Source organism: Bos grunniens, chromosome 14 (genome assembly GCF_055505025.1).
Source record: "Bos grunniens cultivar Pamir isolate PY7600 chromosome 14, Bosgru_T2T1.0, whole genome shotgun sequence".
Taxonomy (NCBI): domain Eukaryota; kingdom Metazoa; phylum Chordata; class Mammalia; order Artiodactyla; family Bovidae; genus Bos; species Bos grunniens.
The window spans coordinates 83,166,297-83,277,871 of record NC_141178.1 but is presented as its reverse complement, the minus strand read 5'-3'; the positions used below and the strand labels follow the sequence as shown (position 1 = coordinate 83,277,871).

The 111,575-nt window shown below is 58.1% G+C and overlaps 3 protein-coding genes and 2 long non-coding RNA genes across 28 annotated transcripts; 3 read left to right on the top strand and 2 right to left on the bottom strand.

The window, feature by feature from the left end:
- The first annotated feature begins 3,733 nt into the window (after positions 1-3,733).
- On the top strand, positions 3,734-21,746 carry LOC147359832 (uncharacterized). Of its 3 annotated transcripts, none has more exons than XR_015141285.1 (3): positions 3,734-3,945; positions 11,253-11,487; positions 11,622-12,265. It is a non-coding gene; the product is annotated as an uncharacterized LOC147359832 (long non-coding RNA). The 3 variants fall into 3 exon arrangements; XR_015141286.1 differs by lacking the exons at positions 11,253-11,487; positions 11,622-12,265 and adding exons at positions 19,698-19,968; positions 20,949-21,746 and having other exon boundaries at positions 3,741-3,945; XR_015141284.1 differs by lacking the exon at positions 11,622-12,265 and having other exon boundaries at positions 3,741-3,945; positions 11,253-11,572.
- Positions 21,747-24,300: 2,554 nt separating this feature from the next.
- GRINA (glutamate ionotropic receptor NMDA type subunit associated protein 1) lies at positions 24,301-27,590 on the bottom strand. The gene is made up of 7 exons (XM_086337776.1): positions 27,437-27,590; positions 26,048-26,435; positions 25,855-25,967; positions 25,587-25,787; positions 25,342-25,470; positions 25,100-25,243; positions 24,301-25,008 (listed from the first exon to the last, which is right to left on the bottom strand). The coding sequence occupies exons 2-7, from the start codon at positions 26,409-26,411 to the stop codon at positions 24,859-24,861; spliced, it is 1,101 nt and encodes a 366-aa protein (XP_086193902.1). The 5' UTR covers positions 26,412-26,435; positions 27,437-27,590; the 3' UTR covers positions 24,301-24,858.
- Positions 27,591-30,266: 2,676 nt separating this feature from the next.
- PARP10 (poly(ADP-ribose) polymerase family member 10) lies at positions 30,267-37,282 on the top strand. 2 transcript variants are annotated; one of them, XM_086337773.1, is made up of 10 exons: positions 30,267-30,738; positions 30,815-31,069; positions 31,141-31,377; positions 31,453-32,036; positions 32,156-32,377; positions 32,496-32,592; positions 32,781-33,422; positions 33,505-33,638; positions 36,449-36,620; positions 36,714-37,282. In XM_086337773.1, exons 1-10 carry the CDS (start codon positions 30,561-30,563, stop codon positions 37,064-37,066), a joined length of 2,874 nt encoding a protein of 957 aa, XP_086193899.1. In that variant the 5' UTR covers positions 30,267-30,560; the 3' UTR covers positions 37,067-37,282. The 2 variants fall into 2 exon arrangements, with proteins under 2 accessions (XP_086193899.1, XP_086193900.1); XM_086337774.1 differs by having other exon boundaries at positions 30,350-30,738; positions 30,815-31,065.
- Positions 37,283-37,456: 174 nt separating this feature from the next.
- Positions 37,457-94,262, top strand: PLEC (plectin). Of its 20 annotated transcripts, XM_086337754.1 has the most exons (34): positions 37,580-37,708; positions 38,918-39,116; positions 71,130-71,191; positions 71,492-71,506; positions 71,591-71,680; positions 72,649-72,726; positions 72,807-72,899; positions 73,720-73,886; positions 74,537-74,652; positions 74,724-74,830; positions 74,913-75,032; positions 75,111-75,206; positions 75,394-75,521; positions 75,772-75,865; positions 76,321-76,475; positions 76,552-76,822; positions 76,911-76,988; positions 77,077-77,238; positions 77,394-77,498; positions 77,679-77,774; positions 77,962-78,087; positions 79,207-79,359; positions 79,437-79,591; positions 79,671-79,797; positions 79,965-80,148; positions 80,236-80,393; positions 80,504-80,682; positions 81,452-81,590; positions 81,691-82,047; positions 82,123-82,206; positions 82,360-82,464; positions 82,575-82,673; positions 83,475-86,855; positions 86,953-94,262. In XM_086337754.1, the coding sequence occupies exons 2-34, from the start codon at positions 38,924-38,926 to the stop codon at positions 93,163-93,165; spliced, it is 13,686 nt and encodes a 4,561-aa protein (XP_086193880.1). In that variant the 5' UTR covers positions 37,580-37,708; positions 38,918-38,923; the 3' UTR covers positions 93,166-94,262. The 20 variants fall into 20 exon arrangements, with proteins under 20 accessions (XP_086193881.1, XP_086193896.1, XP_086193880.1 ...); XM_086337755.1 differs by lacking the exon at positions 71,492-71,506 and having other exon boundaries at positions 37,457-37,708; XM_086337761.1 differs by lacking the exons at positions 37,580-37,708; positions 38,918-39,116 and adding an exon at positions 40,669-40,811.
- On the bottom strand, positions 62,665-66,142 carry LOC147359829 (uncharacterized). Of its 2 annotated transcripts, none has more exons than XR_015141262.1 (3): positions 63,567-63,839; positions 63,189-63,277; positions 62,665-62,908 (listed from the first exon to the last, which is right to left on the bottom strand). It is a non-coding gene; the product is annotated as an uncharacterized LOC147359829 (long non-coding RNA). The 2 variants fall into 2 exon arrangements; XR_015141261.1 differs by lacking the exon at positions 63,567-63,839 and adding an exon at positions 66,007-66,142 and having other exon boundaries at positions 62,668-62,908.
- Positions 94,263-111,575: the final 17,313 nt, after the last annotated feature.

Sequence of the window (111,575 nt, the reverse complement as noted above, 5' to 3'; positions counted from 1 at the left end):
CTCCAACACCACAGTTCAAAAGCATCAATTCTTCCATGCTCAGCTTTCTTTATGGTCCAACTCACATCCATATGTGAACGTGACTACTGAAAAAAACATAGCTTTGACTAGACAGACCTTTGATGGCAAAGTAATGTCTCTGCTTTTTAATATGCCGTCTAGGTTGTCATAACTTTTCTTCCAAGGAGCAAGCATCTTTTAATTTCATGGCTGCAGTCACTATCTGCAGTGATTTTGGAGCCCAAGAAAATAAAGTCTGTCTCTGTTTCCATTGTTTCCCCATCTATTTGCCATGAAGTGATGGGACCAGATGCCATGATCTTAGTTTTCTGAATGTTGAATTTTAAGCCAACTTTTTCATTTTCCTCTTTTACTTTCATCAAGAGGCTCTTTAGTTCTTCTTTGCTTTCTGCCATAAGGGTGGTGTCATCTGTATATCTGAGGTTATTGATATTTCTCCAGACAATCTTGATTCTAGTTTGTGCTTCATCCAGTCCAGTATTTCTCATGATGTACTCTGTTCAGTTCAGTTCGGTTCAGTCACTCAGTCATGTCCGACTCTTTGCGACCTCATGAACCTCAGCACACCAGGCGTCCCTGTCCATCACTAACTTCCGGAGTCCACCCAAACCCATGTCCATTGAGTTGGCGATGCCATCCAACCATCTCATCCTCTGTCATCCCCTTCTTCTCCTGTCCTCAATCTTTCCCAGCATCAGGGTCTTTTCCAATGAGTCAGTTCTTCGCATCAGGTGGCCAAAGTATTGGAGTTTCAGCTTCAACATCAGTCCTTCCAATGATCACCCAGTATATAAGTTAAATAAGCAGAGTGACAATACACAGCCTTGACGTATTCCTTTCCCAATCTGGAACCAGTCTGTTGTTCCATACCCAGTTCTAACCATTGCTTCTTGAACTGCATACAGATTTCTCAGGAGACAGGTCCTGTGATCTGGTATTTCCATCTCTTTAAGAATTTTCCACAGTTTGTTGTGATCCACACAGTCAAAGGCTTTGGCATAGTCAATAAAGCAGAAGTAGATGTTTTTTAAGAACTCTCTTGCTTTTTTGATAATCCAATGCATGTTGGCAATTTGATCTCTGGTTCCTTTACCTTTTCTAAAACCAGCTTAACATCTGGAAGTTCACGGTTCACATATTGCTGAAGCCTGGCTTGGAGAATTTTGAGCATTACTAGCATGTGAGATAAGTGCAATTGTGTGGTAGTTTGAGCCTTCTTTGGCATCGCCTTTCTTTGGGATTGGAATGAAAGGCAGGACTTTTCCAGTCCTGTGGGCACTACTGAGTTTTCCAAATTTGCTGGCATATTGAGTGCAGCACTTTCACAGCATCATCTTTTAGGATTTGAGATAGCTCAACTGGAATTCCCTCACCTCCACTAGCTTTGTTCGTGATGATGCTTTCTAAGGCCCACTTGACTTCACATTCCAGGATGTCTGGCTCTAGGTGAGTGATCACACCATCGTGATTATCTGAGTCATGAAGATCTTTTTTTGTATGGTTCTTTTGTGTATTCTTGTCACCTGTTCTTAATATCTTCTGCTTCTGTTAGGTCCATACTGTTCCTGTCCTTTATTGTGCCCATCTTTGCATGAAATGTTCCCTTGGTATCTCTAATTTTCTTAAAGAGATCTCTAGTCTTTCCCATTCTATTGAAGTATAACATTTCTTAAATATTGTATCTCCCTGAGCATATCATTTTTGTTGCTCTGTCTGTTGTCTCAGAATCATGGAAGTAGACCCTTTCAGAGGAGAGAGAACTTTGTGCTTGTGACCAGTAAGGGAGGAGTGTGAAGCCCAGTTCCAGACCACAGCCAGGCTGGGAGGTGGGAAACCCAATGGGCAGAAAGCAGGGGGAGGCAGCTTCCAACTGGAACTGGACTGTAGGGGAAGGAGCCCAGACCTGAGGGGAATAGCCTCAGGTCAAAAGGTCAAGTTCTTAATCAGAAGCATGCCTAGTTTAGAGTGAGCTGAGTTCCAGGGACTCCTTGGCCTGATTACCACTTCTGTTGCTGCTGCTGCTGCTGCTAAGGCACTTCAGTCGTGTCCGACTCTGTGCGACCCCATAGACGGCAGCCCACCAGGCTCCCCTGTCCCTGGGATTCTCCAGGCAAAAACACTGGAGTGGGTTGCCATTTCTTTCTCCAATGCATGAAAGTGAAAAGTGAAAGTGAAGTCGCTCAGTCGTGTCCTACTCTTTGAGACCCCATGGACTGCAGCCTACCAGGCTCCTCCGTCCATGGGATTTTCCAGGCAAGAATACAGGAGTGGGGTGCCATTGCCTTCTCCAGATTACCACTTCTAGTGGAGAGAAAAGCCCAGGTGGGCAGGCTGGCTGGAGGGCAGGGCCTGAACCAGACTAGGAGCTGAGATGGGGGAGGATGACCCAGCTGAAGGTGTTCTTGGAACTCAGAAAGAGGAGGGTTATCAGTCCCAAGTGCCACGCAGCGACTTCCCTGGCAGTCCAGTGCTTAAGACTTTGCCTTCCAGTGAAGGGGACATGAGTTCGATTTCGATCCTTGGCCAGGGAGCTAAGACCCCACATACCTTGCACGGCCAGAAAACCGAGTGGCATGCAGAGTTTGAGAAGGATGCGGCACCTAGAAAGCCACCTTTCTAGAACAGCAGAGTGTCAAGGTCCACTGCAGAGCTATGGAGCCTTAAGTGGTAAAGACTGAAAGACCAGAGTCCTCTTTCAGTGAAGGGGGCTGGCCTCCTGTTGATGAGCGGAGTGGAGGTGGGGGCAGCAGGATGGCACGAGCGGGGCCTTTGATGGAGTGGGGGTCTCCACAGGGGTGCGTGGGTGCCAAGTGTGGGTGCAGAAGTGCACCTGGGAAGGAGGCACACAGCCTTCTCCAGGACAGGAAGGACGTTGTAGACAGGGAGAGGATGTGGGTATAACAAATGCGAAGGCGTTTCGTCAGCTCCTTACCAGCATGCTCTGACAGCCTATTGCCACACCCTGGGAAGTTCTCTCTCTGATTGCTTCAATACCAGCCATTCTGTGCCCACAGCTTTCTGTTCTGGTGCATCCCTTTTTGCCATCCCCACAGTCAACCGTGAAGCCTCTTTGGCTTCCTGGCCCCTGAACAGTCTTCTGGCCCAGTCCCTAAGCTCCAGGCCTAGCCCTGAAGGTCATCACTTTAACTGCTTTTCTGCAAACACCTCTAACTTCTTTGCCAGTTTTTCTGTCTCACCCCGCTCTCAACATCCTCTCCAGCCCCAGGGGTGTCACGCATTAGTGATTTCCAACCTCAAGCCTCAGTTCTTGTTTCTCTGCTTGGCTTTTGGACTCAGGTGGCTAGTTGCCTTCTGGTCACCTCTGAGTGGAGAGGAACGGGGGAGAGGCCTGGGGTGCTGAGGGAGGGACGGGGGGGAGGGTGGAGGGGCGGGGTGGAGAAGCGGAGGGTGGGTGCTGAGTCGGGTCCAGTGGGGCAGCACGTTTGGGTTTCAGGGCTGGAAAATTCAGTCTGTGGAACTGCTTGCAAGTTCACCTGAGGGGAGGGTTCGGGCAAGGGTTCCTGCTGTGGGGCGAACGGGGCTGGCACCTAGTTTTGTCCTTCTATCTTGACTGTCCTGTGTCCTCACCGCCCCCCACCAGGGGGCCTGCTGACCTCATGTTTCTTGCTGTCTATGCCCTTCTCCCCAGACCTGAACACCAGACTCCCTCCCTTGTGGTTGCGGTCTCACCCTTCCCTCCCTGCTTTTCTTGAACTCAGCCTCTTGCAGTTACCCTGGTGTGGAGAAGCACTGGCCGCCGCCTCACTGAGCCCGCTGCTGAACCCGCTGATGCCCAGGCTGCCCGCCTGTGTCTTGATCGCTGACTTGAGCTCGTAATTCTCCCGAATGAGCCGCACCAGCTTCTTCAGTTCCTCATTTTCCCGCACCAGCCTCTCGATCTGATGCCGAAGCCCCTCATAATTGGTGAGTAGAGACATGCCCCAGGGCAGCAGGAAGGGTGCGGCCCTCAGGAGGACCCTGCACCTGGAGGCTGCCCAGGGCCTCGGGCCTCGCCCGGGCTGGAGGAGGGCACCAGAGTTTGCAAGTCGCAAGGCTGGCCCAGTGGGCCTGGGTATTGTGAGGTCAGAGGCTGCACCTCCTCCGTGCTCTCTCTGCTCTAATAGGCTCAGCTCTCCATGCCTCCAGGCCTATGTGCTGGGCCCCTGCAGCCTCGAATGTTCCACCCCTTCTCTGTCCAGCCAGCTTTCCTCTCAAGGTGCCTCCTCTGTGGAGTTTCCTGGTCCCGCCCTCTAGGCTGCCCCCACGGATGTGTCCTTTGTCACAGCATTTGCCTGGGCCTATGCAGTTAGCTCTTTAGCCCGTTTCACTCACTTCACATCGAGGGCAAGGACTGTGTGACTCGCCAGCATCCAGCAAAGGGCCAGGTGTCGTGAAGGTAGATGACCAGTGAACATCTGTTGAATGAAAACTCGTCACCTTCCTTCCTGGAGAGGGTGCCCTTTCCTGGGGATCTTGCATTTAGTTGTCAGCCTCCTCCTGGTGACATTCTATCTTGGACACCTGGACGCCGGGCTATGCTTTCTTCTAGTCCCAGGTGCTCAGAGACTTTCTGTGGCAGCTTTCCCAGGGGCTCCCGTGTCCAGGTACTCGGCTCCTTGCAGCTTGGTTTCTGTTTCTGTTGACTCAGCTGCCCTATTCCAAATTCCCTGGCGGTGCCCCTCCTGTGCCCGCTCTTCTCTGGATTCTTGAATTTTCTTATTATTCTTCAAGAACCCAAGACTGCATTCCTCATCAGTTTCTAAGAACGCAGATTTCTGAGTCCTTATAGCACTTCCCCGTTTTAGAGCCATCTACTGAGAAATTTGCAGGTCTGACCTTGGCAGGAGTGAGGCCATGTCTTCATGACCTCCACTGGTTCTGCGAGTGTCTGCTCTTGAACAGGAGGAGGTGGTGGCATCTTGGTATAAGCCAGAGTGCTCACGCTTGACAGTAGAGTGGGGGTGAGGACGCAGTCGAAGATCAGCCAGGACTGGGGTCAGTCTGAGCTGAGCATTCTACCTGGACCTCACAATGGGAGGCCTACCCCCACCCTCCTCCGACACCCCAGACTGTAATCGTGGCTGAATCACTCTGGCCCTGGGGACCAGGACTGAGCTTTCTTCAGAGATCTCCTCTCCACATGTTCGGCTCTTAATAGAATATCTCTGCTGGGATTTCCTCCAGCGTGTGAAAATAAGCTTATCATGGTCCAAGCCTCTTCCACCTCCAGTATTATCTCACTGTTGGCCTCTCCTTGGGTGGATGCTTTCTTTGCCGTCTGTGACGGTTACATTTTCTGGGTCAGCTTGGCTGGGCTATGGTGCTGCCTAGGAATTTGGTCAAACACTAGCCTAGTCATTGCTATGAAAGTTGACTTTAAAGTAAAGTAGATTATCCTCAATCATGTGCGTGGGCTTTATCTTGGGTTAACCAACCAAAAGCAATCATTCGAAAGCCTTAAGAAGAGAAAACTGAGGTTTTTCCAGGGAAGAAGTAGTTGTGCCTCAGCACTGTTTTAGAAATTGTCTGAGTTTCCCGTCTGCTGGTCTGCTCTGCAGACTTCGGACTTGCTATTTCCAATTGTGTGAGCCAGTTCCTTAAAATAAATCTCTTAATATGTAAGAACTCTGATACACCATCTGTATTTCCCTTTGTACCAGTACTGCTTTCTTTATATATATATATAGCATCAACTGTATGGAGGGCATTGTGCTAGAAATCAGGGGTTCAATGTCATAATCAGGCATTATTCCCACCTTACTGGCCATATTGAGTACAGAGGAGAGCAGCTGTGAATCGAAAAATCACACATAAATGTCAAATTACTGCTGTGATGAATGTGTGGTGCCCAGAGAAGGTGTGGTGTGTGGGTTAGACCCAGTCAGCTAAGGGCAGCCTTCCCGGAAGAAGTGATGATTGAAATGATACAAGGGAAGTTTCTGGTGGGAGAAGAACTTTCTAGCAGGCATGACAGCCCATACAGAGGCCCTGGGTCAGTGTGCTCCCAGGAAGGGACTGAAAGAGGCTGGCTGAAGTGATGGGCCGGAGGAGGGGAGCTGCTGTGTGTGTGGAGGAGGACAGAGGGCCCAGACTGTGAGCAGGCCTGGCGGCCATGGGACTGTTGATCTTCGTCCTAAGGGCCTCGTGAAAGCTTGAAGGGCTTTAAGAAGGGAGTGTGGGAATGGACTGGAGAGAAAGCCGCTAAGTCGAACACAGTAAGGAGGCCGCCACAGTTACCCAAGCAAGTAACGCAGGTGGCTTGAACACGGGTGGTACCAAGGAGCGAAGTGGATGGGGTTGAGAAAATTTCTGTGGGTACTGGGTGGACTGGTATCCAGCATGGGTGTGAACAGGGACAGCAACACAGTTACTGGTTTGTGTGCTACAGCCTCTGGTGACACCAACCCAGAGGGAACAAGACCAGGTTTAGAGCAAAGACCCCGAATCAGGTTTGGAAGTGCTGCTGAGAGTGGGTGCTGTTGAAGCCTCCAAGGAGTTCATTCAAGGAGGCAATGCTTCCTGCTCCGGTCCCATGGGAGAGCCCGCCGTGTATGCTAGAAAGATATCATTTGAGGCTCATCAGCTTTTAGACGGCAAATGAAGCCACGGGAGTGGGTGAGGTCACCCAGGAATCAGTAAGTCAGAAAGGCAACAGGCTTTAGGCCTCCTGTGCCTCAAAGAGCAGCACAAGCCTGCAGAAGGCACAGGATGGAAGTGCTGCAGGGACTCGCACTCCCCTCGGGCTCTACAGGAGTTCTCTGCAGACAAAACTTCAGTGTTTTCCCACTCACTTATGCTGAGTCAGACAGCCTCTGGTGTTGGGCCACTGGCTTTTGCACAGTTTGTCCCCATTCAGATTTACCTCATTAGATTCTGCTCTGCGTGCCAGCTTGGCGAGGCCCTCAGGGATCTTTGCTCCCGTCTTGGCTGAGGATGCTTTGTAGGTTTAACAAGCTTCCTTTTACAGCCATCTTCTCAAGAAGATGGTTGAAGAACAGGGGCCTTTATTTAACCTGGAGCCCTCTGTCTGCACCCCCTTCACTTCCCATATCCCTTGTGGGGAGGGGTCAGTCCGCATGTGGCCAGCGCACATCGAGCTATATCGGCCGCATGATCATTTCAGTCCTATTTAACCGCAGGTCTGCGGGCTTGCAGTCACATCCTGGTGCTGATGGGGAGCTCCTGGGAGGGATCTGCCCAGTCTGCGCCCCACAGAGTCAGCTGGCTCCTGACTACCAGCACCCTCCACTACTGCTGACAGCCCTAATACCCCCCACCCCAGGCAGATGGTACAGACACCTCCTCCTCTGGGCGAGGCACCGAGGCACCACCCTCCAAGCACCTGGGCTTCCCAGGTCCCCACGACTAGCCCATGCTTCCTGCCTTTTCCCAGCTGTCAAGGTTGGGGTTTGGGGCAGGCTGCCGAGTCTCTGGCCTGCTCTTCCTGCCTCCAGCCTCAGCCTCTCTGCATGCTGCCAAGAGGTCTTTCTGACCCCCTGTTGGATGCAGGCTCCACTTGGGGAAGACAGGTGCTGTTGTGGGAGGACGAGAGTCACAGCACATACTGCTCTGCACCCCTGAGCCCGGGACAGGCCCCAGAACACAATAGGTGCTCAAGAAACACACAAACTTTTTTCCTCTTTTCTCAAAGAATTCCCACCACAGAGCTGGAGAAGGCACGTTGGCTAGTGGTAGAAGCAGGCCAGATGCTAGCTGAGTGTCTGAGGATGAGCCTCTGGGTTTCTGAGGGAACGGCTGCCCCTCCCTGCGTCTAGAGGCCTGGGGAGGCAGTGGCCTGGGAGAAGCAGGGGACCCTGCGCACCAGCCTGGGGTCCTGCCAGCCAGAGTCGGGGAGAAAGCCTCAGAGGAAAACGTCTCCAGGTGCTAGTTAGAGGCAGAGTGTTCTGGGAATGAGACCTTGGTCACCAACGGGGGTCATCCCGTCACCCCTCGTAAAGGGGTGAGTTAGAGGCCAGGACAGGGGCAGGAGGGCCCTGTCAGGCCCTGGAGCCTGGCAGCATCTCCTGTAGTGCCCTCTCTGCCTTTTACGAAGCATCATCTGAGGGCAGCCAGGAGGAGGAGGGCGCGGCAGCATTACAGAGGGGAGGGGCTGGGGACCGGGCTGCTGGGGATGTGTGTGGTTGGGTTCAGGCCCTCGGACTCCAAAAGCCTCAGCCCGGACCTGTGTCACTCCTTACCCTGACCCTCGGTTGATGTCTGCTCCTAGTGCAGACCCCAGCGTGGGAGCCCGCCTCAGGTCCTGCCATCAGCAGCGTCGAGTGATTGCGCATTGGGCCTCAGCGTGGCCATGTGGCCCCAGCGGCCCCCATGTGCGTGCCTCTATCCCTTCATCTGTCGTGGTGGGCGATGTGCTACCTCCTCCCCCCGCTGTGTGAGGCCTGAATGAGGTGACGTGTGTAACACAGCAAGGGCTGTGTCTGGCGCAGGGGAAGAGCTAAATGCATTTTCTCATCAACCCAGAGATCTTGACAGCCTGCCAGGTGCCAGGCACGTTGTGGGGACAGCAGGGAGCAAACAAAGAACCTCTGCTCTCTCTGGCTCCATTTCCATGGCCAGGAGCAGCCCAGGGAAGGGCAGGCCTGAAGCTGGAGGGGGAGAAGAACCCCAGGCTCCCTGGCCCTGTTCCTTGACTGGCGGGCACTCTCAGAGCCTGGGAGGGGAGACAGAGGGTCATGGAGGTGGGGGACCCTAGCCAAGGACTGCCTGCCAGTAAGGGTAAGGGGTGACTGTGGACATTGGCCTTCTGAAACCTCAGCCCCCCATCAGCCGGCTTGTGACGCCGTCTCGTAAGGCTTCTGTCAGGACCGTGCGTCCGGTTATCTGCTCCACTACCGGCATTGCCGCCATCTCTCACCGCTGCAGGGAACCCAGCAGAAGCCTGCTGCCTGCTGGCAGGCACGTGGGCTGCCGACTGAGAGAAGGAGGTGAGGGTGGTGGTGATGCAGGGTGGGAGGAGGAGTGATGTGGGGAAGGCTGAGCAGGTGGGAATGAGGCCCGCAGTGCAGAGAGGTCAGAGGGCCTCTCTAACAGGCAGCTCTTGGGAGGAGACTAGAGCCGGATGTGGGACAGGAAGTGAGGGTGTTGAGGGCAAAACCTTCCTGATGGAGGGACAGCCAGTGCAAAGGCCCTGTGCATGCGAGCAGCTGGGGTGCACTTTTGAAGACCAGCCATCAGGCCTGCAAGGTGGAGGGGAATGAGCCTTGAAGACAGAGGTGGCCACGTAGAGACAGAGGCGAGGTGTCGAGGGGAACACAGGGACTTTGGATCTTACACCTGGTGAGAGGCTGAGGCTCGGAGGGTTTTGAATGGAAGAAGGAGCTTAACAGACAGTTCACATGATTATATGACCTGGGACTGGGGCTGCAGGATCCTCGTCACTGCTAGGTCCTTGGGTCCACTTCCAGCACTTCCTGGGCTCTAAGTGAGCCCTGCAGAGCAAATTCACTGGCCCTGCCACCTCCCTCGCTCCTCGGCCTCTGGGTAAAGTCCAGACATCCCCGCCTGCCCGCACCTCCCCACCTGCACCCCCTCGCACACACCGACTTCTGCCTGCCGCATGCCTCCCCAGCCCTTGCACAGCTCCTGAACCGAGTCCATCCCTGCTCCGGGTGCCTCTGCGACAGGCCCTGGCCAGCCCTGCAGCTGAGGGCAGATCCGCTCCCAGCCCTCAGCTCAGCCCAATCTGGAGTAGAACAGTTGGGGGCCTTTCATCAGGAGTCTCTGTGAGCATGGAGGGAAGTGGCAGGGGACAGGGCCACCTGGTTTTAGGCCTGAATCTGGAGAGCAGTGTTTAAATCTTCGCTCGCCTTTTGCCGGCTGGCTGGGAGAAACACCATGAGGTCACGGCAGGCAGGGCTGTCTGTCACCTTTGGGGAGTGAGTTTGTCTTAAAAGTCAGATGACCCAGAGGTGAGGTCAGGGTCTGCATGCTCGACATCCAGTTGCGGTGACAGACTTTGGACACTTGGGGTCTTCATCTGCCTACGCTCAGGGCTCACAGAGGAATAGCTGCTGTAAGGGGAGCAACTTGAGGCCGGCAAGCACACACCAGGGTGCTCTGATAAGGTCACCAAGCTGAGGGTCAGATAGTGGGATTGACACAGGATTAGAGCCCAACCCGGGGGTATTGGCCATCCTAGTCATCTGCCACTCAGGCCTCCTTGCCCTTGGCCCAGAGGCCTCCCCAGCTCCCATGCCTGCAAGTGAGTCCTGGGTGAGGGTCTGGGCCTGAGGTCAGCTTGTTCACCGTCACCTGGGCTCTGGCTGGATCTGGGTGGCACACCTGGCCCTACTTCTTCCTGTGAATTTTTTTGGCCAGCCCTTACTGCCTGGTCCAGTATCCTTGCCTGGAAAATCTCAGGACCGAGGACAGAGGAGCCTGGTGGGCTGTAGTCCATTGGGTCACAAAGAGTCGGGCACCACTGAGTGACTAACACTTACACTTACTGCCTGGTCCTAGGAACATGTCTCTTCTCTTTTCCCTTCTGCAGCGGACGAGAAGTAAAGACTTTCCCAAACCAGTTTCCTCAGAATCTGCCGTGGAGTCCTGGGTTTGTGACCTGAGCCCCTTTCTAGAGCTAGGCTCATTTGCTTGGTGGTGGTGACGGACACCTACTTAGGCTGATCAATGTTCATCCTCCCTGCTCCAACCCTCTCTCCCTAGCATCTTCCACCACAGCGCTTCTGGTCGACATCCCTCAGGTGGGAGACTCTGATCCCAGGATCCTCTTCAGCCTGTGTGGGTCCTTGAGCCACAGCCTGAGGAATTTCATGATACAATTTTATGACGTTGTTGTTATTATTTAGTCTCTAAGCCGTGTCAGACTTTTTTGCAACCCTTTGGATCACAGCCCACCAGGGCTTCTCTGTCCATTGGGTGAGTACCCTTGGTTCAGCTGGATCTCTTTGTGGTGTTACTGAAAAAACCTGGTTATAGGAGGGAATCCTAAAAAAATACAGTTTTGCTAAAATGCTTGTTTTGAAAATGTGAATTTGTTTCAACATGATTGATATATTTGGGAACAATTTGAACACAGGCAGATTTATTTTTCTCTCTTTTTGGCTGCACTGTGTGGCACGCGGGATCTAAGTTCCCTGACCAGGGATTGAACCCATGCCCTCTGCAGTAGATGCCTGGAGTCTTCACCACTGGACCTCCCAGGAAGTCTCAAACTTCCTTTGTTTATGTGCAATTTTGTTTATGAGAAATAGGTGGAAACAGAAAGTAAAAACTGCACCCAGCTGAATGAACAACCACCTAGAGATGTGCAGGACACACACCTCAGACATCCGCCAGCTGCTTCAGTTCACCAGTCAGCACCATGCTGAGCCACACCCCGACATCCATGTTACAGTTTCCCATCCGATTTCAGACACTTCGCAATAATCCACAAGCCACAACCTTTCCCCACCCACGTCTGTAAACTGGCTTCACGTCTTCTTCAAGGTAAATCCCACATTTATTGTAGTATTCCTGTATTTCTTAACCACGTAACATAAGTAAACCTGTGCTGTCCTTTTTATCACGTTAAGACTTTCCGAGTGTATCGTTGGTGACATTTCTGAGTACTGTGCTTCTAGCCCCGTTTTCCTCGGAAGCCTCGTGGCATTTCTTGTGCTGGTTGCACACGGCGGGGCTGCTGCTGGACTCTGGTGGTTCCTGAGCCCCTGGAAGCCATGGCCTGTGAACTGGCACTCAGCATCCTGCCTGCTGCCTCCCGCCGTCTCCGGGATGGAGTGCTCCTCCGGGCGGCCGGGACACTCTCCCGGGCCTCTTGAGAGAATCACCGGTGGGAGGACTAATCCTTTTTCTGTGAGTGTCTCCTGCACAGTGAGGGAGCCCTCGCGTTGCCACCGCACCCCCACACTGGACCCAGACAGTGCTGTGTGCTCTTTAATGCACAAGGCAACCCAACAAGGACGAGACTTATTGAGCTGTGTGCCATGTACCCTGCTGGGCATCAGGTGACTGTGGCGGCACCACATACATTACGGAAAATTACAGTAAGTGGGGCACACACGTGGCAGGCGAGGGCTTGACTGGGGACCCTGAGGCAAAGGCCGTCTGGCCCTGGTGGGGCATCAGGGCCTCATCCCAGAGGAATGACTTCTGAAGATCTCATCTCTCAGAAGGAGCCAAGTTAGTGGGCTGTTGTGGTCCTCTGTGGTCCTGAGGACACGAAGGGGAAGGTACAGAGGCCCGGAGTCCAGGCAGATTGGTGCAGGTGAGGTGTGCAGAGGAGGAACTGGGGGGCGCTGAGCGGTCACCAGGGGCAGACCACTCAGGGCCCTGAGGACCCTCAGAAAGCATGGACTGTATCCTGGGCTGTGGGTGGTGGGGAGGACTGTACCTTTGAAAGTGTGTGTATTGGCTTCCTCAGCTGTCACATGGACAGTGTGATGTCAATACCAAAATGTTGAGCCCTCCTGGGCTGTGCTGGGCAGTCCAGCACCACATTTGCTCTGCCCAAACTGGGAAGTGTCCCTGTGAGAAACTCTGCATCTTCAATGAGCAGTCAACAAAGAATATTTTAGTTTCAAATGTAGTTTTAATTACTGTTAATTTTGAGTTTAGTTATTTTGTGGTCAGAGAACAATTTGTTATAATATTGTTCCATGTAACTGTCATTCTTTCATTTTGATATGTACAATAGTTTATATATCCATAACCAAGGGAACATTTCATGCAAAGATGAGCTCGATAAAGGACAGAAATGGTATGGACCTAACAGAAGCAGAAGATGTTAAGAAGAGGTGGCAAGAATACACAGAAGAACTGTACAAAAAAGATCTTAACGACCCAGATAATCACAATGGTGTGATCACTCACCTAGAGCCAGACATCCTGGAATGTGAAGTCAAGTGGGCCTTAGAAAGCATCACTACGAACAAAACTAGTGGAGGTGATAGAATTCCAGTTGAGCTATTCCAAATCCTGAAGGATGATGCTGTGAAAGTGCTGCACTCAATATGCCAGCAAATTTGGAAAACTCAGCAGTGGCCACACGACTGGAAAAGGTCGGTTTTCATTCCAATCCCAAAGAAAGGCAATACCAAAGAATGCTCAAACTACTGCACAATTGCACTCATCTCACATGCTAGTAAACTAATGCTCAAAATTCTCCAAGCCAGGCTTCAGCAATACGTGAACTGTGAACTTCCAGATGTTCAAGCTGGATTTTGAAAAGGCAGAGGAACCAGAGATCAAATTGCCAGCATCCGCTGGATCATGGAAAAAGCAAGAGTTCCAGAAAAACATCTATTTCTGCTTTATTGACTATGCCAAAGCCTTTGACTGTGTGGACCACAACAAACTCTGGAAAATTCTTCAAGAGATGGGAATACCAGACCACCTGACCTGCCTCTTGAGAAATCTGTATGCAGGTCAGGAAGCAACAGTTAGAACTGGACATGGAACAACAGACTGGTTCCAAATAGGAAAAGGAGTACGTCAAGGCTGTATATTGTCACCCTGCTTATTTAACTTATATGCAGAGTACATCATGAGAAACGCTGGACTGGAAGAAACACAAGCTGGAATCAAGATTGCTGGGAGAAATATCAATAACCTCAGATATGCAGATGACACCACCCTTATGGCAGAAAGTGAAGAGGAACTCAAAAGCCTCTTGATGAAAGTGAAAGTGGAGAGTGAAAAAGTTGGTTTAAAGCTCAACATTCAGAAAACTAAGATCATGGCATCCGGTCCCATCACTTCATGGGAAATAGATGGGGAAACAGTGGAAACAGTGTCAGACTTTATTTTTGGGGGGTCCAAAATCACTGCAGATGGTGACTGCAGCCATGAAATTAAAAGACACTTACTCCTTGGAAGGAAAGTTATGACCAACCTAGACAGCATATTCAAAAGCAGAGACATTACTTTGCCAACAAAGGTTCGTCTAGTCAAGGCTATGGTTTTTCCTGTGGTCACGTATGGATGTGAGAGTTAGACTGTGAAGAAGGCTGAGCACCGAAGAATTGATGCTTTTGAACTGTGGTGTTGGAGAAGACTCTTGAGAGTCTCTTGGACTGCAAGGAGATCCAACCAATCCATGGTGAAGGAGATCAGCCCTGGGATTTCTTTGGAAGGAATGACGCTAAAGCTGAAACTCCAGTACTTTGGCCACCTCATGCGAAGAGTTGACTCATTGGAAAAGACTCTGATGCTGGGAGGGATTGGGGGCAGGAGGAGAAGGGGACAACAGAGGATGAGATGGCTGGATGGCATCACCGACTCGATGGATGTGAGTCTGAGTGAACTCTGGGAGTTGGTGATGGACAGGGATGCCTGGCGTGCTGCGATTCATGGGGTCACAAAGAGTCAGACACGACTGAGTGACTGATCTGATCTGATCTGATCTGATGGCTGAGTAGTATTCTGTTATATAACTATCACAATGAGTGTATTCCTTTACCTGTCCCTGGACATTTTAGTCAAATTTTTTTTGGTTATTATGAATAAAGCTTCTATGGACACTTGTATAGTATATAAGTCTTTGGATAAAAATATAGGAATAGAACTGCTAGATCATACAGTTCAGTTCAGTTCAGTCGCTCAGTCGTGTCTGACTCTGCAACCCCCATGGACTGCAGCATGCCGGGCTTCCCTGTCCATCACCAACTCCCAGAGTTTACTCAAACTCATGTCCGTCGAGTCGGTGGTGCCATCCAACCGTCTCATCCTCTGTCGTCCCCTCCTCCTCCTGTCTTCAATCTTTCCCGGCATCAAGGGTCTTTTCAAATGAGTCAGTTCTTCACATCAGGTGGCCAAAGTATTGGAGTTTTAGCTTCAGCATCAGTCAGTCCTTCCAATGAATATTCAGGACTGATTTCCTTTAGGATAGACTGGTTTGATCTCCTTGCAGTCCAAGGGACTCTCAAGAGTCTTCTCCAACACCACAGTTCAAAACCATCAATTCTTCGGCACTCAGCTTTCTTTATAGTCCAACTCTCACATCCACCAGGGTTCCCTGGTGGCTCAGAAGGTAAAGCATCTGCCTGCAATGCAGAGACCTGGGTTCAATCCCTGGGTTGGGAAGATCCCCTGGAGAAGGAAATGGCAACCCAATCCAGTATTCTTGCCTAGAGAATCCCATGGACGGAGGAACCTGGTAGGCTACAGTCCACAGGGTCGCAAAGAGTTGGGCACGACTGAGTGACTTCATTTCATTTCACTTCTTCACTGAAAAAACTATAGCTTTGACTAGACGGACCTTTGTCAGCAAAGTAATGTCTCTGCTTTTTAATATTCTGTCTAGCTTTGTCATGGCTTTTCTTCCAAGGAGCAAGCGTCTTTTAATTTCATGGCTACAGTCACCATCTGTAATGGTTTTGGAGTCCAAGAAAATAATGTCTGTCACTGTTTCCCCATCTATTTGCCATGAAGTAATGGGGCCAGATGCCATGATCTTTGTTTTTTGAATGTTAAGCTTTAAGTCAGCTTTTTCACTTCCTCTCTAACTTTCATCAAGAGGCTCTTTAGTTCTTCTTTGCTTTCTGCCACAAGGGTGGTGTCATCTGCATGTCTGAGGTTACTGATATTTCTCCCAGCAATCTTGATTCAAGCTTGTGCTTTATCCAGCTCAGCATTTCACATGATGTATTCTGCACATTTCTTTGCATTGATGACTGAGGAAGGCTTTCTTATCTCTCCTTGCTATTCTTTGGAACTCTGCATTCAGATGGGTATATCTTTCCTTTTCTCCTTTGTCTTTTGCTTCTCTTCTTTTCTCAGCAATTTGTAAGGCCTCCTCAGACAACCATTTTGCCTTTTTGCATTTCTTTTTCTTGGGGATGGTCTTGATCACTGCCTCCTGTACAATGTCACGAACCTCTGTTCATAATTCTTCAGGCACTCTATCAGATCTAATCCATTGAATCTACTTCTCACTTCCACTGTAAGGGATTTGACTTAGGTCATATCTGAATGGTCTAGTGGTTTTCCCTACTTTCTTCAATTTAAGTCTGAATTTGCCAATAAGCAGTTCGTGATCTGAGCCACAGTCAGCTTCCAGTCTTGTTTTTGCTGACTGTATAGAGCTTCTCCATCTTTGGCTGCAAATAATATAATTAATCTGATCTCAGTATTGACCGTCTGGTGATGTCCATGTATAGAGTCTTCTCTTGTGTTGTTGGAAGAAGGTGTTTTCTATGACCAATGTGTTCTCTTGACAATCTCTGTTAGCCTTTGCCTGCTTTATTTCGTACTCCAAGGCCAAACTTGCCTGTTATTCCAGGTAGCCCTTGAATTCCTACTTTTGCATTCCAGTCCCCTATGATGAAAAGAACACCTTTTTTTTGGTGTTAAGTCCTAGAAGGTCTTGTAGATCATCAAAGAACCATTCAACTTCAGTTTCTTCGGCATTTACTGGTTAAAGCATAGACTTGGATTACCGTGATACTGAATGGTTTGCCTTGGAAACGAACAGAGATCATTCTGTCATTTTTGAGATTGCACCCAAGGACTGCATTTTGGACTCTTTTGTTGACTATGAGGGCTACTCCATCTCTTCTAAGGGGTTCTTGCTCACAGTAGTAGATACAATGGTCATCTGAATTAAATTTTCCCATTCCAGTCTATTTTAGTTCATTGATTCCCAAAATGTCAATGTTCACTCTTGCCATCTCCTGTTTGACCACTTCCAATTTACCTCGATTCATGGACCTAACATTCCAGGTTCCTATGCAATATTGTTCTTTGTAGCATTGGACTTTACTTCCATCACCAGTCACATCCACATCTGGGTGTTGTCTTTGCTTTGGCTCCGTCTATTCATTCCTTCTGGAGTTATTTCTCCACTCCTCTCCAGTAGCATATTGGGCACCTACCGACCTGGGGATCATCTTTCTGTGTCATATCTTTTTGCCTTTTCATACTGTTCATGGAGTTCTCAAGGCAAGAATACTGACGTGGTTTGCCATTTCCTTCTTCAGAGAACCATATCTTGTCAGAACTCTCCACCATGACCCATCCGTCTTGGGTGGCCCTACACGGCATGGCTCATAGTTTCACTGAGTTAGACAAGGCTGTGGTCCATGTGATCAGTTTGGTTAGTTTTCTGTGATTGTGGTTTTCATTCTGTAAATATCTGTTATAAACTGCCAGATTGTTTTCCAAAGTGGTTATATTATTTTACTTTTCCATCAACAGTAAATGAGAATTCCAGTTGCTCTACATCTTTGGCAGTATGCTAATGTAAATCTTTTAATTTTAGCTGTTCTACTGAATGTAGAGTGGTATTTCATTGTGGTTTTAAATTGCATGTCCTTGATGGCTAATGATTTTGAAAACAATTCATGTGCTTACTGGCCGTTTGCGTATCTTCTTTTTTATATGTAGTTTTTAAACTTGATATATTGTATTTTCATTTTTATTCAATTAAGGAAATTTTCTCTTTTTTTTGGCTTAGAGGCTTGCGGGATCTTAGTTCCCTGATAAAGGATCAAACCTGCACCCCCTGCAGTGGAAGCACAGAGTCAACCACCGGACTGCCGGTGAAATTCCTATGTATCTTCTTTTATGAGCTTCCTAAAATTTTTTGCCCATCTAAAAAAAATTAGGTTGAGTGTCTTCTAATTATGACATTCCCTGGTGGCTCAGAGGTAAAGAAACTGCCTGCTAATGCAGGAGACTGGGTTGGGAAGATCCCCTGGAGCAGGAAATGGCAGCCCACTCCAGTATTCTTGCCTGGAGAATCCCATGGACAGGGGAGCCTCGTGCACTACAGCCCACGGGGCTGCAAAAGAGTCAGACAGGACTTAGCGACTGAACAACAACAACACTTGTACATCTGGATACAACTGTAACCCTTTGCAAATACATGTATTGCAAATATTTTCTGCAAGCTGTGGCTTGTCATTTTATTTCCTTTTCAAGAGCAAAAGCTTTTAAGTTTATCAAAAAATTTTTTAAATGGTCTGTGCTTTTTGTGTCCTATTTAGGAAATCTGTCTACATTTTATCTAGAAGTTTTTATAATTTTAGCTTTCATATTTAGGTCCATGGTCCATTTCAAGCTAATTTTTGTATCTGTTGTAAGGTAAGGGTGGAGGTTCTTTCTCTTTAATATCGATATCTAATAGTTCTATTACCATTTGTTTAAAGAAATGTGTGTAGTATATTTCTGGATTTTCTATTCTGTCCGCTGATCTGTGTGTTTCCCTTGCTACTGCTAAGTCGCTTCAGTCGTGTCCGACTCTGTGCGACCCCATGGACTGCAGCCCACCAGGCTTCTCCATCCATGGGATTCTCCAGGCAAGAACACTGGAGTGGGTTGCCATTTCCTTCTCCAATGCATGAAAGTGGAAAGTGAAAGTGAAGTCGATCAGTCGCTCAGTCGTGTCTGACTCTTAGCGACCCCATGGACTGTAGCCCACCAGGCTCCTCCGCCCATGGGATTTTCTGGGCAACAGTACTGGAGTGGGGTGCCATTGCCTTCTCCCATTAGGACACTATTATACTGTCTCAATCATTACAGCTTTACAGAACATTTTGAAATCAGGTCCTCCAACCTTGTTCCTTTTCAAAATTGTTTCGGCTTTTTGAAGTCTTTCATGTTTCCATACATACTTAAGGTGTTTGTCAATGTCTACAATAAAACCTGATAGGATTTTCATTGGAATTGTGTTGATTTTCTAGGTCAACCTGGAAAGAACTGATATCCCTATTGAGTCTGATGCATGAACCTGGTACATCTCTCTATTTATCTTTCAAAATCTCAGAAATGTTTTGTAGTTTTCCGTAGACTTGCATTGCACGTATTTTGTTGTTTATCACTGTGAAGAAACGTAGCAGACCTGAGACTGCCACCCTCAGAAAGGTCTGCTTGGCCTTGGTCATCTGGGAATTTGATTTCGGAGAGTTCCCATAGTTCTCCGAACTGATAAACTGATAAGAATGGCTCGCTGTGCCCAACTCTTGGTTCAAACAATGTGGCTTATGCTGAGCTTGTGATTTCCTTCTGAGAGTCTGGAATTTGGGTTGCTGCTGGGCAGAGGGCGCCTGTGTGACCAGCCCCCTATGAGAAGCTTCGGCACTGGGTTTCTAATATGCTTCCTTCATAGACAACATTGCACACGTATTGTCCCAACTCATTGCTCAGAGAATTAAGTTCATGCTGTGTGACTCCACAGGGAGAGACTCCTAAAAGCTTGCACTGGGTTTCCTTCACATTTTGCCCCAAGTCTTTTTTCTGTGCGGATTTTGCTTCATATCTTTTCTGTGCAATAAATCATTGCCATGAGCAGGAGTATAGCTGAATCCTGAGTTCTAATGAATCAACAAACCTGAGAGTGATCTTAGGGAGCCTCTGCCATAATCTCTATGCATTCTATGGTTTTGTGATATACATAGAGTTTTATTTTTTTTATGTTTGTGGCTATGTATAGTTTATGATTTTTTATTGTTGACCTGTATCCATGAACTTGTCAAACTCTTTTGTTAGTCCTAGTAGGTTTTCGGTAGATTTCTTAGAATTTTCTATGTACATGATCATGTTGCTATAGATAAACACATCTTTTTTCCTTGTCCTGTTGTGCTGGTTGGGGCCTCCAGTATAATCTTTTGCTATTGTTTTTGAGGAAACCTTTAGATGTCTTTATTGCTTGGGGGGCAGGGCCTGGGTATGGGCAGTCAGCTTCCTCTTCCCCATCACAGGTGTCCTGTGGGTGGTACTGTGCTTCCAGGCACAGATGGTGGCCACATGGTTGCAGACCGTGGTCCGTGTGCTGGATTCCTACTTCACAACGACCTCAACGACTTTGCCACTGTCCGTCCTGTGGAGAATCCACCTGTTGTAGCAGACGGTGTCTCAGGGCCGCAGATGACTGGGTTCCGAGCCAGGCGTCTGCTGGATCCTCTTCATCAGGAGGCTGCAGCAGTTCCGCGAGACCATCCATGCTAACGCAGGGACCTGGCAGCAGAAAAGGTGCCCGTGTCTAAGAGTCCCCTTTTTATAAGGACACCAGTTGTGTTGGATTAGGGGCCACCTTACTCCAGCACAATTGTATATTTTTTTTTCCCCAAATAGAAGTATAGTTGATTTACAATGCTGTGTTAGTTTAAGGTGTACATCAGAGTGATTCAGTTATATATGTATAATGCACACGCATGCTCAGTTACTTCAGTCATGTCCGGCTCTGTAGCCAGACTGTAGCCTACCAGGCTCCTCTGTCCATGGGATTCTCTAGGCAAGAATACTGGAGTGGATTGTCATACCCTCCTCCAGGGGATCTTCCTAACCCAGGGATCAAACCCACATCTCTATGTCTCCTGCATTGGCAGGTGGGTTCTTTACCACTAGGGCCACCTGGGAAGCCCCTCAGCTCGCTGGAGTCAAACCCTGTTTCTGGATTGTTCACATCCTTGATTCCTGGTTCACCTTAAGGAGCGGCAGATGGCTCCTCAGCAATCACTGTGGGGGTGGCGGCATCTGCTAGGCCGCAGGCATCACGTTCCCTTTTGGGAGCCCTCACTCACATTTGGAGGCCCGAAATAGCTGATGGCTGTGACATTTCTTGCCCACCGATATGGCAGGAAATCTTTCATTTCACAAGGCCTTCTTTAGTAGCATAGATGGGAGTTGAGATGTTCAGCTATGTGTGTGTGTGTGTGTGTGTGTGTGTGTGTATGGTGGGCGTTGTTTGAATCTGGGGAGTTCTTCAAGGTCCCCAGTTCCTGACAAGCCCAAGACAAAGCAGAACTCAGGAACACAGAACGTTTTGGCGGCAGATGGGCCAAGCCGTGCTGCTGCCTGGGGCGCAGCATCTGGGCCCGGTGGGAGAGGGCTGCCTGGGGAGCCGCAGCACCTGCCATCAGTGCCTCCCCTCCCAGCGCCCCACGCCCGCCAGGCCAGGCCCTCACTGTGGGCCTCGCTGATTTTCCTGCCTTTACTCAAACCACTTCCAGGCTCTTCACTGAAAGGTCCCAGTGGTTCATCCCTGCATGCAGAAGAGTTCGAACTCGAGTTCTGCGTCCACAGCTGACACACCGACCTCGACCCTCCACTATGCTGTCACCTCCTCGCTGTTTCACCTGCTCCCCCAGATAGGCCTCCGCAAGTTTCCTGGGCTTTCAGTTCTGCTGCCTACACTCCTCAAGTGCTTCCCACTGATGCTGATGCTGACCAGAGTCCAGAGTCTGCAGCCCTCCTGCCCGGTCCTGGGGCAGTTGGTGCATGGGTGGCTCATGCCACATAGAGTTCCCCACTCCTTCCACGGTCTACACCAATGGCACACCCACTCTGGACTAGATGCTGGCCTGAGAGTCAGGATGCGCAGGTCGCGCGCCTGTCCTGAAGGCTCCTCCAGCTCCAGAGGCTGAGGGCAGCACTGGTTAGCAGGGCAGGTGGCACAGGGCACCTGCGGGCTGCTGAGCTCATGGGGTCCTGTGCTGCCCACATGGTGCTTTTCGAAAGCAGGTGCAGTGATGATGCTGATACTCTGTGTCCTATAATCTTCTTTAAAAAATACAGATTGATTTGGCTGTGCCGGGTCTTAGCTGTGGCGCAGGGACCTTTGGTTGCGGTGTGGGAACCCTTAGTTGCTGGATGTGGGATCCAGTTCCCTGACTGGAGATGGAACCGCCAGCACTGGGAGCATGGAGTCTTCACCTCTGGAGCACCAGGGAAGTCCCATGCGTCGTTTAATCTGAAAGCATGAATGGACTTACTGATCAGTCATGTAAATAAACATTTTGAAGAATAAAGTAGTCCTCCTCAAGGCTCCAGAGGAAGCCCACCGACACCCTGTCCCTGGGTGTCTTACACAGTAAGACAGGCTTACTGTGTATTTGTTGGGGGGCCCAGGAGGGGGGCCCAGGAAGGACTTGTTTGGGTGAATGGGGTGGGGCAGCTGTCCTGAGACTGTGTATCTCAACAGCAAGTTTTTGGAAGGAGAACAGACCAGGGGCCAGCTAAAGCTGCCCACTTTGAAGAGCCAGCAGCTGCTCAGATGAGGCAGGACAGGATGCACACAGTAGGTCTTCTTTATGGCATGGACGATGCCCGCATTTGGCCTGTGTTCAGATGTGACGACAGAGAAGTCTTCTGTCTCAACCCAATCCGGCAGAGGGGCCTGGTCTGACCTGGTCTCGTATGAAGCTGCGTGTTCTACACCGGAGACCACCACGGCCGTATTTGAGAGCGCCAGGCCAGCTCTGGGAGCTGGGGGCTGCCTCACATCACCTGAACAGTCTCCCTGGCTGATCTCACCCCTCCTGTGGCTTCTTCACACCCACCCACCCGGTTAGACACAAGCTGCCCCGTATCTCCTCCTGGCGGCAGCGGACACAGCAGACAGCAGGCCACACTCCATTGGCAGAAATGCCCTGCCCACCTTGACTGGGCCCCTGTGGCCCCTTGGTGCCGTTGCCAGCTGTCTTGAGCCCTGCTCCCTTCTGCCATCTTGTCTGCTTCCTCCCTGTACCTACTGGAACCCAGCCCCTCTTCTGGACACTCTCTCCCTGGACTCATCTTCCTGAGTACACGCTCAGCAGTGACTCCTGCCAGTCCCTTTCCCTGGCAGGGCAAGCTCAAGGCCTCATCTGTGTACCCCTGACCTCCCTCCCACAGCGGCCCAGCTTCCAGACCTCGGCCCAGCCCACAGCTCTGGCCCCTGATGGTTCTCGGGAGCCTCCGCCAAGGATTCGTTTAGCCAAGGTTTTGTCCTCGCATTCCCTGAGCAGACACTGGCCCTGCACACTTGACTTGGGATTCATTCCTTAGCTGCCCCTCCTGTCTCTGCTGGGGTTTGAAGGCCAGGAATGCTCCCCAGAGCAGGTGTCTGTACGCTTGGCTCCCGCAGGCAGGGAATCCTGGATGAGGAGCCACACCTGCTCCGGGAGAGGTAGGGGAGGGGAGCGGTGACACCTGACCCGCACGTGAACAAAGCCGAGTGACTGAGGGTAGCAGTGGAGCAAAACCGCTGTGCGGGGTGAGCTGGACTCTGGGAAGGCAGTGTGCAGCCCGCCCGGGGAAGTGGGGCCTGCCTGCGGCTCAGGCCGAGCAAGGTCCATCTCGGGTTGAGGGGCATGGGGACAGCAGAAGGCCAGCTCGAGCAGCCTTCAGGGAACGTGGACTTCGTGCCGCCAGCTGCCATCAGGCACATGGTGTGGCCTGTGTGTCGGAAGCACACCTAGCGGCGGGCAGAGGCTTGGTGGGGGTGAGCTGTCAGCCGAGCACAGAAGGCCTCGGGGAGGGGGCCCGGGCGGGGAGCGGGTGGGGCAGGATGGACGAGGGCGGAGGGGACACGAGTCTCTGGCCTAGGGGGGGGCATTGGACGCTGACAGGGCTTACGTGGGAGCGGCAGGGGCGGCATAGGCCATGACGAGGTGCCTGTGGGTGTGGGGGTGCTGGCTTAGAGCGGGCGTCTCTTCAGAGATGCTGGGGTACTGGCACCGGTTAATGGACCAGGTTAATGGCGTGGCAGGTAGGAGCTGGGGAAGCCCTGGGGGAGGGGTCTCAAGCCAAGTGGACAGCAGGTCCTATGAGCGAAGGCTGGTCGTGAGTGTCCACTGGGCCGGGGGCTCAGGAGGGTTCAGGGCCGCGGAGGGACCCCTCTGTGAGGAGGGCGGGGATAAGGGCAGCTGGCTGACGGCGGGTGCACAAGTCAGAGCCGGGGCGGCAGGGGTAGGCTCTGGAGCGGGGACAGAGAGAGCCACAGGAGGCTACGCAGGACCAGCTGGGGCTGAGGCCACAGAGGGGCAGGGTCTGGAGAGACTGCTAGAAGGTGCCAGAGGCAGGCCAGGGGGCCTCAGGGTCTCCATTCTGCTTCATCCTAGGGGCCCTGGTCTGCAGGTGTCTGGGGAGAGGCGTGCAGTGCCACCTGTCAGGTGCCCGCTGATGGGCTCCTGGGGGCCTGTCAGAGCCAGAGGAGCAGGACAGTCCTGCTTGGGGGGGTCAGTGATCCGTGCCGCTGCCCCTCAGGCCCGGGGCGGGGGACAGTGAGGTCTCACAGGACCTTCTGTCACGCCAGGCAGGTCCCAGGCATGGGTGGTAGACAGCATGTGATCTGGGAGCCCCGGGTCCCGTCCATCAGCCGGGCCTCCTGGCACAGTGCTCAGGACGTGGCTCGGAAGGCTGCGAGGAGGTGGAGGCATGGAGAAGCTGCTGCCCTCACCCTCCGCCAGAGCCAGGCCCGGCTAGCAATGCCTGTCCGGCTCCTGCCTGTCCAGGTTCTGCTCGCCGCCTCACTCTGCCGATGCCCAGACCCCTCCCTGCCTCGGGGAGGAAGTGGCAGTGACGAGAGTGAGGAAGGGAACACAGAGCGCAAAGGGTCCCATTTATTGGTATTTTACAGACAGCAGAATGAGAGGAAGGCACCCTCCAGACCTGGACTGTTCCCTCCTCTCTGCCCTCAAGGGCTCAGCGCAGGGACGAGACCCTTACCCCGCAGGTCCCCCAGAGGGCAGCACTCCAGTGGGGGGTTGGGGAGGCTGTACGCCGAGCCAGGGAGCAGGGACAGGAGGGGAGACGTGCACCTCACCTCGTGGCTCCATCACTCGCCCCTGAGGCCTGGTGTTGTCCCCAGGCCCTGGAGTGGGCTGGCAGACAGGGCTCATGCAACACTGGGTGGGCAGGAGGGGGCACGGAAACCCAGCCCCGCTGCCCTGTGGCGGGGTGGGACGGCTGGAAGGGGCCATGCTGGCCGCGGCGGGTCCAGGACAGAAGTGTCTGCGGTGTACACATGGGAGGGTCGGGGGACTCCCTGTCCCAGGCAGCACACGGGAACGAGAGAGGGGAGCTGAGAGGAGCTGCCACGCCAGGGCAGGGACCAGGCCGGGCATGCCACCTGCGGGGCCCCACGTGAGCGGGCTCAGGCTACTCCTTGGCGCGGCCAATGATGGTGAGAATGTACAGGAAGATGTTGATGATGTCCGTGTAGAGGTTCAGCGCAGCAAACACATACTCCTCTGGGCTCAGGGACAGCTGCTTGTTCCCCAGCAGCAGCTGAGTGTCCACTGCCAGGAACTGGGGGTGACAGAGTGGCCGTGTCGAGGGACAAGCCCCCCGCCCAGCACCCCGCCTAGCCCCCCGCCTGGGCCACGGCCCCGTCACTCACACAGGTGAACAGCAGAGCGCCCAGCGAGGCGTACACGATCTCCAGGACGCGGCTCCGGATGAAGATGCAGAGGATGGCAAACAGGATGAGCACCACCACGCTCACCAGGAGCACGCCCACACAGGACGTGAAGTCGTAGCGGGTCTGCGGGCACAGATGCGCGCAGGGGGCACTGGCGGCCGCCGCCCCAGGGCGCCTCTGGGCCCCGGGGGTCGGCAGCCCTGCCCCGGGGGGCCCCTCACCTGCATGGAGAAGATGACCACTGTGAAGCAGACGGTCGTGGTGATGCCTACGGCCATGATGACTGCCTCGGTGTTGTAGAAGCTGGCGATCATGCCCACCATGTAGGACAGGCTGACAGTCAGGATCGACTGTGGGGAGATGGCATGTCAGCATCCAGAGCCACGGCCCCTCCCACCCCACCCCACCCCCTCTGTTGCTCCAAAGCCTGAGACATGGGGTGCTGAGGGAGGGCCCTGGGAGTTACCAGCGCAACAAGGTTCCAGGGGTGCTTCCGCCGGAAGTCACCACAGCAGCTGAGGACAATGAGGGAGACGAAGAAGATGGCATAGGAAACGTAGTAGGTCCAGACGTTCTCCCGGACAAAGCCCTTCACCTCCCCGACAAAGGTGAACACAGCCACGGTGGACAGGGTCACGGACAGCTGCAGGGTCAGCACCAGGAACACCTGGGGAGGGAGGCGGCTCAGAGCCCCGCCAGCACAGCTGCCCACACCCCCAGCCCCCGAGGCCCACCTTGCGGATGAAGGCCTGGCGGATGCTCTTGTCGTCCCAGTTGGTGGCAGGGAAGTCCTGGTTGTCATAGTAGGATGGGGGCCCCTCCTCGTGATAGTTCCCATGATGAGGTGCTGAGGAGCAGGACGGGCAGTCAGCGCCCCTCACTCATGTGGGAGCCCCTGCCCTCGCCCTGCCCTGCCCCGATACTCACAGCCAGGGTCCTGTGCTGGGAAGGCCTGTGGCTGTCCGTAGGGGTTGGGGGGAAAGGGGCTCTGCGGATATGGCCCCTGAGGGTATCCCCCTGGGGGGTAGGGGCCCTGGGGGTATCCCCCTGGGGGGTAGGGGCCCTGGGGGTAGCCCCCAGGGGGGTAGGGGCCCTGCGGGTAACCACCTTGGGGGTAGGGGCTGGGGCCCTGGGGATACCCTGGCTGGCCATAGGGGGATGGCTGGAACGGGGCCTGTGGGTAAGGGGCCCCTGGGTAGGGTGCCATGGAGGGCTGGGGCCCTCCCGGATATCCAGGGTTGGGGGGAGGATAGCTGTCCCCAGACACCAAGAAACTCTTTTCATGGGACATGGCCTCAGCTTCTGTGGTCTCCCCCTAGAGGACAGAGAGAGAACAGTTAGCCTGCCGCGACAGAAGCCAGCCAGGCGCCCCACCTGCTGCCGGGAACCAGGATGGAAGGAGGGGGATTATGACCCCTGCCCCAGGGCAGCGGGGAGTCCCAAGCTGGGGGCCAGGAGAGGCGGGTGGGGGCCGGGTGGCTGCGCTGGCGGCTTCAGCAGGGACCGCCACAGGCCGACCTCAGAGGGGAGGGGAGGGACGAGGGGGTGACTTTGTCAGTCTCGGGATTCTGGGAGTTCCGCGGTTTCTCAAGCACCTCGAGGGGGCCTGTCACGGCTGCTGGCGTCTCCGGGTCAGAGCTCATCCTGGGTGTCGGCCGGGGGCGCGGTCGGGGAGGTGTGGGGGTGTGCCCGGACCCTCCCCTTCACATCCCGCCCCTTAAGCAGCTTTACGGGGCCAGGGCAGGCGGCTATTTCTATCCCAGGAAATCCGCACGCCATCTGTGACCAACCAGAGCCCTGAGCCCCTCTCCCAGAGCAGGGCCCGACCGTCCCTCGCTCCCGGGTAGGGGCAGCAGGCCTGAATCGGCTGCCGGGCTGCCTGCTGGCGGGGTACGCCAAGAACAGCGGGTTGCGGGGGTGTGTGGGGGATGGAAGAGACCAGAGGGCGCGCAGGGGAACAAAGCGGACGTGGGGGCGAGGCGGGCGGCGGCGGCGGCGGCGGCCAGGGACCCCGCACCGAGGGCGGGGTGGGCCCTCTTGCCCGTTTGGGGGGCGCTCGAGCGGCGGTCCTACTGTCGCCGCAGCGCGCCGCCCCCGCCCGCCTGCCCGCGCGGGGTTCTCCGGCTCCCCGCCCCCGCCGCCGCCGCCGCCGCTACCGCCGCACCCCGCTCCCCGGCCCCTGCGGGCCGCGCGGCGGCCGGACCGGCAGATTGACCCACCGCGACGCCTTTCGGCTGCGCAGGGCTCCCGCGGGGGTGGCAGCGGCCGGCCGGCTGAACCGGTAGACACGCGGCTGTGCTAGGGCCGGGGACTCACCAGTCGCGGGGCGCCTCAGGAAGCTGCGCCCACTGTCTGCTGCGCGGCCGCGGGGTCGGCCACCGCTTCGTCCGCCCTCGCACCCGCAACCGCACCCGCTACGCTCTCGGATCGGCTGGGCCTGCGCCTGCGGCTCAGGAGACGCAGCGAGGCCGTGTGACGGGGCGGGGCCTGGGGCGGTGCCGGCGGCGCGGGGCGGGGCCTGGGGCGGGGCCGAGGGCGGGGCGGGGCCGCGGACGGGTCTCTGCGGGAGGGCGGCGCCTCTCCGGAAAGGATCCTGCCCCATCCCGCCGGCGTGCTGGCGTCTGTCTCGCGCTCCGTCCACCGAGAGTTGGGCTTGGGCTCTGAGAGCTGTAGACCTGGAGGCTGACACCTGGCCTCTCCAATTTGGGTCAGAGAATCGAGAAATTTATTCCTAAATTTGAGATTTGCTGAGTCTTGACTAGCACTCTCCGTCCCTCCTTGACCTTGAAACCCCACTCTCCATTTCATCCAAGTCTATCCCAGATCAAGAGACCTGATTGTATAATTGCTCAGTCCTCTCCAATAAGCTAGTCTAGGTCCCTACTGGCCCATTTATGCTCACTTCACAAACTCACAAACAATAAGGGTGGCGTTCTTAGCCCTGTTTCTCTGCTGAGGGACTGAGGCTTAGAGATGCCCCAGGACCGGAGGTCAATTTAACTTCCCTGGGCTTCAGTGGTCTTGAGAAGAAGCGCTGCCTGCCCCAGTCAGGAACATCCCCTGGGGCGCTGTCACCTGGAGTCCCTGCAGGAGTGCCTCTGCCCCTGGGGCCTAGGAGTCCTACTGTACTTTCTGGACTCCTGGATGGTGGCCTCTTCCAGGCCTGGCAGTGGTTGGGAAAGGCTCTGTCCTGTGCAGGAGGTGTGTTGGTTCCGTGTTGAAAAACTGACCCCAACGTGGGGAAACCCTGATCTGTGCCTTTGCACATGTCCTTGGCATAAATACCCCATCGTGGCTTATTTTGACTGACCACCAGTTTACAAACTGACTCACAAAGATTCCCCCAAATTGAACAATGTTGTCGTCATGATGTGAGTTGTTCCGGCACACTGCCGCCTGGGGTAGATCCTCCACAGTAGGGATAGGTATAATAAGTAAATTATACATTGTGTTAGAAGGCAATGAGTTCCAGTCCTGTTCAGTCACTCAGTCGTGTCCGACTCTTTGCAAGCCCATGAACCGCAGCACACCAGGCCTCCCTGTCCATCACCAACTCCTGGAGTTTATCCAAACTCATGTCCATTGAGTCGGCGATGCCATCCAACCATCTCATCCTCTGTCGTCCCCTTCTCCTCCTGCCCTCAATCTTTCCCAGCACCAGGGTCTTTTCAAATGAGTCAGCTCTTCGCATCAGGTGGCCAAAGTATTGGAGTTTCAGCTTCAATATCAGTCCTTCGAATGAACACCCAGGACTGATCTGCTTTAGGATGGACTGGTTGGATCTCCTTGCAGACCAAGGGACTCTCAAGAGTCTTCTCCAACACCACAGTTCAAAAGCATCAATTATTCTGTACTCAGCTTTCTTTATAGTCCAACTCTCACATCCATATATGACTACTGGAAAAACCATAACCTTGACTAGACGGACCTTTGTGGGCAATGAGTTCCATGAGAACACAAAGCATAGAGCAGGCAGAGGTGACTTCAGGTTTTGTACAACTAGAAGCTAATACAATTTGAGGGCCCTTTTTTAAAGAAAAAAACCTAAAAATGACAAATGTGAAGTTGAGGTCAGGGCTTTAGGAGGGTTCTTGAAGACTTTTAAGTTCAAGTTAAACCTGCCACCAAGAACCTAGTAAGGTGATTTGGGGGGAGGGATGGCCAGGCGGCTCTATGGGAAAGGCTGGTCTAGAAGAAGGAAGGGCCAGTACAAAGGCGTCAGGGAGGGAGGGTCTGCTGCACTGGATGACGGAGCATGGGGGATACAAGAGCATTCAGCCAGCAGGGACTGGGGCCCGGTCAGTCCAGCCTGGCAGGTCTTCCAAAGGACTTTGGCTTCACCGTGGTCCAATCTCATGTTGGTGCGACTTACAAGGCACACCCTGCCCTCTGTTGTGGATGGACGGTGCGATAGGGCAGGAGTGGCAGAGAGAGATTAGTTCAGAAGTCAGAGACGTGATCTAGACGAGAGATGACAGAGGCTCGGACCAGGGTGGGGGCAGCTCAGGGTACAGGCTGGACAGGCCCTCAATACCTTGCAGAAGTAGCAGGGGTTGAAGGGAGTTTTTGTGGCTGAGGGTTAAGTGGGAGGTGGGGGTGGAGAGCACTGTGGGCACAACTCTTCCAGAGGCTGGAAGCCAATGAGTACGGGCACCAGGGAAGGGGCGACTGGATGGCAAGAGGGAGCGTGGGTTCTAAAGGTGCAGCCGGGCAAGAGGCGTGGCAGTGCCATGGGCCGGCAGTGATGGGGATGTACCCCTCCAGGGTCAGGAGCTGAACTGCTCACCCTCGCCAGGTAGGAGGTCGGCCACCTTTGAGTTGTTGAAGGGTGAGTGCAGGTGCAGGCGCCAAGGTTGTTGGGGAGGGTTAAAAGCCAGCCTCAGCCAGACCCAAAGTCTCTGCAGTCGGGGGAGGGAACACAGAGGCCTGAGGTCTTTGAGTTGGGGGCAATGACTCAAGAACCCCGGCGGATTTACCAGGGAGGGTGATTGGCCGTCTTGAGGTTCACAGGGAAGGGCCAGTGGGAGTGGAGGACCTCCAGGGGCCACTCCCCCCATCCTACAGCCAATGGGCTGGGGTGGGACCCACGACTGAGACAGACGGACCGGTGGGCGGAGGGCCTGGTGGGCGGGGCGGGGGCGGGGCTGGAACATCCTGCGGGAGGAGCCTGAGGAGGGAAGCACCTGAAAGGCCCAGCACTGCGCTCCTCCCTTCCTGCAACAGTTTCACTTTTGTTTTCCTGTCCCAGGGTGTGGGGAGGAAGTCCTGGCTGAAGGCCCGGGCTGGGGCGGCTCAGGCTGGGGTCAGGAAGTGTAAGTGGGGGGATGTAGGTCGCCTGCATAGTGAAGGGGGCGTCAGGGAACGCTACCAAGGGACCCGGACTGCGTGAGGCGGACTGGTGGGGCTGCTGCCTACCCCCTCGTCTGGCCCCAGGGTGGCGATGGGGGAGGCGGAGGCGGAGGTGGGAGCCGCAGTGGAGCTCAGTGGTCTGCCCACCAGCATCCCAGACGAGCTGCTCACTCTCTACTTCGAGAACCGCCGAAGCTCTGGGGGTGGGCCTGTGGCGAGTTGGCAGAGACTCGGCCGCGGGGGCATCCTCACCTTTGAGGAGCCTGCAGGTAAGGGACCAACGGAAAGGGGCAGCCTGGGCCCCGCTGGCCGCTGGCCCTGACCACACACTCCTCTCGCCCGCAGATGCCGCGAGGGTCCTGGCCTGGCCGGAGCACACTCTGCAGGGGGCTCGGCTGAGCCTGCGGCCAGCCCCACCACGCGCCTCTGCGCGCCTGCTGCTCCAAGGATTGCCTCCTGGCACCACACCCCAGCTACTGGAGCAGTATGTCCAAGCTCTGCTTTGTGCCACCGGGCACCCGGAGCAGCCTTGCCACGCGCTGGCCAGTCCCCGACCAGATCGCGCCCTGGTGCAACTGCCCAAGCCCCTTTCTGAGGCAGGTAAGAGGCGGGATTGGGGCGGCCTGCCTGTTAGGGGAGGCACCCTGTGCTGACTTGGATCCTCCCCACAGAAGCTGGAGTCCTGGAGGTGCACTCCCGGGCCCTGGGCCTGGAGGGGGCTGAGGTCTCCCTGGCCTGGGTGCCCCAGGCCCGGGCAGTGCGTGTGGTAGGAGGCGACCCCCCTGCAGACCTGCTGCTGCTGGAGCTGTACCTGGAGAATGAGCGCCGCAGCGGCGGGGGGCCCCTGGAGGGCATGCACAGCCTTCCAGGGCACCTGGGCACCGTGGTCTCCTTCCAGCACTGGCGTGGTGAGTGGGGCAGGACAGGGAGGTTCCCCACCATGACTTGGAGCCCTGATGACCTGTTCTTTCCCTTCTTCCAAGTGGCCGAGCGGGTGCTGCAGCGGGACCACCGGCTGCAGGGCTCAGAGCTGAAACTTGTCCCTCACTACGATGTCCTGGAGCCTGAGGAGCTTGCTGAGGACGCTGGTGAAGGAAGCTGCCCGGGCGACCTGGGGCCTGGGGCCCCCAGGCACGTTCTCCAGGAGGCAGGAGGACCAGCAAGGGAACAGCATTATGCTGGGGATGTCACACTGGGCTCTGAGGAGGCGCCAGGGCAGTCAGGAGCCTCTCTGAGCACAGGCCCTCAATGGGACAGCTCGTCACTGGCACCGGCTGGGCCAGTCAGCTCAGGGCCCTGGGGGTCTTCAGAAGAGGAGGGACTGGGGAGCCGAAGGACTGTGGGGTCTCCGGACCCAGTGGAGATCGCCATGCGCTCTTCAGAGCAGGTGGCGTCAGTGAGCCAGGGGCCCGCGGGGTCACCGGGGCAGCAGGGCCTGGTGGAGATGGTGCTGGCAATAGAGCCGGGAGCAATGCGCTTCATTCAGCTCTATCATGAGGACCTTCTCACCGGCCTGGGAGATGTGGCCCTCTTCCCACTCGAGGGCTCAGATACGACTGGATTCCGGGTGAGCAGCCCCTGAGGAGTCCTCACCTTTGATCCTCCTCTGCTACTGGGGGCTCTCGGTGCCTTTCCTGTGCCCTAAACTTGCCAACTTCCCCCCACCCCCGCCCCATGGTCCTGCAGCTCTTCGGAGCCCTGGCCCCATGCCGGGCAGCCAAGGAGTTTCTGCAAAGTCTGCTGGGCAGCGTTAGCTGTCACATGCTGAGCCTGAAGCACCCAGGCAGTGCCAGGTTCCTGCTGAGCCCAGAGGGGCAGCACCTTCTCCGGGAGCTGGAGGCACAGTTCCAGTGCGTCTTCAGGACAGAGCATCTGGCTGGGGCCGTCCTGGACATGGACCTGGAAGAGGTGGACACGGAACCTGCCCCGCCCTCCCCTTGTTACCCCTGCCCGGCGCTGCCTCCACCCTTGCTCAGACGCCTTGGGGGGCAGGTGTCCTGGGAGCCCTGACACTCTCTCCCAACAGGTGGGCCCCACTGAGGCCCTGCAGGCCCTCCCTGGCCTCTCCTCCACCCCTTGGCCTCCAGACGATCCGGACCGTGACCAGGAGAACTCAGGCCTGGGTAGGGATCCCTGGGGCCCCAGGACATCCCGCAGCCCTTTCTTGACCTCAGGCTCTGTGCTCCTCTGCACTGTGCCCATCGGCTGAGCGGATACCCTCCAACCCCTGTCTCCATCTTCCTCTCGGCCCCTGACTGCCCCGTCCTGGCTGGGCTTGACCCTTGACCGGGTTCCTCTCCCTGCCCCCCAGAGGAGGTCCGAGAGCTGCTGGCCACTCTGGAGGGCCTGGATGGGGAAGACTGGCTGCCGCTGGAGCTAGGGGAGGAGGAGCCTGAGGGGCAGCCAGAGGAGGAGGTGACAATCCCCAGGTCTGGGGAGGAGCCCTTGGCCCCCAGCACAAGAGAGCCTGGGTGGCTACAGGAGGAAGCTGAGCTACAGCTGGCGCTCTACCGGTCCCTGCAGCCGCAGGGCCAGGCAGCCGAGCAGGAGGAGGCCGAGCTGCAGCAGGCCCTGGCCCTCTCCCTGCTGGAGCCGCCCCCCCTCAGTGGGGAGCAGGAGCTCCTCTGGGGCCAGGGCCCAGGTGGCCGGGCCCAGCTGGAGGTGCACACCTCCTTCGAGCGGGATATGGACGAGCTGGACCGGGCCTTGGAGGCCGCCTTGGAGGTGCACCTCAGGGAGGAGCTGGTGGGGGCCCCGGGCTGTGTGCTGCCCTCGGAGCTGTGCGCCCGCCTGGAGCGGTGCCATGGCGTGAGTGTTGCCCTGCACGGTGGCCACATCGTCCTCCGTGGCTTTGGGGTCCAGCCTACCCACGCGGCCCATCACCTGGCGGCGCTGCTGGCTGGCCCCCGGGATCAGAGCTCAGCCTTTCCCTTGGCGGCTTCCTGCTCCACACGTGAGTCCGCAGCCTGGGAGTGGGCGGGGAGGGCGACCAGCGCCCTGAGCATGGCCTACAGCCTTTCTCCTTCCTGCCTCAGTGCCACAGCAGAGGCCGAAGGAGCCCCTGGGCAGGCTGGAGCGTCTCGCTGAGAGCAGCAGTGAGTTCCAAGCGGTGGTGCAGGCCTTCTGTGACACACTGGACACGGCCCACGGCAGGATCCACGTGGTGCGGGTGAGGCCATTTTGTCTTGCCGCCTCTGGCCTCTGGGCTCCTGGCACATTTTGCTTTGCAGAGCCCATGGCCAGGGAGACAGAAAGCTGTGGAGGTTGGGGGTCCCAGCCTGGGTCCCCATTCTGCCAGTGACAGGTGCCTGCTGCCGCCTCCTCGTGTAGAGCGTGGGGTGCTGGCGCCATCTCGTGGCTTCTCTGAGGATTGCTCCTTCCACAGACTGCACTTCTGGGGGCTCCCCTGCCAGCCATGGGGGTGGCTCCAGCAAGAAGAGGGTTGGTTGGAGCCGCTTCCTGCATTCACTTGTAAAAAGTGGCAGCTCTGAGCATGGTCTCATTGCAGAAAAGGCTGGGAACTACTGGTGGGGGAGCCAGAAGGAAGGAAAAGGAGGCTGAGAAGGAGAGGCTTGCAAGGCAATGGGGTAGACGATGGAGGCAGTGGTGTCCCGAGGGCCGGTGGGGCCAGAAGGAAGGGCTGAGGAGGAGGCTGAGCCAGGCTAGTTGGCTGGCACGCGAGTGTGAGAGCAGTGCCCAGAGACAGGATAACTGAGCACGAGCTGGGCTGCACACTCACGGCCGAGGGGCAGGAATCTGGGGCCAAACGAGAGCTGGGAAGCCAGGCGGCCCCTTGACTCTTGAAGCACTGAGCTGTGGGTGGGTGGGCCTGGGGTGGGGTAGCAGCATCAGCAGCCTGGATCTGGTCAGAAATGCAGAACCCCAGGCCTTCCCCAGCCCTGGCCCAGTCAGCCAGCAGCAGCACCACCGCTGTCCTGGTTCTACTGCTGTTACTCCACGAGGAGGACTCTGCTTCCATTTCTGGACTGAGCAGCCATCACTCCTGCCCTTTGTGGAGGACAGACCTCCTGCACTCGGGCCCCAGGCTCCTCTTGAGGTTCGGCTGGTTGCCTGTGCAACTTCTTCCAGCAGGACCTCTATGACTGACGTCCGCTTGAGTCTTTTCTCCACTTAATTTTAGAGACTGTCTCTTGCCTCCCTCCAGAGATGTGGAGAATGAGCTTCCCTTCCCCCCGTCATTTCTTCCCTCATCCATCTCACATTTGGTCAGTGACATTATTTTTATGTTGGCAAGGTTGACAAACCAACATCATCGTCCAACTGTCATGACACTGCATGCCTGGGCCATGAGTTCAGTTCAGTCGCTCAGTCGTGTCCAACTCTGTGACCCCATGGACTGCAGCACGTCAGGCTTCCCAGTCCATCACCAACTCCCAGAGCTTGCTTAAACTCATGTTTGGGCCTTAGGTTGATCAATATATTATAATAACAAAAAAATATTTACCACTGGACCAGAGAGGGCAAAGGGGAAGGAAAAACCTAGTTATTAAAACCATGTTGCCTGAAAGAGAATATTCTAGGAGTCAAGGGCAAATGGCCATTAATTTCATTTACTCTCTTCGTTTTTCTTTGTGGTGCTTGGCTACTGAGTTTCTCCTGTTGACTCTGTCGCCCTCTTGCATAGATTCCTTTTCTGTTTAGTAGAAGTATCTCCTTGAGTGAGTAGTAAACATCTTGGACTTTTAAATTTATTTTGCCTTTTGCAACTACAATTTGATATTTTTTCAAACAAAGCATGCTATGTATTTATTAAAACATTTCTGTGGACTTAGGCACAGCTGATTCTTCTGTGCCTTAATCTGTCCTTATTTTGTTTGCACCATAAATAGTGTGGCTGGGTATAGCGATTAGGATGAAAATATGTTTTCCTTCAGATCTTTGGAAGACTTAACTCTTTTTCTTTCCTCCTCAAAATTTTTTTGTTCTTGGAAAGGTAAGAAAAAAAACCCAATAAAACCCTTCTGTGGCCTCTTAGCATCCAGTATTAGTGGTGAGAAGCCCAGTATGAGAATGTGAGATTTTTTCCACTTTTGTATATCGACTTTGGTGTGCGTGTGCGTGTGTGTGTGTGTGTGTACTCTTGTAGAGTTTCCTTTCACTTTGAAGGCTGATGTTTTCCCAGCAGGTAGGGGCCATGGGTGTGCCTTTCCCATCATCCTTGGCATTTCTTTCCATCTGAAGATGCCGCCTTCAGCTCAGAGAAACTGTCTTCCATCAAGCCCTTCTTTGCTCCCGTCGCGTCTGGCGTCTTCTTGTGGAGGTCCTCCTACTGAGATCTTAGACCTCCCGACCCCTGTCCCACATCAGTCCTCTCACAGTTCCCAACTCTTTCTTCAGCTCTGCACTCTGAGTCACTTCCTGATCTCTATCTTCATCTTATTATTTAGCCTACCCACTGGATGCAGTTCAGCAATTCCATCCTTAATGTAAGAACACTCTAATTTTCAGCCTGTTTCTTTTTCACAGTAGGTAGTCTTGTTTCATGGATACAATATTCTTTTGCATCCGTCTGAAGTGACTAGAATTTCTTAAGAAACTTTTTGGGTCCCTGAGTTGGCTCCTCCTGGTTGACTACCAGGTCGGTCACCAGGTCTCCCATTACTGGGAAGTCCGGGGTATCTCCTGGCGTTGGGGGTGAAGTTCTGCCCGCAGTGCAGGCACGGGCTCAGCTTCTCTCTGTAGAGGCGTGGCTGTGGGTGCTGGGTTTTGGTTAGTGGATGGGTTGTCCACCTGCAGGCCCCCCGGAAGCCCTCCAGTGCCACTTGGGGCCCTGTGGAGGTGGCAAAGGTCAACCTCATGTGGGCTACTGAGTAGAGCATGGCAGGAGCTGTGAGGTCTCCCCAGGCTCTGAACTCCTCCAAGAGGGCTCCTTGGGGCTCAGCCTTGCTGGGTGGCCCAGAGGCACAAGTAGCCTGGCTCTGACTGATCCCAACCCCCACCCCCGACCCCCTGCCTCAGGTGGAGCGCGTGCTACACCCGCTGCTGCAGCAGCAGTACGAGCTGCACCGGGAGCGCCTGGAGCAGTGCTGTGAGCGGCCGGCCGAGCAGGTCTTGTACCACGGCACAGCGATGCCCACCGTCCCCGACATCTGCGCGCACGGCTTCAACCGCAGCTTCTGCGGCCGCAATGGTGAGACCTGGGTCCCTGCGGGGGCGTGGGCTCTGCTCCCTAGAACCTCCCTTACCGCCCCCCCTCCCCGACCCGGTGCATTGCCTCCCGCAGGTGCGCTCTACGGACAGGGCGTGTACTTCGCCAAGCGCGCCTCCCTGTCGGTGCTGGACCGCTACTCGCCCCCCGATGCTGAGGGCCACAAGGCAGTGTTCGTGGCGCGGGTGCTGACCGGTGACTACGGGCAGGGCCAGCGCGGGCTGCGGGCACCCCCTCCGCGGCCCGCCGGGCACGCGCTCCTGCGTTATGACAGCGCGGTGGACTGCCTCCACCGGCCCAGCATCTTCGTCATCTTCCACGACACCCAGGCGCTACCCACCCACCTCATCACTTGCAAGCACAAGTCCCGGTCTCTCCCCGAAGACGCCCCTGCGCTCCTCAGCACCTCCCCAGCCACCTGGCCCTAGAGGCCCCCCTCGGCCCGGCCTCCCGCTCCCTATTGCCGTGCACAGCCCTACCGCCCCGCCTCCTGTCGTGGTGCTGTGTCCCCCCTTGGGCAGGGTTCCCCCCACCCCGGCTTGGGCCGGGCCGACCACCAGGGGTCAGCAGAGCCTGGGAGGAGGGTGGCCGGGCCAGACCTCGCCCGAGCGCGATTGTGTCGTTTAAATAAACGTGCCTGTGGAGCTCCGGGTCCGACCTCTGTTTTCAGGGTGGCTAGGGGCGGGGCCAAGGCCGAGCCGCCGCGACTGGGGGGCAGAGGCCGACCCGGCGCGCCCCTGAGCGACCCCGCGTCGCCCTAGTGTCACGCACGCTCCCCTAACGACGTCTCCTTAGCGACGGGCCGCCCTCTGCGCGAGGGGAGTGAGCCGTGCCCGGCGGCGGAGGTGGGGGGGCGCTGTCCCAGAGAAGCCGCGCTGGCGCTCCGGCCCCGCCGCCGCGGGGAGCCCCGGCCCCGCAAGCACTCGGGCGCCAGGACCGCACGGGCGGCGCTCGGTTAGGGGCCGGGGCGGGGCTCTGCGCTCGCCCCGCCCGCACAGCCTGCGCAGCTCTCCCGGCACCGGCAGTCCGGCCGCACCGGCCGAGCCCACCGGAGCTGAGCCATCGTGCGCGTAAGACCTGGGCCGGGACGGGGAGGCGCGCGGCGGGCAGGAGCTACGGGATGGGGTGGGGGCAGCCCGGAACCAGAGGCTGCGTCGAGGCCCTTCCTCCCTCCGGAGGATGCCATCTCCGCGCGCGGAGACTGCGGAACTGGACGGGCGGTGCCCGGGGTGTGGGCAGGAAAGGCCGCCGGCGGGGTGCGGCTGGCGGCGGGGCGCCGGGCGGGGGGCTTGCCGGGAGGCAGGGTGCGGAGGGGCTGTGAGGGGTGGGACGGGCCGGGGCGGGGCGGCCCCCACCTCGTTGCCCGCCGTCTCCTCCCGGCACAGAGCCCACATTGTGCCCCCGCGCCAGCCCAGTCCCTCCAGGACGGAGCCCCGTTCACCTCCTGCACGCCCGCGCGTGGGGCCCGGGCGCTGAGGGGCGTGCGCGCGTCGGTGCCGGTGCGCTTCTGCGGCCCCGGCCGGGCGTGTGCGTGCCGCGCAGGGAGGGCTGCTGGAGCGGCGGCCCAGGCTCCCTCCCAGCCTCGCTGCAGCAGAGCTCCCGCGGCCCACGCCGATGCGGCTTCAGCTATTTATAGGGCTTCACTGCGGAGACCGAGGTGGGGCTGTGCTGGGGTTGGGTAAGGCGACGGGGAGCCCTGTTGGCTCGGACAGCTTGGAGGTAGAGCTGGTGTCGAAGGCCTCTGAGGAGAGGGGCAGCAGCCAGTGGTTCCCCATGGCCTGCCTTGTTTGCTGATCGAAGGATTAGGGGAGACAGGGTCCAGGTTTGGCACAGAGGGGCCGGAGGCCGGTGTCGGTGTGATGGGGTGGAGGTTGGGATCAGTGGCCTCTGATGGGGTGAGCCCCTGGGCGATGGTGTGGAGGGGCCAGTGTTTGGGTGACTAAGACAAGGGAGTGGCAGTGAGTGTTGGGGGGTGTCAATATCTCCGTGCTGCAGGGAGTGAGGTCAAGGTCTTGAGTGGGGGGTCACTCTATGGATATCTGAAGGATGAGCTGGAGGGGTGAGGCCAACCGTGGATGGCTGGAGAGGATCGTCCGTCCTGTCCGGGTTGAGAGGGTTCAGCGTGTGGATGAGGGGGGACGTGGGAGCGGTGTGGGTGTCAGTGTCCAGGTGACAGGGCGCCTGCGGTGGGTCCCTGTTTAGGTTAAGAATGTGTAGGTCAGTGTGGGGCAGTATGCCCCCATACACAGAGGTGTGATCCCTTCCTGCTTTCTCTCCAGGAGGCCATGTCGGGCGAGGACCAGGAGGTTCGGGCAGTGGTTGAGGATGGCTCCAACGGGGGCAGTGGCTCGCCCAGCCCTGGGGACACGCTGCCCTGGAACCTGGAGAAAACCCAGCGGAGCCGGCGAGGTGGAGGTGGCCCCGGAGGAAATGGGAGTGTCTTGGACCCTGCCGAAAGAGCAGTCATCCGCATTGCAGGTAACGCTCAGGAACTCGGCCTGTCCGGTTCATCAGCTCTTGCCCGTTGGCTGAGCCCCTGCTGTGTGTTCTGTGCGGGGCTTCAGGTGTCGGAGGAGAGGTCCGGGGGCGGTTTGCAGGGCGGAGCGGGCCTCTCGGTCCCGAGTGACTGCGGGCAGCACAGCGCCACCTGCTGGCCGCGGCCGGTCAGCTGCACGAGGCCGGAGGTGGAGCTTGCGGAGGGCGCCTTGCCGCTCTCAGGACGAGCCGTCAGGCCCCAGTGATGGTGACACTTCCTTAGGTTGCTGGGGCAGAGCCGCCTCCCAGGGAGTAGAAGCATGTAGGGGCAGGACAGGAGGGACCACCTGGTTGGTGGAGTCCCAGCCCCTCCCTGAGCCAAGATCCTGCCTGGCCTCCAGGAGCTGCCATCCTGGAGGAGGAAGGGGAAGGTCCGGGGCAAGGACCCTGACCGTGTGGGCTGGCAGCAGACAGCGGCTGCGCCCTCTGGGAAGTAGGTGACCTAGGGCTAGAGGCGAGGGGCGGGATGTGCTGCGAAGGGAGGAGCCAGCTGGGGGTCTCCAGGTCAGCCCCGTGGGCAGGACAGAATGATGATGGGGGTGGGGGGCGGGGGCGCGGCGGGCGGCGCCCCTGCAGGAGGCCTGGAGGGTGGGCCGACGTGGGTGGGAAGAGGCCAGGAAGCCCAGTGCTGGGCGGGACGGTGCAGGCGGCAGCGAGGGACGTTGTGGTGGGAGCACAGGGATAGCTTGTGGGGGTGCGGGGAGCTGGAGGGTGCCGCTGCCCGGGGCCTTGTGGACGCGGCTGGTCCGCGGTCTTTTTCACATGTCACATCTGGATGCGAAGGAACGAGGCCCTCTTTCACCCAGGGGAAGGTGAATCCTGAACGTGCTACCGCAGCTCGGACCCCGGCGCTGACAGCGCCCCCACCCCATCCCTCCGTGCCGTCCCGCGAGCCCTGGAAGCCGCGGGCTTCTGGACACGGGGTGCGCAGCGTTTCCAGCTGGAGGAACGCTGCCGGGGCGTTCCGGGCGAGGGCGTTTCTCAGCCCTGGGAGATGGGGCTTGCCAATCTGATGGGTGGCAAAGACATTGTCTTTTAAAAACATCATATTTTCTTCTGTACATTTCCGATTTCAGCCCTTTTATTCGTAATTTAAAAATTTTCTTTTTAGCGTAAGAATTTCATACCGAAAACACTCCGTCTCCCAGGTTGCAAGGGAAAGCTCTCGGTAGCGGCGGCGGAGGCGGAAGCGGGTGGGCGCGCCGGGGGCGGCCAGGTGAGCTCGCTGGGTCTGGCGGCCAGCGAGGAAGGGGGCCCCTGCCGGGCCGGGCGCGCAGATTTCGGGACGTCGTTGGGCCGGCGACCGGGTCGGGGGCGGGAAGGGGGTGTGCGCCGGCCGGGAGGAGTGCGGGGCGGAGACTAGGAGCCTCCGACGCCGGGAGGGGCCGGGGCGCGCGGCCGCCGCTCCCCGGGGCCCCGCCCGCCCGTGGGGCATCCTGGGTGCGGGGCGGGGCGGGGGCGGCTCCTTTAAGCGGCGCGCGCGGCCGCAGGGGCCGAGTGGCCGCCGGGGACTGGAAGCCCGCTCTGCGCCGCAGCGCCCAGAGCGTCCAGCGCCCGCCGCCGCCATGGCCGCCCCGCCGCCGCCCGACGAGCAGGACTTCATCCAGGCCTACGAGGAGGTGCGCGAGAAGTACAAAGGTACGGCCGCGGTCCCCGCCCACCCTGCGGGCTGCCTGCCGGCCGACTGGCCGGCCCTGACAGGTCCTCCGGCCGGGCAGTCCGGCGTCTGACACCTCGTCTGCGGGGGTCGTCCCGATCAGAGCCCAGACCCCCGGCCAACCCCCCAGCCTCACTCGACCGGCGCGGCCGCCGGCAGCGCGCTCGGCGGAGCCCGGTGGTCATGCCCTTAATAGGGCATGGTGCGGCGCGGGCGGGTGGAGTGGGCCGCCCTGGCCAGTGTCCTGTGTCCGGCGTCCGTGCACAGCAGACACGTGGGTCAGTCTGAGCTGTCCCCTACCCCTCGGTTGGGCGCGTCCCCCAGAAGCGCGGGTGGCCGCCTCTGTCTGGCAGTGGGTCACATAGCTGCTGTCTTTCCTCACCTCCCCAAATTGGTCAGCACCTAGGCTGCCGCCCAGCTTTGGCAGGGACCCTGTGACGCCCCTTTACTGTCTGCTGGGGAGAAGCTGTGGGCTGGGGAAGTCGGGTCAGCCCCCTCTTCCTCTCTATAGGAGCCCACTCGGGGGCTTTGGCAGACCCCTGCCCCTGCTCCACCCGCCAGGGGCCCCTAGGTCTGTCCAGGCCTCCCTGCTGTCCGCTGCCCGCAGCCCAGCTGCCTGGGGCGTGAGCTCTGAGCAGGCATGGGCGCAGCCCTGGCCCCTGGCCCGCAGAGGCTCAGCAAGGGTCGAGGTGGGGCTCTGGGCAACGCTCAGCCAGAGCAGGTCCCAGCCCCACACGGCTGGTTATGCTGGCTCTGCCCCCAAGGGCAGTTCAGGGAGAGAGGTCCTGCTGGGACCTTGCCTGGAGCCCTGGGCAGCCGCTGTCCACCCACTGACCTCACCCAGGCAGGGGAGATTTCACCCGGCCCTAGGCTCATCTCTGCCGGGCGGTCGTCCACTCACTCTCCAGGCCCTGGCCGGGTGGACGTGCTGCGTGCTTCTCCCACTAGCACTGTGGCCGACCTGCTTGCCTCTGTGACCAGTCGCTTGGGCTGGAGACACTGCTGTGACTGTGAGCTCCTGAGCCTGCAGGGAGGGAAGGTGTGTCTTGGGCGGGCTGGCCTGACCCAGGGGCGTCCATCTGGACACGTCCAGGGCAGGGAGCAGCCGCCCACCTGGGCCGCAGTCCTCCTGGCAGTCCCCAGGATGGAACTGTTCATGAACTGGCCACTCTGAATGAAGTGGGGACGTCGCACAGAACGAACAGCGCTCTGTCCAGCATCTTCCCGTGTGACTTCAGAGCCCGTCAGGGCATCAGGCTGGAGTGTCCCAGCCTGAGAAGCCCTGGCCCTCTGCTCCCTGGGGTGGTGCCCACCTCTCAGGAGCGAGGCCTGACAGGACCCTGTGGGCTTCTAGGACTGGTGTGGAGCTGCCTTGGCCATGCCCCTCCCCGCTGGCCTGGTTGCTGCCCGCGGGTGCAGGGTGCCTGCCTGAGGTGGCCAGTGCCGTGGCTCAGCTCTGATTGCGGCACAGGCCTGGGGCGGCTGAGAGTGGCGAACTGGGGAAGCAGGTGTGGGGGCTGCTGGTTGGGGTAGGGAAGGCTTCTGGAGGACCCGAGTCCCTCAGCTCCTGGCTTGAGCCATGGGAACGGGTAGGGGGCTGGGCTGGACCCAGGCTGGTCAGGGCCACGGCCAAGGCCCGGGGACGGTCTCAAGGAGGCAGAAGAGGCCAGGCTGTGGGCTGCGGGCCTGACGGCTGTGAGCCCCTCGGACCCACGGAAGCCTGAGGCCCTGGCCCATCTGCCCCCCCGCGAGGAGTGCTGCCCCCCGCGGGGAAGAGAGGTGAGGCCTGCTGGGCTAGAGGCAGGAAGGAGGCAGGGGTTCCCCTCCCCGGGCCGCAGTGAGCACTAGCAGGCTCAGCCCTCAGGGACCCCTGCCCAGCTCTGCACACCCGCTTCTGCTCACTCACTGGCCGGGGAGGGCCTGGCGCCGCCTCCTGGCCTCGTCCCCTCTGGCATTCGCCCCGCCCCCACCCTTGCCCTGTTTGCCCTCTTGGACGCACCTTCCCCATCTGCCTCCAGAATCCAGCCTCTGCTGTGACCTTCGTGCCCTCCCCGGACCCTGGGGCACCTCCCTGTCCACACTGGACCTCACTGTCCACACTGGACGTGTCACTCCCCTGGAAATCCCCCACACTCCCCACAGGGTCCTACTCCTCCCAGGGCCTTCTCCACTTCCTGTCTGCTGGCCCCTGGCTCCAGGGCAGATCCCCACAGGGCTGGAGAGCCAGGCGGGGCTGAGGGAGGCTGCAGAGGCCTGTGGTCTCTGTGGAAGGGCAGGGAGGGGGAGTTCGGGTGATGCAGGCCAGGCTGTGGGGGGAAGGTATATGGTGAAAGAGCCCCCCAAAGCCCCGTGGCGGCCCTTTGCACATGGGTCCAGAGGCCTGTCCAGGAAGATGGGACACAGAGTCCAGGACAGGGAGTAGGTCGTCCAGCCAGGAGGGTCTGGGCAGCCTGTAGAGAGTTCAAGGCTGTGTCTCGGGGCTGGGAGCCTCAGTGTGGATCGGGGGAGGGGGGCTGGAGGGTGCCCACCAAGCTGCTGCGGTGGTCCTGGAGGGGGCACAGACGTGGAGTGGGGAGAGCAGAGGTGAGCAATGTCCGCGGGGGTGTTTGTGGGGGCAGGTCCTCCAGGCAGGGCTGGGGTAGGGGGTCTGCTGGAGGCACAGCAGGGTGGGGCTGGGAGGCGGTGGCAGTGGTGTGGGGAGTGTCCTCGAATCTGCAGGACGTTTGCCCGGCTGGTGGGATTCCCTCACCTCCCTGTTCAGCCCTGACGGGATAGGCATCCCGTCACGTGTCCCACCCTGTCCCATCCTGGACTCGGTTACCTGTGTCCCTGGCACCAGCCCCAGGCTCTCAGCCAGGACTCAGGGCGCTTGCAGGGTGAGCGGGTGATCGCATAGGGTGTCATCTTTGGTGGCCAGAACTCAGTGGACAGGATTGAGGTCTGGCAGTTATCTGGGACTCATTGGAAAGGGCTTTTGGTCTGTTTATGGTCAAAAGCTAAAAACAGACAGAAAAGCACTATGAGAATATAAAGAAAAAAGGCGAAAGTCACACTTTGGGTCCCTAGTCTCACTGGCTGGGGTGACCATAGTGTGTGTGTGAGTGAGAGAGAGAGAGAAACAGAGAGAGAATTCAGTGGTTTTAGCGAATTAATAGACTTGTGAAGTCGTTCGCACCATTGATTTCAGAACATTTACAGTCCCCGGCCCCTGGCCAACACTGATCCACTTTAGGTCTCTGCGGATTTGCATGTGTAGGACATTTCATATGAATGGAATCATCCACCTTTGTGTCTGGTTTCTTTCGTGTGGTGGAATATTTCTTCCGTGTCATAGTGCGTGGTTCTTCGTTCCTTTCTGTGGTGTATGATGTTCCGTGGTGTGGACAGACTGCGCTTGGTTTACCTCTGCCTGGGGGATGGGTTTGGGGGCTGTTTCCACCTTTGGCTATTATGAATACGCTGCTGTGAACACTTGTCTGCCGGTTTTTGTGTAGATGTACGTGCTCATCTCTCTTGGGTGTATACCAAGGAGTGGAATTGCTGGAACATGTGTTAATTCTGTACTTAACTGTTTGAAGGACTGCCAGATTGCTTTGCAAAGCAGCTGCACTGTTCTGTGATCCCATGAGCAGTGTGTTAGGTTTCCAGTCTCTTCACATCCTTCAGTTCAGTTCAGTTCAGTCACTCAGTCGTGTCTGACTCTTTGCGACCCCATGAATCGCAGCACGCCAGGCATCCCTGTCCATCACCAACTCCGGGACTTCACTGAGACTCACATCCATCGAATCAGTGATGCCATCCAGCCATCTCATCCTCTGTCGTCCCCTTCTCCTCCTGCCCTCAATCCCTCCCAGCATCAGAGTCTTTTCCAATGAGTCAACTCTTCGCATGAGGTGGCCAAAGTACTGGACTTTCAGCTTTAGCATCATTCCTTCCAAAGAAATCCCAGGGCTGATCTCCTTCAGAATGGACTGGTTGGATCTCCTTGCAGTCCAAGGGACTCTCAAGAGTCTTCTCCAACACCACAGTTCAAAAGCATCAATTCTTCGGCACTCAGCCTTCTTCACAGTCCAACTCTCACATCCATACATGACTACTGGAAATACCATAGCCTTGACTAGACGAACCTTTGTTGGCAAAGTAATGTCTCTGCTTTTGAATATGCTGTCTAGGTTGGTCATAACTTTCCTTCCATGGAGTAAGCGTCTTTTAATTTCATGGCCACAGTCACCATCTGCAGTGATTTTGGAGCCCCCCAAAATAAAGTCTGACACTGTTTCCACTGTTTCCCCATCTATTTCCCATGAAGTGATGGGACCGGATGCCATGATCTTCGTTTTCTGAATATTGAGCTTTAAGCCAACTTTTTCACTCTCCACTTTCACTTTCATCAAGAGGCTTTTGAGTTCCTCTTCACTTTCTGCCATAAGGGTGGTGTCATCTGCATATTTGAGGTTATTGATATTTCTCCCGGCAATCTTGATTCCAGCTTATGTTTCTTCCAGTCCAGCGTTTCTCATGATGTACTCTGCAGATAAGTTATATAAGCAGGGTGACAATATACAGCCTTGACGTACTCCTTTCCCTATTTGGAACCAGTCTGTTGTTCCATGTCCAGTTCTAACTGTTGCTTCCTGACCTGCATACAAATTTCTCAAGAGGCAGATCAGGTGGTCTGGTATTTCCATCTCTTTCAGAATTTTCCACAGTTTATTGTGATCCACACAGTCAAAGGCTTTGGCATAGTCAATAAAGCAGAAATAGATGTTTTTCTGGAACTCTCTTGCTTTTTCCATGATCCAGCAGATGCTGGCAATTTGATCTCTGGTTCCTCTGCCTTTTATAAAACCAGCTTGAACGTCAGGAAGTTCATGGTTCACATATTGCTGAAGCCTGGCTTGGAGAATTTTGAGCATTACTTTACTAGCGTGTGAGATGACTGCAATTGTGCAGTAGTTTGAGCATTCTTTGGCATTGCCTTTCTTTGGGATTGGAATGAAAACTGACCTTTTCCAGTCCTGTGGCCACTGCTGAGTTTTCCAAATTTGCTGGCATATTGAGTGCAGCACTTTCACAGCATCATCTTTCAGGATTTGAAAGAGCTCAACTGGAATTCCATCACCTCCACTAGCTTTGTTCGTAGTGATGCTTTCTAAGGCCCACTTGACTTCACATTCCAGGATGTCTGGCTCTAGGTCAGTGATCACACCATTGTGATCATCTGGGTCATGAAGATCTTTTTTGTACAGTTCCTATGTGTATTCTTGCCATCTCTTCTTAATATCTTCTGCTTCTGTTAGGTCCATACCCATTTCTGTCCTTTATCGAGCCCATCTTTGCATGAAATGTTCTCTTGGTATCTTTAATTTTCTTGAAGAGATCCCTAGTCTTTCCCATTCTGTTGTTTTCCTGTATTTCTTTGCATTGATTGCTGAAGAAGGCTTTCTTATCTCTTCTTGCTATTCTTTGGAACTCTGCATTCAGATGCTTATATCTTTCCTTTTCTCCTTTGCTTTTTGCTTCTCTTCTTTTCACAGCTATTTGTAAGGCCTCCCCAGACAGCCATTTTGCTTTTTTGCATTTCTTTTCCATGGGGATGGTCTTGATCCCTGTCTCCTGTACAATGTCACGAACCTCAGTCCATAGTTCATCAGGCACTCTAGCAGATCTAGGCCCTTAAATCTATTTCTCACTTCCACTGTATAATCATAAGGGATTTGATTTAGGTCATACCAGCACTTATTATTTGCCGTTAGGGCTCCCCTGGTGGCTCAGACGGTAAAGCGTCTGCCTGTAATGTGGGAGACCCCGGTTTGATCCCTGGGTGGGGAAGATCCTCTGGAAAAGGAAATGGCAACCCACTCCAGTATTCTTTCCTGGGAAATTCCATGGATGGAGGAGCCTGGTAGGCTACAGTCCATGGGGTCACAAAGAGTTGGACATTACTGAACGACTTCACTTTTGATTATAGCCATTCAATCCTAGTGGGTGTGAAGTGGTTTCTCTTGATTTTGATTTGCATTTCCTGATGATGTTGAGCATCTTTTCTTCTGCATATTGGTTATTTCTGTGTCTTCTTTTGAGAAGTGTCCGTTCAGAGACATTATCTGTGTTTACCTTGTTTTTTTTTCTTTTTATTATTGAGTTGTTAGTGTTCTTCATGTATTCTAGATATAAGTCCCTTATCAGATAGAGGATTTGCAAAAATAGTCTCTGATTCTATGGGTTGTCTTTTACTTTTTTGATGATGTTCTTTGAAGCACAAGAGATTTTAACGACGAGTCCAATGTATCTTTTTCTTGGTTGCTATGCTTTTGGTGTCATGTCTAAGAAACTGTAGCCTATTCCAAAGTTATGAAGATTTATATGTATGTTTTCTTCCAAGAGTTTTATAGTTTTTGCTCTTACATTTTGTTCTTTTATCTATGTTGATTTTTTGAATATGGCATGAGGTAGTGGTCCAACTTTATTCCTTTTTTTTTTTTTTTGCCACACAGTTTGCTGATTCTTTGTTCCTAAACCAGGGATCAAAGCCAGGGCCCCTGCAGTGAGAGCACTGAGTCCCAACCACCGGACCTCCAGGGAAGTCCCCCAACTTTACTCTTCTGCTTGTGGATATCCAGTTGTCCCAGCACCATTCACTGAAAAAATTCTTCTTCCCCCACTGAATGGTCTTGGCACCCTCATGCTTCTTAATGGATACAGTACTAAGCATTCCATTACGTGGAAGTACCTCACCTTATTCATCTGGTCCCTTTACATTTGGACATTTCAGTTCAGTTCAGTCGCTCAGTCGTGTCTGACTCTTTGAGACCCCATGAACCACAGCACACCAGGCCTCCCTGTCCATCACCAGCTGCTGGAGTCCACCCAAACCCATGTCCATTGAGTCGGTGATGCCATCCACCCATCTCATCCTCTGTCATCACCTTCTCCTCCTGCCCTCAATCCTTCCCAGCATCAGAGTCTTTTCAAATGAGTCAGCTCTTCGCATCAGGTGGCCAAAGTATTGGAGTTTCAGCTTCAGCATCAGTCCTTCCAATGAACACCCAGGACTGATCTGCTTTAGGATGGACTGGTTGGATCTCTTGCAGTCCAAGGGACTCTCAAGAGTCTTCTCCAACACCACAGTTCAAAAGCATCAATTCTTCAGTGCTCAACTTTCTTTATAGTCCAACTCTCACATCCATATATGACTACTGGAAAAACCATAGCCTTGACTAGATGGACCTTTGTGGACAAAATAATGTCTCTGCTTTTTAATATGCTGTCTAGGTTGGTCATAACTTTCCTTCCAAGGGGTAAGCATCTGTTAATTTCATGGCTGCAATCACCCTCTGCAGTGATTTTGGAGCCCAGAAAAATAAAGTCAGCCACTGTTTCCACTGTTTCCCCATCTATTTGCCATGAAGTGATGGGACCAGATGCCATGATCTTAGTTTTCTGAATGTTGAGCTTTAAGCCAACTTTTTCACTCTCCACTTTCACTTTCATCAAGAGGCTTTTGAGTTCCTCTTCACTTTCTGCCATAAAGGTGGTGTCATCTGCATATCTGAGGTTATTGATATTTCTCCCGGCAATCTTGATTTCAGCTTGTACTTCCTCCAGCCCAGCATTTCTCATGATGTACTTTGCAGATAAGTTAAATAAGCAGGGTGACAGTATACAGCCTTGACGTACTCCTTTTCCTATTTGGAAACAGTCTGTTGTTCCATGTCCAGTTCTAACTGTTGCTTCCTGACCTGTGTACAGATTTCTCAAGAGGCAGGTCAGGTGGTCTGGTATTCCCACAGAATTTTCCACAGTTTATTGTGATCCACACAGTCAAAGGCTTTGGCATAGTCAATAAAGCAGAATTGATGTTTTTCTGGAACTCTTGCTTTTTCCATGATCCAGCGGATGCTGGCAATTTGATCTCTGGTTCCTCTGCCTTTTCTAAAACCAGCTTGAACATCTCGAAGTTCATGGTTCACGTATTGCTGAAGCCTGGTTTGGAGAATTTTGAGCATTACTTTACTAGCGTGTGAGATGAGTGCAATTGTTTGGGCCTATCATTAAAAGTGATTATATTTTGGGACTTCCTTGGTGGTTGGTCCAGTGATTAAGAGTCTGCCTTCTAATGCTGGGGACTCGAGTTTGATCCCTGGTTGGGGAGCTAGGACCCCACAAGCCCATCCACCACAACAAAGATCCCAAGTGCTGCCACTGAGACCTGATGCAGCCAAGTAAATGAAGAAATATTTTAAAAAATGATTGTATTTTTAATTTGGCCCCTGGTGTAGATGAGCCAGCAGGGCTTGCTCCCCTTCTCTTCCTCCCCCCTCCTCCGGGGGAGCTTGGGTCATGGATTAGCTGGGGAAGGGTCTTCCCAGCTGGATGGTCAGCGCTTGGCAGGGACTGTTCCTTTTCTGCCCTCGGGCCAGAAAGGAGGAGGGGGCATCTGCTACCCATATGCATCCTCGGGTGGGGTGCATCCAGGGCCTGTGCTGCAGGGAGGAAGGGTCTGGAAGGACCTTGGAGGCTGGGAGATCTTGGGCAGGCTGGTGGTCAGGTGGGCCGGGGGCAGCATGGGGGCTGGGGGCCGTGGAGTGGGGAAGGCGTAGCTGGGGCTTCCACCCCCCTCTTTGGTTTCCTGTGGCTGCCGTAACAAATCGCCACAGTCTGGGTGGCTTAAAACAACAGAAGTTTTCTCTCACAGTTTGGCAGGGCCGAGCGCCCCCAGAAGCTTTGGGGCGGGTTACATTTCTGGCGCCCCCATCTTCCAGTGGCTGCATCACTGCAGTGTCGCCTTCATCTTCAGCACGGCCTCCCTTGCATCTTCTCTTTTGTCTCTTGTAAGGACACTTAGGACTGGATTTAGGTCTTCCTGATAGTCTAGGATGATCTCATCTCAAGAATCTTAACTAAGTTACAACTGCAAAGACCCTGCTTCCAAAAGTAACTTCCCCAGCTTCTGTCTGTTTTTGGAGCCACTTCAGTGCACTGCCACCTGCCTTCAGAAATTCGTGTCTGTCATGTGCAAAAGACATTTGCCTCTCCCAGCATCCCCAAAAGTCTTACAGCCACAACACTCAGTCCAAAAGCTCACCTAAATCTCATCCGAAGCCCCACGTCTCATCTAAGTTGTCTGTATCAGGTATAGGTAAGATTCTGCATACAGTCTACGCTGGGGTGAAACCCATCTCAATTTGTGGACCTGTGAGCTAGAAATCGAGTTGTATACTTCCAAAATACAATGTTGGAGAGGCATAGAGTAGACAGCTCCACTCCCAAAGGGAGGAAGAAAAGATAAAGGGATCACCAGTCCCCAGCAAGCCTGAAACCCAGCAGGGCAAGTTCCAAAATGGCTGAAGGCCTGAGAACACCCATCTGGGGCTTGATGCTTTGCTCTCTGTACCTTTTTCTCTGCTGGCCTCTATCTCTGGGCACAAGGCTCTGCCCTTGGAGTCATCTTTTGCTTTAAAAAAAATTCTATTTATTTATTAGGCTGCTCTGGCTCTTAGCTGCAGTATGTGGGATCTAGTTCCCCGACCAGGGGTCGAACCTGTGTTCTCTGCATTGAGAGCTCGGAGTCTTAGACACGGGACCACCAGGGAAGTCACGATTTTTCCCTTGATGGGCAGTATATGTTTGAAGCTGAGTAGCTGCTTTGTTGCCCCATTTCCTGCCTGCTGCTGCTGCTAAGTCACTTCAGTCGTGTCCGACTCTGTGTGAACCCATAGACAGCAGCCCACCAGCCTGCCTGCAGAACCCCTGAATTCCAACATCTTTCGTCATCCTCTTCCATCCAAGCTGGCAGTGTTTCTGCTGATACAGCACCCTTTTTGACTGTGTGGGTCTCCCGTGTATGTCACAGGGACCCATGCCATCAGGGAGGAGGCTCCTCCTTCCCAGGAGGCCCCTCTCTGAGCCCAGCTTGTGCTAAGATGGTTGGATCTGCTAGTCAGACATCAGCTCTTTTCAGAGGATGACTGTCCAGTCACGTCGTTGGCTCTCTCTCCTCACAGTGAGTCTCCCCGCAGCTGCCTCTCCTGAACCTGGATGGGCATGAAGTTCCCAGGTCACCAGCCCTGGCTCTCTTCCTGTTTCACAGTTCCTTCCACGATTGGCGTCTTTCCTCCTGCACTTTCCTGTAAGGAACAGGTAAAAGCCAGGTCACACCTCCCACACTTGGCTTGGAAACCTCCTTAGCTAAAGATCCAAGTTTGTCTCTTGCAAGTTCTATTTTGCACCTGACTCTGGAACTTAGTTCAGCCAAGTTTTTTGCTGTGTTTAATAAGGATCACCTTTCCTCCAGCTTCCGGTGATTTGTGCTCAAGGCAGTCTAGGCTTTTTCTCCCAGGCTCCTCAAGTTCTCAAGCCCCGTCTGTTACCCAGTTCCAAAGGCAGCACCACGCTTTTAGACAATTGTCACTCCCGGTAAAAATATCTTCATTAGTTTCCCATGTCTGCCATAACAGATGACCACAAGTGGGTGGTCCGGAACAGCAGAAAGTTCCTCTCCCCTCTGGAGGCCAGAAGGCCAAAGTCAAGGTGTGGTCATGGCATTGGCTTCTCTGGAGGCTCCCGGGAAGACCCTGCCTGCCTCTGCCTCTTCCAGAGTCTGGTGGCTGCGGCGTGCCTTGTGGCAGCGTCCTTGCCCCTTCTTCATGGGCCTGTCCTCTGGGGATCTCTCTTCTGCCTCTTATAAGGGCACTGCCATTAGGTTTAGGTCCCACCCAGATACGCCAGGGTGGTCTCGTCCTGATATCCTGAACTTAATCACATCTGCAATGACCCAATTTCCACTTAAGGTCACAGACACGGGCACCAGGCGTCTCGATGTGAGCACACCTTCTGGGGCTGCTGGTCAGCGCCGTCCCTCCAGGTTGCCTGCAGTGGTTTATTGGTGTTCTGTAAAACCTCTGCAGCTTTATGTTTTATGCTTGTTTTTAAGAAAAACGTGCACAGTATTTTATAGTTATAACTTAGTTTATGTGTAACTTTGTAATCTAATATTGTGAAGTATTTAGGTGCAAACATAATTGCGGTTTTGGACTCTGAATTTTAAAGCATTATAACTAAGATCAAGCACATCTTTATTAATCGAAATAGGAACCATTACCATCAACACATTCTTGCCAACAAGAAATAAGCGTATTCCTATAGTGTAAAAATCCATGCTTTGGGATTCAGTGAACTCTTGGAAAGCATTTTCTGCTTCCTTCTGGCAGTGGAAGCATTTTCCCTGCAAAAAGTTGTCAAGATGCTTGAAGAAGTGGTAGTTGGTTGGTGAGAGGTTAGGTGAATACAGAGGACGAGGCAAAACTTTGTAGCCCAATTAATTCAACTTTTGAAGCTTGGTTGGTTGTGTGATGTGCAGTTGGGTGTTGTCACGGAGAAGACTTGGGCCCTCTTTGTGGACTAGTGCTGGCTACGGGTGTTGCAGTTTTCAGGGCATCTCATCGATTTGCTGAGCATACTTCTCAGATGTAATGGTTCTGCCGGGATTCAGAAAGCTGTAGTAGAGCAGACGGGTAGAAGACCACCAATCTCTACCATGAGCTTTTTCTGGTGCAAGTTTGGCTTTGGAAAGTGCTTTGGAGCTTCTTCCTAGGCCAACCACTGAGCTGGTCATTGCCGGTTGTCATATAAAATCCACTTTTTGTCACTTGTCACAATCTGATCAAGAAATAGTTTGTTGTTGTTTCATAGAATAAGAGAAGACAATGTTTCAAAATGAGGACTTTTTTGATTTGCGATCAGCTCATGCGTGTTAAGTCAGCTCGTGAGACACCCGCTCATTCAGGTTTTTCACCTTTCCAATTTGCTTCAAATGCCGAACGACCTTAGAAAGGTCGACATTAAGTTCTTTGGCAACTTCTCCTGTAGTTGTAAGAGGATCAGCTTCGATGATGGCTCTCAGTTGGTTGTTGTCGTTGTCAACCTCCGATGGCTGGCCACTACACTCCTCATCTTCAAGGCTCTCATCTCCATTGCAAAACTTCTTGAACCACCACTGCACTGTACATTGATTAGCAGTTCCCAGGCCAAATGTGTTGTTGATGTGGTCTCCTCTGCTTTACAACCCATTTTTAACGCGAATAAGAAAATTGCTCCAATTTGCTTTTTGTCTAACTTCATTTCCATAGTCTAAAATACAGATAAACAGCAAGTAATATGTTACTAGCAGAAAAACAAAAAGGGAGAAATGCACATTAACATGATGTATAGCATGCTGTTGCTGCTGCTGCTAAGTCGCTTCAGTCGTGTCCGACTCTGTGCGACCCCACAGACAGCAGCCCACCAGGCTCCCCCGTCCCTGGGATTCTCCAGGCAAGAACACTGGAGTGGGTTGCCATTTCCTTCTCCAATGCATGAAAGTGGAAAGTGAAAGTGAAGTCGCTCAGTCGTGTCCGACTCTTCTCGACCCCATGGACTGCAGCCCACTAGGCTCCTCCGTCCATGGGATTTTCCAGGCAAGAGTACTGGAGTGGGGTGCCATTGCCTTCTCCGGATATATAGCATAGTCACATTTATTTAAGAAGGTATTCCGACCCCTTTTTACTTAATGTTACAACAAATACGATCCTTCTATGACATTAGTTCATGATTTGCATGGTAACCATATCCTCTTTATTTTGTATTATTTATGTCTTTGTGTCTTTGGTCGGCCGCAGGTGTACTCAGGGACAGAACGCACACGAGGCGTGTCTCGGGCAAGGGGAGTGGGTCCCGCACCGCCGTGGCGTGTCAGTGGTCGGCAGAGGAGCATGCCTGGGCTCAGGCCCACATGCCATCTGCTGGTCTCAGCACCACCTCACTGTTGTGTCCTTGGGCAGCTTCCCGCTCAGGACCGCATCCTATTGAAACGGATCTCCTCCCATGGAACAGTAGGTTTGGTCTAGTTCAGCTTTTTTGCTGTTGGAAACTGCTGCATAGAAGAGCTGTGTCGCTGGATCGTGTGTGTCTATGGCTGTTGTTAGAAATGGAATTTCTGGGTCAAACCAGCAAGATTTAAGCTCCAACTGCACCATGGTGCTGTTTTGTTTTTGTTTTTTTTTTCACCTATCAGATTGGCAAAATTCCAGAACCCCGGTTTCTGGATTGTATTGGTGAAACGGTGGGAACCAGGCCAGTGAAAGTGTCTATCAGGCCTAAAAACCGCAGTGCGTGAAAGAGCAGAGGATGAGGGCAGTGCCTGAGGGAGGGTGGGTGCAGGCCTGCCGCGGGGGACCTCCCGACAGTGCAGGCAAAGGGGGAAAACCAAGAATCATGTTTGTATTTACCTGATTTTTCCCCATAAAGAAATTTCAGAGATTTGAAGAGGAAGCCAGTCCTGACTGTGAGTTGCATACCGTGTGCAGGGCAGGGAGGGGGTGAGATGGGACCACTTTTCCCTGTGTCTGGGGAATAATTCCTATTCAAACACAATATTTTTACAAGGTCCTAAGGTGTCTGCTCTGGAGTAGGAAATAGTAACCCCCTCCAGTATTCTCGCCTGGAAAATTCCATGGAGAGAGGAGCCTGGCGGGCTACAGTCCATGGAGTCGCAGAGTCAGACACGACTGAGCGACTAAGACACAAAAGGTTGTCTGCCAGGTTCTGCAGTGCCCGAGAGGGCTCACTCCCCCCACCTACCTTGCACCCCGAGTCAGGGCTTCAGACAAACAGCAGCACCTCGCCGATCTGATATGAAATCACGTGAGTGGGTAAACAAGGCAATTATTAACAGAGTTGGCGTGTGGGGCAGGCATGCCTGTCAGGAACGCAGCTCTAGCTCGGGCGCAGTGGTCCTGTGGGGTCAGACCCCTGCACTGGGAACATGAGTCTGCACGTGGGTCTGGGTCTTTCTTTGTGCTTTTGGGACTTTCTGAATTTAAGTCCTGACGGATTTTTATCAATCCGTGCCAGAGAAGTTTATATCATGCACTGCGAATGCAGGGTTTCTCCCACTCTCTTTTTCTAACTCACCATTGTTAGCCTATAAGAAATCTCTCCAGTCTTTAGAAGGATGTTGCAAGCCGGCTGTTCTAGTGAGCACCTTGTTGGTTCTGATGGGTGGTCGACGGTGCTGGTTTAGGTGCTGAGGCAAAGGACACTTCTCATTGCTCTGTGGTCAGAGTGGCGTGTATACGGTTTCCTTTCCCCCTCACGGGCCTGGATCCACCTCGCCAGCAGCTGAGCCTGGAGGCTCTCTCTGGCCTCTGGCCGTGTGGCTTTGGGGACATCCCAGCCACCATGCTGAGTCTTATCGCCCAGCTGCTCCAGCTTCCAGTACTTCCCACAGGGGAGGCCTCTGGCGTAGTGTCACCTTCAGACTCAGATGGAAGTCTGGTCTCCTGTTAACAGCTGGCCTTCCCCACCCATGGTTCGGCCACTGAGGACTTTAGTGATTTAAGGTTCAAAAAGTAAAACTTGAGTTTGCTGTGGGTGCTCTTTACATAGGATTTACATTGTAGTCACAGTTATCTGTGTGCTCCCAGTGGTTCTGGCTCAGACAGTAAAGAATCCGCACGCAGTGCAGCAGACCGAGGTTTGGTCCCTGGCTCGGGAAGATCCTCTGGAGGAGGAAATGGCAACCCACTTCAGCATTCTTGCTTGGGAAATCCCATGGACAGAGGAGCCTGGCAGGCTAGTCCATGGGGTTACAAGGAGTTGAACACGACTGAAGGGACTGACACTATTTCTGTAACACTTGCACTGTATTAGCCTATATGCAAATACTACTTCAGTTTTTAGAAGGGACTTGAGCATCCAAGGATTTGAGTGTTGGCTGGGGTTCTGGCACCAGTTCCCCTCAGACCCTGAGGGACCCCTGGACCTCCTTTCCCAGTTTATTGGGCCACTTTGTAAAAATCAGAAATCCCAGTGAGTTTTTATGAGTTGTCAGAAATTTTGACATTGATACATAGGTTTTCTCCTTTAATCTATTAATGAGGTAAACCTGTTAATAGAGTGCCCTGTGTGATTACAGGGGAACCCTACGTAGAAGCCGTCTGTGGCTATCACCTGCCAACCAATCACTAGTGAGCTGCTGCAGGGCAGGCTGTCCCGGGGTGGGTGCAGCGTGAAGCTGGGGAGCGCTGGTGGGGAACAGGGACTTGAGGGCAAGGAGGGCCTTGGGAACAGTGGGATGGTCTGGTTGGCAGGCGGGGTGTGTGGGGGTGGGGTCCCCCTTGCCTCTGGCCCGGGGCCATACCTGCCAGGGTCTCAGGAGACTCGGGGGGCACTTTGTCCCAGACAGAGGGGCTGGGAAGGAGGGGGCCTGGCTGTGGTGGAGGAGCTCAGCTCACGTCCCATGGACCATGGGGGTGTGAGCTGCTTCTTTGCTCATCAGCCTGTACCTGTGAGTGCTGCTGGCTTCACCCCTGTGGTGTCATCACGTGCCCCCCAGTCCAGACCCAACAGTCAGTGGGCCTGCGGCAGGAAGGGTGGGTGCCTGAAGGTGGCAGCCCACCTGGGGTGGGTGTGGGCCCCCAGGGAGGAGCCTTGGGTAAGGACGGAGGGAAGACTGGGGTGTAGGCCTGTGGGAGACCAGGGTGCCTGTGCCCCACAGCCCCGCACAGAGGACCAGGGTGGAGTGGGAGGCATAGCCTGGGGCTGACCTTGAAGCAGTGTGCCCGCGGCACCATGAATGAGGCCGAGCTCATCCCATTGGGCAGTGCCAGGGGGGACATTCTCCCCAGGGCACCGGCAGTGATGCTCGGTGTCCAGGAGGCTGATCCTGTCAGCAGTAGGGCTGGTGGTGGGGACCCCGCGAGATGTGCTGGGACCCAGACAGTTGGTGGCAGATGGACAGACCAGACGGTGGAGCCACCAGGACCCGCGGGGCTGACCCACCGCGGGATGACCCCAGGGTGCTGGCCGGAGCTGCTGGGTGGTGGGTGGTGGCGCCTCCAGAGCTGGGAGACAGGAGCACCCCGAGACAAGCCCGTTGGGGACTTCACAGTGGGGAGGTGGGGGCTGGCTGCCATTTGGGGGGTCATGTCACCCAACAGGCTGAGGTGACCCAGAGGAGCATGTGGGTGGAGGAGGGCCCCAGCGGAGGGATAAGGGGAGAGCTTGGCAGGTGGGGAAGTGAGCCATGATGAAGGGCCCTGCCTCTGCCCAGTGGGACCCACCTTCGGGCCTCACCCGGGGCGCTGGCTGGGGAGATCGCCAGGAGGTCCAGACTGTCGGGCCTCTCCGTCAAGGAGTGAGTGGCCATGATTTCGAGGTCAGGAAAGCCACGTGCAGGGGCGACTAGGAGGGCACTCCGAGGGTGGCCAGCGGTGAGGGTCGGGGACTGTGTGTGGGGGCTGGGCCTGCCAGGCGCGCCTGGATCCAGCTTGCTGGCCTGGCAGTCTGGCTGGGGTCAGCGGGGTCAGGCGATCGAGAGCTAGAGGCTGGAGGGGTGACGCCTGCGTCTGATGGGAGCAAGCGCCGGTGCCCAGGCCCTGCGCATTGATTAGCCGAGGCTCCACCCCGGCTGGAAAGCCCCGCCCCGCGCCTCCCGGCTCCTCCCCCAGGCTGCGGCTCTGGCCTGGGCAGTGCAGTGCGGGGCTGGACTCTGCGTGGCGGCGGCCGCGCCGCCCTCAGCCCCAGAGGAGACATGGACCCCTCGCGAGCCATCCAGCAAGAGATCAGCTCCCTCAAAGGTGCGGGCCGAGGCCGGGGGCCGAGACAGGGGATGGGGTTTGTGGACCAAGCTGTGACCTCTGCCTGGATGCAGTCCCCACAGAGCAGTGGTCGGAGTCTGCAGCTCTGGGGGCAGCTTTGGGAGTGGGGAGCTGGAGCCCCAGGAGGCCCGGCCCATGCCCCACTGGGGCTGCACCTGGTGCGAGGTCCTCCCGAGGCTGGCTAGGAGGGCTCCAGCCGCAGCCCCGCAGCCCCGCAGCCCCGCAGCCCTGCAGTGTGTCGGGGGGCGGGGCGGCTGCTGCGGCGGCGGGGGCGGGGCTGAGGCGGGAGCTGGCCTCTGCTGGCGGTCGGGTTGGCACTTTCTCCTCCAGCACTCTGTCGAGTCCCCGCCCAGCTCGTCGGCCTGCCCCCAGCGTCCGAGGGGACCCGGCCGGGCCTGGGGGATCACTAGGGGGAGGCGCCAGGCGGGCTGGCCCCGGGCAAGTCCACACTGCGGTTCTTTGTTCTGGGATGGGGGGGCCTGGGGGCTGCCCAATGGCGCCGACTGGTTGCCCTGGAGACCCGGAGAGGCCTGGAGTGGGGTGGAGGGGGCCGCCCTGTCTGCCCGCCCGGGCCCTCCCTTTGCTGAATCAGCGGCTGCGGTTCCCGCAGTGTGGGGGATGGGCAGAAAGGGGCGTTCTCCCAGCCCTGGGACCTCGGGGACACGGGGGGTGCGCTGGGAGTAGGGCCGAGGGAGGTGTGCCGCAGCCGGCCGCGCGGGCCAGGCCGGGAACATCCTGCCCCTGGTCCCTCCGTGCTCCTCCCCTCAGCCTGCGAGGCCGGGCTGGTGGGCGGGAGGGGGACGCCCCTTCGCGCCCCGCCCCCTTTCTTGAGCGTCGCGAATTGCTGCCCTCTCCTGCCGGGGATGGCAAGGGTGGGGGTGACGGGGCTGAGGCCAGAGCAGGGCTGTGTTGGAGGAGATTCCTTGGTCTGGGGGCCTTGGGTGCGGCTTGAAATAGTTTTGGAAGGGGGGATGCTTTGGGGTTGGTTTGGTGGGGGACTTGTGGGTTGAGGGGGTTAGACCGGAGAATCAAACTAAGAAAATGTGCGTTGAGTGTACGGGGTGGCTGGGAAGGAGAGGAAGTCAGCGTGGGGCTGTGGGGTGGGCAGGGGGAGCGCCGGTGGCCTCAGGGAGGGCTGAGGGACAGGCCAGGAGTGGCCTTCCGCGAGCGCAGGGCCAGGCCGGGCCGCTGGCTTGAGTGCTGGCCTGAACCCACGGCTCGTGTTGGTTCTGCAAGCCACAAGTCCTGGTGGCCCGCAGGGCGCGCGGGCGCCGCTCGGCAGAGAGGGCGCGGCAGCTGCCCACCCCCGCGTCCTCCCAGCCGGCGCCTCGCCCTCCCTGAGCCGGAGTCCGGCCGCGCTGGGCCCCTGCCCGCCGGCGGAGGGAGAGCCTAAGAGAGCCGGCGGGCAGGGCTGTGGGCACAGTTGGCTGTGCCTGCAGTTTCCTCTGCCACAACTCCGGGGGCGCGCGCGCGCGCGTCTGTGTGTGGGGAGCGGTTCTGCAGTGCCATGGCAACGGCCTCAGAACCCCGCCCCCATGCGCCGCCTGTTTGCCGCCTGCCAGCCGGAGCCTCCCACCTCAGGATCCCCCCACCTCCGCCCTATGTCCAATCAGTTCCCGGGTTGCCCGTGCTTGGTGGGAATGGGTGTGTCTGCTTGGTGGAGGGGGCAGCCCCAGGTGGGAGAGTTGGGGTATCGGGCAGGATGGGGAGGCGCGGAGTGTCTGCGGTTGGAGCCTCAGCAGCTAGAGCCTGGGGGGGACCGCTGGGTGTGGCCAGGCCAGGATCCAGGGTCCTCACGTGGAGCATACGGTCCCTTCCCCGCTGCCTGCCCCCCATCACTGGGGCCCCCAGACCCTCATGTAGCTGGGCTCCCATGCATCTGTCCAGCTGGCTCACAGGAGGCTCTGGGTGGTGAGGGGGGCTGGGGGGGGGCGGACTTGGTGACTTTGATTCCCTGTAGCAGCTGAGAGCTTCTGGCCTCTGACAGCTGGCCTGGGGCAGTGGGGGATGGAGGCCCCTCTCCGAGCCCCCCAGCCGGTGCCCTGCTCGGAGTCCTCTGGACTCGGAGCTGACTCTATGCTCCTGGCCCACCCTTGATCTGAACCAGCATGGCAAGTGTTAAAAAGGGCCGCCAGTGTCTAGGTCTGATTTTGGCGGTGGGGGCTCTGTCCCTTCCCTGTCTGACGGACAGCAGCCAGTGGGGCCTGCAGCCTGCCTGTCCGTGTGCTGTAGCAGCTGCCCCTGCCATGCCCCCAGACCCCTGACCCCAAGACCCCAGCTCTCCTCCTCCCTCCTCAGACACCGGAACCCTCAGCACCTCCTCTCTGCCCCCCAAGACTTCACCCCTCCTCCCTTAGACCTGGAGCGCCCCCTGCCGGGACGGGCAGCACCCTGTTCAGATCCTTGTGACTCCTGAGGCCCTGAGACCACACCGGGGCCTGAGGACCCTCCTGCTCTCTCTCCTTCCGCTTCCCTCTGCCACCCTTTGGACTCTGGGTCCATGGCTGCTCCCGCTGGCCCGCCCTCCCGCTAGTCTTAGAACCTTGAAGGAAGTGTTTAGAAACTGATGTAATTACTGACGTGGAGCCGCTGGCCGGCTCTTCGGGAGGGGGCCTGCCTTGAGGGTGGCCCCTCTGCAAGGTGCCCCCCCACCCTGCGAGGGGCCCTGTTGGCCGAGGGTGGGAGGGGCCGCCCTTGCTGCTGAGTCAGAGGGGGCCGGCCTGGGCGTCCTGAAGGGCGGGCGGGCGAGAGGCTCTCGCAGGCGGTGGGCAGGCCGCAGTGCCGGCAGGAATTGCACGGAGCCAGGGAGCCTGGCGCCGCGAGCTGCAAGCCCGGAGCCCGCGCCCTCGAACTCAGCGCTCCGCGCCGCAGCCTGCCTGCCCCGGGGCCCGTTTGTGCGCTGTGTGCAGGGCGTCTCCTGGCCTCTTCTCTGGGCCCCGCCCGTGCCCTTGGTTCACCGACTCCCGCAGCCATGGTGGCCGGCATGTTCATGCCGCTGGACCAGCTGCGGGCCATTTATGAGGTGCTTTTCCGAGAGGGCGTGATGGTGGCCAAGAAGGACCGGCGGCCCCGCAGCCTGCACCCTCACGTGCCCGGAGTCACCAACCTCCAGGTCATGCGCGCCATGGCCTCCCTGAGGGCGCGGGGCCTGGTGCGGGAGACCTTCGCCTGGCGCCACTTTTACTGGTACCTGACCAACGAGGGCATTGCCCACCTGCGCCAGTACCTGCACCTGCCCCCGGAGATCGTGCCTGCCTCTCTGCAGCGTGTGCGCCGCCCCGTGGCCATGGTGATGCCTGCGCGCCGCACCCCCCATGTGCAGGCCGTGCAGGGTCCCCTGGGCTGCCCGCCCAAGCGGGGGCCGCCACCCACCGAGGACCCTGCCCGAGAGGAGCGGTGCGTCTACCGCCGGAAGGAGCCTGAGGAGGGGGCACCAGAGCCCCCTGTGGTGCCTGCCACCACCCCAGGGACCCTGGCAAGGCAGGGGCTGGAGCCTGCCCCACCCACAGGTAGCTGCACCCTGCCCCCAGCTGGAGGGCAGGGGTGTGGGGGCCTGGGCCTGGTGGGTGGGGGTGCGGGGCCTGGGCCTGGTGGACGGGGTGGGCAGCAGGTGTGCAAAAGCTCTGCTCCTGCCAGCAGGCGGCGCTCTCTCTGCCAGGGCACTCTTGCCAGTGGACGCCAGGGCTCCTCCTCCTGGCTTGAGGATCTTGGGGTGGGTAGGCCAAGGAGGAGCCCGTGGGTTACTGCCACCCATAGCCAGGCACACCCTGGGGCTGGGGGTGGGGCTCGCGGTTCTTGGACTGGCAGGACCAGCTGTCGGCACAGCCCTGGCCGGCACCCTGGGCCCTCTCGCCAGCATCACCCTCGTCCTGTGCCCTGCCCGCCCCCTCCCTGCCCCAGGGATTTGTCTGCTCCAGGCTCTCTCTGCAGGGGGTGGGGGCGTGCAGAGGGGGTGCTGGGATGGGACAGGGTACAGCCACTCTCCAAGTGGAGATGACTGCCTGGTCTTTCTGAGCCATGGGTTTGTCCACTGGGGGTGACATCTGCCCCCCTGTTGTGTGGCACAGATGTGATATGGTGGCTGGGTGCTTGGTCAGCCGGGGGTGGGTGACAGCCTAGCAGGCAGCCCTGGGCCGGGACAGGAAGAGCAGACCCGTGGCCGCGGCAGTGCAGGGCTCTGCCTGGGGTCTAGGCGGATCCATCCCAGGGAGACCTGGGTCCCAGAGGATGGACTGGGTCCTGTTGTCCCAGGGGCCGGCACCTTGTGCTGTGCCTCGCACTGTGGCAGCCCCCTGTCCCTAAGGACCTGTGCTGCACCACCCAGGTGGGCAGAGGGTAGCGGGCAGCTCAGGCTCACACCTGTGCTTCTGAGCTCACCAGCCTCCGTGTTGAGTGGGGGCAGCAGATTCCCAGCACAGGGTGGACTCCATGTCTCTCCAGCTGGGGAGGAATGTGGTCTCTGGGGGTGGGTGGGGGCCTGGGGTGAGGCTAGCAGGGTGGACAGGAGTTTGCCAGGTGGATGAGTGGGGGGTCAGGGGACCCAGGCGCAGGCCCAGGTCGGGCCTGGACCCACTAACTAGGGCCCAGGCGTGGGAGCCCATCTGGGGGGGTCAGGGAGGTTGTGGGTGGCGAGGCTCACCACGTGGCCTCTCCCGCACCTGTCAGTAAGGTGACCGTGTCCCCCACCAGAGACAGTAGTGCTGGGCTGGGCAGCGGTCAGCTCTGACAGCACCTGATGGACGGTCTCCACCCGGCCTCCTCCCTGACCATCGCCTTGATGGGGCCCCTGCCCCAATCTGGCTGGCAGAGCAGACCCTCCCCCTTCCTGGGTCGTGGGTGTGGGGAGCATGGACCCCCTCCTTTTCTCTCCTTCCTTCCTTTTCTGTGGCTTGGCTGGGCTGGCGCTGGGCTGAGCGGCTGGGCGGGCAGTTGGCCGTGGGCCAGGAGGGGGGACTGGGTGTGGCTCAGCGAGCAGGGGGGGGCGCCCCCAGCCCTGAGCGGGTGACTCAGTCTTCCCTTCCCGGCCGCAGCAGCCGCCGCCGGTGGCAGCTCAGAGTTTCCAACAGGAAATGAGTTCCAGCTCCAGGCTGAGTCAGGGCCGGAGGGCGTGGGCTCCCCCTTCCCCGCGGTCCCCCAGGCTGAGCGGGATCTGAGCACCACCCTGGGCACAAGAGGACGCCCAGGGCACCTCGGGTGCTGGGTGGGGCACAGGGCTTTGGCCAGGTCTGTAGGGGTCCTGATGGCTTGGCTAGGATTCCTGATGACATTGGGAACTGTCGACTTCTCAGAGTTTTAAACATTATCAAGTGCGGCTTCCCTGGCGGTCCAGTGGCTGTGACTCTGCGCTCCCAAAAGTGGCTGTGACTCTGCGCTCCCAAAGCAGAGGCTACTTTCAGTCCCTGGTCAGGAAACTAGGTCTGACAGGCCCCAACGGAGACCTGGCACGGCCAAATTAAATGAAGAAATAAATACTTTAAAAGTTATCCAGCGATGTGCCACAGACCCCTCACTTGCTCACAGCATCGCCCCTCTGGTCCGTCTGCAGAAGGGCAGGTCAGCACATGGGCCCAGCTGCCACGCTCATCACAGTGGCCTTGCTCAGGTGGACCGCCTCTGCCCGGCCAACCCCAGCCAGGGAGCCACAGACCCCTTCCCCTGTGCCATGGTGGTCTGCTCATCCATGTGGGAAGGTGTCCACTTGCTTGTTCCGCCACTTACCAGTCAGTCCCAGGCTGAGTTCCTGGCCGGAAGCCCCCAGCATGTGGGATGGATGGGCTGGGTGAAGAGCGAGTGGTCCTGGAGGGCCCCTGTGAGAGACACCCTGAGCTGAGCCCTGACCAAGGAGGACGGCACTCAGGGAGCTGCCAGAAGGACCGACGGGGTTCCTCTGGGGTTACTGGAAAGATGGACCCAGGGGGAGTGGGTTTCATACATGAATTTCATTTCTCAATGAGCCTGGCTCAAAACTCAGAAAGAACTGGAACTTCAGTAGAGAAGAGGTGCCGTCCGAACACGCTCACCCCTGTGCTCCAGCAGCCTCTATGCTGCGGGTGCAGGTGCCCTGCAAGGCTGGCTGCTCCTGGCCACGCCACGCACCTGACTGGCCCATGGGCTTGTCCGCAGGCGCAGAGCACTGCTGCTCCCTTTCACAGCACGTGGCGCCCCTGCCAGCCCTCCATTAGTCTCCAGTTTTGTGTCCGGTTGTCTGCGGGGAGACCCGTAGAACTCTGGCGGGTTTTCTAAGCAGGTTACAGTACGATTAGGTTTGTCTTTTACCAGGTCTCGCGGTGGTTGGGCAGTCCAACAGTGCAGAAAAAGTGCAGAGGTTGGTACTTAGCTAGGAGATGTCCCTTTGTCAAGGCTGAAGGCCTGGAGGATGAGGCAGGGGATGGGTGTAGGAGGGGCTGGGGTGGTGCAGACTTCTGGGGCCAGTGCTGGGTGGGGAGGCTGCTGGGTGGGTGGGCTGGGCCGGCAGGCAGAGGAGGGCCCTCCAGCCACACCTGAGGGCTCAGGGATTGCAGGCGGGCTGGTCCGACCCGTCGGTCCACTGGGCTTCACTCTGCCCGGCTCGCTGACTAAGGGGTGGCCGTGAGGAGGAGCCAGGCTCCCAGAGCTGGGTGGAGAGGCCTCGGCTCTGGAGAGCCCTCCCTTTGCCTCCCACCCTTTCCCTCCTTCCTGCCTTCCCTTCCTCTCCTCTCTGCCGCTCCAGAGCAGCCAGGCTCATGGTCGGCAGCTATGGACAGGTACAGCATGGAGGAGCTGATTCAGCTGGGCCAAGGTAGGGCAGGGCTGGGCCAGGGTCAGGCCAGGGTGCAGGTCTTCAGAAGGGAGGGGTCCAGGCCTCCAGCTGGGGCTCTGCTTTCTCCACCAGCCTGTGGCCGGGGCCCTGCAGGGGCAGGACCGCAGATTCCGGATGAGCATGGCTCTGTCTAGAGATGCTGCCTGTGGTGTGTCTGGGGCGGGATGGACGTGTCTCGGGGCGCCAGGCCTTGCCCCAGACTTCCATGCCTCCAGGAGCTGGTTCCCCCTGGTGTTGGAGCATGGAGTCCTCCGAGGTGGAGCCCAGCCCTGGCCTTCAGAGCTGGCCCCTGCAGGCCGGTTTCCTTCAGAATTGTTTCTGAAGCATGGGGTTGATGGGCAGGAGGCTTGGGTGGGCCTGGCCCTCCACCCCCACCCCGTTGCCCCTGGCCTCCCCACGTGGGCCGGGGTACCCCTTCCCTGGCAGCCAGAGGCCTAGTATGGTTTGCTGTGCTCTGCTGCCGGCTGCCCACATGCTCCAGGCAGTCGACCAGGGCTGATGTCACGGCCTTGGGTGGCTGGGGTGTTCCTCGCCAGTTCTGTGCCTCAGTTTCCTCAACTGTGTGGTGCGGTGATGCGCAGGGCTTACTCCTTGGAGTTCTCAGAGGGTCAGACTAGAATGGCCCCTGCGGGCTTCCTCCATGGGGTTCTCAGAGGGTCAGACTTGACAGGGAGGAGGGGGTTGGACCGCGACCTCCACCTGCTGTTTCCTGAGCGCACCTTGGCCCTGGGGACGTCAGAGCCCCGCCCCCCCCACCGGCTTCCAGGGTCTGTGTGGGCCTGGGGCCAGCACCTGGGCATCCTGGGTTGCGGGGGAGGCCCGGCCCGATCTGGCCTGAGACCTGACCTTGGGAGGCCGTCCCGCCCGTCCGTCTGGGCCAGGTGTTGTTTGGTGACCTGCCGGGGGCGGGGGTGGTGGTGCTTGCCAGGGTGGCCTTTCCCAGTGCTCTCCCACTGTCGTCCACGTCCCGCGGGGTGGGCAGGGTGGGAGGTGCAGGCCTTTCAACAGGGACGGGAGCCCCCAGGCCCGAGGGCCACCCTGCTCCCAGGTGGGCCCCGACACCCAAGGCTTCCCCTGTTGTACTCACCGTGGGAGCGGGCCTGGCGCCGGTGCCCTGGCTCCGCACGTCATGTTCTAAGTCGGGACAGATGACGGGCCTGGCCTGCCCTCCTGGGATATTTATATCCGCGGGCCCCCTGCCCACCCCCTCCCCCACGGACACAGCTCTGCTGACAGCAGCAGCGCCGTGCCCTCCTCCACGCACCGCCGCGCTTGCTGCCGCCTCCGAGGGGCCTGTGACCCTCCCAGCACCCACACCCACTCGCTGTCGGACCCGTGGGCCCCGCCGCTGTCCCCAATGAAGATTGTGCCGGGTAGGTGGGGCTGCCTCTGAGAGCCCAGCGGGCGCTGCGGGGGCCCACCCCCTCCCTGTCTGCTGTCCGCGGAGGGGTGGGGGGCGTCGGGTTTCCCTGTCTTTGACAACGGTTGTGTCCGCTGCGAGCCTGGAGGCCAGCGAGGACCGGGGCGCTGGCAGCTGTCCCCAGGGGCACCCTTGGAGGCAGAATGGGGTGCTGGGCGTCACGGTCACCCGCTGTGGGGGCGGGGGAGGCCCGTGTGAGGCCGCGAGGGCCCGGGCTGGGCTGGGGGTGGGGGGGCTGCGCTCAGCCAGGCGTCCCTGCAGGCCCCTCCTCCTGGCGGGTGTGGCCGCGGGTGAGCAGGGGTTAAGGCTCCGCTAACCTTGAGCGTGCGAGCGGCGCAGGGCCCGCGGAGCGGCGCCTCCGTGGGAGGTGGGGCGGGTGGGGAGCGCGAGTGGCCGGAGCGGGAGGGAGGCGCGGCCGGGAGAGCAGTTGGTGCGGCGGCGGAGGCCGACAGTGGTCGGGCGGTCCCGCAGGGGGCGGTCCCTGGTCCCGGGCACCCCCAGCCGTCCTCAGCTTCCTCGGGGAAGGAAGGGGGGCTGCCCGGCTTCGAGTAGCCCTTCCGAAGGGCGGCTGCGCCTGCCAGCGCTCAGGCCGGCGCCTCCAGAGCCATGGAGCCCTCGGGCAGCCTGTTTCCTTCCCTCGTGGTCGTGGGCCACGTCGTCACCCTGGCCGCCGTGTGGCACTGGCGCAGGGGGCGCCCGCGGGTGCAGGATGAGCAAGGTAAGGCCGCTGGTGGCCACTCCCGGGGCTGCTGTTTATTGCCGCCACCCGGCCAGGGGGCTGAGGGCGGGGCGGGCGAGGGGCCGCCTCCCTCCCGCCCCTAAATTTCCCTATGCCCGCCCCTTCCTGTCCTGGAGGCTCGCGCGGGCACTTGGCCAGACAAGGTGTGGACCCCCCGGCCCCGCACCCTGTGCTGAAGACCCCGCCTGCTTGTCTGGGCAGGGCCGGGACTCTGCCTCCGTCAGCCTGGAGCCCGCTGCTGGGCAGGGCGTGAAGGGAGGGCTGCGGGAGGTCTGGGCAGCTGGGGAGGGGGCGGCAAGGGGCAGGGGCTTTCCGTCCGGGAGGGAGGCCCCTCCCTAGCAGCCCATATGGGGCGAGCACAGGTGACTGGCAACACAGAAACCGCAGCGGGCAGGTGCAGGCGTCCCGTGGACTGAGGCGGGGCCGCCGCAGGAGGTGGGGCTGCGGGAGCTGGACAGGTGCCTGAGCGCCCTTGACCAGGGCCCAGTAACGCCTCGGGGACTGGCGGCCGGGCTTACCCTGCCTTCCCCCGGCTCGAGGTCACCCGCTCGAGGCTATAGCCCTCGGCAGTGGCGCCCGGCCCAGGACTGGGTGGAGCCTGCCTCCACTCCAGTGAATGAGCAGGGGACTGGGGTTCCGGCCAGAGGGACGCCCCCCCCACCCCCGCCTCCCCGGGACCTGCCGGGCTGCCCGGGCCATAGCCTGAGGCGGGGAGGCTTGCACTGGGTGGGGGTGGCCAGGGCCGCCCCTGGTGGGCCTACTCTGCGGGAGCCTGGCCGAGGTCTAAGTCCGGATGGGGCTCTTAGGCGTGGCTTTGGGGGCTGGGGAGGGCCTGGTGACTCAGCTGCGGGGACGTTCAACAAAACGGTTCAATAAAACGCTCAGATCACCGCTCCCCGCCTCGGTTTGGCCCTCCCTCCCTCAGCTTTTGTCTTCTGTGCCCACGTGGGCACGGAGCTCCCCTTCGGCCGCTCCCTGGTCCTGCTGCCCTTGGCGCCCCTTTTCGGTGCTTCTGCTCAGTTCTCAGCCCCCTGCTCCGCACACCTGGGCTTTCCCGCGAATCCTGCGGGAGCTGGAGCTCGTCCCGGGAACGCCAGGCTCGGGCAGTTCCCAGCCTCTATCCTGGGGCCGCAGCTTCCCCTGCTGCCCCCAGGCCCAGCCGGGTCCTCTCCCTCCAAGCGGGGGCGCGGCTTCCAGGTCTCCGTGGGGCGGGGCGCCCGCAGGGGGCAGGCTCTCAGCGTCCGGCCCGGCGGGGGAGGGTGTGGCACGCGGAGCCGGCGGCCTCGCGCGTGGGCCGGGAGCCGACGCGCCGTCCTGTTTGCTGTCCGCAGGGCGCCGGGCTCATGGCTGCGCCCGGCATACGGGGGGCGGGCGTCTCTTTCGCCGCGCAGAAGGAGGTCGTGCTGGAACGGCCGTGCTGGCTGGATGGGGGCTGCGAGCCGGCGCGCAGGGGCTACCTCTACAGGCAGCTGTGCTGCGTAGGTGGGTGTGGCTGGAGGGGCGGTGGTGCCGGAGGGGGCACCCGTCTCCGTGAGCGCCCGGGAAGGCCGCGGGGGCCGGGGGGGCGGTGCCCGGCCCAGGCGCAGCCCCGGCCCAGGCGCAGCCCCGCCCCCAGGCTCGGTGCGGAAACACCTGGGGAGGAAGGCGGAGTGGAGTTCCCTCTGCCTCCGAGTTCCCTCCGGAGTAGAGAGTGGGGAGCGGGGCTGGCTGGCAGGCCGGGGCCGCGGGTTCCGGGCACCGGGCTGTCGGCAGTCTGCCCGCGGGAGGTGTGGGATGGGAGGGATCGGGCCGGGGTTGCAGTCTCTGCACCGCCCCGCGCTCTCGGCGTCGGCTCCCTTGTCTCCAGGCTTCTTATCCCGGGAGCGGCCCCACTAACTAGATTCTTGCCTTAGTTTCCAAATCTGTGAAAGGGCGCAACGCTACCCTTCAGAGGGCCGCGGGCAGCTCTGGGGGATACTGGCCTGGTGGACAGGGCAGGAGCCGCAGTGCTGGGGAGGGCCAGCCGAGATGTGCAGCAGCCTGGCGCGGGCGGCGCGGCTGGGCCGGCAGGGGAGGGGTGGGTGGTCTCTTGACTTGAGGGCCTGAATAGGATGACGGATAGGATGGACGGGGAAGGGCGCATCCTACAGCCAAGGATGAGGGACTGGCCGGCAGGGCCGCAGGGAGCACCTGAGAGGACACTCTCTGAGATCCCGGAGGGGAGTCTGGAGGCAGCAGGGCATGGTGGGGAGAGGGAGCTGGGCTTGGGAGGTGGAGGTGGAACCCTGTCCTGGATAGCAAGCCAATATCCTTGGAGCCCTTGAGTGACAGAGAAGACGCTGGAGAGGGGCTTGGGGGGGGTGGGGACTCCCCCAGCTTGGACGCCCGGCTGGGATGCCTGGCAGTGGGTGTGAGCCATCCTTGGTGACCCAACACTGGGGCGCTGGCCGGCGTGGGGTCTGATGTGGGATCCTGGAGCAGCTCTGTGGGGTGAAGGGCTCATGTGTGGGGCCTCTCCGGGCCCTGCGTAGAAGGGGGGGGGGGGTCTGTCCAGAGTAGGGGAGCGAGGTGACCTGCCGCAGGGCCCCCGGGGTAGGTGTGGGGGTAATCAGCTCCACCTGGTCCGGGGTGGGGGGGGTCCCCTACCCCCTGGGGTGTGGGCGCCCCCGCGTGGCCAGAGAAGGGCAGCGGCTGGGTGGGGTGAGCCTTTCCTGGAAACGAGGCCCGAGGCGCCATGTGGGTGGGGCAGCAGCTCCCAGCTGGATCGCATCAAGCCAAGTCTCCGACTGGAAAATTCTGTGGTCAGGGCGATGCATTCTTTCCTGCAGTGGCTGGGCAGTTGGGCAGTGCGCGGCCAGGGCTGCGGTGTACGAGATGAGAGGGAGCCGGGTGGCACCCCTGTGCCCTTTGTCCTACCACCTTTACAACCTGAGTGGCTGATATCCGTGCGCCCCGCCCGCCTGCAAACAGCCCCCCACCCAGGCTGCCCCCAGTGCCCTAGGTGCGGCTTTCTTGCCTGTGAGTCATCCTGCCTTCGCCCTCTCCCCTCCCCTGACTCACTGGCTGGGCCCCCTTAGGGTGCTCCCCTCTGACCTGCGGCCCCCCTCCCTGACTTGGGGCAGAGTTCTGCAGCTCAGGGCTGGGCGGTCCTGCCTGGTGAGTCAGCGCTCAGCTATGCGCCCCCTCCTGCCCCTCGGAGCACTCTGCCTTCGGATGGGGGCACTGCTCCAGGACAGGCTTGGTGGGCGCTTGGGAGGGGTCCAGCCCTCACTGGAGCCTGGTGGCCCTGGAGCCAGGGGTATAGGTGGGAGCCTAGCAGGGTGTAGGGTGTTTGGGTCTCTGAGGGGTGATTTCGGAGGGCTTCCAGGGAAGGCAGCCGGCCCCGCCCCCAAGCCAGGTGTCACTCCCCTTGGGGGTCCCTCCTTAGAGCCCCTCTGCCCGGCAGTTTGGGCACGCATGGGGCGGCCCTGGGTCAAGTCTGAGCTGGTGCCCCCCCCAAGACGCGTGACCTTGGGCTCCCTGGCCCAGTGGCACTCAGGCACCCCTCCCTGAGGGGCCCCCTTTGGAGTGGCCCTGGGCACGGTGTGCGGTTCCCTGTAACCCGACACTTGTCTGTGTGCCGTGAGGTGCAGGTCCCCTGGCACCCGGGTTCCTTGAGGGGCTGCTGCGGGCAGGGTGGGTAAGGAAACCCCTGGGTTTCCTGTTTCTGCCCGGCTGTAGGTGTGGCCATGGGGGAGGGGCTGCCTTCCTGCTTCCCGCTGGGACACTCCTTCTCTGGGGGTGTGCAGGCTGGGGTGGGGCTCCGGGGGCGGGGACAGCGGCTAGGGAGTTCTGTGGGCAGGGAGTGGCCCGCACTGGGCTCCAGCGGGGCTGAGTGAGCAGAGCCCACCGAGCGAGTGCGCTGTGCCCGTGCCGATCACCTCTGCCGTGGAGTACCCCGCGGCCGCGAGCGCAGCACTTGGGGTGGGCCAGAGTGCTGAAGGGGCAGGGCGGCACCATGTCTCAGCAGCGGCTGCGGGTGCCCGAGCCCGAGGGCCTGGGTCACAAGAGGACCAGCTCGGAGGACAACCTCTACCTGGCCGTTCTCAGGGCCTCAGAGGGCAAGAAAGGTAGCGGGACTCGGCACCGCAGGGCGGGGCAGGCGCGGGACAGGAAGGGCCCAGTTCCTGCCGCAGGAAGCCTGGCATTGGGTGGGGTGGGGCCCAGACTGTGAGGCTCTGAATTTAGGGGACAGACTCTAATACCAGCGTTGGCCCAGGTGCAGAGTTGCTGGGGGGCCAGCCAACCATGCCCAACACAGAGAGGCTGGCGGGGGCCTCTGGGCCTTGGGTAGTGGGGGGCGGAGGGCTCTCCATGCCCTGGGAAAGGCCCGCCATCCTGCGGGGGGACAGAGGCTCCCCTCACCCAGCCCTGCCCAGTCTGGGTCCAGGCCTGCTCAGGCCGAGGCAGCCTGTGTGGGGGTGGGGCAGGCCAGGACTTGTGTGCTGTGCCTCCAGGTGTGGCTGTAGCTCCAGAACCTCCCATCTTGGGAGACCCAGCAGTGGGCACCCGCGGGCCCGGCCCCCGGCTTCCGTCCAGGACTGTCCGGGGCCTTGTTGGGCGGGGGCAGTGTGATTCTGAGGCCCTCTTCAGTGGCACCGCCACTGTGTCTGCATGGCGGTCACCTCCTGGGGCTTGCGGGGCTTCTCCCAGGCCCAGGTAACCTGGCCTTGTCTCTCCCAGATGAGCGGGACCGTGTGCAGAAGAAAACCTTCACCAAGTGGGTCAATAAGCACCTCATCAAGGTTGGTGGTATGCACACACACGGTTGTGAGCATGTGTGCAGGAGTGCCTGTGTATGTGTGTGTGTGTGCGTGCGTGTGTGTGTGCAGGGTCGCGGGGTGGAGGAGGATGCCCTGGCCGTCCGTCCCAAACAAGGGCTGGAGCCCCCTCTGCGTCCACGTGTGCGGGCCCCCCTTTCTGCCCCGGGGGCCCACCTCCCACCTCTGAACCTGTCCTTTCTGTCTGCTTCCTCCCCTGGCTCGCTCATCTCCTGTCTCTTTCCTCCTCCTCCTCCTCCTCCTGGTCTCTCCTGGTCTCTCTAGCACTGGAGGGCAGAGGTAGGTGCCTCCTTGGGGGCGGGCGTCTTCTGTGGGCCCCTTGCCTTGAGCCTTCTGGACCAGCCCCGCGCTCTGTCCGTGCAGGCTCAGAGGCACATCAGTGACCTGTATGAAGATCTCCGTGATGGCCACAACCTCATCTCCCTCTTGGAGGTGCTCTCTGGGGACAGCCTGGTACGTGTGTCTGCCCGCCCCTCTGCGACCCTGCCTGCCTTCCCTCCTAGCGTCTCACCAGTGACCGCCCCCCCCAACTCTGTGTCCGGCCTGGCCTCAGCCCCCTGTGCCTCCTGGTCAGTGTGCATCCTGGCCTGGGAGCCGCCTGACCCCTGTGCCTGGGCACACGGCCCCGCCGCCCACCGTGCTCAAGCCTTGACACTGTAACCTCATGCTCTGCTCTGCTTTGGTTTCTCTGCTGCTTGGACTCTGAACTTTGACCTCTGCCCTTTACCCTTTGCCCTGCTCTGGCCGGGCAGCCAAGAGAGCGGGACGTAATCAGGAGCTCGCGCCTGGTGAGTGGATGTGCCCGCTGGCCATGGCAGCACGTGGGCTCCAGGAGCCCGGCTCACCCGGCTGATGGCGCTGGGGTGGGCAGATGGCCCTGCTTCGAGCTGCCCAGCAGCCCACCTGCCACACTGTCCGGGGCCGGAAACCCACAGGGGCTGCCACCGCTGGGCAGGAGGACCCCTCCCCCAGACCACTACCCTCTGCTGGTGGCTTCCTGGCTATTGTGTCCTCCCCGCCCCCTCCTTCCTTCCCGCAGCCTGGCCTTGGCCTTCCCAAACCCTTGCTGGGCCAGTGGCCCCCCTCCCAGTTGGGGTGGGTGACCCGGGGTGAGGGTCGTGGATGCTGCGGGGGCTCAGGGGTGCTGACCGGCGTGCCCTCCCTCCCAGCTGGGGTGGGTGACCCGGGGTAAGGGTCGTGGATGCCGCGGGGGCTCAGGGGTGCTGACCGGCGTGCCCTCCCTCCCAGCTGGGGTGGGTGACCCAGGGTGAGGGTCGTGGATGCCGCGGGGGCTCAGGGGTGCTGACTGGCTGACCGGCGTGCCCTCCCTCCCAGTTGGGGTGGGTGACCCGGGGTGAGGGTCGTGGATGCCGCGGGGGCTCAGGGGTGCTGACCGGCTGACCGGCGTGCTACCCTTGCAGCCGCGGGAGAAGGGGAGGATGCGCTTCCACAAGCTGCAGAACGTGCAGATCGCCCTGGACTACCTTCGTCACCGCCAGGTGAGGCGCCCACCTGGCCACAGGCCCCGGCCCCTTCTCCGGCTGGCTCGTGGGTGTGACCGAGGCCTGCTTGCTCTCAGGTGAAGCTGGTGAACATCAGGAACGATGACATTGCCGACGGCAACCCCAAGCTGACCCTCGGCCTGATCTGGACTATCATCCTGCACTTCCAGGTAGCGCAGCCGCCCACTTGACCCTCTGCTGCCTCCAGAGTCTGCGGGGTGGGCCTGGCACCTGGGGCCTTCCTGTCAGCCTGCGCTGCCGCCCTGTGCTAACTCCATGGCCTGAAGGCCTGGGCCTCTTCAAGGCCTGCCTATCCTTCGCCCTCTGGCCCTGGCTTTCCCTGCAGAGGCACACGTTCTCTGCTCTGTGTGGCCTCCCGCCACAGGGAAGGTTCTGGAGAGGCACCCGCTGCTCGGGCTGACTCACCCACTGCCTGCCCAGCCGCACAGGAAGCCGCAAATCTGAAAGCTGGGCAGGCAGAGCCAGGCTGGCACGGCAGCTGAGTCATACAGGCAGGCAGACCGACAGACAGATAACTGAGAACAGACAAGCTGGCAGACTTGGGCCCAAAGGATTGGACTGAGTGCAGGGCCAGGCCCAGGCTGCAGCCACATGTGCCCAGTCCCAGGACCCAACCCTGGCCTGCAGCCAGAGAGGCCCTGACCACCGCCCCTGCTGCCCCGCCACACACACACACCTCATGACAGCCTTCTCTAGGCCTGGGGCTTCTGGGTGAGCCCCTTGCACACACCCTCCACCAACTCTGATCCTGCCTTGGTGGGTGCAAGGTGTAGCTGGGCTGAGGGAGCGCAGGGCACCCACATTGTGGCAGCTGCTGCCTGGGGTAGCGTGGGCTCGTGACGCTGAGGGGTGGTGGGTCCCAGCGGCTCCTTGACGTGGGCAGGACACGCTTGGCCTCTGCTGGCCGGTGGCTCGTGTATGCTGACAGGGCTGCGCCTGAGCCCCGCCTCCTGCCCCCTGTGCGGGCAGATCTCAGACATCCAGGTGAGCGGGCAGTCGGAGGACATGACGGCCAAGGAGAAGCTGCTGCTGTGGTCCCAGCGCATGGTGGAGGGCTACCAGGGCCTGCGCTGCGACAACTTCACCTCCAGCTGGCGCGACGGCCGCCTCTTCAACGCCATCATCCACCGGCACAAGTAGGCCGCCAGGCGGGGCGGGGCGGTGCCCGAGTCCCTCGGCCGGGCGACTGCAGACATGCTGGGGCGAAGGGGACGGCGAGAAGGCGTGTGCTGCGCACGGGGAGCCGCTGCCTGGGGAGATGGGCTCTGCTGCCAGCTGCCTCCCCAGGAGGCCCGGCCCGGCCCACACCCTTCCCGCCCACACCCTTCCCGCCGCCTCCCTGCCCTTCCCGGTTTCTTCGAGGCCAGAGGACCTCAGGGCTACTGGTTTTCACAGCCATGAGCACTGGCCCCACACTGATGCCCCAGAAGAGGCCTGAATGGGGTCAGTTCTCGGGGGAACCTCAGCCTCCACCCAGGACCCCAGGGCCCGGTGGACAGGGTAACTGGAGGGAGCCCAGACAAGCACCCCACCCTGGGGCCCAGCACCCCGCAGGCCCCAGGAGCTCCTGAGGGCGGGGCCTGCACCTGGGGGCGGGGCCTGCACACGGGCCGCCTGTGTGGGCGGGACTCAGTGCCATGTGGGGGTTGCTTCTCAGGGCGAGTGTGGGCTGGGGGCTCTGTGTCCCGGGAATCTGCAGAGGGTCTCTCTGCTTGCTGACCTTCCCAGGGGGCCTCGCTGCTCCCATGTCCCTGCCTGCCTGCCCCACCTGCCCCTTTGCCCCCAGGCCCATGCTCATCGACATGAACAAGGTGTATCGTCAGACCAACCTGGAGAACCTGGACCAGGCTTTCTCTGTAGCAGAGCGGGACCTGGGGGTTACACGTCTCCTGGACCCCGAGGGTATGTGCCCCTGCCCCCTCCTCCCTCCCCGCTCCCCCCGGCTGGCGCCCCTCTGACCCCCTCCCTTGCAGACGTGGACGTCCCTCAGCCCGACGAGAAGTCCATCATCACCTACGTCTCGTCCCTGTACGACGCCATGCCCCGTGTGCCGGATGTGCAGGATGGGGTGAAGGCTAACGTGAGTTCCAGCAGGCAGGGCCAGGTGGGCGGGGTATGAGTGGGCCCCTGGCGGCCCCTCACGCCTGTCCCCTTCCCACCAGGAGCTACAGCTGCGCTGGCAGGAGTACCGTGAGTTGGTGCTGCTGCTGCTGCAGTGGATCCGGGCACACACGGCCGCCTTCGAGGAACGCCGCTTCCCCTCCAGCTTCGAGGAGATCGAGGTGGGTTTCCCTGCTCTGCGGGGTCCTGTGTCCACTGTGGGCACCCAGGTTTGGCTACTGACACCCCCCTTTCCCCAGATCCTGTGGTGCCAGTTCTTGAAGTTTAAGGAGACGGAGCTTCCAGCCAAGGAGGCGGACAAGAACCGGTCGAAGGGCATCTACCAGTCCTTGGAGGTGAGGGGGACCTGGAGATAAGGGAAGCCGCCCAGGAGCCTGGAGCCTGGGGGCCCATCCAGCAGGCTTGGCCTGCCTCCTCATTAACCTGGGGCCAGGGCTGGTTCAGGGTGGGTGGGCCCGGGGCTTGGGTGGCTTGGCACCCCCATGCTTGCTGGCCTTGGCCTGAGCTTGGCCTTGCCCACAGGGAGCGGTGCAAGCAGGCCAGCTCAAGGTGCCCCCTGGCTACCACCCACTGGACGTGGAGAAGGAGTGGGGCAAGCTGCATGTGGCCATCCTGGAGCGGGAGAAGCAGCTCCGCAGCGAGTTTGAGAGGTGGGCGGGCAGGCGGGCAGGCGGGGCGGCGGGTGGGGCCCTGCAGGCAAGGAAGCCACCCGAGGGTGAGTCACTGCCTGGGGAGGAAACCCCCACCCCTGGGCTGGGAAACCCACACTGGGGCCAGCTCAGCTGTGGGCTGCAGGCCGGCAGGGAGGCCCAGAGCAGGAGGGAGCTGTGCTCCGAGGCGGGAAGCCTGGCTGGCGGTTGCCACTCACAGAGGGGGGGCCGTGCTTGCTCTCAACCGCAGACTGGAGCGTCTTCAGCGCATCGTGAGCAAGCTGCAGATGGAGGCCGGGCTGTGTGAGGAGCAGCTGAACCAGGCCGACGCCCTGCTGCAGTCGGTGAGGGCTGGGCCTGGGCAGGGGGGCTGGACGGAGGGAGGAGCCCCAAGCCCGCCACGCCCTGCAGCCGCTGCTCCTGCCTCCTGGCGTGGGGCCATCTCTGACCGCTAGATTGGGCAGAGCCAGCTCCTGGGCACCAGGCCTGCCCTGAGCCGCCTGCTGGCTGGATGTGGCAGGAGGGGACCCAGACCGCGGGTCCTGGGCTGGGGCTCTCTCAGGAAGGACTTTCTTCGGGTGGGTGATGGGCGACAAGGCTGAGAAGCACTTGGCTCTGGGACCCAGTGGAGGCTTTTGCACTTGATCCCGGTCCCCACAGAGAACTGGGCCTGGGGGTTTGGCCAGAAGCCTTAGAGACACGTACAGTGCTGGCTGGGGAGGAAAGGGAAAGGACAGGCTGGGCCTGGAGGCGGGGGTGCAGGGTGGCCAGACTCTGAGTCAGGGCGATTGCCTTGCAGGACGTCCGGCTGCTGGCTGCAGGCAAGGCACCGCAGCGGGCGGGCGAGGTGGAGCGGGACCTGGACAAGGCCGACGGCATGATCCGGCTGCTGTTCAATGATGTGCAGGCCCTCAAGGATGGGCGGCACCCTCAGGGCGAGCAGATGTACCGCAGGTGGGACGCGCCCCTCCAGGGCCTGTGGTGGGCAGCCCTGTTCTGCGACCCCCCCTGACTGCTGCCCTGCCCACAGGGTGTACCGCCTGCACGAGCGTCTGGTGGCCATCCGTACCGAGTACAACTTGCGTCTGCGGGGCACGCCACGGCACCCTGAGCTCGAGGACTCCACTCTGCGCTACCTGCAGGACCTGCTGGCTTGGGTGGAGGAGAACCAGCGCCGGTTGGACGGTGCTGAGTGGGGTGTGGACCTGCCCAGTGTGGAGGCGCAGCTGGGCAGCCACCGTGGCCTGCACCAGTCCGTCGAGGAGTTCCGGGCCAAGATCGAGCGGGCCCGCACGGACGAGGTAAGCGGGCAGCAGGTGTGAGGGTGGTGGACGGCAGGGGTGGGCAGGTCCTGGCCGCCACAGGCCTCACCCTGCTGGTCTCCCTCAGGGCCAGCTGTCCCCCGCCACCCGGGGTGCCTACCGGGACTGCCTGGGTCGGCTGGACCTGCAGTACGCCAAGCTGCTGGTGAGTGGGGGCCAGGCGGGAAGTGGGTGCGGGGAGGGGTCCTGGGAGGAGGCGGCAACTGACACAGCCCCCGCCCGCCTGCCTGCAGAACTCCTCCAAGGCCCGCCTCCGGTCCCTGGAGAGCTTGCATGGCTTCGTGGCGGCCGCCACCAAGGAGCTCATGTGGCTGAGCGAGAAGGAGGAGGAGGAGGTGGGCTTCGACTGGAGTGAGCGCAACAGCAACATGGCCGCCAAGAAGGAGGCCTACTCGGTGAGGCGGGGCCCCTCGGTGGTGGCTGGGATCCCTCGGTGAGGTGGGGGTTTTCCGTGGGTGGCTGGGCCAGCCCAGGCCCCGGGAGCACTCTGTGGGAGCCAGGGTCCCCAGTGCTGCCTTGGCACTGCCCCTGAGGCCCCTGCCCCTGTCAGGCCCTGATGCGTGAGCTGGAGCTGAAAGAAAAGAAAATCAAAGAGATCCAGAGCACTGGGGACCGCCTGCTCCGGGAAGACCACCCTGCCCGGCCCACAGTGGAGGTGAGAGGGGCCTGCAGGGACCCCTCCAGGCGCCCCTGGGGGGAGGGGCAGGGCTGGGGACCCACCTGGTCACCCCTGGTGGGGGCGGGGCTGGAGGGCCCCTGGTTGGTGGGGCGGGGGGCTGGGGCACCCCAGCCCAGGAGGCAGGCAGGGCCTGATGGGCCGCGTGCTGTGTGGCAGTCCTTCCAGGCAGCCCTGCAGACTCAGTGGAGCTGGATGTTGCAGCTGTGCTGTTGCATCGAGGCTCACCTGAAGGAGAATACCGCCTATTTCCAGGTGAGGCCTGGGTTCCCCCCATGCCTAGCCCACTGCAGGGGCCCCTCTGCCGGGCTGCAGGTGTGCACTGGGTCCGTGCACTGTCTCACTGACCTTAGTTAGTGCTGTCCCCAGGCTTTGGCCTGGTCCCTCGGCCTACACTGGGGCAGCTGGGGCTGGGGGCTCTGACCCTCTGCTGCTGCCCCAGTTCTTCTCAGATGTGCGGGAGGCCGAGGAGCAGCTGCGGAAGCTGCAGGAGACTCTGCACAGAAAGTACACCTGCGACCGCTCCATCACCGTCACGCGGCTGGAGGACCTGCTGCAGGACGCCCAGGTGAGCCGCTCGGCCGGCCCAGCGCTGTGCAGCGGGTGGGGGCAGACGCGGAGGCCCGGGGGCGCGGCCGCTGGGGCTAGAGGGCAGCCACAGCTGCGGGCAGTCCAGGGCTGGGGACGGCACGGGTGGCGGCAGGCCTGCTGTCCGGGCTGATGCTCGGGGAAGGTCCCTCTGGAGGCAGAGGGTGGCGACTGGAGGCACCAGCAGAGGTCAGGGGAGGTTGGACGGGGGGATGTCAGCATAGCCGGATGCACAGTGGGGGTGGATGAGAGCTTAGTGGCAGGGGCCTGGCGTGAGAGTAGGTGGCTGCCCAGAGCCAGTACGAGAGCTGACCTTGGGGCTGCGGAAGCGAGTAGGGGCCTGAGTCAGCCGCCTCACTGTCAGTCCCATGCTGTAGGAGGCCCACCGGCATCCCGAGCTGGACAGTCTGGGGCAGGTGTGGCTGAGGTGGACACAGAGGTGGCCAAGCATGGCGCTCAGGCCAGGCGAGACACAGGAGAGGGGCTGGGGGCCCTGCTGGCCAGGGTTCCTGTGTTGGGCCGCCACGAAGCCATGCAAGCTCTCCAGGGACCGGAGGCGGGCCTTGGAGGAGTTCTGCAGGCAGGCGGGCGGGGGCTGTGTCAGTTGCCGCCTCCTCCCGGGACCCCTCCCTGCACCCACTTCCCGCCTGGCCCCCACTCACCAGCAGCTTGGCGTACTGCAGGTCCAGCCGACCCTGGAAGCTGTCCAGGCAGCTTCCACTGGACTCTGACCCACAGCCTAGGGTGGTCCTTGGTCCCTCAGAGGGGCTGAACTGGAGGAGGTGTGCACCTTCCACAAGCACCGGGGAGGGCAGAGGGGAGAGGGAGAGGATGACATGGCAGCCTTCCCGAACGATACAGCTGTGGTGGGGGTGGGGAGGGGCACTTGGTCCTGCCCAGGGAGGAGGGTGTCAGTGGAAGCCCAGGGGCCTGTCCTGGCGAGCGCCCAGCCCCGCCACATTCCAGGGACCGTGGGAAGGAACCCCTGGTCTCAGGGCATTGTGGGGCAGCGGGGGACATGTATGCATTTCCTGGGGCAGGCACGGGGGGTCCTCACAGAGGGTCTTGGAACCCCCCCACCCCCGCCCCACCCCCGCAGGATGAGAAGGACCAGCTGAACGAGTACAGGGGGCACCTCTCAGGCCTGGCCAAGCGGGCCAAGGCCATCGTACAGCTCACGCCCCGCAACCCCGCCCAGCCCACACGGGGCCGCGTGCCGCTGCTGGCCGTTTGCGACTACAAGCAGGTGGAGGTGAGGGCCTGGCCGGGCGGGCGGGGCCTCGGAGGGGGCTGGGCGTGGCCACACGCTGACGGCTCTGGCTGCTGCAGGCGACGGTGCACAAGGGCGATGAGTGCCAGATGCTGGGCCCCGCACAGCCGTTCCACTGGAAAGTGCTCAGCGGCTCCGGCAGCGAGGCTGCCGTGCCCTCCGTGTGCTTCCTCGTGCCCCCGCCAAACCAGGAGGCCCTGGAGGCTGTGGCCAGGTGCGTGGTCCTGGGTGGGGCGGCCGGCTGGGTGGTAGGGCAGCTGCCTGGACACCTCTGACTGTGCCCTGCCCGCCAGGCTGGAGGCCCAGCACCAGGCCTTGGTCACGTTGTGGCATCAGCTGCACACGGACATGAAGAGCCTTCTGGCGTGGCAGAGCCTCAGCCGTGACGTGCAGCTCATCCGCTCCTGGTCCCTGGTCACGGTACGGCGGCCCTGCGGGTGCTCAAGACTAGTGGGGTGTGGGGCCTCTCCGCGTCTACGCTCATCCTCTGGTCCCTGGTCGTGGTACGGTGGCCCCGCTGAGCGCTCCCGGCGGATGGGGTGTGGGTCTCCCCGCAGCTATGCTCACCCCGGCCCACCCGCCCACAGTTCCGCACGCTGAAGCCTGAGGAGCAGCGCCAGGCCCTCCGCAGCCTGGAGCTGCACTACCAGGCCTTCCTGCGGGACAGCCAGGATGCCGGCGGCTTCGGGCCTGAGGACCGGCTGCAGGCCGAGCGCGAGTATGGCTCCTGCAGCCGCCACTACCAGCAGCTGCTGCAGAGCCTGGAGCAGGGTAGGTGTGGGCAGCGCGGGGGGTGGTAGGACGCTCGTGGGGGGCCGCCCGCGGTTGGGCGGCATGCGAACTGGATGTGTTCCCCAGGCGAGCAGGAGGAGTCACGCTGTCAGCGCTGCATCTCAGAGCTCAAAGACATCCGGCTGCAGCTGGAGGCCTGCGAGACACGCACGGTGCACCGCCTGCGGCTGCCGCTAGACAAGGAGCCCGCGCGGGAGTGCGCCCAGCGCATCGCTGAGCAGCAGGCAGGCCCCGGCCCCTCCTCCCCCCACCGTACCGTACCCCGCCCCCGGCTCCCAAGGGTGCTGCCTGTCGGGTTCGTAGGCTCAGCTTGCCCCCTGCTCTGTCTCCTCAGAAAGCACAGGCGGAGGTGGAGGGGCTGGGCAAGGGGGTCGCCCGGCTCTCTGCTGAGGCCGAGAAGGTCCTGGCCCTGCCTGAGCCATCCCCTGCGGCCCCCACCCTGCGCTCAGAGCTGGAGCTGACCCTGGGCAAGTTGGAGCAGGTCCGCAGCCTCTCCGCCATTTACCTGGAGAAGTGAGTGTGCCTGTCAGCGGCCGGGGGCGGAGACCGAGGGGTCTTGAGCAGAGCGGGAGGGTGCGGACAGGCTGATGGGCCAGGCGATGCGGCCACGAGGAGGGTCCGCTGAGGGATAGCTGGTGCAGATCTGGCCAGGGTGTCGCGGGGTGGCCAGAAGGGTTCTGTCCTGGCGTGCCTGGGCTGGCTTCCCGAGGACCGGCCAAGGGGCGAGAGCAGTTGTGGGAGGAGGACTAGCACCCCCGCCCACAGGATACCGGGAGGTCGGGGGGTGGTCACCAAGATGTGGAAGGCGTGTGTGCAGAGGCAAGGGGCGGGCGCATGGGGAGCCTAGGGGGGTGAGGAGTGCTGGGGAGGGGGGCGTGTCCAGCGAGGGTCAGAACCCAGCTTGGGGGGCACTGGCAACCTCAGGGGAGGAGCTTCTTGGTGGAATGTGGGGTCAGGTGGGCCATGGGTGACACAGCAGAGACCCAGGGTGCTGAGAGGGCCCTCTCCCCAACAGGCCCTTCCCCGCCCCCCACCCGGTGCCCCCAGGGAATGTGGAGTCCTCCCCAGGACCCCTCCTTCCTCCCCGCCCTCACTCCCAGACATGGGCACCTTTTCCCCCACTGTTCATTTTGGTATATACATTCACGTGGCTTGTAGATCATTTTCAGAAGCTTTGTGGGAACCCCCCACGCTCAGTCCCCCATGAGCCTCCCTCCAGGACCTGATCTTGGTCCTCAGCCTCTCACTCAGCCTGTCTTCATGAGGCCCTGCCCTCCCCTAGGCTCAAGACTATCAGCCTGGTGATCCGGAGCACACAGGGGGCTGAGGAGGCACTCAAGGCCCACGAGGAGCAGCTCAAGGAGGCCCAGGCTGTGCCCGCTGCCCTCCCAGAGCTTGAGGCCACCAAGGCTGCAATGAAGGTACTGCCGCCAGCTCGCGCCCCACTGCCAGGGCCTGATGGTATCAGGGGTGGCAGCCGGGGCCTCAGGCTGAAACGGCTCCTCTGCTCTGGTCCAACAGAAGCTGCGGGCCCAGGCGGAGGCACAGCAGCCTGTGTTCGATGCCCTGCGGGATGAGCTGCGGGGGGCACAGGAGGTGGGCGAGCGGCTGCAGCAGCGGCACGGCGAGCGGGATGTGGAGGTGGAGCGCTGGCGTGAGCGGGTCACCCAACTGCTGGAGCGCTGGCAGGCCGTGCTGGCCCAGACCGACGTGCGGCAGCGTGAGCTCGAGCAGCTGGGCCGCCAGCTGCGCTACTACCGGGAGAGCGCAGACCCGCTGGGCGCCTGGCTGCAGGACGCCAGGCGGCGGCAGGAGCAGATCCAGGCCGTGCCGCTGGCCGACAGCCAGGCCGTGCGCGAGCAGCTGCGGCAGGAGAAGGTGGGCCCGGGCGGGGCGGGCGGGAGGGGTGGGTGTGGGTGTGCCCCGTGATCGCTGACCACCCTGACGCCCCAGGCCCTGCTGGAAGAGATTGAACGCCATGCTGAAAAGGTAGAGGAGTGCCAGAGGTTCGCGAAGCAGTACATCAACGCCATCAAGGTGAGGCTCTGTGGCCTCGGGGCCCGGGGAACAAGGCAGTGGGGGCGACCTCTGAGGGCCCCCCCGCCAAGGCCACGCTGGGCAAAGCCTGCAGGCAGTTTCAGGGGCGGGGTGGGGCGGGCAGAGCTGGCAGGCATTGGTGTGTCTCTGCAGGACTACGAGCTTCAGCTGGTCACGTACAAGGCACAGCTGGAGCCAGTGGCCTCGCCGGCCAAGAAGCCCAAGGTCCAGTCGGGGTCCGAGAGCGTCATCCAGGAGGTGAGGCTGAGGGGCGGTGGGGCTGGTGGGTGGGCGGAGCCAAAGCCACGCAGGGCCTGGTGGGCTCTGGGCAGGGGCAGGGCTGACTGTGGGCGTCCCTCTGCCCCCAGTACGTGGACCTGCGGACTCGCTACAGTGAGTTGAGCACGCTCACCAGCCAGTACATCAGGTTCATCAGTGAGACCCTGCGGCGCATGGAGGAGGAGGAGGTAGGGCTGCCAGGGTGGGGAGGCCGTCCCGCCGTCCCCCCCAGATGTGGCCCCTGGGACGCGTCCGAGCGCACCTGGCACAGCACGGCCCACCCCCCACGGCCTGGCACTGCACGGCTCTCCCCGTGGTGGCTGTTGTGTGCCCCGGGCCGCCCCTGGCTCTGTGTGTCCCTTCTCGGGGTTCTGCATTGGCCTTTTCACTTGGCCGCCTGCTCTGCAAAGACTTGGGCTTGTTTGGTTGTGGGGACTGGGAGGGGCGTCACGGCGAGGCAGGGCACTGGCCCGTCTGTCTCCTACCACCCCCCGAGGTGAGCCCTCTGTCTGGCCTACCTGCAGCCTCTTCCCTGAGCTGAACTGCAGACTGTCGGGTCTACATGATGCCCATGCTGGCCACCTGCCCTGCCGGGTTGGGGGGGGCCAGAGCAGGCCACGGGCATCAGCAGTGCTCAGGCAGGGCTGTGCGGTAGTCATGGTTCCTGGATCCTGCAAACCTCTTGCTTTGCTCTCTCTCTCTCTCTCTCCCTCCGTTTGTCTGTCTCCATCGCCTGTCTGCGGGAAGAGGGGAGGACGCTTGGGTCTCCTTCCCCAGGCTGGTGAGCACTGTGGGGCCAGGCTGCGCTCACTGCCCCGAGTGCCCCGGGGGGGGGTGCACGTGATTCCCCTCAGCCAGGTCATGACCTGTGTCCTCCCCCAACCCCTGCACCGTGCTGAGCTGTGGTGGCACTGAATCGCGTCCCAGGAGCAGCCGTGGTGTGCTCACCGCTGTCTCTGGTTCTCTCCCTCTCTCTGCCACGGCCGCAGAGGCTGGCCGAGCAGCAGCGAGCGGAGGAGCGGGAGCGGCTGGCTGAGGTGGAGGCTGCACTGGAGAAGCAGCGGCAGCTGGCTGAGGCCCACGCCCAGGCGAAGGCGCAGGCGGAGCGCGAGGCCCAGGAGCTGCAGCGGCGCATGCAGGAGGAGGTGGCACGCCGGGAGGAGGTCGCGGTGGATGCGCAGCAGCAGAAGCGCAGCATCCAGGAGGAGCTGCAGCAGCTGCGGCAGAGCTCGGAGGCGGAGATCCAGGCGAAGGCCCGGCAGGTGGAGGCAGCCGAGCGCAGCCGGCTGCGCATCGAGGAGGAGATCCGAGTGGTGCGCCTGCAGCTGGAGACCACGGAGCGCCAGCGCGGCGGGGCGGAGGGCGAGCTGCAGGCGCTGCGGGCGCGGGCAGAGGAGGCTGAGGCACAGAAGCGGCAGGCCCAGGAGGAAGCAGAACGCCTGCGGCGGCAGGTGCAAGACGAAACCCAGCGCAAGCGGCAGGCTGAGGCTGAGCTGGGCCTGCGTGTGAAGGCGGAGGCCGAGGCGGCAAGGGAGAAGCAGCGGGCCCTGCAGGCGCTAGAGGAGTTACGTCTGCAGGCCGAGGAGGCAGAGCGGCGCCTGCGGCAGGCAGAGGCAGAGCGGGCACGCCAGGTGCAGGTGGCGCTGGAGACAGCACAGCGCAGTGCCCAGGCGGAGCTGCAGAGCAAGCACGCCTCATTTGCTGAGAAGACAGCGCAGCTGGAGCGCACCCTCGAGGAAGAGCACGTGACCGTGGTGCAGCTTCGTGAAGAGGCCACACGCCGGGAGCAGCAGCAGGCGGAGGCCGAGCGTGCCCGCGAAGAGGCCGAGCGTGAGTTGGAGCGCTGGCAGCTGAAGGCCAATGAGGCGCTGAGGCTGCGGCTGCAGGCAGAGGAGGTGGCACAGCAGAAGAGCCTGGCGCAGGCCGAGGCGGAGAAGCAGAAGGAGGCGGCAGAGCGGGAGGCGCGGCGGCGTGGCAAGGCAGAGGAGCAGGCAGTGCGGCAGCGCGAGCTGGCGGAGCAGGAGCTGGAGAGGCAGCGGCAGCTGGCGGAGGGCACTGCGCAGCAGCGCCTGGCTGCCGAGCAGGAGCTGATCCGGCTGCGCGCCGAGACAGAACAGGGTGAGCAGCAGCGGCAGCTGCTGGAGGAGGAGCTGGCTCGGCTACAGAGCGAGGCGGCTGCCGCCACGCAGAAGCGCCAGGAGCTGGAGGCTGAGCTGGCCAAGGTGCGGGCTGAGATGGAGGTGCTGCTGGCCAGCAAGGCGCGGGCCGAGGAGGAATCGCGCTCCAGCAGCGAGAAGTCCAAGCAGAGGCTGGAAGCCGAGGCCGGGCGCTTCCGCGAGCTGGCAGAGGAGGCTGCCCGCCTGCGCGCGCTGGCGGAGGAGGCCAAGCGGCAGCGGCAGCTGGCAGAGGAGGATGCGGCGCGGCAGCGGGCAGAGGCTGAGCGGGTGCTGTCCGAGAAGCTGGCTGCCATCAGCGAGGCCACGCGGCTCAAGACGGAGGCAGAGATCGCACTTAAGGAGAAAGAAGCCGAGAACGAGCGCCTGCGGCGGCTGGCAGAAGACGAAGCCTTCCAGCGGCGGAGGCTGGAGGAGCAGGCAGCCCAGCACAAGGCCGACATCGAGGAGCGGCTGGCACAGCTGCGTAAGGCATCTGAGAGCGAACTGGAGCGGCAGAAGGGGCTGGTGGAGGACACTCTGCGGCAGCGGCGGCAGGTGGAGGAGGAGATCCTGGCCCTTAAGGCAAGCTTCGAGAAGGCAGCCGCCGGCAAGGCGGAGCTGGAATTGGAGCTGGGGCGCATCCGCGGCAACGCAGAGGACACGCTGCGCAGCAAGGAGCAGGCGGAGCAGGAGGCGGCGCGGCAGCGGCAGCTGGCCGCAGAGGAGGAGCGGCGGCGCCGGGAGGCCGAGGAGCGTGTGCAGAAGAGTCTGGCAGCTGAGGAGGAGGCTGCGCGGCAGCGGAAGGCTGCGCTGGAGGAGGTGGAGCGGCTCAAGGCCAAGGTGGAGGAAGCGCGGCGCCTGCGCGAGCGCGCGGAGCAAGAGTCTGCGCGGCAGCTGCAGCTGGCGCAGGAGGCTGCCCAGAAGCGGCTGCAGGCGGAAGAGAAGGCGCATGCCTTTGCAGTTCAGCAGAAGGAGCAGGAGCTGCAGCAGACCCTCCAGCAAGAGCAGAGCATGCTGGAGAGGCTCCGTGGCGAGGCCGAGGCTGCCCGGCGTGCGGCGGAGGAGGCAGAGGAGGCGCGCGAGCGGGCCGAGGGCGAGGCGGCGCAGTCCCGACAGCGCGTGGAGGAGGCGGAGCGGCTGAAGCAGGCGGCGGAGGAGCAGGCTCAGGCCCAGGCGCAGGCACAGGCCGCCGCAGAGAAGCTGCGCAAGGAAGCTGAACAAGAGGCGGCGCGGCGGGCGCAGGCAGAGCAGGCGGCCCTGCGGCAGAAGCAGGCGGCCGATGCGGAGATGGAGAAACACAAGAAATTCGCGGAGCAGACACTGCGGCAGAAGGCCCAGGTGGAGCAGGAGCTGACGGCACTGCGGTTGAAGCTGGAGGAGACGGACCACCAGAAAAGCATCCTGGACCAGGAGCTGCAGCGGCTGAAGGCGGAGGTGACCGAGGCCGCCCGCCAGCGCAGCCAGGTAGAGGAGGAGCTATTCTCCGTGCGCGTCCAGATGGAGGAGCTCGGCAAGCTCAAGGCTCGCATCGAGGCGGAGAACCGCGCCCTTATTCTGCGCGACAAGGACAACACGCAGCGCCTCCTGCAGGAGGAGGCCGAGAAGATGAAGCAGGTGGCGGAGGAGGCTGCGCGGCTGAGCGTGGCGGCTCAGGAGGCGGCACGGCTGCGTCAGCTGGCGGAGGAGGACCTGGCTCAGCAGCGGGCCCTGGCGGAGAAGATGCTCAAGGAGAAGATGCAGGCAGTACAGGAGGCCACGCGGCTCAAGGCCGAGGCGGAGCTGCTGCAGCAGCAGAAGGAGCTGGCCCAGGAGCAGGCCCGCCGGCTGCAGGAGGACAAGGAGCAGATGGCCCAGCAGCTGGCACAGGAGACGCAAGGCTTCCAGCGGACCCTGGAGACTGAGCGGCAGCGGCAGCTGGAAATGAGCGCGGAGGCCGAGCGGCTCAGGCTGCGTGTGGCTGAGATGAGCCGGGCCCAGGCTCGCGCAGAGGAGGACGCCCAGCGCTTCCGGAAGCAGGCGGAGGAGATTAGCGCAAAGCTGCACCGCACAGAGCTCGCCACGCAGGAGAAGGTGACGCTGGTGCAGACGCTGGAGACACAGCGGCAGCAGAGCGACCGGGATGCCGATCGCCTGAGGGAGGCCATTGCGGAGCTCGAGCGCGAGAAGGACAAGCTCAAGAAGGAGGCTGAGCTGTTGCAGCTCAAGTCTGAGGAGGTATCTTGCGGCGGAGGGTAGGGACCTGGGGTGGGGTCTGTTCTGGGAAAGGTGCGCCTGGCCGGGTGTCCCTGACCGCCCCCTATCCCCTTGACAGATGCAGACGGTGCAGCAGGAGCAACTGCTGCAGGAGACGCAGGCCTTGCAGCAGAGCTTTCTCTCCGAGAAGGACAGCCTGCTGCAGCGGGAGCGCTTCATTGAGGAGGAGAAGGCCAAGCTGGAGAGGCTCTTCCAGGACGAGGTGGCCAAGGCACAGAAGTTGCGGGAGGAGCAGCAGCGACAGCAGCAGCAGATGCAGCAGGAGAAGCAGCAGCTGCTGGCCAGCATGGAGGAGGCGCGGCGGCGGCAGCGTGAGGCTGAGGAGGGTGTGCGGCGCAAGCAGGAGGAGCTGCAGCTCCTGGAGCAGCAGCGGCAGCAGCAGGAGCAGCTGCTGGCGGAGGAAAACCGCCGGCTGCGTGAGCGGCTGGAGCACCTGGAGGAGGAGCATCGGGCCGCACTGGCCCACTCCGAGGAGATCACCGCTGCTCAGGCAGCGGCCACCAGAGCCCTCCCCAACGGCCAGGATGCGACCGACGGCCCAGCTGCAGAGCCAGAGCATGCCTTCGAGGGCCTGCGGCAGAAGGTGCCGGCCCAGCAGCTGCAAGAGGCGGGCATCCTGAGCACAGAGGAGGTGCAGCGGCTGGTGCAGGGCCACACGACGGTGGCCGAGCTCACACAGCGGGAGGACGTGCGCCGCTACCTGCAGGGCCACAGCAGCATCGCGGGGCTGCTACTGAAGCCTGCCAATGAGAAGCTGACCATCTACGCCGCCCTGAGGAGGCAGCTGCTGAGCCCGGGCACCGCTCTCATCCTGCTTGAGGCCCAGGCAGCCTCAGGCTTTCTCCTGGACCCAGTGCGGAACAGGCGGCTGACCGTCAACGAAGCTGTGAAGGAGGGTGTCGTGGGCCCTGAGCTGCACCACAAGCTGCTGTCGGCCGAGCGCGCGGTCACTGGCTACAAGGACCCGTACACCGGGGAGCAGATCTCCCTCTTCCAGGCCATGAAGAAGGACCTCATCGTGCGCGAGCACGGCATCCGCCTGCTGGAGGCCCAGATCGCCACGGGCGGCGTCATCGACCCCGTGCACAGCCACCGCGTGCCCGTGGACGTGGCCTACCAGCGCGGCTACTTTGACGAGGAGATGAACCGTGTGCTGCAGGACCCCAGCGACGACACCAAGGGCTTCTTCGACCCCAACACGCATGAGAACCTCACTTACCTGCAGCTGCTGGAGCGCTGCGTGGAGGACCCCGAGACAGGCCTGCGGCTGCTGCCGCTCACAGATCAGGCTGCCAAGGGTGGTGAGCTGGTCTACACTGACTCGGAGGCCCGGGATGTGTTTGAGAAGGCCACTGTGTCGGCGCCATTCGGCAAGTTCCAGGGCAAAACGGTGACCATCTGGGAGCTCATCAACTCCGAGTACTTCACGGCCGAGCAGCGGCGGGACCTCCTGCGGCAGTTCCGCACAGGCAAGGTCACCGTGGAGAAGATCATCAAGATCGTCATCACCGTCATCGAGGAGCACGAGCAGAAGGGCCAGCTCTGCTTCCAGGGCCTGCGTGCCCTGGTCCCTGCTGCCGAGCTGCTTGAGAGTGGGGTCATCGACTGGGACCTCTTCCGCCAGCTGCAGCTGGGCGAGCGCTCCGTGCAGGAGGTGGCTGAGGTGGAAGCTGTGCGGCGGGCCCTGCGGGGCTCGGGTGTCATTGCAGGCGTGTGGCTTGAGGAGGCGAGGCAGAAACTAAGCATTTATGAGGCTCTGAAGAAAGAGCTGCTGCAGCCAGAGGCAGCCGTCGCCCTGCTCGAGGCCCAGGCTGGCACCGGGCATGTCATCGACCCTGCCACCAGCGCACGGCTGACTGTGGACGAGGCGGTGCGCGCCGGCCTGGTGGGCCCTGAGCTGCATGAGAAGCTGCTATCGGCCGAGAAGGCTGTGACCGGCTACAAGGACCCCTACTCAGGGCAGAGCGTGTCCCTGTTCCAGGCCCTGAAGAAGGGCCTCATTCCCAGGGAGCAGGGCCTGCGTCTACTGGACGCCCAGCTGTCCACGGGGGGCATCGTGGACCCCAGCAAGAGCCACCGTCTGCCCCTGGATGTTGCCTGTGCCCGCGGCTACCTGGATAAGGAAACCAGCACCGCCCTCACAGCGCCCAGAGATGACGCCAAGACCTACTACAACCCCCGTACTTGGGAGCCGGCCACCTACAGCCAGCTCCAGCAACAGTGTCGCCCCGACCCACTGACAGGCCTGAGTCTGCTGCCGCTCTCAGAGGAGGCAGCCCGGGCCCGGCAGCAGGAGCTCTACTCTGAGGTCCAGGCCCGCGAGGCCTTCCAGAAGGCCACTGTCGAGGTCCCTGTGGGCAGCTTCCAGGGCCGGGCAGTGACCATCTGGGAGCTCATCAACTCCGAGTACTTCACAGCCGAGCAGAGACAGGAGCTGCTGCGGCAGTTCCGCACGGGCAAGGTCACCGTGGAGAAGATCATCAAGATTATCATCACCATAGTGGAGGAGGTGGAGACCACGCGGCGTGAGAGGCTCTCCTTCAGCGGTCTCCGTGCCCCAGTGCCGGCCAGCGAGCTCCTGGCCTCCGGCATCCTCAGCAGCTCCCAGTTTGAGCAGCTCAAGGACGGCAAGACATCAGTCAAGGACTTGTCAGAGCTGGACTCAGTGCGGACCCTCCTCCAAGGCAGTGGTTGCCTGGCTGGCATCTACCTGGAGGAGTCCAAGGAGAAGGTGACCATCTACGAGGCCATGCGACGGGGCCTGCTCAGGCCCAGCACTGCCATCCTCCTGCTTGAGGCACAGGCGGCCACGGGCTTCCTAGTGGACCCTGTGAGAAACCAGCGCCTGTATGTCCACGAGGCTGTGAAGGCCGGTGTCGTGGGCCCCGAGCTGCATGAGAAGCTGCTGTCGGCCGAGAAGGCTGTGACTGGGTACAAGGACCCCTACTCAGGCAGCACCATCTCTCTCTTCCAGGCCATGAAGAAGGGCCTGGTCGTCAGAGAGCACGGCATCCGCCTGCTGGAGGCCCAGATCGCCACAGGCGGCATCATCGACCCCGTGCACAGCCATCGTGTGCCCGTGGACGTGGCCTACCAGCGCGGCTACTTTGACAAGGAGATGAACCGCGTGCTGGAGGACCCCAGCGACGACACCAAGGGCTTCTTCGACCCGAACACCCGTGAGAACCTCACGTACAGGCAGCTGCTGGAGCGCTGCGTGGAGGACCCCGAGACGGGCTTGCGGCTGCTGCCACTGAAAGGGCCGGAGAAGGCGGAGGTGGTGGAGACCACGCGGGTGTACACTGAGGAGGAGACACGGAGGGCCTTCGAGGAGACGCAGATCGACATCCCCGGGGGCGGCAGCCACGGGGGCTCCACCATGTCCCTGTGGGAGGTGATGCAGTCCGACCTGATCCCCGAGGAGCAGCGGGCCCAGCTGATGGCCGACTTCCAGGCTGGCCGGGTGACCAAGGAGCGCATGATCATCATCATCATTGAGATCATCGAGAAGACCGAGATCGTGCGCCAGCAGAACCTGGCGTCCTATGACTACGTGCGCCGCCGCCTCACAGCTGAGGACCTGCATGAGGCCCGGGTCATCTCTCGCGAGTCCTATAGCCTGCTCCGGGAGGGCACCAGGAGCCTCCGCGAGGTGCTGGAGGCCGAGTCTGCCTGGCGCTACCTCTACGGCACGGGCTGTGTAGCTGGCGTCTACCTGCCCGGCTCCAGGCAGACCCTCACCATCTACCAGGCCCTCAAGAAGGGGCTGCTGAGCGCCGAGGTGGCCCGCCTGCTGCTGGAGGCGCAGGCAGCCACGGGCTTCCTGCTGGACCCGGTGAAGGGCGACCGGCTGACCGTAGATGAAGCCGTACGGAAGGGCCTGGTGGGCCCCGAGCTGCATGACCGGCTGCTGTCGGCCGAGCGGGCCGTGACCGGCTACCGTGACCCTTACACGGAGCAGACCATCTCGCTCTTCCAGGCCATGAAAAAGGACCTGATCCCCGCCGAGGAGGCCCTGCGGCTGCTGGATGCTCAGCTGGCCACGGGCGGCATCGTGGACCCACGCCTGGGCTTCCACCTCCCGCTGGAGGTGGCCTACCAGCGTGGCTACCTCAACAAGGACACACACGACCAGCTTTCAGAGCCCAGTGAGGTGCGCAGCTACATAGACCCCTCCACGGACGAGCGCCTCAGCTACACACAGCTGCTGCGGCGCTGCCGCCGCGATGAAGCCAGCGGCCTGTTCCTCCTGCCGCTCTCAGACGCCCGCAAGCTGACCTTCCGTGGCCTGCGCAAGCAGATCACGGTGGAGGAGCTGGTACGCTCGCACGTCATGGATGAGGCCACGGCGCAGCGGCTGCAGGAGGGCCTGACCTCCATCGAGGAGGTCTCCAAGAATCTGCAGAAGTTCCTCGAGGGTACCAGCAGCATTGCTGGCGTCCTCGTCGATGCCACCAAGGAGCGGCTGTCGGTGTACCAGGCCATGAAGAAGGGCATCATTCGGCCTGGCACGGCCTTCGAGCTCCTGGAGGCGCAGGCGGCCACCGGCTATGTCATCGACCCCATCAAGGGGCTCAAGCTGACTGTGGAGGAGGCCGTGCGCATGGGCATCGTGGGCCCCGAGTTCAAGGACAAACTGCTGTCGGCTGAGCGTGCCGTCACCGGCTACAAGGACCCCTACTCCGGGAAGCTCATCTCCCTCTTCCAGGCCATGAAGAAGGGCCTCATCCTCAAGGACCACGGCATCCGCCTGCTGGAGGCCCAGATCGCCACAGGCGGCATCATTGACCCCGAGGAGAGCCACCGCCTACCCGTGGACGTGGCCTACCAGCGCGGCCTCTTCGACGAAGAGATGAATGAGATCCTCACCGACCCCTCAGATGACACCAAGGGCTTCTTCGACCCCAACACGGAGGAGAACCTCACTTACCTGCAGCTGATGGAGCGCTGTGTCACCGACCCCCAGACGGGGCTGCGGCTCCTGCCCCTGAAGGAGAAGAAGAGGGAGCGGAAGACGTCCTCCAAGTCCTCAGTGCGTAAGCGGCGTGTGGTCATTGTGGACCCTGAGACGGGCAAGGAGATGTCCGTGTACGAGGCCTACCGCAAGGGCCTCATCGACCACCAGACCTACCTGGAGCTGTCGGAGCAGGAGTGTGAGTGGGAGGAGATCACCATCTCATCCTCAGATGGCGTGGTCAAGTCCATGATCATCGACCGCCGCTCAGGCCGCCAGTATGACATTGATGAGGCCATTGCCAAGAGCCTCATTGACCGCTCGGCACTGGACCAGTACCGTGCCGGCACGCTGTCCATCACCGAGTTCGCGGACATGCTCTCAGGCAATGCCGGCGGCTTCCGCTCGCGCTCGTCCTCCGTGGGGTCGTCATCCTCCTACCCCATCAGCCCGGCCGTCTCCAGGACCCAGCTGGCCTCCTGGTCCGACCCCACGGAGGAGACAGGCCCTGTGGCCGGCATCCTGGATACCGAGACCCTGGAGAAGGTGTCCATCACGGAGGCCATGCACCGCAACCTGGTGGACAACATCACCGGCCAGCGGCTGCTGGAGGCACAGGCCTGCACTGGGGGCATCATCGACCCCAACACTGGGGAACGCTTCCCCGTCACCGAAGCCGTCAACAAGGGCCTGGTGGACAAGATCATGGTGGACCGCATCAACCTGGCCCAGAAGGCCTTCTGCGGCTTCGAGGACCCGCGCACCAAGACCAAGATGTCGGCCGCCCAGGCCCTGAAGAAGGGCTGGCTCTACTACGAGGCAGGGCAGCGCTTCCTGGAGGTGCAGTACCTGACGGGCGGCCTGATTGAGCCCGACACGCCAGGCCGCGTGCCCTTGGACGAGGCCCTGCAGCGCGGCACGGTGGATGCCCGCACCGCCCAGAAGCTGCGTGACGTCAGCGCGTACTCCAAGTACCTCACCTGCCCCAAGACCAAGCTCAAGATCTCCTACAAGGATGCACTGGACCGCAGCATGGTGGAGGAGGGCACGGGGCTGCGGCTGCTGGAGGCCGCCGCCCAGTCCAGCAAGGGCTACTACAGCCCCTACAGCGTCAGCGGCTCCGGCTCCACCACCGGCTCGCGCTCCGGCTCGCGCACCGGCTCCCGGGCTGGCTCCCGTCGCGGCAGCTTCGATGCCACGGGCTCAGGCTTCTCCATGACCTTCTCCTCCTCGTCCTACTCCTCCTCAGGCTATGGCCGCCGCTACGCCTCGGGGCCCACGTCCTCCCTGGGGGGCCCTGAGTCCACGGCAGCCTGACCCCTCCTGCTCCCTGCCTCCCGCTCTGCATGTGGCCTCCCGCCCAGGCGCTGGGGTCTCTTTAACATTGAAAGGTGTCTTCCTCCCAAGCGGTGCCTAAAGTTTAACCAAAAAGACTAGACTAACATATTAATATATACCTGCTGTCCAGACAGCCTGTTCCCGGGGACGGGGCCAGTCCAGCCCCACTGACCACTCCACCCCCCGGGTCTCCCTGCTCCTCTTTACCTGCCACTCACCACAGCCAGGTGCCTTGGAGGGTCCAGAGGTGGGCCCCCAACTCAGCCCTCCCATCTCCCCGAGGGGTTCCGTCTGGGCGAGCTTCCCCCAGCCCTGTAGACCAGCCCCACCCAACCCCCAGCCCGACCTGCCTGGGCAGCGGACGCAGCCCCTAGCAGCAGGGCCGTCGGGACCAGCGCCTCTGTCTCCAGGACTGACCCGCTCGCTCTGCGCGGGCGGCAGCGAGTCCTGGTCCCCTCCTCTCCTCGGCTGCTCAGGAAGCCCCTTCCCCATGGGAGGGTGAGGTCCCCGAGCAGACCCAGCTGGCCCAGGCCAGGCCCCCCAGACCCCAGGCCTCTGGCTTCAGCCTTCCAGCCTCAGCTCCCTAGTAAGTGCCTTCTGTGTCCCCCTTCGCACCCCAGGCCCCAAGGACCCAGACCTGGGGTGGGAGACAGATCCTCCTGGTGAAAGGCTCGCCACTGCCCAGCTCTCAGGCGTGCCAGCCAGGTACAACGGGTCCCCTGTAGGTTTCTGCCCGCTGTGGGCCCAGCGCCCCCCAAGGCCTGTGGGGCACCCCTCCCCCGGGTGCTGACTGCCTGCCTCTCCCAGGGAGCCTCAGCCCCCGAGTGGGCCCGGGACGCGGCCGAGGCGGTCCGTGCCAACCAGGCCACCCCGCCGGTGCCACCCGCTCCTGCTCCATCACCCCGGGCCCTGGCGGCTCCACCCCCACCTCCACCCTCTGACTGAGCTTTGCATGTTCCACTAACCCAGGGAGGTGGCGGGTGGAAGCGCTCGGCTTCGGCTGCCTCCGAGGGCAGAACACTAACCTGACCATGGTGGGCCTGCCGCGCTCGCCCCAATAAAAGCAATTCCAACCACCCTGTGGTCCTGTGTCCCTTCTTGTCCAGAGCTCAGTTGTGTGTTGGGTAAGGGTGCTGCAGCCCCAGGCTCTGAGCTTGGCCTGGGTGAAGACGCTGGCCGGAGGCCACGCACTCAAAGAGTGCCCCAGGCTGAGGGACCCAGAGCACAGAGGAGGTGGAGGCCCGGCCAGCTGGGGTCTGCCTGCGCAGCACCCAGGCTGGGTCTGTGACGGGCACTTACACCTAAGGTGAGGCCCTTCAGTCGGTCACTGCCCCCTGGGTACATGGCCCGGTTTGGCCAAGGGTAGCCGTCCAGAGCAGAGAAGACGATGGCAACTCACTCCCGTGCTCTTGCCTGGAGAATCCCAGGGACGGGGGAGCCTGGTGGGCTGCCGTCTGTGGGATTGCAGAGTTGGACATGACTGAAGCGACAGCAGCAGCAGCAGCCGTCCAGAGAAGGGGGCAGTCGTGAACACAGGTGGTGGTCGGTGGGCACAGCGTCAGCATCTCCACCACGGCCTCCCTTCCATGCCCCTGTTCATCACGTTCAGTTGATTCCAACTTCTCCAGGATTCGTTCTGGGAGAACTTTAAAGAGGAGGGTGAATGGGTCAGCCACAGCCCCGCTGAGGTCCTTCCTGCCTGAGCTGTCTCCCTACTCTGCCTGGGGAGGGCCAGTCCCTCATCCCCAGGGGTGAGTCCTGGTCCCACGCCCTTGGGCTCTCCTCTCTTGCCCACTTGCACTTAAAACTGCAAATTGAGCCTGCCCAGGGCATCAACCCTTCTTCTGTGTGTTGGCCAGGGGTCTCCCAGCCAGGACAGTGCCCACTGGGCCGGCTGGCCTCCCGTGACAAACAGCTGCTGTACTGGGTGGCCACTGAGGCCGTGAGTTGAGGGAGCCCCCACCCTGCCCCGGACAGCCATGTCTTCCCTTGCTGACCAGGACCACGAGGGTCTCACTGACAGGTTGCAGGGACAAGCAGCACGCGCCCCAGCGGGTCCCGGGCCTGTGGGGGGTGGGCCGTCTCAGCCTCCCCTCTTGGGGTCCTTGGCTCAAGGTCCTGCCCACATGCCATCCCACGGGGTCAGCCATGCCAGGCCAGCAGCTTCCAGAGGGCCTGGCATCGTGTGGCCCTGGATCCGTGCAGCCCCCCTTGACGGAGTGGCTCTGAGGTTCGAAGGGATGTTTCAAGGGACCTGAGGGCGACCAAGAGACAGGGCAGCGACCTGAAGTGGCCATCTGCCCCTTGTTGCTAGCTGGTCTCTGGTTGCTGTTGCCTCCGGGGTCTTGCTGGGAGACTGCTGTGCACAGTGAGAGGGGTTGGGCCCGGCTGGGAGGGGCACCTCACCAGCCTGCATGGGGCCACCTCAATGGGAGCTCACAGCCAAGCCGCATGGGTCGGGTGGCCCAGTGGCTGCTCTGCACGGTGCTCCTGGCAGACACTGGCGTGATCTCACCCCTGTGTCCACCCACACCTTGTCCACTCCTGCTCTCCTCAGGACCTGACCCGCCAGCCAGTCCGTGCTGCCCAGGAGCCACTCTCCTCTCCTCTCAGGGGACAGGGGGAATGGGGTGGGGAGAGCACACAGCGCAGGGCCAAGGCTCCGGCCCCGGCTTTCCTTCACTGCTGTCAGCCCAGCACACCACGCCCGCCATGGTGGGCCAGGCCAGGCTTCCTCCTCCTCCAGTCTAGTCGCAGGGGCCCCCTGCAAGACTGTCGTCTAGCGGTAGTGGGGGGCACGAGGGTATGGGCCACCTGCCCGTGTCGCCCCCTGGCTCTGCATGAGCCTGAGCTGGTGTCCACCTCGCTCACCCCAGGCCCTCAGTCAGCCGCCGGCTTTGTGTCGGTGTGTCTGTCGGGGGCCGTCAGCTGTGCAGACCCACCAGCCTTGGGAGTGTCCTAGGACTGGCCCTGGGGAGACCGCATGTGCTCCATCCTTGCTTCCAAGCCAAGGCTCCCCTGGGCCTCTCCAGCGACCCCGAGTCACAACCTTGCTGCCCGTGTTCTTTTAAGGGTGGCACAGGGCAGGACTTAACCCTGACCCGCGCCCACCATATCTGTGCGCTCCCCAACCCTGCATGCAGCCTGATCGCCATCCACCCCAGGTGCCAGGACTGCCAGCGTCCACCCCCCACAGGAGATGAGTGGGTGGGCGTTGCAGCTCCAGGCTCTGCTGCGGAGGGTGCTTCCTGAGACCACATCTGACACCAGCTGTCTTAGGTCAGTTCTGAGACGCAGAGCCCGAGACGGCGATCCAGGTGCCCCTGGTAGGGTGGGGGGCTCCCAGGGAGGGTGTGAGGAAAGAATCCGGGAGAGCCACTGGGTGAAGGTGAGGTCTCTGCAAAGCCTCCAGTGGCCTGGTCCTGGGGTCCCAGGCCTCAGAAAGCTGTTTCTCCAGCCACAGGTGGTCTGGGCTGATCTCCCCTGCCTCCCAGCCATGGTCTGTGGGCTGTCCTGGGGTGGGCACCTCTAGTGGGACAGCTCTCGCTGAACAGGCTGGTGCGAGTCCTTGGCAGCTGGGGATCGGCATGCCCACCCCTAAACAGGCCCTGAGTGGATCCCCGGCTACACCTGCTCCAACAGATCCAGATCCCAAGGAAAACCCTCTGCCTGTAACTCTTCCGCTGAGACCTCAGGCACCTGAATCCTCAGGTGAGCAATGAAGCCACACTCCAGCGTGGGGGCGACACTGCCCCAAGGAGTCTGCTGAGCCTACCCAGCCCAAGCCTCGGTCCCAGCAGACCCTCAGGAGTGGGGCACGCCCTGGGCTGCACAGGCTGGCGCTGCGTGACCCCCGCCTCTCCGTGGCTCTGCTTAGCGAGCACATCTCTGGGCACACCCCACCATGGCAGATGCTGGCGGGGGAACCTCCTTGGATCAGGAAAACTGTCCGCTGCACATTCGTAACTTCAGGTCTTCGTCTTGTGCTTTCTGGGGAAACCCACGCGGAGAAACATTAAGTCCCTGGCCCCAGATTGGCTGTGTCTGTGCCTGGCATGAGTGAACACAACCTTCTCTGGGCGTCTTGCCTCCAATGTCTTGCAGAATTCCCACAGATAAAACCCAGTCTTTGAAACACCATCTCACAATTCAAAATCGTAAGACAAGTGAAAACAAGCCATTATGAACAAATCAGCATAAGCAAAAGCAGAATTAGAACCCAAAAGCCTTAGGACATTGGAATTATTCAATAAAGAATATATATTGATAGTAAGTGTGTTGAAAATGACTATTAAGTGAGAGAGAATTTATAAGTGAGACTTATTGATTGTAAAGGAGAAGATTGTAAATTAATTTAGATGAAGTACTAGGAATGAAGGGCTTCCCTGGTAGCTCAGCTGGTAAAGAATCCGCCTGCAATGCCGGAGACCTGGGTTCGATCCCTGGGTTAGGAAGATCCCCTGGAGAAGGGAACAGCTACTCACTCCAGTATTCTGGCCTGGAGAATTCCACGGACTGTATAGTCCATGGGGTCGCAAAGAGTCGGACACAACAGAGAGACTGTCACTCACTGGGAATGAAACATAAAACATTTAAAACTCAATGGATTCATTCAACAGCGGATTAGACATAAGTTGAAGGATGTTAAATTCGAAGATAAATCTGAATGAATGACTCAGAATTCATCCCAGGTAAGGGCAATGAGAAAAAGGATAGCAGACAGCTTATAACAAAATATTCTACACTGGTCTAACTGTAGTTCTAGAAGAAGATTTCAAAACACATATGGAGATAATTTTTGAAGAAATAAAAGCTGATAATTATTTTCCAAATTGACGAAAAACATGAATCATTATATTAAAGAAGCACAATAAAATTCAATCATGGCAAGTGACATATTTGTATCAAAATACAATAACACAATTATAGAGAACTAAAGACAAAGAAATTTTTTATTATTATTTTTAGCCATACCATGTGGCTTGCAGGATCTTAGTTACCTGATCAGGGATTGAAAGCGAGGTCATGATAATGAAAGCGTCGAGTCCTAATCACTGGACCACCAGGGAATTCCCTGAGGAAAAATTTGAAAGCAGCCCAGAGTAAAACAGAGATTACCTACAAAGTGATGACGTTTAAACTCATTAGCAAAAGGGGGCATCTTCTTAAAGTGCGGGCCATGCATTCTGGATCCTCTGGAAATGTGGCTCTGGGGGCCTGCCGCAGGTCCACTGGGTCACAGTCTGCTTTTTAACAAACATGCACTTGAACGCCATTTAAAATTAGCTTTCAGAATATAGTTCAAGATGTACAGAAAAACAGTGATAATACAGAAAGTTCTCATATATTCCACACTCAGTTTTAACATCTAGTAACATGATAAATGTGTCACAATTAGTGAACCAATATGTTATTATCATTTAAAATTTGTATTCTATTCAGATTTTCTTATTTTTTACACAACTTTCTCCTGTTACAGGACCTATCCTGGACACCACATTATATTTAGTCATCATATCGCCTTAAGCCCCTCTTGGCTTTGACAGTTTGCAAAGTTTCTTTGAGGCAGTTTTGAGGACTGGTTATGTATTCCCCACACTGATGCTTGAGAAGCACAGGGCTAAATTTATGCCACGTTTTACCACTTAAGAAATAAGGTGAATAACAACAACAACAAAGAAATAAGGTGAATAACAACGTCCCCCTTTTCCACTTCTGTTCAGCATTGTATCTAGCCTGGACAATAAAGCAAAAATGAAACAAAAGCAAGATTGGGAAGAAAGCAGTCAGACTCTATTTGCAGATGACATGCTCTTCTATATAGAAAATCTTAAGGAATCTACTAAAAAACTATAAAAGCCAAGGAACGAGTTCAGCAAGTTTGTGAGATACAGCTCAATATACAAAAGCCAATTATATTTATATACATTTATAATAATCTGAAAATTAAGAAAAGAATTCCATTTAAATAGTATCGGAAAGAGTAAACTTGGGAATAAATTTAGCAAAGCTCATGAAAAATTTATATTCTGAAAATTACAAAGCACTGTTAAAAAAAATTAAAGAACTAAATAAAGAGAAAGACATCTCATGTTCATGGATTGGAAGATTTGATATTGTCCAGACAACAGTACTCAAATTGATCTGCAAATTCAATCTCGATAAAAATTCCACCTAGATTCTTTCAGAAATTGACAGATCAATCCTAAAATTCATGCGTATATTAAGGAATTCAGAATACTCAGCGCAATCTTGAAAAAATGAACAAAACTGGAGAGATCACACTTCCCTTTCAAATTTACCTCAAAGCTACAGTAACCAAAGCAATGCGATATTGGCATGAGGACGGACATATAGTTGGATAAAAGAGAACAGAGAGTCCAAAAATAAGCACATATTACCTTAGTGCTATGGTTGTAATCATGGTCCACTGATTTTTTACAAGGATGCTGTTCTTTTCAGTAGGAAAAAGAACAGTCTTTTCAACAAATGATGCTAGGAAAACTGGATATCCATCTGCAGAGGAGTGAGACTAGACCCCTACCTCACAGTGTGCACATAGATTAACTCAGAATGGATCAAATACCAAACGTGTTTTACAAGAAAATGTAAATATTCATGACCTTAGATTAGACAATAATTTTGTTTGCTTGTCTTTTGACCCTGCAGCATGCTGGATCTTAGTTCTCCAAACAGGAATCAAACCCAAGCCCCCTGCAGTACGTATGCAGGGTCTTAACACCAGATGGCCAGGGAAATGCCCTAGGCAGTCAGGTTTTGATACAACACCAAGCACAAACGACTAATGGAAACCACAGATAGATTTAACTCTATGGAAATTTAATACTTTTATATGTCAAAGGATATCATCGAGAAAATGAAAAGAAAATCCATAATGTGGAGAAAATATTTAGATATCGGTTAGAACTGGACATGGAACAACAGACTGGTTCCAAATAGGAAAAGGAATTCATCAAGGCTGTATATTGTCACCCTGTTTATTTAACTTATATGCAGAGTACATCATGAGAAACTCTGGACTGGGAGAAACACAAGCTGGAATCAAGATTGCCGGGAGAAATATCAATAACCTCAGATATGCAGATGACACCACCCTTATGGCAGAAAGTGAAGAGGAACTAAAAAGCCTCTTGATGAAAGTGAAAGTGGAGAGCGAAAAAGTTGGCTTAAAGCTCAACATTCAGAAAACGAAGATCATGGCATCCAGTCCCATCACTTCATGGGAAATAGATGGGGAAACATTGGAAACAGTGTCAGACTTTCTTTTTTTGGGCTCCAGAATCACTGCAGATGGTGACTGAAGCCATGAAATTAAAAGACGCTTACTCCTTGGAAGGAAAGTTATGACCAACCTAGATAGCATATTCAAAAGCAGAGACATTACTTTGCCAACAAAGGTTCATCTAGTCAAGGCTATGGTTTTTCCTGTGGTCATGTATGGATGTGAGAGTTGGACTGTGAAGAAGGCTGAGCGCCGAAGAATTGATGCTTTTGAACTGTGGTGTTGGAGAAGACTCTTGAGAGTCCCTTGGACTGCAAGGAGATCCAACCAGTCCATTCTGAAGGAGATCAGCCCTGGGATTTCTTTGGAAGGAATGATGCTAAAGCTGAAACTCCAGTACTTTGGCCACCTCATGCGAAGAGTTGACTCATTGGAAAAGACTGTGATGCTGGGAGGGATTGGGGGCAGGAGGAGAAGGGGACGGCAGAGGATGAGATGGCTGGATGGCATCACTGACTCAATGGACGTGAGTCTGAGTGAACTCCGGGAGTTGGTGATGGACAGGGAGGCCTGGCGTGCTGCGATTCATGGGGTCGAAAAGAGTCAGACACGACTGAGCGACTGAACTGAACTGAACTGAAGGATGTGAAGAGACTGGAAACCTGAGCGACTGATCTGATCTGATCTGATAATCTGAGGAGGATCTTGAATTCATAAAGAATACCTACAACTCAATAATAAAAACACAAAAGTCCAATTTTAAAATGGGCAAAGGAGCTCAACACATATTTCTCCAGAGAAGGTCTGCATGTGTCTGAAAAGCATATGAAAAGGTGCTTAATGTCATCAGCCATCAGCCAGAGAGATGCAAATCGAAACTACAGTGAGATACCACTTCCCAGGCAGTACAATGGCTGTGACAGAAAAGACAGACCACAGGAGAGGCTGTGGGGAAATTGGGACTCTCAGACATTGTCGGTGAAAACGTAAAGTACTACTGCAGCTTTGAGAATCAGCAGCTTCTGTCAGTTTCCCAAACGTCAAACATAAAGTCACCATGTGACCCAGCAATACCCCTCCTACACATCTATCCATGAAAAGTGATGTTTGTCCACACAGAAACTCTTACACAGGTGCTCACAGAAGCCAAAAAGCAGAAGCATGCCAAGTGTCCGTCAGATGATGATGGAGAAATAAAAGGTAGTGAATCTGCACAGTGGCTAAAATAAAAACGGAGCACTAATATGTGCCACCCCAAGGATGAGCCTTGAAAATATTATGCTACGTTACAGAAGCCAGTGATAAAAGCCCACCTATAATATGAGGCCATTTATGAGAAATGTCCAGAATAGGTAAGCCCCACATGCCAAGAGGCAAAACAAAACCAAAAAATACCTACAAAACATTTCTGAGAGAAATTGAAAAACTCATCTGTGGAGAGACAGACCCTGTGCACAGATGGGAAAACTATACTGCTGAGATATACTTCCTTCTGATCCAGACCACAGAGTCAGTGCAACACAACTCAATTCCAGCAGTTTTTGTTTTGTTTTGTTTTTCAAAGAAGTTGACAGGCTAATCCTAAAATTCATATGAGAATGCAAGGGCAAGAGTGGCCAAGACAAGCTTGAAAAGGACAAGCAAATTTGAAATACTTGTACCCTCTGACTTTAAGACTTACTGTGAAGAAAGTGAAAGGACTCAGTTGTGTCCAACTCTTTGTGACCCCATGGAATAGTCCGTGGAATTCTGCAGGCCCCACAGGGATCGAACCCATCTCCCATACTGCAGGAGGGTTCTTTACCATCTGAGCCACCAGGGAAGCCCAAGAATACCAAAGTGGGTAACCTATCCCTTCTCCAACGGATGTTCCCAACCCAGGAATCAAACTGGGGTCTCCTGCATTGCAGGCAGATTCTTTACCAGTTGAGCTACCAGGAAGCCCTCCTTACTGTAAAGGTATAGTATTTGAGACAGTGTGGAACCTGATGTCAACATACATCAATAAAGCCCAGAAATAGAATCTTCTGGGCATGTATTGTCATATGATTTGAAGTACAAATCACAAAATCAGTCAGTGGAGCAAGGATAATCTTCCATCAAATGATGCTGGAGCCACTGGATGTCTACATGCAGAAGACGAATCTCACACTGTTACAAAAATGAACTCAGAATGGATCATAACTGGGATCTAAAACTACAAAAATCTAAAAGGAGATATATGATAAAAATCTTTGCAAGCTTTCGGTTAAGCAAAGGGTTCTTAGACATAACACCAAAAGATGGCCAATACAGGACAAAATTGAAAAGTTAGACTTCATCAACATTAAGAATTTATGGGAATTCCGTGGCAGTTCAGTGGTTAGGAATCCCCAGTTTCACTGCCAAGGGCCTGGGTTTGATCCCTGGTTGGAACTAAGATCCCGCAAGGCAAGCCAAAGCGGCGCGGCCAAAAATAAAAAGCCACAGACTGGGAAATGATACTCGTAAGTCACATCTCTGATAAAGAACTTGCATCCTGAATGTATCAATACAAAGAACTCTCAACACTCTATAAAAGGAAGCCAACCCAGCCTGAAAATGGGCAGAAGCTTTGAACAGCCACTTCAGGGATGAAGATGCAGAAATGGTGAACAGCACATGGAAAGATGCTTGACTTCACCTGTCGTCACGGAATATGAATTAAACCTGTGACGACAGAACATCACACACCCACTAGAAAACCCGAAACAAAGCAAGTGCTGGTGGAGAGGCCAGGCCGATGGGGCTCTAATATGAAGCTGGGGGGGAAGGTGGATTCTTCACCGCTTTGGAACGTCCCTTCAACCAGAATATTCCAGCACCTATCGCGGTCCGACATATTCACCCAGCAGGAAGCGTGTCCGTGCAGAGACTTGGATATTCAGAGCAGCCTTACTGGTAATGGCCCCAAACCGTAGGATAACCAGATGTTCATTCACACGTTGGTGGGTAAACACACTGGACTGTGCGCTGGAGAACAGCGCAGCGAAGAAAGAAGTTCACTGCTGATACCTGCAGCGCCATCGCTGACTCTCAGCACACTTAGGCTGAACGAGAGCTGGACGACAAGAAAGCACATGCTGTTTGATCCCATTTACACAAAGTTCTGGAAACACACATAACTCAGAGCGATGGGAAGGGGCTCATTGGCTGCCCCGGGCTGGAGGACACTTGGGGGCACGGGCAGCTGACAGTCAAAACGTACATGTCAACAACCCCTGTTACCCGGCATTTTCACTAATAGGTCTCTGCAGGGAGACTCTCACACAGGCCCAAGGAGACGTGGCCACTGTGCCTCATTCTTGGATGGAGAGTACAGTTGGAAGAAAGCCACTATCAACGAAAAATTAAACAGTCAATCTGAGAAAGAAATGGAAACTTTTATGTGAGCCGAATGTGAGGATTATAAGCTAGAAAGAGCATGTCAGAAAACTCTGGGAACTGCTTCCTGGTTAGAAGTCGAGACACAGGCTGTGTAAGTTGTTGTGTATGAGCAGAGGGCTGCACCTCAGACGTATTATTCACAGTTTCCCTAACCCAGGTCTCAGCACATCCTGGTGAGTCACGTGACCCCTTACAGGCTCAAGGAGGAATGTTATCTTTTAGGGAGTTGTCTCCTTCCTGCCAGAGAATGTTGCTCTTTGTGGTTAAGCAGGTATTTCTCCTGCTGGTGGAGTTTTGGTGGGTGTGTAATGCAGATACATGATGCACCCTGAGGGAGAGACTTCTTGTTTAACTTTTTCTTTTCCTGCCATAAAGTGTGAATTGCATTTCACACCATGTAACCCAAGTTACTTCCAGCGGGTGAGATTTTCACCTTTGTTTACTGATACATCGGGGACATTCTGTGTTTGTCTGCTGTATTGGAATAAGCAGAGGTTAAAATGAGAGAGAAAAGGCATGTTTAAAATATCAGACATCAGTTCAGTTCAGTTCAGTAGCTCAGTTGTGTCCGACTCTTTGCGACCCCATGAATCACAGCATGCCAGGCCTCGCTGTCCATCACCAACACCCGGAGTTCACCCAGACTCACGTCCATCGAGTCAGTGATGCCATCCAGCCATCTCATCCTCTGTCGTCCCCTTCTTCTCCTGCCCCCAATCCCTCCCAGCATCACAGTCTTTTCCAATGAGTCAACTCTTCGCATGAGGTGGCCAAAGTACTGGAGTTTCAGCTTCAGCATCTTTCCTTCCAAAGAAATCCCAGGGCTGATCTCCTTCAGAATGGACTGGTTGGATCTCCTTGCAGTCCAAGGGACTCTCAAGAGTCTCCAACACCACAGTTCAAAAGCATCAATTCTTCGGCGCTCAGCCTTCTTCACAGTCCAACTCTCACATCCATACATGCCCACAGGAAAAACCATAGCCTTGACTAGACGAACCTTTGTTGGCAAAGTAATGTCTCTGCTTTTGAATATGCTATCTAGGTGGGTCATAACTTTCCTTCCAAGAAGTAAGCGTCTTTTAATTTCATGGCTGCAGTCACCATCTGCAGTGATTTTGGAGCCCAAAAAAAGACAGTCTGACACTGTTTCCACTGTTTCCCCATCTATTCCCCATGAAGTGATGGGACCGGATGCCATGATCTTCGTTTTCTGAATGTTGAGCTTTCAGGCACCGTGTAAAATGGAAGCAGACCTGGCTTAACATGTGTGAATCCACAAGGGGTGACCTTGGTTCTTTCTGGACTTGGTTAAATAATCATGTTACAAATGGAAGCGAGATCCTTAAAAGAATGGAAGTACAGAGTCCTGGCCAGAAGCAGGGCAGAGGAGGCGCCTCTGACGAAGGGGTCCTTCACAAAGAGGCAACCCCACAGATCCAGGCCCGGGACCCCTGAGAACGTGTGTTATTTGGCAGACAGAAGACAGCCTCTCGGGCGGCTCTGAGGGACAGTTGCGGCGAGGTGAGGGAGGAGACAGGATTTATAGCACTTATTGCAACACAGACCTGGCAGTCAGAACATCAAAAGATACTGTTCATTAAAGAAAACCAGACGACTCAGGTTTCTTTCTATGTGTGGGAAGATGCGAGCGGCGGGGCTCACTGAAACCATTCCTTTGATCTGCACCTCAGCTACCTGGGCCCAGCGTTCTCTGCTTGCTCACCTGGGTCCCCGCAGGCTGCTTCGTGGGGCGGGGGTGGCTGCCAGCTGCCAGCTGTTGCTGCCACATTGTTTGTTTACTGATACATCGGGGACATTCTGTGTGACCTTCACCCACCCTGACTGCAGAACCAGTTTCTTTTCCCCTGTTTCTAAGGGGGTTTGTCTGCTGTTGATTCAACTGGTTTTTCAAGGTCCCCGGGTGACTGCATAATATCACGGATTTCATTGTCGAGACAGTGGACCCCAGCCAGGGAGCAGGCGGGCGCCCAGCAGTTCTGGAAGCCCAGCGGGCATCATACTCGTGCAGCTGGCAGGCCTGGCCTGGCCAGACTGCTGGGCTCCAGTTGGTCTAGGAATGGCTTGAGGTGTGCCCAGACGTAGCCAGGGCGCTGGCACCCTTGGGGGCTCCACCTTCGGGGCTGAGCCATCCCCCGCCTGGAGCTGAGTCTGTCCTCCAGGCTGAGCCCTTTGGGGACCCCACGCACTGCTGGCAGAGGGCCTGACCTGGGGCAGGGGGAGCCCAGGCCAGAGGCAGCCTCACACAGCCCTGTTCAGTGAGGAGCGGACTGTCTTGTCAACGAAGGGTCCTAAGAAGACAGGGTGTCCCTGTGCAGGAAGGAAGTGCAATGCTTCCCTCATACTGTATACAAAACTCAACTCAGAGTGGGCCAAAGATTTAATTTTAAGACCTAATACTATAAAGTCTTCTCTAGTGGTCCAGTGGCTAAGAGTCAACACTCCCAGTGTAGAGGGCCTGAGTTTGACCCCTGGCCAGGGAACTAGATCCCACGTGCTGCCGCTGAGACCTGGTGCAGCCAAATCAATCAATATATATTTTTTAAAAACCTGTTAAACACAGAATGAAAAAGATGCACAACTTTGGATTTGGCAATGACTTCTTAGGTATGACACCAAAGGTATAGGCAACAACAAAAAAAAAAACAAGGGAAACGAGACTTCATGAAAATTTAAAAATTTTGTTAATCCAAAGACACTATTGGCAGACTAAAAAGGCAACCCAGAGAATGGAAGAGGATCTTTGCAAGCCACATACCTGAGAAATGATTATAATTTAGAACATGTAGAGAACTCCTAAAACTTAACAGGAACAAAACAAACAACCCAGGTCAGTAATGGACAAAGGATCTGAACAGACATTTCTACAAAGAAGATGTAGAGGTAGCCAGTTGTTCTTGTTCAGTCACTCAGTCGTGTCCAACTCTCTGTGACCCCATGGACTGCAGCACGCCAGGCCTCTCGGTCCATCACTAACTCCCGGAGCTTACTCAAACTCATCTCCATTGAGTCGGTGATGCCATCCAACCATCTCATCCTCTGTTGTCCCCTTCTCCTCCAGCCATCAATCTTTCCCAGAATCAGGGTCTTTTCCAATGAGTCAGTTCTTCGCATCAGGTGGCCAAAGTATTGGAGTTTCAGCTTCAGCATAAGTCCTTCCAGTGAATATTCAGGACTGATTTCCTTTAGGATGGACTGGTTGGATCTCCTTGCAGTCCAAGGAACTCTCAGGAGTCTTCTCCAACACCACAGTTCGAAAGCATCAATTCTTTGCCTCTCAATGTCATAACATCGGGATACAGAATCAACATACAAGGACTCACCTCCCCACATCCGGCCGAGCCCTGCAGGGGGCAGTGTGCTGAGGGGTCAGAGTCTCACTGCCTGCTCCCTCAGGGACAGCCTCACCTGAGGAACCACAGCCAAGGGGATAAGGGTGGGGGCTCAGAGCGGCTCCCCTCCTCATCCTGGCCTCACCTGAGGCCGCTGGACACAGACGGTGGAGATGGGTTTGCCCTCCACCCCTTCTCTAGGCTGGTGCTTCCCACTCTCCACCACCTCCAGGGTCCTGAGAATAGAGTGTGGCCACGGCTACACCAGGGTGGAGGGGCCACTCCGGCTGGTCCTCTGGGATCAACTCTATCTTCAGGGTTGGTCCAGGCCAGGCAGCAGGAGTGGGCAGATCTCTGGGGTTCCTTGAGCAACCACGAGAGCCTCTTCTCTAAGGAGGCAGGGCGGTCACCTTTTTAATGCAGACGATTGCAACTCATTTTCACTGTAACTGTTCAGTCGTCTCTCGCAATTGATGGCTACGTGGGTGTTTATTAGGAGAATTTTGAGCATTCTTTGGCATTGCCTTTCTTTGGGATTGGAATGAAAACTGACCTTTTCCAGTCCTGTGGCCACTGCTGAGTTTTCCAAATTTGCTGGCATATTGAGTGCAGTACTTTCACAGCATCATCTTTCAGGATTTGATAGCTCAACTGGAATTCCATCACCTCCACTGGCTTTGTTTGTAGTGATGCTTCCTAAGGCCCATTTGACTTCACATTCCAGGATGTCTGGCTCTAGGTGAGTGATCACACCATCGTGGTTATCTGGGTCGTGAAGATATTTTTTGTACAGTTCTTCTGTGTATTCTTGCCACCTCTTCTAAATATCTTCTGCTTCTGTTAGGTCCATACCATTTCTGTTCTTTATTGTGCCCACCTTTGCATTAAATATTCCCTTGGTAGCTCTAATTTTCTTGAAGAGATCTCTAGTCTTTCCCATTCTGTGGTTTTCCTCTCTTGCTTTGCACTGATCACTGAGGAAGGCTTTCTTATTTCTCCTTGCTATTCTTTGGAACTCTGCATTCAGATGGGTATATCTTTCCATTTCTTCTTTGCCTTTCACTTTTCTTCTTTTCTCAGCTATTTGTAAGCTCTCCTCAGACAACCATTTTTCCTTTTTGCATTTCTTTTTCTCGTGGATGGTTTTGATAACATCCTCCTGTACAATGTTGTGAACCTCCGCCCATAGTTCTTCAGGCATGCTGTCTATCAGATCTAATCCCTTGAATCTATTTGTCACTTCCACTGTATAATCGTAAGGGATTTGATTTAGGTCATACCTGAATGGTCTTGTGGTTTTCCCTACTTTCTTCAATTTAAGTCTGATTTTGGCAATAAGGAGTTCATAATCTGAGCCACAGTCAGCTCCCGGTCTTGTTTTTGCTGACTGTATAGAGCTTCTCCATTTTCGGCTGCAAAGAATATAATCACGCTGATTTCAGTATCGACCATCTGGTGATGTCCATGTGTAGAGTCTTCTCTTGTGTTGTTGGGAGAGGGTGTTTGCTATGACCAGTGCGTTCTCTTGGCAGAACTCTGTTAGCCTTTGTACTCTATTGCCTCTGTACTCCAAGGCCAAATTTGCCTGTTACTCCGGGTATCTCTTGACTACCTAGTTTTGCATTCCAGTCCCCTATAATGAAAAGGACTTCTTTTTTGGGGTGTTAGTTCTAGAAGGTCTTGTAGGTCTTCATAGAACCGTTCAACTTCAGCTTCTTCAGCATTACTGGTTGGGACATAGACTCGGATTACTACAGTAATTGTAGTATTGAATTGTAGTATGTATGAATTGTAGTACTGAAACCCTATTGAATTGTTTGCCTTGAAAACGAACAGAGATCATTCTGTAATTTTTGAGATTGCACCCAAGTACTGCATTTTGGACTCTTTTGTCGACTATGAGGGCTCCTCCATTTCTTTCAAGGAATTCTTCCCCACAGTAGTAGATATAATGGTCATCTGAGTTAAATTCACCCATTCCTGTCCATTTTAGTTCACTGATTCCTAAATTGTCAATGTTCACTCTTGCTATATCCTGTTTGACCACTTCCAATTTGCCTTGATTCATGGACCTAACTTTTCAGGTTCCTACGCAATATTGTTCTTTACAGCATCGACTTTACTCCCTTCACCAGTCACATGCACAACTGGGTGTTGTTTTTGCTTTGGGTCCATCTCTTCATTCCTTCTGCAGTTATTTCTCCACTGATCTCCAGTAGTGTATTGGGCACCTGCCGACCTGGAGAGTTCATCTTCAGCGTCTTATCTTTTTGCCTTTTCATACCATTCATGTGGTTCTCAAGGCAAGAATACTGAAGTGGTTTGTCATTTCCTTCTCCAGAGGACCACGTTTTGTCTGAACTCTCCACCAGGACCCATCTGTCTTGGGTGCCCCTAAACAACATGGCTCATAGTTCCATTGAGTTAGATAAGGCTGTGCCAAAGAATGCTCAAACTGCTGCACAGTTGCACTCATCTCACATGCTAGCAAAGTAATGCTCAAAATTCTCCAAGCCGGGCTTCAACAGTATGTGAACCATGAACTTCCAGATGTTCAAGCTGAATTTAGAAAAGGCAGAGGAACCAGAGATCAAATTGCCAACATCCGGCAGATTATCAAAAAAGCTAGAGAGTTCCAGAAAAACATCTACTTCTGCTTTATTGACTATGCCAAAGCTTTTCACTGTGTGGATAACAATAAACTGTGGGAAATTCCCATCAGAAATTCTTCTGATGGGAATACCACACCACCTGACCTGCCTCCTGAGAAATCTGCATGCAGGTCAAGATGTAACAGTTAGAACTGGACATGGAACAATAGACTAGTTCCAAATGGGGAAAGAAGTACATCAAGGTTGTATATTGTCACCCTGCTTATTTAACTTATATACAGAGTACAACATGAGACATTCTGGACTGGATGAAGCACAAGCTGGAATCAAGATTGCCGGGAGAAATATCAGTAACCTCAGATATGCAGATGACACCACACTTATGACACAAAGTGAAAAAGAACTAAAGAGCCTCTTGAAAGTGAAAGAGGAAAGTGAAAACGTTGGGTTAAAGCTCAACATTCAAAAAACTAAGATCATGACATCTGGTCCCATCACTTCATGGCAAACAGATGGGGAAACAGTGGCAACAGTGACAGACTTTTTTGGCTCCAAAATCACTGCAGATGGTGACTGCAAGCGTGAAATTAAAAGACGCTTGCTCCTTGGAAGAAAAGCTATGACCAACCTAGACAGCATATTAAAAAACAGAGACAGTACTTTGTCAACAAAGGTCCGTCTAGTCAAAGCTATGATTTTTCCAGTGGTCATGTATATGGATGTGAGAGTTGGACTACAGAGAAAGTTGAGTGCTGAAGAATTGATGCTTTTGAACTGTGGTGTTGGAAAAGATTCTTGAGAGTCCCTTGGACTGCAAGGAGATCCAACCAGTCCATCCTAAAGGAGATCAGTCCTGAATATTCATCAGAAGGACTGATGCTGAAGCTGAAACTCCAATACCTTGGCTACCTCATGTGAAGAGCTGACTCCTTGGGAAAGACCCTGATGCTGGGAAAGATTGAAGGTGGGAGGAGAAGGGGACATCAGAGGATGAGATGGCTGGATGACATCACTGACTCGATGGACATGAGTTTGAGTAAGCTCCGGGGGTTGGTGATGGACAGGGAGGCCTGGCATGCTGCGATTCACGGGGTCACAAAGAGTCAGACGCGACAGAGACTGAACTGAACTGATTACTAGTAGAGTTTTCAGCAGGTGGCAGCACAGCGCCTCCTTCTAACAGTCTCTTACTCAAGCTTGCTTTCTTTTAATCTTTAAATTACCATGCTCTATTACTTAAAATTTTTTTAATGGAAATGTAGTTGATTTATAATGCTGTGTCAGTTTCAGGTGTACAGCCCAGTGATTCAGTGACACGAAAGTGTGGGATTTATTCCAGCCCCTGACAGGAGGGCAGCGTGGTGTCCGGTCTGGTAGGCTCCATGCTAACTGGCTCCTGAGGAGGACACGCTCCAGTTGCCGAAGGGCCGGTGCTCCGACGTCTGGAACCAGCCACACTTCAACAGCGGGCGCCACTCGGCCAGAGAACTGAGCAGTGCGCATCCTGGAGGAAATCACCCACCGGGGATGTTAAACACGGGACTGTGGCCTGAATCCTGTCCTCAAATACAGCAGCCACAGGTGCAACGCATTTGGAAACTTATTAAATACATATTCTTCCAAATGGTGACATTTTAAAAAATATGGAGCCTGGGTACCTTGTGATATATGATGCTCAGAAGTTTATGTATTTTCCTTTTGCTTCAACCTCTTTGCACAGGAAAAAAAAATCAACTGATGAGTGTGGATGGGGACAAAGTGTTCATCCATAATCGTAGT

Coding starts and splice junctions, on each gene's coding strand:
- GRINA (XM_086337776.1), bottom strand. CDS start 26,411: ATGTCCCATGAAAAGAGTTTCTTGGTGTCTGGGGACAGCTATCCTCCC. Junction 25,471..25,586: donor CCTGGAACCTTGTTGCGCTG/GTAACTCCCAGG, acceptor ATCTCCCCACAG/TCGATCCTGACTGTCAGCCT. Junction 25,009..25,099: donor GCGCTCTGCTGTTCACCTGT/GTGAGTGACGGG, acceptor TGTCACCCCCAG/TTCCTGGCAGTGGACACTCA.
- PARP10 (XM_086337773.1), top strand. CDS start 30,561: ATGGGGGAGGCGGAGGCGGAGGTGGGAGCCGCAGTGGAGCTCAGTGGT. Junction 31,070..31,140: donor CAAGCCCCTTTCTGAGGCAG/GTAAGAGGCGGG, acceptor TCCTCCCCACAG/AAGCTGGAGTCCTGGAGGTG. Junction 31,378..31,452: donor CTCCTTCCAGCACTGGCGTG/GTGAGTGGGGCA, acceptor CCTTCTTCCAAG/TGGCCGAGCGGGTGCTGCAG.
- PLEC (XM_086337751.1), top strand. CDS start 60,442: ATGGTGGCCGGCATGTTCATGCCGCTGGACCAGCTGCGGGCCATTTAT. Junction 76,476..76,551: donor GGCGAGCAGATGTACCGCAG/GTGGGACGCGCC, acceptor CCCTGCCCACAG/GGTGTACCGCCTGCACGAGC. Junction 86,856..86,952: donor TGCAGCTCAAGTCTGAGGAG/GTATCTTGCGGC, acceptor TCCCCTTGACAG/ATGCAGACGGTGCAGCAGGA.